The 141,009-nt window shown below is 49.3% G+C and overlaps 3 protein-coding genes and 2 long non-coding RNA genes across 24 annotated transcripts in view; 1 reads left to right on the top strand and 4 right to left on the bottom strand.

Moving 5' to 3' along the window:
• Positions 1 to 26,830: 26,830 nt before the first annotated feature.
• Positions 26,831 to 29,707, bottom strand: LOC140639449 (uncharacterized). The gene is made up of 3 exons (XR_012036163.1): positions 29,568 to 29,707; positions 28,068 to 28,292; positions 26,831 to 27,384 (listed from the first exon to the last, which is right to left on the bottom strand). It is a non-coding gene; the product is annotated as an uncharacterized lncRNA (long non-coding RNA).
• A 12,709-nt stretch (positions 29,708 to 42,416) lies between these two features.
• On the bottom strand, positions 42,417 to 76,499 carry LRRC74A (leucine rich repeat containing 74A). Of its 9 annotated transcripts, none has more exons than XM_072839444.1 (14): positions 76,322 to 76,499; positions 74,634 to 74,762; positions 71,226 to 71,398; positions 68,645 to 68,752; positions 67,141 to 67,237; positions 61,405 to 61,538; positions 60,938 to 61,019; positions 55,771 to 55,856; positions 55,145 to 55,339; positions 52,285 to 52,380; positions 49,451 to 49,597; positions 45,424 to 45,531; positions 44,895 to 44,977; positions 42,417 to 42,596 (listed from the first exon to the last, which is right to left on the bottom strand). In XM_072839444.1, exons 1-14 carry the CDS (start codon positions 76,356 to 76,358, stop codon positions 42,572 to 42,574), a joined length of 1,500 nt encoding a protein of 499 aa, XP_072695545.1. In that variant the 5' UTR covers positions 76,359 to 76,499; the 3' UTR covers positions 42,417 to 42,571. The 9 variants fall into 9 exon arrangements, with proteins under 9 accessions (XP_072695545.1, XP_072695546.1, XP_072695541.1 ...); XM_072839445.1 differs by having other exon boundaries at positions 44,895 to 44,974; XM_072839440.1 differs by lacking the exon at positions 42,417 to 42,596 and adding an exon at positions 43,609 to 44,700.
• Positions 76,500 to 76,773: 274 nt separating this feature from the next.
• Positions 76,774 to 118,519, top strand: ANGEL1 (angel homolog 1). Of its 9 annotated transcripts, XM_072839433.1 has the most exons (12): positions 76,774 to 76,982; positions 77,139 to 77,316; positions 88,562 to 88,676; positions 93,229 to 93,804; positions 94,717 to 94,943; positions 95,407 to 95,476; positions 96,081 to 96,514; positions 98,682 to 98,808; positions 99,121 to 99,231; positions 114,736 to 114,805; positions 115,329 to 115,492; positions 116,455 to 118,519. In XM_072839433.1, the coding sequence occupies exons 3-12, from the start codon at positions 88,574 to 88,576 to the stop codon at positions 116,613 to 116,615; spliced, it is 2,043 nt and encodes a 680-aa protein (XP_072695534.1). In that variant the 5' UTR covers positions 76,774 to 76,982; positions 77,139 to 77,316; positions 88,562 to 88,573; the 3' UTR covers positions 116,616 to 118,519. The 9 variants fall into 9 exon arrangements, with proteins under 9 accessions (XP_072695534.1, XP_072695535.1, XP_072695532.1 ...); XM_072839434.1 differs by lacking the exon at positions 77,139 to 77,316; XM_072839431.1 differs by having other exon boundaries at positions 76,774 to 77,316.
• LOC140640292 (uncharacterized) lies at positions 84,090 to 90,774 on the bottom strand. Of its 2 annotated transcripts, none has more exons than XR_012036961.1 (4): positions 90,539 to 90,774; positions 87,824 to 87,967; positions 87,445 to 87,732; positions 84,090 to 86,401 (listed from the first exon to the last, which is right to left on the bottom strand). It is a non-coding gene; the product is annotated as an uncharacterized lncRNA (long non-coding RNA). The 2 variants fall into 2 exon arrangements; XR_012036962.1 differs by lacking the exon at positions 90,539 to 90,774 and adding an exon at positions 88,546 to 89,402.
• A 3,544-nt stretch (positions 118,520 to 122,063) lies between the features above and the next one.
• Positions 122,064 to 141,009, bottom strand: part of VASH1 (vasohibin 1) — a 20,545-nt gene continuing 1,599 nt past the window's right edge. For all 3 annotated transcript variants that reach the window (XM_072839451.1, XM_072839450.1, XM_072839452.1), the window contains exons 2-8: positions 140,738 to 141,009; positions 134,789 to 134,877; positions 133,648 to 133,704; positions 131,756 to 131,830; positions 128,612 to 128,993; positions 126,934 to 127,046; positions 122,064 to 126,011 (exon numbers count right to left, since the gene is read on the bottom strand). The exon at positions 140,738 to 141,009 is cut by the window's right edge. In XM_072839451.1, coding sequence (XP_072695552.1) covers positions 125,939 to 126,011; positions 126,934 to 127,046; positions 128,612 to 128,993; positions 131,756 to 131,830; positions 133,648 to 133,704; positions 134,789 to 134,877; positions 140,738 to 141,009 — 1,061 coding nt within the window. In that variant the 3' untranslated portion in view covers positions 122,064 to 125,938. The remainder of the gene's footprint in view (positions 126,012 to 126,933; positions 127,047 to 128,611; positions 128,994 to 131,755; positions 131,831 to 133,647; positions 133,705 to 134,788; positions 134,878 to 140,737) is intronic.

Here is a 141,009-nt window from a genome sequence, read left to right as displayed (position 1 = left end):
TGTCAGCGATCAGTGTGCATGGTGGGTCTACCCAGTCCACTGCCGGCTTCTGTGGATGGTGCTGGGGCTTGCTCCAGGCAGGGCCCCAGGAAGCTGGATGGAGCTCCTGCGGATGAGCCTCATAAGGGTGGAGGGGCCTCGGGTCCCACCCCATGGCATGCTGCGATGGGAAAGCAATTCTCAGCAGACAGGTCCACCTCGTTCCCACCTTGTTTCTGGCCATGGATGGAGACCTTTGCTGGCTTGTACACCATGGCACATGCCTTCACAGACATGCTTCTGCTGGCCTTGAGGCTGGGGGGACAGAGCCACTGCTAGGGGGACAGGCTTCCTGCCTTTGCTTCCCAGTCCCCCGGGGTCGGTACTGGAGAAAAGCCTCAGCGCTCGTCCTGCTGGCTACACAGCGACACCTGGTGGGCCTTGGGTGTGGTCACAAGAAGCCAGAGGCCCCTGGTTCCAGCATCCCACGGGGCATGTGAGCCAGGAGACCAAGCTGCTGGGCTGCTGTCCCAGTCCAATCCCCCAGGGGGCTAAACCCCATTGCTAGGCTCAGGCCAAAGTCTTGGGCACTGGGGACCACTGGAGACAATGAATGAGCTTTGGAAGGATTCAGCGCCCCACCGCACAAGGGCTTTGGGGGGGCCTGGCTAGGTTGTGAAACCATAGTGCTGGTCACTAGGGCTAGATGAGGTTTGATTGGATGAGAAGGGCCTAGGAGAGACTGGGCCTGGGATGGGCCCTCGGCTCCGGTGCCCTGGGATGACTGGGTAGAGAGTAGATTCTACTGCCCTCCCAGGGCTGAGCCAGGATCTGTGCCAGGCCCTGACCTGGGTTTACCCACCCTGACAGGGACAGTTCTGCACAATTCCCCTGACAGCACCACGCACAGGGGGGTCTGAGCCTATATACTTTAGAACCAGAGAATGAACGGGAAGAGTTTTGAACAACCTTGTGGCCCACCTCTAGTTTTTCATGACATGGCTTAGGCAAGGTCACCCAGCTGGGTGGAAAACAGCCTTGGAGGGCACACAGTGGCAGGTCACTTCCAGAGAACTGTGTGAGGCAGGGGGCCCGAGTTCACTCCATGGCACAGCACTACCTGGCGCCTAGATGCTGAGCTGAAAGGCCATGGCTTCCTCCCCACAGATTCTTCTTGCAGGTGATGGGGTGCAGTATTTTCCTTCTCTCAGTTTCTCAGCGTTGAGGGTTGCTGGGTTTGGATTGTGGGGCTGGGATTCACTTTTACAGCATTGCTATGTGACCTGGGTTCCCTAACTTCTCTGTGCCTTGGTCTCCCCATCTGTAAAACAGCTACGATGCTGCCTACCTCACAGGGTGGCTATGAGGATTCCGGGAGCTGAGGCATGGCAAGTGCTCAGAACAGTGCCTGGCACATGGTAACTGCTGGGAGCTCCTGGCTGAGAATGATTTCCCCGCCCCTCCGGGAGCGAGCCCGTGGGGCCTTCCCATGGGGGTGGCAGGGAGCCCATCTTGGTCAGCTCAGGCTATCGGAACCGGAACCGAATACCATGGACTAGGTGACTTAAACAACAGACGTTTATTTTCTCACAGTTCTGGAGGATGCAAGTCCGAGATCAGGGTGTCAACATGGTCGGGTTCCGGTGAGGACCCTCTTCCTGGTGTGCAGGCAGCTGCCCTCCCGCTGTGTGCTCACATGCCGTCTCCATGCACGTTCTTGGAGAGAGAGATCTTTCTTCTTATAAGGAGACCAAGCCTACTGGTCAGGACTCTGCCCTTGTGACCTCATTTAACCTTAATCACCTCCTAAGGACTTTCTACAAATATGGTCACCGTGGGGGTTAGGGTTTCAGACTAGAATTTAGGGAGTACACAACTCAGTCTCTAGCAGAGTGGAGCCCAGCTCTAAGAACCCAGATGCTGCAGGTGTACCAAGCAGTTGCCACGAAGACCCAGGCCCTTCTCAGCCCTGTGGCTGGGGCTGGTTTCCCCAGGCAGCAGCTTGAGGCAGTAGAAAGATAATTGCAACCTGCCAGGCATCTCCCTGGCCTGGTAGGCTCTTCTAAGCCCCAGACTCCCATAATCCCACTGCCAGGGGATGCAGACCCCCCATAGTGGGGTTGAGGATGAATGTAGAACCCACACTGCTGTGTACCACACTCATGATGACCCTGCTCCCCATCTCTCCGGCCATGCTATAGGCTGTGTGTTATAGATTCCACTTGCCGGTTTCCTGGGGTGCTATGTCCGGAGGCCAAGGATATCCTTTTTCTTTTTTCTTTTTTTATTTTTTTTTTATTTTATTATTTTTTTTTTTTTAAGTTTTTTTATTTATTTATGATAGTCACAGAGAGAGAGAGAGAGGCAGAGACACAGGCAGAGGGAGAAGCAGGCTCCATGCACTGGGAGCCTGATGTGGGATTCGATCCCGGGTCTCCAGGATCGCGCCCTGGGCCAAAGGCAGGCGCCAAACCGCTGCGCCACCCAGGGATCCTTTTTTTATTTTTTTATTTATTTATGATAGTCACAGAGAGAGAGAGAGAGAGAGAGAGAGAGAGGCAGAGACACAGGCAGAGGGAGAAGCAGGCTCCATGCACCGGGAGCCCGACGTGGGATTCGATCCCGGGTCTCCAGGATCGCGCCCTGGGCCAAAGGCAGGCGCTAAACCGCTGCGCCACCCAGGGATCCCCAGGATATCCTTTTTCAAGTCAAACTTGAGCTTGAGAAATGTGCACGGTGGTGTTGACCATGGATTAGGTTAGGAGAGCTCCCCTCCAAGGCTGAAGCGAGGAGACTGTCAAAGCACGCGGCTGGAGAGATATGTCAGGGTTTGCTGCCCCGGGCTGGAGGCATAAAGTGGCAGATTCTAACCTTCCGTGTGCTCAACACCCTCTCTCACAGCCCCTACCACTAAAGGGTTATATTAGTCAGGACTGTTTCAGTTATAAGTTACAGAATTCCAAATCAAGCTAGCCAAAAGGGAAATTATTAACATAAGTGGGCATCACCTTCAGGCATAGTTCGATCCAGGGGTTCAAACAATGTTGTTAGGGATTTATCTTTTTCTTGGCTCTCAGCTTTGTCTCACTCTGTACTGGCTTTATTCTGCAGATGGGCTTTCTTCCTGTGTCAGGAAGGTGACAGCCAGTAGCCTTAGATTCACGTTTTTCCAGCTTAATAAGTCTCTAGAAACATTTCTGTCTTTCATATTCTAGGAAGGACTCTTAACTGACTTGCTTAGGAGCATGTCCATTAATGAACCCATCAACATAGGGTCCTCTGACTGGGTGGCCTGGGATGCTTTCTGACCCCTACATTCCTGGAGTGGGGGAGGGCACCATGATTGACAGCTGTACCAGCACCACCTGGAGGGAGGGGGGGGAGGGGCGTTGAGTATGCAAAGCCGTGGCTGCTCTTCTCAGAGGGACTTGCCCAGGGGGCTTTCAACTTCAAATCAGAATGTCAGTGCGGGAGTGTTAAAACGTCTCAAGTCCCTGGCTCACTTGACAAAGGAGAGAGCTGAGGCCAAGGTAAATGCCTTGCTCAAAGTCATCCTGTGTTCTGCAGAGGCATGACATCATTCCTGGCTCCATCTCTAATTATTCCAGTCAAGAGCCAAATGCAGTGGCCAAAGGGGTTTTGTGAGAATCTCCCCTTCCCCTGGAGGCTTAGCGGAGAGTCAGGGGGTAAGGAGGGTATGGTCGGAGGCTCCTTACCCATCAGTCAAGGCATTTGTACTGTTCAGCCTTCTCGGGGTTATAGGTCAGGAGCTTCTCCCCTTCAAGGAGACTGCTGCTCGCTGGCTCTCAGGACCTGAGAAGGTGGGGCTGGGAGGCTGGCTAAGAATGGGGGGAGATTATGAAACAGGGGGGTGGGGTGGGTCTCTGCTGTGGGAGTGAGTCACCTGAGGGTCTGAAAGACAGGTCAACCTAGGGGGATGGAGACAGCCTGGAAAAGCCTGGTAAATTCTGATCAACATGGAACCCTCAAGCAGAGACCTTTTCAGGTGCCCCATCTTAATCAGGGGTCCTTACCCAGAGCAGGACGTCAGGTCAGGAGGGGAACAGCTTCTTCTTCCTTTTGGCTGCATGATCACAGCTTCCTCTTCATCCACCCAAACCCGCTTGCACATGTCCTCTATATGACCACCCACCTGCTGCTGTACCCAAGTCATCCACATCCCTCCCCCTAGAACACTGCCCCCCTTCTCTCTAGCTCTGGAAAAATCTACCCTATCTCAGGACCTGGCTCAGGTTGTGTCTTCTCTGAGTCTACCTTGCTGGCTCTAACCCACTGGCTCTGCACTTCAATTTTGCCCCCCAGGAGACTTTGGACAATGTCTGGAGACAGTTTGGTTGTTATGACCGGCAGGGAGGTGCTTCTGGCATCTAATGGGTTGAGGCCAGGGATGCTGCTAAACATCTTACACGGCACAGAACGGCCCCCACAACAAAGAAGCAGCCAGCCCGGAATGAGAACGCTGAGGTTGAAAAGCCCTGCATGTTAGCTTCCCCGGCCCGCTTGCTACCGGGCTCTGCTCCCGTCCCCTCTGGCTCAGCCTCGGCCCCAAGGAAAGCCAGTTCCCACTAGTTCAAATCCCAGCTCCCCTGCTCGCTGCCTGCCGGCTGTGTCACCTTGGGCAAGGAACTAAACCTCTAGGCCTCTGTATCTCATCTGTAAAATGGGGCTAATAACAATACCTACCTCATAGTGTCCTGAAGATCAGATGACTGTGGGCACACACAGAGTTTATTATTATTTTTAAAGATTTTATTTATTTATTCACGAGAGACACACAGAGAGGCAGAGACACAGGCAGAGGGAGAAGCAGGGAGCCCGATGTGGGACTCGATCCCACGACCCCGGGGTCACGACCTGAGCCAAAGGCAGATGCTCAACCACTGAGCCACCCAGGCGTCTCTAAAATAACTTTTAAAAGGAGCGTTGTTGGGCTCATGGGGCTGAGAGGCACAGTTCTAGATCACTGAATCATACTGCCACCCTTGTTATTTTTGAGTGAGGGCACCCCCCCTCCCCAGCAACTGAAGACTCGGCATAAATGCATACATTTAGGCAATTCTTAGCAGCTCTCCCCATCCCCTCCACCCACACCCAGGGTAAACCGGGTCCACTCTGCCCTCTCCCACCTTCGACAGCCCCCAGCTGGCTGGAGCCCCCAGCACAGCAAGTACAGGCCCAGGAGGGCTAGACCTCCAAGCTAGGGCACCCACAGCTGAGGGAGGCACCCAGGTTCACCCAGGCTCGCCTGTCAGTTGCCCGATCTAGAAAAAGTCTGATGTTTTCCGAGGAAGGGCGTTGCTTCCCACCACACCCTCTGGCAGGCTCAGCCCTGGGATCCTGCATCTCACTGCTGGTCTTGACTAGACCCCTCCCCTGCCCCCCAGAGACACACAGCCCGGGCTCTTTCTGTCAGGTTTGTCCTTGTTACAGAGGGATCTCTGTAAGACAAAATGGACAAAGTCACAGAATAGAAATCATACCCACTCTTCGTATCCAAAGAAAGCCCTTGCTAACATTTTGATTTTTTTCTTAGAAATCACACTTCTGCATTTTATTTAATTTTTTTTTAAACACATGTTGTTTTGTAACTTTTTTCTTTCCCCACAGGACTATATATCTTGAACATCTTTCCAGGTCATTAAATATTCTACTACCAAGAAATGTCAATGACTGCCTAGGATTCTATAAATAAACCATTATTTATTTAACTGGTTTATTGATTGTTGGACATTTTGTACCTCGTTTTTGACCTTGTTTGAATCCTGGCTGGGTCACTTAATATCTGTGTGATACCAGGAAAGTCACCTCCTCTTTCTGAGCCTCGGTTTGCTCATGTGTCCACTGAGCTGTCAAGTGCCCCAATGCCCTTGGGTGTTCCTTTGAAGACCTCCAAGTTGGTGTATGATGAAGTGCGTGGCACAGTACCTGGGACATGTCTCCCAAAGTGTTGCCTCAAAGTGAAATCTTCATCTCTTTCTCTGCTGCACCTTCTGCTTGTTTAGGAGCTCTTGGCCATTTATCTTTTATCTTGGCCATCCTGAAAGATGGTCCCAGGGTCTTCTCATGACTACCATTCTCAGGGTAGGAGTCTGTTTCCCTGCTCTTGGCAGCAGGAACTAGAGCTCGTCATGGACTGTGGACTGGAAACTACACCCAGTGGGTATTGGACTACCAACCAGGCCAATATCTTCCATGGCTGAGTTTGAACTTCCAAGGAGATCTCTCAGGGCAGAGCCTTTGGAAATTCCCATGATGTAAATTTCCTGGACTAGCAGGAATGACTCACTACCCATCTCTTCCAAGGTGAGTGCAGAGGTCTGCTCAGGTCCCTGGGCAGACACCAGGCTGTGTGCTCCCGCCTCGATGTCCAGAGTGACACTCCTGGATAGCAGCCATGGTCCAGAAGCCTCACACACCTGCCATGGGATGTCCTAGCCCTGTGGGAAGGTCTGATGGTGTCTGCCCTGGGCCAGCTTGGGGGGCCATATTTCTGCATCCAAGTCTCCCCAGGGCCCAGCCACTGGTGTGAGTAATCACAGCGCCCATTTCTACTGCAAAAGGAAATGGCCAGGCCCACACCCCTGACTACAAGAAAGGCCTCTCAGCAGATATATTTGCTTCCAACAACCAGAATGCAGACCCTAAATAACCCTCAGTAGAAAACTTGTGCACAGGACGTGTGCATGCACACATTTGCACATGCACACACACACGTATTTCCTCACATTCCTCCCATATTTGCACACACACATGCATGCAACCACACAACCACTCTATGTGGGTGTCAGCTAGCAATTTACCTAACTCAGCTTAGGTCTGGTCATGATGTTCGGAGGAAAAAGTGGAGGAGAATATGACTTGAGACCGCAAGATTGCACTACTTCTTTCCTTATTATGAATACAGGTAGCTCCAATTTTCAGACCCCTTGGAGGATGAGGGAGAAGGAGGGCTGCCAATAGCACACGACATGTCCCACCCTCAGAGGCACCCTGTTTGTCTGACTGTCCACCACGCACACACAGTGGTCTGACTGGGATAAGAAGTCTTTACCTCCTCTTAACCCACATGGTAAACGTAGGAGGTCAAAGAGCTGGGAGAGGTAAGGAAGGGGCATGGGAGAGAGGCTCTGGGCAGGGAGGCAGGTGTGGCCTCGGAGAGGAAGCAGGATTGCAGGTGGCCCCAGAAGGATTGTGAAGATCTCATCAGAGAAGGTGGGAACCTCTATCCCCCCAAAGCAAGACAGAATCAGTGTAGAAACCTTTAAAATTGAGTTTAACTCAACCAATACTTGGAGGAGAACAAATCCTGTGTGGCTCATCCTCCTCGGGGAACGCTGTCCCTCCTCGGGGCATACTTTTCCCCACTTTTTTTTTTTTTTTTTTAAAGATTTTACTTATTTATTCATGAGAGACACAGAGAGAAAGAGAGGCAGAGACACAGGCAGAGGGAGAAGGAGGCTCCATGCAGGGAGCTCGTTGTGGGACTCCATCCTGGGTCTCCAGGATCACACCCCAGGCCACTGGCGGAGCTAAGCTGCTGTGCCACTGGGGCTGCCTCCCACTTTCTTTCTGAGACAAAGCCTTCTTAATTGGGATGAACAGGCCCATTCTGTCACTTCTCAGGGAGTCTCTGGGCCAGTGGCTCAGTGTGCCTGGAGTTATGGCCCATGCCATAAACAACATATCCCTAAGGGCCACAGACAGTTGCTGGGCTCTGCCCCCTAACCAGCTGGCCTGAGCTGTGGTTCTTTTTCAGTTCTTGTGACTACTGTGACTGTTTCTCTCTCTCCTAGTACTGTGGTTCTCCACCTGGGGTGATCTTGTCCCCAAGAGAGACCTGTGGCAATATGGGAGACATTTTTTTTGGTTGACACAAATAGAGGGGTTCCTACTGGCATCTAGTGGGTGGAGAGAAGCCGGGAATGCCCTGCAATGCACAGGAAAGCTCCCCGTGACAAGGAATGAACTGGCCTGGAGTGTCATCAGTGCTGACGTGGAGAAACCCAGCTGCAGCTTATTAGTTCCTGGCCCAATCATTGTCATTCCTCTCCTGGCATCTCCCTCATTTCTAATGTGGGGTTTCCAGTCCATTGTGGGCTGAGGAACTGGTGAATCAAGCTTGCTGGAACTGGTTCCCAAATGAGAATGAAGAGGTGTGGTACCTAACCCCGTGGACTGCTCATGAGTCAGGTGCAGGAATGTTGTGCCTCTGAGTTGGGCTGGATGGGCCTTTTGAATGGGACGTGGGACTCAGTGGCTCTAGCAAAGGCAGGGAATGCCAGTGACAGGGGTCCTGGGCCTTCAAAAGGGGTGTCCGTACACATAGAACAAACCAGGAAATACAACGGGGCTCTCTCTCGAAGGGTGGCTTCCTCCCAACTCGGTTGGACCCTGGCCCGCTTCTCTTCTTTGACTTCTGCTCCCCAATGTTCCAGTCCATGGCCATCCCCCATGCTTTACTCTGCTCTACAATTTGGCTCTTTCTGCCCCCGCCCCCCCAGCCAGGCAGAGAGAACAATAGGTCCTCTTTCTTCCTTCTGTGTTTTCCACAGGGTCCTGCATAGGCAAGAGGGTCACACTTGTGACCTCTGGGTAAGTGACGCTTTACCATATTTGGTTTGGGAATGTACCATGTGCGTGATGTGCCAGCACTCTGTTCTTGGCTCAGGCTTGCTCATTCCAGATTTTTCAGGACTTCTTTGGTTGCAAGTAATGGAAATGCACTCTGGCGGGGCTAAGCTAAACAGGAAGTCTATTGGAAAGACCCCAGAAGTATCTCAAGAATTCCAGGGCAGGCCTGCGACTGGGCCTCAGGGATGTACTCAATCCAGGGACAGGGCTGTGGGGACCCAGAGAGGCCTTCCTCCCCTCTCTGCCCTCTGCTTCCTGTCCCTCTCTCCCCATCCACAGCCTGCTTTCTGGGATGTACAGGACTTGGGATAGAAAATATCCAGTAAAAACAACAGTAGCTGAGTCTATGTGTTCTCCATTCAGGAGCAACCAGCTTGGGCTGGAACCTCTTGGTCTTCATCCCTGATCCCTGGGAAGGACTGCGATGGTAGGTGTGCAAACAGTGCACTAGATATCCATGGTGACATACACATGGATGGCCAAGCTGCACACTGGAAGACAGCCTCTCAGAGGTGCAGAAGAAGAGCTGTTGTTTGGGGTCTGGGCCGCGTTGAAATGAAAGCAGAGACACTTAGCACAGATGTGGGATGGGGAGGGCCTGGCTTCATTCTACTCAATCTAACGTTTTTGTTTTTTTTTTAAAGACTTTATGTATTTACTCATGAGAAACACAGAGAAAGAGACAGACATAGGCAGAGGGAAAAGCAGGCTCCCTGAAGGGAGCCCGATGTGGGGCTCGATCCCAGGAGCCTGGGATCACGGCTGGAGCCAAAGGCAGGTGCTCAACCACTCAGCCACCCAGATGCGCCAATCCAATGTATTTTTAAGAGAAACAGGCATAGCTCCAATCCCCATGGAGCTCACCCTCTGCCGAGGGAATCAGACAGACACATGGACTGGAAACTACAATACCAAGTTGGGATGACCAGAGCAGTGGTAAGAGTGCCCTGTGCATGCCAGGACAAGGGGACAGCTAACTCCACCAAGTCAGGTTAGGTCAGAAAAGCAATGTTTGCGCTGAGCCTTGAAGAATGGGGTGAAGAAGGACATGCCCAAGCTCGTGGAAAGCCCTGGAAGGCCTGAGTGACTGCAGGACAACATCCTTGGGAGGATTTCTTCTTTTCCCACTGTCTGCTCCCTTTCTAGCCCCTGTGTAAAGGTCCTATTGTGGCTGTCACAAATTACTGCCAGCTTAACACAACACAAATTTATTCTCTTACAGTTTGGAGGCCAGAAGTCCAAAATGAGTCTTTTTTTTTTTTTAATTTTCTTTTTTATTTTTTTTATTTATGATAGTCACAGAGAGAGAGAGGCAGAGACACAGGCAGAGGGAGAAGCAGGCTCCATGCTCCGGGAGCCCGATGTGGGATTCGATCCCGGGTCTCCAGGATCACGCCCTGGGCCAAATGCAGGCGCCAAACCGCTGCGCCACCCAGGGATCCCCAAAATGAGTCTTTTTTTAAAAAAATATTTTATTTATTCATAGAGACACCAAGAGAGAGACAGAGACAGAGACAGAGACATAGGGAGAAGCAGGCTCCATGCAGGGAGCCTGATGTGGGACTCGATCCCGGGACTCCAGGATCAGGCCCTGAGCTGAAGGCGGCGCTAAACCGCTGATTCACCCAGGCTGCCCCTAAAATGAGTCTAAATGAGGTTAAAATCAAGGAGGAAGGCAGCCCGGCTGGCTCAGCAGCTTAGCGCTGCCTTTAGCCCAGGTATGATCCTAGAGACCCAGGATCGAGTCCCACATCGGGCTCCCTGCATGGAGCCTGCTTCTCCCTCTGCCTGTGTCTCTGCCTCTCTCTCTCTCTCTCTCTGTGTCTCTCATGAATAAATAAATAAAATCTTTAAAAAAAAATCAAGGAGGAGAGGGCATCTGGCGAGCAGAGTGTCCTTGCCTTTCCAGCTTCTAGAGGCCACCTGCATTCCATGATCCCACCTCCTTCTTCTGCTTATGACCTTCTTGTCTCCCTCTTATAAAGGATCCTTGAGGTTCCTTGAGGTGGACATAGGGCCACCTGGATCATCCAGGATTTCTCATCTCAAGACCCTTAACAATCATATCGGCAGGATCCCTTTTGCCACGGAAGGGAATATTCCCAGGTTCTGAAGATTAAGATGTAACGGGAGGGGGCACCAACTGACCTACCACAGCCTCCTTCACCTCCTTTCTTCTTCCTGCTGGAGGCAGAGGCAGTATTCTGGTGGGACAGCATGACACCCCTGGGGTAGGCCCTTGCTCCCAGAGTTCCAGTTTCTCCACCTGTGGTTGAAGAATCCGTTAGAGTTTGTGCAGAGTCTAGATTTCAAGGACTTTGGAGGCCTGGCCAGCTCTATGCTAATAAAGCTAACCCTGTGGGCACGTCAATGCTTAGCTCCTTCTGGTTTCTTCTTGATGGTCCAAGAGCCCAGGAGAAGTGAGTGCCAAGCTCCTCATGCCTGCCACAATAGTGGGCTCACGGCTAGGTTGTGCAAGAAGGAAGCATGGTGCCCAGGGAATACACAATGGAGTTTTGGGTTCCATCCTCGGGCTGCCTTTTGTTTATCTTATTATTTATTTGTTTTAAAGATTTTATTTTTAAATAATCTCCACACCAAAGGTGGGGCTTGAACTTACAACCCCAAGATTAAGAATCTCATGCTCTTCCGACTGAGTCAGTCAGCTGCCCCTATTTATTTTATTCTTTTTAAAAAAATATTTTATTTATTTATTTGACAGAGAGGGAGAGAGCGGGCACAAGCAAGGGGAAGGGCAGAGGGAGAGGGAGAAGCAGACTCTGCTGAGCAGGGAGACAGAGGTGGGGCTCGCTTCCAGGACCCTGGGATCATGACCCAAGCTAAAGGTAGAAGCCCAACTGATTGAGTCACCCAGGCAACCCTATTTTATTATTTTAAGTGACCTCTACACTCAACATGGGGCTCAAACTCACAACCTGGAGATCAAGAGTTGCATGCCCTATTGACCGAGCCAGTTCAGGCCTTCCCTGGGACTACCTTTTAGAAGAGACATTAGAGGATGCCTGGCTGCCTCAGTTGGTAGAGTATGTGACTCTTAGTCTCCAGATCATGAGTTTAAGTCCCACATTAGGTGTAGAGATTACTTTAAAAAATAATGAATAAATAAATAAGAGACCTTAGAGCAGATTTAAGAAGCATGTCCCTGAGGAAAGGATTAGAACCATGTCATGAGCAATCGCAGGAAGTAGGAGAGTAATTAACATTGGTTGAGTGTCTAAAAGTTAAGGTACTTCGCATGGAGGTGCTTTAATCACTTCAGAAACCCTTGAGAAAAACACATTTATCCTCTTTAAACAAATGAGCAAACAGGAGCTCAAAGAGCTTAAAAATATCTCCTGACATCATCCAGGTAAGGAAGTGGTGGGGCTGGACTGGGAGTTGAGGGCCTGTCTGACCGTCCGGCCCAACTCAAGGTCTCAGCCTCTCTGTAGGCGAATTTTGTCCCAGAGGAAGCTTTTGAAGTGACCTCCAGTTGCCTACCCCATCCGTGTGCATTCTCCCTTTTCTGTTTACCGATAGTACCATCGTTTTATCTGAGGCAGCAACGTGTCCAGATTTAAGCAAATAAACAAAAGACATCCTCTGCTCTTTTGCAACTTGTGGAGGCCGGTGACACAATTCTGACCTATGTGACATACACAGAAATCTGCTGGCTATTTCTGGGAAAGTTTTGTTTCCTTGTTGCTTTTCTCTTCTTCCTGCTTGGAGTGTGGACTGGAATCTGAAGGTGCAGGAGGCACTCTGCAACCTTGAGGCGACCACAAGGGTAGAAGGAACCTATTAGGATGGCGGAGCAGAAAGATTGAAAGGAACTGGAACCCTGGAGTGGTGTTCCTCGAGTTGCCACGCCAGCGCCGGGCTGCCCACCCAGCCCTGCTGTAATGTAAAGAGATCTCTCCCTCTGCATTTGGCTTAAGCCTCTGTTGTTGGGTTTCTGCTTCAGGCAGCTGAACTCAATCCCTATTAGTAAAAAGGAACAGCGCTCCTTGAACACCTGAAGTACTGTCTTTGGAAGTGGGTTTGGGCTTTTCCTGTGTTGTTAGCGGCTGCAGAAGGTTTAGGGAAACAAACTGGCTCAGTCAGATGGAGGACGAACCTTCCAGCCCTGCTCTTGTTTATTGGCTCAATGGAAAAGCTGACAGTGAGTCAGGGGCAGTCCTCACCCATGTGAGAGTCTGAGCAGAAACTGGATGGCCCTAAGTGGGGCCAGATGAAGAAACAATGTTTGGATCAGATAACAAGCAAACTAGATGATGTCTCCATAGTTGAGCATGTGAGAGGTTCGGCTCTGTCAACACATGACCCTCCTAATTATGAGTTTGCAGGACTGTGCACTGGGCCTTTTTCCATGTGCACATGTAAGGGAATAAACCAAATCCCAGTGCTGGGGGAGTCCTGGAAGAAGAATCACAGTGGTTGAGGGATTGTGGCTGGATTAGGTAACCCAGTTGTTCTGATTTTGTGTTTTCCCTTGGGGGTTCCCCCACCCCGCCGCCGTCATGTTGTCTCCCAAGAGGTGTAGCACTCAAAATCTTCTCGGTTATAAGTGGTATGAGATCCCCCAAAGCATTATCGACTCAAATAAAAGTCCTAGGGTGGTCGTTTTCAGGCCTGGCTGGATCCCGGTGCACAGATGATGTCACGGAACCTCTTCTCTCAGTGCTGCTTTTCCCTGAGCAGGCTTCATTTGCAGGCAGTTTCTCACCTGGCAGCGGCCAGATGGCAACCAGCAAAGTCAGGCTTGCATCACTGCTACCCTAGCAGTGAAATGGCACTTTTTCTCCAATCATTTAGCAAAAAATGCTAAAGAGGGCTGTCATTGGCTCCACGAGGTCACATGTCCACTCCTAACCAATCGGGGCAGTCAAGGACACACTGCTGTCACTGATTAGGTCAGAGTCATGTGCTTCCCCTGCAGAGTTTGGTGAGAGGTCAGCTCTACCTGGACTGAAGAGAGGGACGGCTGGAGTCCCATCAGGAGGATGAATAGGATACTGGACGGGCTAAAGCAACAGACGTTTGTCTCCTGGAGGGATGCTCCTCCCCCTTTCACACTGCCTGACAGCAAGGCCCTGGCCTTAGTGGCCATTTACAGGGTCAAAACTGTCAGAGTCTTCCTTTTTTTTCTTCAAAAGATTTTATTTATTCATTTGAGACAGAGAGATACCCAGAGAGAGAACATGAGCAAGGGGGTGGGGCAGAGGGAGAGGGAGAAGCAGGCTCCCTGAGGAGCAGGGAGCCGGATGTGGGGCTGGATCCCAGGACCCTGAGGTCATGACCTGAGCAGAAGGCAGACCTTTAACTGATGGAGCCACCCAGGTGCCCCTCAGCCAAGAAGACTTCTAACTCTACTGCCCACTTAAATCTCACTCATAGAGTTCTGGAGACCAGCACCGAAAAAGGAAAGAATTATCCAGGATGCTGCCTTTACTCCCTCCCTAGCTAGCCATTCTGCATTTATTTATTTATGATTTTATTTATTTGACACAGAGAGAGAGCCCAAGAAAGGGGAGCAGTGGAAGGAGAGGGATAAGCAGGCTCCCCACCGAGCAGAGAGCTGGACATGGGGCTCAGTCCCAGGCCCTTGGGATTATGACCTGAGCCGAAGGCAGATGCTTAACTGACTGAGCCACCCAGGCACCCCTATTTCTATTGTTTTAATCAAAGTAATAGGTGTGTTTTTAAAAATCAAATATACCAGGAGGCTTATAATGAAGCCTCCCTACCTGGATGTCTCCTTCCCAGAGGCAACTACATTTAACTGTATCAAAAAAATTTTTTTAAACATAATCTCTATGGCCAGCATGGGGGGGGGGGGTTTAAATTCACCACCCTGAGATCAGGAGTTGCATGCTCTACCCACTGAGCCAGCCAGGTGCCCCTACATTTAAGTTTTTTAGTAATTTCTTATGCTATTTATGCTCCAAATTTCTAAATGTACTATATATATACATATATATATGTATATGTATAGTAGCTATTATCAATTAACTTTCTGCAGTGAATTCTTGGGATTTAGCTCTCTAACCATACACCTTACTCCTCAGCTCAATGCGCCTGTCCTCCTATGATGTTTTTGCTTCAACCATTATGTAGTACTTACACGTGAAACTGTATACAGCTGAACCCTATAGTGCACTATGATCACATTTTCTCTCTCATGCAACTTGGAGTTACTAATTTGCCTGTTCTCCTTTTTTTTAGACAAAAAAGCTTGGTTTTTTAGACAAAAAGCTTGGTTAGCTTTTTGCTTTTTTTTTGCCTCTCTTCTGGACCCCTGTCCTGCTTCAAATTGAATGAGTTGGGGGATGCCCACTTGGCTCAGTGGTTGAGTGACTGCCTTCGGTTCAGGGCATGATCCCAGGGTCCAGGATCAAGTCCCACATTAGGCTCCTTGTGGGGAACCTGCTTTTCCCTCTTTCTCTGTCTCTGCCTTTCTCTCTGTCTCTCATGAATAAATAAGTAAAATCTTTAAGAAAAAATTGAACGAGTTGGGTCCATTTTCATCCTAGAATGTTCCTTCCTTCCATCATCCTGGGGATCCTTTATTCCTTTTGTCTTTCTTTTTGGTGGCACAAATCCTTCCTTTCTTCCTGAAAAAGTGTGCGTTAGAGGTAAACATTTTGAGGCTTTGCTTGTCTGAAACATTTGTGTTCTCACTGCACACTGATTGATAGTTTGGCTGGATATAGAATTGTAGGCTGGACATAATTTTTTCTCAGAACTTTGAGAGCATTGTTCTGTTGTCTTCTAGCTTCCAGCGTCACTGTTGAGAGGTCTGATGCCATTTTAATTCCTAGTTTTTCTCTCCAGGGCCTACCAGAATGCCTGGGACATGGTAACACTCAGCAAATGTTTGTTGAATGAATGAGTGAACCCAGGCATGCTAGTCACATTTAGGATGGTTGGTAGAGCTATAGAACTTGCCATAATGACTTAGAGCCTGTTGCTCTGCTATCATCATTGTCCACCCACGGTTTCTGTGTTTTGTAAGGGATAGGGCTCTCACCCTAACCTTATTCTAGAGGGATAGATCCAAAAGACTCTCACCACTGGACTCCAGGAAGCTTTCAGCCTGGTTAGCGCTGGTTCCATTCACCAAGATGCTACAAAAATCTACTACATCTAAACACTTCTGGATACCATTGGTCACCTGCCACCCTCTTCCTATTCTCAGGGGGAGGCAGTTTAGGCTGCCCCTGCATGTGGAGGGTCCTGTGTCCAAGGCTGCTCCTGCCAACTGGCTCCTGACCTATCATAGTTCTCTGTACCTGTGAGCCACCCATGTCATTATAACTCTTCAATACTCTTCTCTCCATTTTCCTGCCTTGGTTCAGGCCATGACAAATCTCTCCTGGAATACTCCTATAGTCTCCTAACCTGTAGGTTAATCAGTTTTGAAACATATCCACGAATCTTTGACACTCCTCCTTCTAAAAGGTGGAGGCTAATTCCTCTCCCCTTGAGTGTAGCCTGGAATTACTGACTCAATTCTGACAAACGGAATATGGCAGAGGTAGCTATACGTGAGTAAGTCATAAAAGCACTTTGGCCTTCTTTTGCTCTCTCTTGGATCACTGGTTCTGATGTTAGCTGCCATGTTGTAAGTAGCCTTAAGGAGAGGCCCACGTGGTGAGGATCTGAAGCCTTCTGCTGACAGCATGTGAGAGAGCCATCTTGAAGAAGATCTTCCGGCCTCAGTCAAGGCTTCCCACAGATTGCAACCGCAGGGGAGACCCTCATCCAGTTCCACTGGATTAGGCTGTTCCCAGGTTCCTGGACCTCAGAAAATGTCAGAGAATAAATGTTCATGGTTTTAAGCTGCTAAGTTTCAGAGTAATATGTTATGCATCAATAAACTACTAGCACACCATTTTCCAAATTACCCTCCAAACCACTGCCAAAGCAGTCTTTCTAAAATGAAAACCTTATCAAGTAATTAAGAAATGTTTTTTTTTTTAAGAAATGTTTTTAATTGAAGTATAGATGATATAGAATATTAAATTAGTTTCAGGCATGCAACATGATGATTCAACACACATACATTACAAAACGCTCACCGCCATAAGTATATTACAATATTATGGACTATACACCCTACACTGTACTTTCAATCCCCATGGCCTATTTCTTTTATTTATTTATTTTTATTTTTTAAAGGTTTTATTTATTTATTCATGAGAGATACACAGAGAGAGGCAGAGACACAGGCAGAGGGAGAAGCAGGCTCCCGCAGGGAACCTGACATGGGACTCGATCCTGGGACCCCAGGATCACGCCCTGAGCCAAAGGCAGATGCTCAACCACTGAGCCACCCAGGCATCCCGACCTATTTCTTTTATAATTGGAAGTACATCTTAATCCTTGTTACCCATTTTGCCCATGATCAAGTAATTTTGTGGCAGGGTTCTAAAACCCTGCAGTGACTAGCCACAACTTTCAAGGTAAAGTCTTTATTCCTTTGCTCAGCACTCAGGGCCCTGTTTTCCATGTGGTATCTCTGCCTAGCTCCAGGGCCCTGTTCCAGCGACACTTCTCACTGTCCTTCACATATGGAATTACTGGCAGTTCCTTAACCAGGCCATACTGTCTCTGGACCCTTGTCCATACTGTTCTCTCTGCCTGGACTGACCCACATTTTCTCCTTTCTCTAACTAACCAGCTAATTAGCCCACCAGCAAATCGACCAACAAGAATGGGTATGGGTACTGGTAGAAGGTTAGCCCAACAACCTGTGGGGTCTGTGGCAGATAGATTCTACTTGGCACCAGTGATCCTCACCTCCTGGGATTGGGACAAAGTGAATAGAGCTGAGGGGAGAGGGTAGCGAGGGTACCTGGAAATGAATTCCCACTCAGCAACCCTTTGTGACTTGTCCCTGAGATAACCAAGAGATACCAGTTGGTTTAGGCATGATGACATGTTGCTCTATAATCACTCTCAAGTCAGCTCATGTCTGTGCATCTCATTTCCATAACATAAGCTCCTTGGTGAAACCTATTTATTTTACCCCTTCTTTCTCCACTGTGCCCATTCCAGCCTCTCTTCCCAATCGGTGCCCCATACCCAGGGTGTGCCTCCCTGGTGAATGCACAGGGACTGCTGGGTGGGGAGGGCTGGGTGGCTTGCTGACTCAGGAAGGAGACCCACCCTATCTGTTCCCTTACCTGTCACATGCGGCCTCGTTCCCCCACTGTCTTAGGTCGGGTTGCCTAGAAGCAGTCTGAGGTGAAGATTTTTGCACAAGTGAGTTTTTGAGGGAGGGCAAGAGAGCGACAGGAGCAGGAGCAGGCAGGGAAGATGGTTGGCATCTTGGTATGTTGGGCTGGGGTGTCGTGTCAGCTGTTTCTTTGGTGAGCTCTGAGGTATGAGCAGCACCACAAAACTGGTCAAATCTTGAGGCAAGAGGGCTGGCCTTCTGTGTCACCACCTGGTCAGGAAACAACCGGTATTCAGGCTGGGCAGCTCCAGTAGGCCAGGGGCAGTTCTCAGAAGAAGGGGTCAGCTGTCAGCATCTCACACCCTCTGCATTGGGAGTGGGGGTGCCAGCCTGGCACGAGGATCTGGGTCACTATGTCCAGCAACTTGAATGCACCGCTCCTGGCCTGATGCTGCCCCTCTGGGTCCACTGGCTCCTAGGGTTCAGGCTGCCGGAAGCCTGAGGTTGGGGGTTGGGAGCCCAAAACAGGCCTGCAGTTTGCCCAAGGAACTGTTATGAAAAGAGGCTTTGTAGTGGGCTGAATAATGTCCCCCCCCCCCCAACATTCATGTTGTCCTGGAACCCCAGGATGCGAACTTATTTGAAAACAGGGCCTTTGCAGATGTAATAACTTAAGGATCTCAAGGTATAATCGTCCTCGATTTAGAATGGGCCTTAAATCTGAGGCCGGAATCCTCCAAAGAAGACACCCAGAGACACACAGAGACGCACAGCCATATGACAACAAGGAGGGGATTGGAGTGATGTGTCTACATGGCAAGGAAGGCTAGGAGCCACCAGAGGCTGGAAGAGGCAAGGAAAGACACCCACCCCCTCCACCCTCTACCCCTGGGGCCTTCAGAAGGAGTATGGCGCTGCCAGCACCTTGATTTTGGACTGTTGGCATCTCGAACTGTGAAGAATAAATTTGTGTTGTCCCAAGGCCGCGATGCGCGGTGACTGGCTATGGCAGCCGTCGGCGCCTAACGCGGGCCCTCAGTGCGGCGGCCCACAGGGCACCCAGGCTGGGAGAATCTCCGCCCCCGACTTCATGTGTGACCTGGGCAATCAGTTTCCTTCTTTGAGCCTTACTTTCCTCACTCGTGACGAGAGGCTACTTGACACCCTGCCTGTCCTACATCCGTCAGGGCCTGAGGCTCCCCTGAGACTCCCAGGCCGGGGAGTTTTAAAGACACCGGGCTTCCCAGGGCCCCTCCAACTGACCCCGCAGGGGTGTGGCCCCAGACCTGTCTCAGGTGACTCTGACGCAGCAGGCCACACCTGCTCCTGAGGCCCCATTTGAGCCTCCCTGGAAGAGCAACCTTCTGAGGAACCTTCCAGTTTAGGTCTATGAGGAAAGATTCTGAGAAAAGCACATGAGAACAGGGTCACTGGCTGCAAGATCTCTTGTTAGAACAAGTTAAGTGCAGGAGGGGCATGTGGTGCCTTTCCATGGGTGTGAAAACAACGGGGTAGATCTACACAATAGTGCCCGCAGGTGCACAGAACATCCTGGAAGGGAGAGTAGGAGTGGTTGTCTCTGAAGTGGGATCCTGGAGCTGGTGGTCTGCATATAACCTTCCTATTATCTACTCTCCATAGGTTTTGAATTTTTATTTTAATTTTTATTATTATTTTTAAAGATTTTATTTATCTATTCATGAGAGACAGAGAGAGGCAGAGACACAGGCAGAGGGAGAAGCAGGCTCCATGCAGGGAGCCCGACGTGGGACTCGATCCCGGGTCTCCAGGATCGTGCCCTGGGCTGAAGGCGGCGCTAAACCGCTGAGCCACCTGGGGTGCCCTCCATAGGTTGTGAATTTTTTAAAAAGATTTATTTGAGAGACAGAGAGAGCACACTTGAGCAGCGGGGAGGGGCAGAAGGAGAGGGAGGGAGAGCATCTCAAACCGGCTCCCCACTGAGCTCGGAGCCCCACGCAGGCAGATCTCGATCTCCCCACCCTGAGGTCATGACCTGAGCCCAAATCGAGAGTCAGACACTTAACCCACTGAACCATCTAGGCGCCCCCAGTAGGTTTTGAATTTTTTAACTTCTGCCTATATAACTTAAAAAAAAATCAACATGTTTTTAAAACAAAAAGAAAAATGCTCTGGTACTTGGAAGTAAACAGGGAGAAAAGGGGAAAGGAGTTTCTTTGCTTCTCCATTTCCCCTGCATGGCCAACCCCCTGGGCAGGTCCCCTGTGAGTCTATTCCTACATTTCTGTATCTGCCTCCTGCAGCGCCCAGCACCCAACAGGGCGGAGTGCTAAGGGTGGGAGGTGGGCGCTGCACCCCTGGAGCCTGGAAGCTAGGAGGGGAGGGTTCCAGGCACCAGCAGTCATGGGTCGGCAGTGAAGGCCGAAAACTGGCCACACAGGGCAACTCACAGAGGCCAGCTGGAGGACTCGCATGTTTAATTTCATAACACAAAGCCTTGCACTTGATTTTTTTTTTTTTTTTAATTGGCTAAATCTCCAAATGAACGGCGGGGACAGAAAGTCCTATGGGTTCCAGGGGAGGAGAGAGGGCTGTGAACGGGAGGCAGGGGGCTGGGAGGTCGGGGTGGTGAAGCTGGGTGGCTGAGGTGGGGTGGGGAGCTGACCAGGGTCAGGTGTGTTGCTGGGTGGTGGCAATGGGGTGTTTTGCGCCCCCTGGGCACCAGCTCTCCAAATGACACATATTAATGTAATATGTTGACGTGAGGGTTTCTAAGACTAACATGAAAAAGCATCTGGAGCAGAGCTTCTCCAATTCTCTGTGGTCAAGGGCCAATTGTTTGCTTAATGTCTAATCAATGACGGGCTATTTCTTCTGTAAAATATAACACAAAGGACTTGCTGGGGGGAAAATAAGGAAATGAACAAAGGACATAAAATACACGCCCCCAATGTTTTTTTTATTAGATTCTACAGACATAAAACAACTCTGTCGAATTGCTATGAAAGCATCTAAATGCCTGGGGACAATTCCAGTACTTATCTCATCCTGGATCTGAGCAAGCAGCTTGCACAGGGTGCTGGACCACACTTTGAGTAGCCCTGCTCCAGAGAGAGCCTCGGTGAGCAAGACAGCGAAAGGTTCAGAGAAGATGGCCAAAGAGTGGGGCCTTGGGCTAGGCAGGCCACGCTGGGCTAAGCGTGTCCTGGCCTGTTCCTTGTTCACAAGGCCTACACATGGCTATTTATTTATTTATAGTTTTAAAAATTTATTCATGAGAGACACACACACACAGAGGCAGAGACACAGGTAGAGGGAGAAGCAGGCTCCATGCAGGAAGCCCGATGTGCCCCAGACCCGGGTTCACAACCTGAGCCAAAGGCAGACGTGCTCAACCGCTGAGCCACCCAGGTTTCCCACACATTGTGTTATTTAAGTGCTCATTCAACATTTGTTTGGAGGAGAGGCGGAGGCCTGCCTCGGGGAGCAGGGCTAGAGGGAGCAGGCTGGGCCTGGCTTCAGTGTCTCCCTGACTCTCCCGGGCAGTTTGGTGACCTCTGGTTGCTGACCTCTCTTCCCCAACCAATGCCCTGCCAGGGACCAGACCATCCTCTTGGGCAGGTGGCCCTGTAAACAGCTCTTGTATGGACCCTATTCCTGGGCGCAAGTCTCTCCCTACCCCTATTGGCAGCTTGTGGCGGAGGGTCCTGTGGCTCCCGAGGAAGGCCTCCAGTCCTTCCCCCCGAAGGTGCTGGAGAAGGCAGCGTGCTCCGTCCTGTTGGGCCTGGTGACGTTGTAGCGCCCAGCGCGCCAGCCTCCTCCCGGCTCCGAATCTGGACAGCCGCCCGGCGGGCCTGTAATTAGCTCGGAGGGAGCAGGTTGTTAACCTGTTTCCCTGCTGCGGTGGCACAATGATAACCAGAATAAAAATAACCAGCCTCGCTGACTCTGCGCCAGGCACTGGGCAGCACCTTATGGGCACTCTCTGCTCTAAGTGTCACAGCCCTGGGAGGGGTGTGTGGACACCCATTCCATTTTACAGGGACACAGACTGTGGCTCAAAGTTTTAAGGGGCCTGCTGAGGTCACGCACAGGTGGTGGCTGGGAGGGGCAGGAAAGCCCAGTCTGTCCCACTCTGAGCCCCTGCTCTCTACTGGGGTGTGGAGGCCTGGAGTGATTGGGGGCGGGGATGGGGAAGAAGAGGCCAGAGTGGGATCTAGGTGTTTGTCCAAAAGGAGCCGGGCCAGTGGAGGGGACAGGAAGCTGATCCCTGGGGTGGCCGGGGCAGCTCTTTCTGGTCCTTTTAAGGGGAGCGTGGAGCTGAGAGCAACCATCACCTCCATCTCCTTGGAAGAGGAAAGAGGAAGGCCTCAGCTCTCCTGCCACAGTTCACATTCAGATTCGGGGCTCGGGGGACCCCACTGCTCAGCCTGGCTCCCGTGGGTGGTTTTACCCTAGGACACTCCTCAGCTGTCCGGCTGCAAGATGATGAATGAACTTGGGGCTTTTACATTATTTTTTAAGGTTAAAAAATGAAACTGATTTGGGGAATACCATGGGGCAAAACTAATTGCCCCTTTTCCTAGCAAGCTTCCCGGAGAGAGAAGGTCTTCAGGTCAGCGGGAAAGAAGGCCGTGGCAGTGAGATAGCTAACATCTGGTAACATCTGGGCTGGGCGTGGGGTGGGGAACCCTGTCTGGACCTTCTCACGTCTTCCTAGCTGCACCGAATCCTTAGCAGGGCAGATGTTAGGAGCCCCACTCATGTTGGATTAAGAGTAGAGGGATGAGGGGATCCCTGGGTGGCTCAGTGGTTTGGCGCCTGCCTTCGGTCCACAGGGTGATCCTGGAGTCCCGGGATCAAGTTCCGCATCGGACTCCCTGCATGGAGCCTGCTTCTCCCTCTGCCTGTGTCTTTGCCTCTGTCTCTCATGAATAAATAAATAAAATATTAAAAAAAAAAAAAAGAGTAGAGGGATGAGTGCTCTGCTTGCTGGCTGTAGTTCTGGGGGGTCCGTCAGTCCCAGAAATTTAGTGATGGCTGCACAGGATCCTACATGGCCTCACTGGGAGTCCCCCCTCCCCATGAGATGTACCCCAAGGTTTTTCTGCATGAACAAGGATGATGCAAAGGTGAGGCTAGGGCTGGAGGGCCCTGATGAGGGAGGCAGGTCACCATGGGACAGAGCATGAGCCCACATGGGGAAGATCACCCCTGAACCACAAACCCTAACACACCAACTCTGGGGAATCAGCCCTAGAGAAGGGGAGGGTAAGGAGGGGAATCCTGATTTTTTTTTTTTTTTTAAATTAAAAGATTGCGGGTGGGCAGCCGCGGTGGCTCAGTGGTTTAGCGCCGCCTTCAGCCCAGGGTGATCCTGAAGGCCTGGGATCGAGTCTCATGTCAGGCTCCCTGCATGGAGCCTGCTTCTCCCTCTGCCTGTGTCTCTGCCTCTCTCTCTCTCTCTATCTCTCTGTCTCTCTGTCTCTCATGAATAAATAAAATCTTAAAAAAAATAAATAAAAGATTGTGGTTTTTTTTTTAAGATTTTATTTATTTACTCATGAGATCACAGAGAGAGGCAGAGACACAGGCAGAGGGAGAAGCAGGCTCCCTGTGGAGGGACTTGAACCCAGGATCCTTGGGATCACAACCTGAGCCAAGGCAGACACTCAACCACTGAGCCTCTCAGGCTCCCCGGAAATCCTGATTTTAGTGGAATCTAAGCAAGAAACAACTTAGAGATCACTGCAGCGACTAAGTTTATCTGGAAGTTATCAGATTAAATGTTATCTTCGATAATATGTAGCTGATGATAAAAATTAAGCTGAATAGTGAGAAAAAGAAAACTTCTGAGTTTGCCTGTCAAAGCGTTAGGAATGTGGAATAATGTCCCTGGAAAACTGAGTCCAGCCTTCTCCAGGAATCCTAAAGGCTGAGTTCTCCCACTCAGCCCCAGGGCAGGCACCCTGGCATCCTTGAGGATCTCCTGAAGCAGAGGGACCTTCCAAGGTGATAAGCAAAGTTTTTCCTCATGATTCTTTCCTGCAAGGTGCAAGGGACCCTTTCTGGCCAGCAGGGGAAGAAGAGCGACAAACCCATGGAGGATGCTGCATTGATGCGTCCCTCAGTAACGCACACCTTGTGACCCCCCCCGCCCCACGGGGTAATGACGTGTTAGGAGAGAAACCTAATGTGTCACAACATTCCAGAACCTTGTTAGACTCCACGTCAGCTCGGTAAACACACATCATGGACATCACGGACAGTATAAAGGTTGTGAAGCCTGGGACAAGTGCCACGTGTGAAGTCACCACCTCACTGGAGGACTGTGCCCAGCATTTCCTCTTCACCATGACCCGTGAGGTCAGTAGGATTGTTCCCATTTCATGGATGAAGAACCAGAGGCTCCATGAGGTCAAGGTCCCTGAAAGCAGTGAGCAGCTGAGTCAGGATTTACACCCTGTTGGTCTGTGCCTTTCCTCTTCCCTCAGTTCCCTCACTAGAGGTCAGAGTGTCCCCGCCCAGGCCCTCTGGGCCCTCATTCTCTGGAGGACTGGAGGCTCACCCCTCTCTGGGGTGTCTGCACCCTACTGAATCACAGACCTTGAAGGGACCCCCCAGGCTGAGCTGAGTCACCTCAGCCTCCAGGCACCCTACAGCCTGGGGGCACAGAAGAGCCACATGGTCTCATACTGCACCCCCCACCCAGCAGCCACACGGGGGCACCGGGACCACTGTGAGTTGAAAATGTTCCTTTTATCAGCTGTTTCCGGGTTGAACACACAAAGCTGCTGCTGTCTACAGAGAAAGGAAGGCTGGGGCTTGGATCGTCCATTGCTGGGTGACCTGGCCAGACGTCTAGAAGCTGAAGGCTGGTTCCTGTCATTTGATTTTCTCTCATCCCCTCCTCCACCCCATGTAAGTGGGTGCCAACTGTGCCTGGCAAGCCAGGGACTTGGCTCACAGAGAGGGAGGGAAGTGTGTGCTTACCCTCCCAAGAGACCAATTCTAAAGGGCGAGGGGGGCTCTCTGACTCTTGGCTTCCCTGGCTGACGTTTAACTGGTACAGCATTGGCATGGTTACATGCCAGTTGGTCACCAGCTGCCCAGGCATCCCCCCACCCCAGCTGCCCACCCCCTGCATCCTCTCCTCAACTCCAAACCCTCCCACTACCATCCCAGTCACTCTCCCTGGGAACCCAAGAACCTCTCCTGGATCCCACAACTATGGGGACATCCCTGGGGTCTCCAGGACCTGACTTAGTGCCAAGGACAAGACTCATTCTGACTGCTGAGGCTGTGCCATTGGGGTTGTTAAAATATTTGAGTATCACATCTCGTAGGGCCTATTGTCTCTGTGTTGAGGAAGCAGCATTTTGAGGGAAGGCGGGACTCTGGCCTCAAGCTCTGTCACCAGTAAGTTATGTGACCTTGAACACACAGTCCTCCTCCTCTCTGGGCCTCAGTTTATCTGTAAAATGAAACACTGGACCAGGGGAGCTCTAAAGGCTTTAATAGAATCCTGTGATTCCATCCTTTCTCCAAAACAAGTGTGTGTGTGTGTGTGTGTGTGTGTGGCTGGTGGTGGCGAATCACATTTCCTTGCCACTGAGCCTCATCTCCAAGAGTGACAAGACCTGCTGCCTTCCATGCCTTCAGGCTTTAAAATGAGGTGACCCCTGGTTTGGCTTGGATGAGGGGGGCCTGGAGGGGTGTGACCAGCTAGGAAGGAGTGCTGGTCTGTGGCTGCTGGAGGGGAGGAGATTGGAGGGAGGAGGCAGCGGGCTGTCTTGGGGTGCAGGCAGAGACGGAACTCCTAGCTCCCCTGTTCCCTGAGAGCAAGGCAAGCCAGGTGATCCTGCCCTCACCTTTCCATCAGAAGCCCCAAGTCCCATGCACCCAGGAGACCATGGGCTTTCCCGTGGGAGGAGGTGGCAAATTATGTGTGTGCCATGTTGGGCTCGCAGAGAGAAAGGGAACCTTGACAGATGAATCCCTGTGCATGTGGGAGCCTCCCCCCTATTCAATGGGAATACCTGTGGTGCGTGGGTCAGCTGTACCGCTTGGGTGCTGTAAAATGCAGATCCTGGGGCCCTAGGATAGAGGGGGGAGGGCTTATTCCCACACATTTACCAGGCCTCCCTCCTCTGCTGATTCTGACCTACATCAAAGTTGGAGAACTTTGGAGAAAGCAAACGTGTGCTTTAATGAACTCTCCAGTCTTCTCCCCGAGGGCATCCAGATAGAGATCTTTCTTTGCAGCTACAATCTAGAATTCTCTAGCCCTGCAGAATCATCAAGGCCTATCACCTCCTGCTTCCCTCTCAGCTCGGGGTGGAGCCCAGATGCTCAGCAACCTGTCGTCTCCCCACTTCCCCCACCCTCCCACCCCCCCATGCTGGGTCCAGCAGGGCCAGCCCATTCTGTGGAGAGTCGTGCCTTCCTCCACGACAACCTCACAGTGCTCTGCTTCTCAGGTACGCAGGGCTGGCCTCAGGTCCACGTTCCTTTGAAATTCCCCTCTGGTGTGCCTCTGTGGATGACTGCAAGCTGCCTCGAGGAAGGATTCCTAATCCTGGCAGCATGAACCCTGGAGAGGTCCGAGGATGGTCTACGTAGGGTCAGCAGACCTCCTGGAACTATGAGCAAAATTGGGGGGAGGGTGCGTTTCTCTGGGGCAACTATCGAGTTTTCATCAGATTCTCAGAAGAATCTACCTCCTTGAACATATTAAGAGGCATTTTAAGGACAAGGGCTTTATCTGTGTCACCTGACGGGCCGCTCACCATGGAGTTTTGCATAGGACACATGTAAGCATTACGTTTGCAGGGTTTGTTTTTGGTGAGGGGTGGTGGTCTCCACCTTCTAGATGAGTTGACACGGGAAGTGCCATCACCGTGGTAAGAAGACAGCAATTCTCCTTCTTTTTGAAGTATCTCTAAGTCATTTTGGGGAGTAAACACTCCACACCTGGGCTCTCCCCAAGACGGGCAGGTGTGGGGAGTAGATGGACAAGAAAGAGGCCCCTGGGCAGGTCTCCCGTTTTATTCATGGAGTCAGCCAACCTCAGAGCTAGTGTTCTGCACTTGCTCTACACCCAGCATGGGAACAGATGCATTGTCTCTAGGAGCCTCGATGTGTAGAAGGAAATAATACACGGGAGAGGCAGGAACATGGACAGAGAGGGATGGAGGGGGATCTGTCATGTGGGTTTCCACACGGGCCATGTTTGAGCTGGGGGACGAATCTCAAACGTCTTGAAAGCTGAAGGATCAAGGACTGGAGCCCTTTTGGGGAAGGATCAGATGGAAGGGTATGAGTCCCAGGCAGGTAGAGTCGGTTGCGAGCCGGGCTGAGCTGATGGTTGTGTAGCAGGGTCCCAGCTTCAGCCCAAGACGCATCTGTGCAGGGAGGCCTTCTAGAAATCTGTTTGTAGGAGCAGTGGAGGGCTGTGTGGGATATGACTCCTCTCCAGGGACCGGGTCAGGCCCCACATGCTAGGACTGAGAGGCATCCGGGGGTAGAGGGAATTCTGAGGGTCCCCAGGGAGTGTGATGAGGCGCCCTCTCACACTTGAGCCAGGTGGAAACCTGAAGTAGACATAGATGGGGTGCAGGAAATTACAATGGGAAGACTTATCTTATTAAAAATGGTTTGTGTCCCTCGGAGCACAAGCAGCTCTACTTTGGGAGCTTTTACAGAGCGAGGCCCAGCAAGAAGGGACATCTCCTCCTGCAGTTGTGGATAAGACTTAAGGAGCACTTTGCAGAGACCCTGGGTCCTGCATTAGTGACCAGAGGTGAGTATCAGGAAGAGCAGGTGACAGGTGGGAATGGTCAGCAGATCCGTGTGTGTGTGTGTGTGTGTGTTTGTGTGAGATCAGATGTGTAGAGCTCATGGCTGGAGGTCTGGGACCAAAGGTCAGGCCTCAGGCAAGATGAGAGGCCAAACCAGGACATATGCACAATTAGGGAGTAGATCAGCTTAGGGGAAACTGAGTCAGGGAGCTAGTTGAGGTTTCTCAGAAGCAGGTGGGTGGCGGTGGTGGAGGTCAGAGGGCCAGGCCAGGGCCAGGGTAGCAGAGGATCATCTGGTCAGGTGGGAACAGCTGACAAAGTTGTCCTCTGGGGTAAGCAGAGGACCGTGCTTTGCCTTCACACCTTCAAAGGCCCTGTGGATGTGGAGGCCTGTCCAGGGGGGCCCTTTTATTATTAAAGGAGATGATGAATGAAGCTCTTGCAGATTCGATAGACCCGGGGATGAGTCAGGTTACCTTTGGATCCTTTCAGCAATGGAAGGAACTTGAATCGGGCCTCCAGGGACAGTTGGGACTTTTCAACAGCGTCTGTGGTGGCCGGACTCACTGCTGAGGCCAGGCGAGGGAGGGAAACAGGCTCGGCGGTGCTGGTGGCGCGAACTGCAGCTGGGCCTGGGAGCCCTTGGGAGCACACTTGCAGATCCCCTCTAGCTTGGTAACACAGAGTCTGAGATGCAGGCCCTGGGCAGTGGGAACATGGGGGATGCAGCCGGGTTGGGGGCAGAGTTCCGGCCATGGAAAGGGGCAGGATCCCTTGACCGAGGTCGTCTCTGCAGCCAGGCCTGGTACCATGCCCCGTCATCCTTATTGATGTCTGCATTGAGGTAACCCCAGCAAGGGCTGTTAGCTCCTCCCTCCCTTACAGGTAGGGGGTGTCAAGTGTTTGGCCCAAGGCCCTGAGGCCAGTAAGTGGCAAAGCTGAGATCCGAGACCAGAGCTCTTCCTGGCTTTGGGCCGTCACTGCCCTGTCCAGAGAGTGCCCCTGAGAAGCTGGTAGCAGCAGCCTTGCTCTTGCCACTTAGCTGTTGACATCACCCGGCATTTGACTGCTTCTGCTTCCCTGTCTGTGGAAATGGGAGGGCAGCCCCCCACCCACCACCCTGGGAGCTGCAGTGCCAGCCTGAGCCCGAGGAGGAAGAGGGAAGGAGGTAGAGACTGGCGTGAAGTTGGGAGCCTTGTGGACTGGGCCCACGCAGGGACTCCTGCCCGGGACACAAGTCTGAAATGGGTAAGTTCCCCTTCTGCCCATCCTTCCTCCCTTGCCAAAGCATCTGCCCTCCAATTTCACTGAAGACCTCCCTTGCTCTTTTCTCGGGGTTTTACTTGAGGTTGGAACAGCACAAACTTCCCACTAGTGTGAAGGATGAAAGCCTGACGGGAGGCCTGCCCTCTCTTGGGGCCTCCCAGGGCCTTTTGTGTTTTCCTGGGAGGGGATTAGCAGCCTGGAATGGGGCAGATGCCAAGGAGAGAGTCTCAAGTGGCCCAGTTCTCGGCTTCGGGGACAGAAGGTGGGGTGTTGAGGCAGGCCCTGCCCCGGCTCCTGGCTCCTGCCTAGCCTGGCCAGTCTCTGCCGGGGAGGGCACCCTTCCCTGGGCCTGGCTTCTGAGAACCAGGCCGGGCTCTAGGCTGGGCCCCAGGCAGATCCCCAAGTCTCCCTCATTCCCCCCACAACACACACAGGGTGCGGCCCCCTCTTCCTGGGAACCAGCCTGGATTCTCCCCAGCCCTGGTCTGGGACCCAGGGCCGCTCCCCTGTTGCCAGCTCCTTCCCGGCACCGTCTGACCCCGGATCAGCTGTGAGTGAGGTGGGGCGGCCACAGGAGCCTCTGGCCAGCCTCTGGGAGGTGGAAACTAGCAGTCTGCCTGGACCAAGCAGCAGGCTCAGGCCGGGGGTGCAGGGGTGGGCAAGGCCCGCGGGCCCCGGCAGCATTCTGGAGGAATTTCTCAATTACTTACTGGCTGGAGACCAGAGGTCGGAGCAGGCCTGGGCTGGCCCTGCTGGCTGAGGTCCTTAAGGAGCCTCTCTCCTGGCTCTGAGGACTAACCACCTCTCCCCCCTTCCCCTCCCTAGCTCCCCTCTGCCTGCCTGCCTCCTGCACTGGCGAGTCCCAGCTGCGGGGGGGGGGGGGGGGGGGGCTCACCAGTGCTCCCTGCTACCCTATTTGTGGAAGAGGCAACCAGGACCTCGGGAGGAGGAGCTGGTCTTCCCCTGGCTCCTGGCCTTTCTTCTTGGCCTTTTGGGCAACCTGTTGAAGTCCTGGCCATTCTTGACCTCTCCACTCTTCTGAAAACACATATTCCATCTGTCTGAGAGAGGAGGCCACTCTGGTTTCTTCATTGAGTTGGTGGGGAGACGATGGTGGGTTGGCTGTTCCCATACCCTCTATTTCGGGTTCCTGGATAGGAATGCCCTTTATGCCCTTTGTGTATAAGTCTTCTCCCTCAGAGAGGACCAGCTACAAAATTTGCAGGGGCATTTGTTAAAAAATAATCAAGAAGTTTTAAAAAAGATTTTATTTATTTGTTCACGAGAGACATAGAGAGAGAGTCAGAGACATAGGCAGAGGGAGAAGCAGGGAACCCAGTGGGGGACCCGATCCCAGGACAAAGGGATCAGGCCCTGAGCCAAAGGCATAGCTCAACCACGGAGCCACCCAGGTGCCCCCCAAAATAATCAAGAATTTTAAGACAGTGACAAGAGACCACAGAACCAAGCCCCAGGCCCTTCCAAGTACAGGGCCCTGTGTGACCACACACATTGCACCCACAAAACCAGCCCCGCTCCCAGAGTGCCCTTGGCCCTTTTGGCCCCTGCTCAGCCCTCTCCTGGACCTTAGCATGTCTTTGGCTAGAAGGCAGGTCTGAGCAGACATCCACCGGCTCTGCTCCTTTGTCTCACTCTGACCTCAGTGGTGGTATCTGATGGCCTACAGTTTCCCTTCCTCTCAGGGAAACTGAGGTAGCAGGGAGCCCGGGGCTTTATGATCACATGCAGTACCACCCATCTCAGACAACGAGATGAGGGCTTGGCAGTGACAGCTCCCCTTGGCTGCCCATGGTGTGCCAGCCCCAGAGCTCTGGGTGGGAGGACAAGTGTCAAAGCTCCTGCCCTGGCCTTCTGTTCCCTGTTAGTGTCATTCTTCCTGAGGGGTGAGGGTGTGACAGACAGCTGTGACAGATAGCTCCAGACCAGGCCTCCACACAGCCAAGCCTGGTTGCTTTCTTCTTTGTCACACTGCACGGTAGCTGGTTCATGGACCTGAGCCAGGGAAATGGTGGCACCTGTGTCCAGGAGTGTCTGGACTCAGGGATTTGGTTTTGACTCCAGTAGCCGAAGCTCAGCTGAGGTCATGGAGAGCAGGCAAGCCCTGCCTGGGGACTGGAACCTGCCCGTCCAGCTGCAAGGGAATGCCAGGCCAGAGGGAAGGTGGGCCCAACAGGCCCTAGGCACCAGCCCGTGCAAGAACCTTCTTTCTGGGACACCTGGGTGACTCAGTGGTTGAGCGTCTGCCTTTGGTTCAGGTCATGACCCCAGGACCCCGCAGGGAGCCTGCTTCTCCCTCTGCCTATGTCTCTGCCTCTCTCGGTGTCTCTCATGAATAAATAAATAAAACCTCCAGGCTTCCAGGCCCGTCATCGGCCTCCGGATGGCCATGGCCACCACCCATCCCATTAGGAAGCACTTAGGCCTGGGAAGAGGCTTAGTGGCCTCTGGACTGTGTCCCATTTATTCTCACAAAAGCCACAGGAAGTGGGTCCTACTGTTACAATAATGAGTCTGATGAACTGAACGATGGGCTCCTGTCCCCATGGCTGCCACGTGTCCTCGGGTACTCTTTCCTGGCGGAAGTCCTCACCACGGTCCTTACCATGTTCCAGCGGCGGTCTGATTCTGAGCCTCCCTAATTGGGGTTTAAGCCCCATGGCCCCGAGTAGAGCTGCTGTTTGAGTTCACATCTGGGCAATTGCCATGCTTAGGGCTGTCACCCTGGTGCCATAGACAGTGGCCAGCGCATACAGGGACCGCCCTAAACGGCGAGGCGGGGAGGCAGGGAGGGAGGAGGTGGCGGAGTGAGCACTCCAGCACAGGCCAGCCTGGCACGGAGCCTTTGCCCCTAAACCACCCGACTGTCCTCGCTCCTTCTCCCCGGAGGCTCCCCTGACATACTTCTGCCGGGCTAATGTGGGTCTTTGTAGCAGACCCGAAGCGGGCAGGACTGATGTTGGCATCATGGGAGGAGCTTGGGAAAGGAGGAAAGGGCCTTGTCACCCTCTCAAGCTCCCAGTCGGAGGTCCTTAGCTCTGAGGTCTCAGAAGACCCCTCCTTCGTGGGAGACCCCACTGGGCCAGTTGGTTCCCAGCTGACTGCTTGCACCCCCAGCCCTGTGAGGCAGGGGTCTTGGCAACGGGGAGGCCTTTTCTAGAAGAAACGCCTGCATTTACAGCACGCCGCTCCCCACCTGGCCCCACGGAGTAACTCAGTCCTCAGTTCCCCATGCCCTGGGAATACGTGCCTTCCTAGCCTTGCTGGCGCTGCAGCCTTTAGGCCCACACTTCTGTCAGCCGAGGCATCTGTGGGCGTTCACCCCGGGCGTGTTTACACGCGGGCGCTGCCAGGCTGCTGGGGTGCTGTGCCTGCTGGAGCGGCTCTCGGGAAACCCAACAGCCGGGCTGCTGAGAGCAGGGATCCCGCACCCTGTCTTCCATTCTTCAAATGTGCTCCTCAAATATCTCTGAGCCCCTCCTCTGTCGCAGGCATGTTGCCAAGGCTGGGGATCACGGATGGGGACCCGGCCCTAGGTTCAAGGGGCTCACAGTCCGGTAGGGGAGGGCCCCGCGTCACCAGGCAGCAGGCACACGGGGACGGTGTGTACACGAAGCGTGGGGAGGGTGATCCGTGTCTCCCAGGATGCTTTGGTGCAAGTAACAGAACTCAACTCCAAGAAGCCCGGGCAGAAAGACATTTATTGGTTCACTTCACAGGGTAGGTGTGAGGCAGGGTTGCCTAGCAACCTAGTGATGTCACCCAAGCCAGGCTCGTCCCGTCTTTCTGCCCTGCTGTCCTCAGCATCTTTGTGATGCCACCTCCCCGGCCACGTGATGGATACCACAGCCTCGCACAATCAGGTCCAGAAGCGGAGTGGAGGAGCAGGCTCTCCCTGTCGCTGCTCCTTCCATCAAGGAGGAAAGATTTTCCCACAAGCCCTAGTGGCCTGCCCTTCACATCTCCTAGCCCACCTGGGTCACCGGAGCGTGGCTAGCTGCAAGGGAGGCCGGGAGAGCGAGCGCCGGGCATTCTCAGCTCTGACTAGAAGACGGGGGGAGCACCTGCCCCCCTGCCCCATTTAGTCTCGGTTTGTTCACGCTGCTGGGGGGGGGGGTGCGTATAAGCAGCAGAGGTTTATCTCCCCACAGCTCTGCAGGCTGGAGAGATGAGGTGCTCCGGCTGCCTCCTGGCATTAGATACTGTCTCGCCGAAATCCCAAGCACACGCCCCAGCCCTGATCCTGCCCCCAAAGCTCATTCTTGGATTCCGAATGCCTGTGTGACGCCTCCTTGCCATAGCTCATGAACACCCCTGAATCAATTCTGGTTTTCTTTCTCTCCACCCCCCAACACTCAAATCTGCCCCATTGAGGTTTTCTCAGGTCGATGATGAAGACTTTATTTTTCCTCATGTTTGGGCCCCAAACTTCGGTGATCCCAGGACCCCAAAATCATGATCTGAGCCAAAGGTAGACACTTAACTGACTGAGCCACCCAGGCACCCCCTCTGTTGGGGAATCTTGTTGGCGCCATCATTAAATACATCCAGGGTCTGGCACCCCCAGCATCCCCATCACCCTACAGCTTCCCCCTTCAGCTCTTGCCTGGATTGTTGTAATAACCTTGCTAGTGACTCTCCTGATTGTGCCTTTGAGTCCTTAAAGTCAATCTTAACCCAGCAAAGCCCAAAACACCCTTTCAAAAGATGTCTGAGGATGCCCCCTGCTGCCCCAAACTCTGCAAAGGCACATGTCACCCAGGCCCCGAGTTCTCTAGTGACCCTCGGAACCCCTCCTGGGCTGGCCCTTGCCTCCAACCTCATCCCATCTCCCCACACACCGAGCAGCCTTCTCCCCTCACTCTGCTCCGGCTACACAGGCCAGCACCCTAGTCCTGCACAGGCACACGCCTGTCTTGGGGTCTTTGCTCAGCCTGCAAAGCTCTTCCACCAGGTGTTCTTCAAGTCATTGCTCAAATACCACTCTTTACCTGCCTGAAATTATAACCTCTCCCAGTCCACCCCACCCCCAGCAATGACCTTCCTGAACCTCCTTCTCCGGCTCATTCCCCTCCCCCCCACTCATGGCACTTAATATCTTCTCACATACCGTATGACTCACTTATTGATTGTATGTCTTGTTTGTGGTCAGTCTCTTCCTGCTGGAGTGTAAACTCCATGTAAGGGATGGGTTTTGTTTTATTCGCTGATGTATCCCAAACACCCACAATAGCACTGGACATGGGGTAAACTCTTAATAAATGTTTATTGAATTTTATTGAAGTCACTTACACTGTAGTATAAACAAATGGATGTAGTTACACTCCCTACCCCACCCCCACACTCGCATAAACCACGGATTTTAAGAAAAAGGTTATTTCCTGCATCACAGTGCCCTTAGGAAAGGCATATCGGGGCTGTGAGTTTTACAATCTTGAGATAATGCAGGTGGACCGAGGATTCACTGAAACCAGGACTCAAGGAGGAAGAAGCCAGGGAACCACCTTGTGTCTCAAAAGCCGGAGGGGATGGAGGTGACCGATTCTGGGGTGTGGCAGGGAGGGAAGGGACTGCAGCAAGCCATGCACACGGTCATGGTGTGGCTACAACTGGCTGCTCCAAGGGCAGTGGCCAGGACAGAGGCGTGGAGACCCAGACAGGCAGCTGGCTCGAGCTGCGTCTTTCTAGCATATTTTAGCGGCAGGGTGGGCTCAGGAAGCAGGCTGGACTCCTCATTCGGGGGCAGATGCAGGCAGTGGTGGAGTTACCTGCACCCGTAAAGAAGCTGAAGAGGCTGGAGCTGCAGGGACCCTCACTTTGTGAGACTCTCTCCCAAGACCCAGGGAGGATCTCACATTCAGGCCACTATCAGCTTTTAGAAAGCGTGGCTTTTGTGATTTTTTTCCCTCATTCCAAATAAACATCAAGTTACTATACCTCATATTGTATTTTTTTAAAAAAAGATTTTATTTATTTATTCATGAGAGGGGATCCCTGGGTGGCTCAGCAGTTTGGTGCCTGCCTTTGGCCGGGGGTGTGATCCTGGAGACCAGGGATCAAGTCCCATGTTGGGCTCCCTGCAGGGAGCCTGCTTCTCCCTCTGCCTGTGTCTCTGCCTCTCTCTCTGTATCTCTCATGAATATTTTTTAAAATTTTTTATTTTTATATTTTTATTTATTTTTATTATTATTTTTTTAATTTTTATTTATTTATGATAGTCACACAGAGAGAGGGAGAGGCAGAGACACAGGCAGAGGGAGAAGCAGGCTCCATGCACTGGGAGCCCGACGTGGGATTCGATCCAGGGTCTCCCGGATCGCGCCCTGGGCCAAAGGCAGGCGCTAAACTGCTGCGCCACTCAGGGATCCCAATTTTTTATTATTTTTTTTAAAGATTTTTAAATTTATTCATGATAGACATAGAGAGAGACAGAGGCAGAGACACAGGCAGAGGGAGAAGCAGGCTCCCTGCAGGGAGCCCATTGCGGGACTCAATCCCAGGACCCTGGGGTCACGACCTGAGCCAAAGGCAGATGCTCAACCACTGAGCCACCCAGGCGCCCTCCTCATATTGTATTTGTAAATTTATATTTTGTGAAGAGGTCCCGCGAGATGGTACAGCTGGGCCCTGCCCAGAACCTGGAGCTGCCCTGGGTGGAGAAACTTGCTCTCCGGGTGGCTGGAGAGCTCAGGCCCACGCTCCTCTGGTATGACCAGTGTCACTGAAGCCAGCCAGGGGCACGGCTGCCCTCTTCAGTCATCTGTATTTGATTCCCTGGAGCCAGTCTGGGGTCCTATCTTTTTTTTTTTTTCTGTGCAGCACCCCAACCCCACCTTAGAGGGCTGAAGCAAGCGGGAGGGGGAGGACCTGTGAGGTTGGAGCGCCCTCTCCTGGGATATCGGAGGAACAGCCAGGAGGGGTACAACCCTGCAGGGGCTGCAGGTTGAGTTTGGTGGTCAGGTCGCCCGCAATCCAAAGCAGGTGGATCGGGGGGTTAGGACACGAGGAAGCCCCTCTCGTTGGGCATAGATACCCTCTTGTTGGTCACGGACATATCTGAGCACACACTTTATGTCTCTATAATTCAAACGTGCTAATGCATTCACGTCCCCGGGTTCCATTTCCACCACACCTGGGGCGAGGGCTGTCCCACCAGAGCCAGCGTGGGACTCACAGGTTCAGGGCTCAGTAGCCCCTACAGGCTCCTTCAGATGCCAGCTGCAAGGGGGTTCCCCAGGACCCCCTCAGGCTGGAGAATTCCCTGGAACACTCACAGGACTCACTGCAGGTGCTATACTTAGGATTACAGTTTTATTATCAAGGGCCAGAGCCTGAAGATGTGTGCAGGGCCGATCCGGAAGGGAATGCAGCGCCTCCGTGCCCTCCCCGCCCAGCACAGCAAGGCGCTCCCCTCCCAGGAAGCTCCCCTGAGGCTCCCGCCCAGAGTTCCCACGGGAGATTCCTTAGGTGGGAATGACTGAACCCTGGCTGCGTCACTGAACTCAATCTCCAACCCCCTCTCCCATCGGCTGGAAGTTCCTTCCTCTGCTCCCTGCTTGGTCCTCCAGGTCACCAGCTTCAGGAAGCTATGAAGGGGCCCACCCTGGGTCACCTCATTAGCATAACAATGACACTCCTGCCACTCAGGAAATTCCAAGACTTCTTCTTCTTCTTTTTTTTTTTTTAAAGACTATTTATTTATTTGAGAGAGAGAGAGTACAAGCAGGGTGGGAGGGGAAGAGGGAGGTGGAGAAGCAGGTTCCTCGCAGAGCAGAGAGCCCAATGTGGGGCTCTATCTCAGGACCCTGAGATCATGACTTGAGCTGTAGGTAGATGCTTAACTGATGGAGCCACCCAGGTGCCCCAAGAGATTTTTAAAAACATTCCTTTATTTTAGAGAGAGAGGTGTGGGGAGGGGCCGAGGGAGAGGGAGAGAGAGTCTCAAGCAGACTCATGCTGAGCTCAGAGCCAGATGTGGGGACCCTAAGACCACAACTGACCTGAGCTGAAACCAAGAGTTGGACAATTAACCGACTGCGTCCCCTGTATGCCACCCTCACCCCCCCAAGAGTTTTTAAAGTTGGTAGCAGGAACTGGGAGAAAGACCCAGGATGTTCTTGATTATACCACAACACACGTACACACGCACAAGAGTTAGGGCTTATTCATCCGGGCCACCTCAGCAGCCGGCTCCTCCGCACACTCCCTCAGGTGGGGCCGAACCGCAGAGGTAGTCCTCCAAGGGCCATACTACTGACCCTCCTTAAAAGGGAAAAAAAAATCCAAAAAAATAAAAAATAAATAAAGGCAAACCACGAGACGTCAAGGTGGGCCTCCCAGCCCCCCTGGCTTCCACCCCGCTCCAGGACGTCTGGTTCCCGAAGGAGAAGTGTTCCCTTCCTGTGGCTCAAGGCCACTGGTGTGCAGCCAGTGTTTCCGATGTGGACTTGCCTTGCTAATCATTGTTTGATTTTGTTTAACACAAAACTAATCAAAACAAAACCAATCCCAAGCCCCTCCCGCCCCCATCCTTGGCAAGGCGGCCCGGTCCCCTGAGGACACGGCAGCTGCCACTGCAGCCACAGCCACGCAGCAGAGGCTGTGCTCACACGGCTGACCCCCAGGCTCTGTGTCCCCGACAACACCGCCTCCCCGAGTGCTCATCTGGCTGCCCTGCTGCAGCTGTTCCAGAGAATTCGCTGTGGTCCTTGCCACGTAAAAGACATTAGGGTCCAAAGCTGACGGCCAACAAAGAATTCTGGAGATGTTGGTGCAAAAAGTGGTTTCATTAAAGCACAGGGACAGGACCCATGGGCAGGAGGACCCGCACCGGGGTCATGAGGAGTGGCCCTTTAGAGATAAGTTGGGAGGGGGTTAGGAAAAATGTAGTCTCTAAGGAATTTTGGAAGCAAGGTTCCCAGGACCTTGAGGGGGCTGGCTATTGTTGGGAAAGGTCACTTATTACCGTCTAATAAAACCCGAGTCATGAGACCCTTCAGATGTATATCGGTGGGTCACATGCTTGGGGGAGGATTGCCAACACGTATCTTAGGGGCTTTAGAGATAACATTTCTAAAGGAATTTTTATATATTAAAGTAGACTTATAGGATCCTGGGGACCGGGCTACGTTTGTCTTTTTGCCCTCAGCAAAGTATCAACATTGAGGTCGCTGAGTCCCTAGAGGAATGTCACTCTGCCTGTTTTAGGGACTTGTCAAGGACCTGTAGGGAGTGAGGAAATTTAATAATTTCTCTTCTGCCTTGGTTTCCCACATCACTTGGCTCTTTGGGATGCCAGCTCCTGAATCTAGCTCAGAGAGTCAGTGTCTGGTGTAGGGCATGATCCGGGGTCCCAGCCGCAAGTCCCAGCTGTCCCTCCCCCAAGGCAAGGCGTTCCCAGCCCAGGAAGAGGGCTTCAGACCTCAGCAGCTGAGAAAAATGCCAGATGGCTGCTGTGTCCCCTGCACTGTCCACACAGTGCTGCTGGTCGTCCCCACATCCGTCCAATCCTTAAGATTCTGGACAGGAGGTTCCTGGGTGGCTCATTCGGTTAAGCGTGTGACTTGGGCTCAGGTCCTGATCTCAGGGTCCTGGGAGGGAGCCCTGTGTCAGGATCTGCAGTCAGCAGGGAGTCTGCTTCTCCCTCTCCCTCTGTCTACCCCCCCTCCCCAGGCACATACACTCTCTCTCAAAAAAATAAATAAGTAAATAAATAAATAGATAAATAAATAGATAGATAGATAGATAGATAGATAGATAGATAAAATCTTTCAAAAGGATTCTGGGGCATCTGAGTGGCTCAGTTGTTGGGTGTCTGTCTTTGGCTCAGGTCATGATCCCGGGGTCCTGGGATCGAGCCCTGCGTCGAGCTCCCGGCTCCACCAGAGGAGCCTGCTTCTCCTTCTTCCTCCACTTATTGCTCCCCTTGCTTTTGCTCTCTCTCTGTCAAATAAATACATAAAATTAAAAAAAAAAGATTCTGGACAAATTAAAAAAATTTTTTAATGCAAGCCTTAAACCAAAGCCTGAGATTAGAATGCTTCCCATGATGTTTCAAAGGACCAGTAATTTTGAATATTTTGAATATTCAAAGATATTAAATATCTTTGAATATTTCAAAGACGGCTGCCCGGTTTGCTGGACCTAGGGCTCCTCTCACCCCCTCCCTCTTGGAAAGGAACACCCAGTGCAATGAGGTCATCCTTACAAGAAGCGCTCATTGTGTGCCAGAGGCCTTGGGCTGTGTTTCACATGCAGGAGTTCAGTAACTCTTCATGACAGTCCTGTGAGGGAGGGGATCTATTCTTGTTTCTGTTTACAGATGAGGAAATGGAGATTCAGAGGGGCTGAGGACTTGCTCAAAGTCACAGAGCCGGCAAGGGCAAGCGGTAAAGCCAAGCAGAATTCGAACCCAGAAACGTCAATGCCAGGTTCTGTGTGCTTAAGCACTTTATGATGCTGATACACAGAACTTTCCACACGCTTCCTTCTGTTCTCCCATCGTACCTCCCTTAGTGCAATTTCTGAATAATACTGGGGACAGGGAAAGCCTATCAACCTGACCTTGAGGAACAGCTGTAATAGAACATTGCCATCTGCCTTTGCCCCTCTCCTGTTGGCTAGTCCAGCCTGGAGCTCATGCTTGCTCATTAATTTAGTTATTCCTCACTATGTTGCAGAAAGAATATAAACAGAGTAAGTGCATTTAAACTTCCCTGTCTTGATCTGAAGCTGCAGCATGGAAGCCATCAAGGGCCAGGAAGTACAGTGGTTAAGACCCCAGAGAGCCAGAGCTGTATTGTTAGGGTCTTAATCTCAGCCTCCCTATTGGCCAGCAAAAGCCTTGAATGAGATGCTTAACTTCTGCATGCTTCCATTTCCCCAATTGTAAAATGGGAGTAAGGCCAGACCTTCTGTACAAGGTTTCTGTGAGGAGCAAAAAGTTAGTGCTAACACGAAGCTGAGTTAGGGTATGCAGGAGGGGCACAGGCAGGGTGCTGTTTCCCTGGGTCGGCTGCAGCCTGACCCCCCTTCAGTGCGGGCCAGTGCCTCTGGGCCATTTCAACCTACCAGCCTTTCCTACTTCTGCAAGTTTCCTCTCCCTCCGCCTTGGGCTTGCGGCTCCTGCTTGGGTCTCCCAGCCTCCGGATGCACGTTCCAGTAGTCAGAGGATGACAGTTGGGCAGTCCCATCCAAATGAAGCACTGTCTCCTCCTGTGGTCTTGCCCAGCTCCAGAGTGGGCTGACTGAGGACTGTTTTGCTTTTTTTTTTTTTTTTTTTTAAGATTTTATTTATTCCTGAGAGACACACACAGAGAGGCAGAGACATAGAGGGACAAGCAGGCTCCCTGAGGGGAGCCTGATGCAATATTTGATCCCAGGACCCCGGGATCACAACCTGAGCCAGAGACACTCAACCACGGAGCCACCCAGGTGCCCCAGGACTGTTTATAGAGTTTTTACCAGCTTCTGATTTTCTTCCTTGTAGCAAGGGTGCAAATGTAGTTAGAAACCTCAATCTATGATGACGACGCTGAGTCTGCCCGAGGGTCAGGCTGCTGGACCCATCAGGGCTCAGATTTCATGTCAGGTTCTTGCAGGGGGCAGGGGGGGGGTTTGGGAGGAGGGCAGAGGTTTGGGAAATCGTGGAAAGTGCACGACAAAGGTTGCAAGGGTTGCAAAGCGGTCTCTAATTTCTGGGAGCCAAGTACTCACCAGGACTTTTGGAGCTGACCTGACACCTAGTGGCCAATCATAGGAATTAATCCCACTTAGGGAAGGCTCCCCGGCTGCGGCTGACGTGGGCTTGGCCATCCTTCACTCACTTGGGGGTTGCAGTGTGTCCAGGGGCTGGCTTGGAAGGTGGGAGGTGGGGGTGGGGGTGGATTTTAGCTGCCCTATATCTCCATAATTTCCCCAAAGCTACCCAAACGAAAAGTAACCTTTGATCAGAAGATTGCTGCCTTTTCATTTTATGCAAGAGATGGATTACAAAGTCTTGAGAAAACTTTGCTGTTTTTACCGATCCATAGTCTATAGTCCACAAATTCTGGTACTTTGTGACTTCAAAATCCTCAGGGTTCCACTCAGACCCCAGCAGTTCTTGGATGCTAAGTATGGGAGGCGACTTGATGGGGGGAAGTTTATAGATTATAATAGACTTAAAAGACACAGCCTGACTTCAAGGGGATTCGATTTATTTGTGGGGTGGAGCAAAAGACATCTACATACCCTGATGAGTATGGTAGATGTGGGTTTCAGCCCCCAAATCCCTTATTAGATTTCTTTATTTTCTTCTATGGTCTGAATTTTGACTCCAAGCTCCTATATGGCACCAGATTAGTGGAAATTCAATTTTAGGCTGAGACCTTGATGAAGGAAGGTGCACTGTGAGGAGGGGGCACGTACATGATTTCAAATAACAATCCTGACACATGGGCGGAGAGGCCTTGGCATCAGCTCCACCCCTGGGGAAGCAAAGTGAAACCCAAGGGTGGGTGACTGGATGCATAGATGCCGGTCCAGGGCTTCCCCATGCTCTGAGGTGTCAGTTCTCGGTTATCCCCCAATTTTCCCACTTTTCCACCCCTTGCCCAAAATAACTGCCAGGTGACTGTGTCTGTTCATTCCATGGGTATTTATTGAGCATCTATCATGTGCCAGGCACTATGCAGTGCTGTAGAGGTACAAGATTATTCAGTCTACAATGCAGTCGACAATTCAATAAACATGTGAGGATGCCCTTGTTCATCCACAAAGACAACTGCCCCCCACCCCCGCCTGCTCAGCACATGCTGTTCCTGACTATCCCTGCTCTACACTAGGTGTCTCCCTAGCTTCCAAGGAATTTTAAAAAGAAACACAGGGCAGCCCAGGTGGCTCAGCGGTTTAGCACCGCCTTCGGCCCAGGGAGTGATCCTGGAGACCCCGGGATAGAGTCCTACGTCGGGCTCCCTGCGTGGAGCCTGCTTCTCTCCCTGCCTGTGTCTCTGCCTCTCTCTCTCTCTTTCTGTGTGTCTCTATGAATAAATAAATAAAATCTTAAAAAAAAAAAAAAAAAAAAAGGAACGCAGAAGAGTAGATCCCCAGAACAGAGTGGAAAGCCTTTAGTTCAGCTGTCCTACTTTTCAGATGGAAGCATAAGGCTCCAAGGTCAGGTGGCTAAGTAGTGCTGGGCCTCGACTACATGCCAGGTCCCTCTGTCTCCCATCCTGGGCTCTCTCCACATGGCCCCTCAGCATTTGCTTCTAAAGGTCCCCGTCCTGAGCATCTGTTCCCTCAGCCACTGCCTCCCGCAGCTCAGAAATCTCTCTCCTTGACACAGTTTACATTTGCTCTGATGACCGCCTTTGTGCATTGATCTCCTCTTCCTTCCACTCCCCCGCTTTTTCTTTTCTCCTGCTGCCTAGCAACCCCATCGCATTCCCAAGTTGTCTTCGCAGCTCCCACCAAGGCCGCCTTGGATGCACCCCCTGCTGGTCACCAAAAGCAGGGGGGTGCGGCCCCTGGGGAAGGGCACACCACCACCAGCAGCCCAGAGACACTGGGACCCAGCCAGACTTTATTGGCTCGCTTACAGTCTGGCCTTGAATTTTGTCTACGGAGGTTTCAGACAGATCTCCGCCTCCTCCCTGCCACCATCCGACTTGCCAGGACGTCTCTGTCACCAGGACTTCTTTCCAGACCAGACTGGTTGCTAGGGCTTCACCGTTTTCAACAAACTGGTTTGAAAGGTAAGGGGATGACACTGAGTACCAGTGCAGACTCAGATCCAAGCAAGACCATTAGAGGACCTGCCCCTCATTGTGGCATAGGGTTGGACACAGCTGAGTTTCTGTGCCAGCTCGGCGACAGGGCAGAGAGCTGGTTTACATTGTTGGCAAGGGTTTAGCACTAGATGGCAATTTAGAATGTGCACACCCTTTGACCCAGAGATCACACCGGCTCCCCACCACCGAGCCCTTGTCGGAGAGAGTCATGTGTGCAAACACCAAAAGGATGCTGGTTACAGTATTATTTGTCGTAGGAAGACCACGGAAATAAATGCCCATAAAAATGAGGTTAAATAATGAGCCTTCTGTGCTATTGAAATAGCACATGGCATTTAAAACGACATTTAAAACGACTGCGATGGATCTAAATGTACAAACACGGAAAGATCGCCAAGACATCCTGGAAGGCAAAGCAAGTTCAGAGGAACGTGATAACATGGTTCTATTTATGATAAATAAGAAACTGTGTGTTTGTGAGGGTAAAATAATATAGAAGAAAACATATGTGTATGCGGGGCCTACCACATGCCAGGTGAAGTTCTACATGCTTTATAGGCATTAATCCATTTACTCCTCAGAAGCTCCTACGCCATGGGTAGTGTTCTAAGCTCATAGTACACATGGGAAAGCTGAAGCCCAGGGAGGTCGAGTGACTTGCACAGGAGTGGACCTGGGCTTGGGACTCGGGTGATCTGGCGTCCGAGGCCACGTTCTAAACCACTATCTCACACGCACACACGTGCGCACATACGTGCACACTTGATCGTGGGTCATGGGAAAGGTAGGGAAACGTGCCCTGGATTTGCTCATGAGTACTCCAGGAGGCAGAGTGCTCTGTAGGGAGGAGATAAAAGAGGACGTTCACCTTCTTCTTGCTACACTGCTGTGGATTTAGAATTTTCACGAGTAGATAGTGTTTGTAACAAAAATGAAGATAAAAAAATCCACGCGACAATAAAAGTGACCACTCTGCTCTTCAATCAGAACTAACAGAGCTGAGGGATAATTTGCAGGGTGCATCAGAGACCTCCCCTCAGTTCCCAAGACTCGGGGACCCAAGCCCCAGGACTGCCTCCTGATGACCACTTGAACTCGTCTGCGGACCCAGAACTTGGTCTCTCAGGCTCTGCCCGGGCACTTTCCACCAACTTCCCAAGGCACAAGAAGCATCATCACGTCAGGGAGGGCAGATGGGAATGGTGTGGCGGACGTGCGAGGCATCTTGAAGGGTCCCTTTGCTGGGTGACATGTGCCAGCCTCTCGCATGCATTGTCCCCATTTAGGCCTTACAAACCCTCTCGGGTGCTGGGGTCATAACCCCATGCTAAAGACTTGGAGACTGAGAGCCCTGGGTGCGGCTGCACCCTTTACTAGAAGCAGGGTGTGCAGATGGGTCAGTCTGCCCCGCCTGTCCCTGCCTGGCTTCTCCCCACCGGAGGCATCAGTCGGGGCATAGGACAGAGGGACCCGGGGAAGGCTTGTGGAGCAGGGCCAGAGGGGATGGCTCGGGTAGCGCTCCCTAAGGACACCGCAAGAACACAAAGCTGCAGGGCTAGATGGGAGCCCAAGCTGGTGGGGCAGCTTCTGGAAGCACATAGACGTGGCTTCAAAGGCCACGGCTGCCCCTGTATGCACACGCTGAGCTTCTGTGCTGCCTTTCTCCAAAGCTCAGCTTCATCGTCTGGGCCGCGGGGGAGGACGGCGGGGAGGACGGCGCTGCGGGGCTCGTGGGCAGGCCCGGTGCCCGCAGAGGAAGGGGCTGCGGGAAGGGCTCACGGAGGGAGTCGCTGCCTTATTGCTGCTGTCCCGGCCCTTTTCTGTCTCTTTAAGGAACACAGCTTCTGTCACAGGACATCACTGTCCACAGCGGAGTGGCCTGCACCTTCCGTACTTGCCCGGGAGATCCTCTCTGGCCTACTGGGTACCCGGCAAACACCTGTCACCACTCCAGGGCCTAGCCACGGGCTCTGCTGCGTCACCTCCTGTTCAGCTGTGACACCATGTCCCCAGAACCTGGCCCCACAGCCAGGAGCACATGGTGGAGGCTGAAGCTCTGCGTGGAGTGTGAATGGAAGTGCGGAGGCAGACAGTGGGGCCGCCTGGGAGCCAGGGAGCCTGCGGAGGTCGTCCCTGGTCACAGGCAGACACGGTGGCCCTTGGGGCGCAGATCAACCAGGGCGCCTGGTGGAGAGGTGGGGGCTCGCGAGGGGCAGAAGCAGGGGAGGGTGGCCGCTGGCTTGGACTGACCTGAAGTTCACCGTGTCGGGCTTGTCACTCAGCTTCTTTACCAGCTCCCTGACCTGGTACAGGTTGAGGGGGACCTTGTCCTGCTGAAGAGGTGGACGGAACAGGCCCGGTCAGTGGAGCTCCCTGCCTAGCCCTCCCCAGGGCCACACACACACAGACACAGACACACAAGGACACACAGACACACACACAGACACACAGAGACACACGGATACACACAGAAAAACATGGACACACACAGAGGCACACAGACACAGAGACACACACACAGACACACTCAGAGACACAGACACACACACAGACACATATGCACACACAGACACACACAGACACACACAGTTACACAGACATACGGATGCATGCAGACACACAGATACACACAAAGACACACAGAGACACACTGACACACACACAGAGATACAGAGATACACAGACACATACAGACACAGAGAGACACACACTCACAGATAGACACACAGACAAAGACAGACACACAGATACTGGTTGTAGCCCCTGGGGGTCAGCACACCAGTATTATGGCTTTCCGGAAATTGCCCACAGGCATCGTCATCTTTCCATCAGGGCTCAGGCTCTTGAAGAAGTCTAAGACTGTGATCTTGTGCTGGTCGGCATAGCTCTGGGAGAAGCAGGAGACACCAGGAGCAAACACTTGATTTTATAACATCTATTAATACCACCCCCCACCCGCCGCCACCTCCCACCAAAGGGTGGCCTGGCAAGCAGAGGGCGGAAGGAGGCCGACTGGGGAGCCTGAGTCTCCTGGGTGTTAGCAGCCGCCCTGCACAGAGTGAGGTGTGGCAAGCGGCGTGCCGTGATGGTTCTGTGGGTTTGCTCAGTTTCCAGGAGCCCCCACTCCACGGAGCAGGATCTCCACGTGGCTCCAAAGAGGGAAGGATTAGAGTCCATGCTGTTTGGCCCACCTATCTTTCTTTCTGTCTACCTATCATCTATTATCTATCCATGCATCCATCCATCCATCCATCCATCCATCCATCCATCTTCTTTCTTTTTTTTTTTTTTAAAGATTTTATTTACTTATTCATGAGAGACACACAGAAGCAGAGACACAGACAGAGGGAGAAGCAGGCTCCTCGCAGGGAGCCCGATATGGGACTTGATCCCCAGACAGGGATCACACTCTGAGCTGAAGGCAGGTGCTCAACCGCTGAGCCACCCTGGTGTCCCCATCCATCATCTTTCTATTGTACATAGTGTTTTATAAAATACAGCGTACTAATACATCGTGAACCCCTTCTCAGTATCATAAAACATTCCTCTGGGGTCCTTTTTAAGTATCTTTTTGTTTCTCTTCCCCTCCCACTCTCAAAAAGCCCGTAAGGCCCAGCCATACTGCTAGACATTTCTGCAGGCATCCTGCTCACAGGGGAACTCCTCTGGGACCAGTTCTTGGCCCCTGCCTCTTCTTTCCCCTTTCCCCACACTTCCTACTCTGGGGTGCACTGCCTCTCCCCCTGGGGTGACTCTACTTCTGGATCCTCAACAGTTGCTCACAAGTCCAGGCTGACACCCACTGGCACCTCAGTCCAACACATCCCAGGTGATTCTCAGTCTGCTCGACGCTGTCAACACCGTAGGCGCCGTGGCAGATACCATGGGTGGGTGAGCCAACACACCTCCACTTCCCCCATGGCACCCTGCTCTTCCACGCTGAGGCTGCAGAGCGCGACATCGACATTCCCCCAACCCCCTTTCAGCTAGGGGTTGGAATGGGATGGCTTTCACCAAGCACCTGGGTGACTCTTGTGTGAGAGGTCTGATTTAGAGACAGCAGGCCGTGGGCAGCTGGAGGGTGGTCCTGATTCAGTGGGTGACTCTCCATTGGGTAGCCTCCTTTTTTTTTTTTTTTAAGATTTTATTTATTGATTCATGAGACACACACACACACACACACACAGAGAGAGAGAGAGGCAGGGACACAGGCAGAGAGAGAAGCAGGTTCCATGCAGGGAGCCTGATGTGGGTTCGATCCCGGGTCTCCAGGATCAGGACCTGGGCTGAAGGCAGTGCTAAACCGCTGAGCCACCCAGGCTGCCCCATTGGGTAGCCTCCTGCTAATGGCGAAGCAGCAGCCATCCTGCAGTCCACTTGGGGGTGTTTGGGGGAGCCATTTTCAGAATCTAAACCAAGATTCTTGTTTCTCCAGCCCCCACGATGTTTCTGTGCTCTGTCTCTGGTGGTAGATCCCTCCTTGTTTAACCTAGCTAGGGTGGATTGGGCGGTCAGCGACAAGAACTTTGACCAGTACAAGGACCTGTTACTTTGGTAGGTGCTATGGATGAGACCCATCATAGCTCCTGCCCTGGAGGAGTTGTTCAGAGAGGGCCTAGTTACTCCTGACTAGGGAATCTGGAAGGGTTGCCCAAGGACATGAACTTGAGTAAAGACTTAGAGAAAGGGTAGGAATGAATGAGGCACGGAAGGCAGGAGGAAGGGTGTTCCAGGCAGAGGAACATGCATGTGTATAGGCCTGGGATTGAGCGAGAACTGGTGTGAAGAAATGGAGAAATCCAGTGGAGTTCCTCTGTGGAAAACTGGGGGTAGGGAGGGGTGGACGGAGGGTGGGGCTGGAGAGGGCCTCCTTACCCCTGGCAATGTCACCACCTTTATTTTAGTCCCTTGGACTTGAACTTTTGAGGTTATCCTTGGCTCTCTCCTATCATCACCGCCTTCCTTTTCCCAACACACGCACACATGCACACACATGCACACTTGCACACATGCACCATATACCCCAACACTCAGCAAATCCTGGAGATGCTCCATAGTGGTATCTCCTACATCTGTCCCTCCATCTCCTTTGCCACTCTCAGGCGAGGTTTCATTCTAGAACACTAGTTATCATACCTAGGATACTACCATAACGTCTGCATTGGTGTTCCCACTTTCATCTTTACCCCCTTCAGTTTATTTCCTCCCCATTGCCTGAAAAATTATTCCTCGGTCCTGCTCGAGTCCCATCACCTGCTGCCCAGCAACTACCGCTGGCTCCATGCTCCCCTGTGGAATCAAACCCCCATGTGGAGTGTGGAACCTGAGGATCACCATATCCGGCCCCAGCCTCCCTGTGCAGCCTTGACTTACAGGCTTTGCGGGAGCCTGGAACCATGTGGTCCTGTTCCCATTGCCCAAACAGACTGTGTGCACCCACTTCTGCTCCTTCGAGGGTGGGAAACCTATTCCCAGAACTCCCTCCCTGTCGTTGCCCACCTCAAGACTTTCTGCTTTTCAAGGCCCTTCCCCAGGACACATCTTTTTCTGTTTGCCTTAATCCCGCAGTGGCCTCTAGTCTGGACTTTGATGCTATTTGTTGCCCTTGTCACTCATTCATTATTTATCATATATCTATGAGAAGTTATTGCATCTGTTCCATCTTTTCAACCAGATGGTTGCTCCCACCCTCCCTCCAACTGCTGCCCTGAGGGGAAGGACTATGTTTTATGTTGCACATCCGGTTTGATTTCTGAGATTCCTCTGAGATTCCTAAAGATTTCTTTGCTGTTTTAAACAGGGGATGGGGCCCCCACTTTGCACCTAAGAACTCTGTTCCTGTTCCCTGGAGCATCCCGCGCCCCTTGAAAAACAGATTTCCCCTTGGTTCTGTCTGATGTCATCTGACTTGTGAAGATAGTCAATACCCCCCTTGCCTTCCAGAACTTTCCACACAACAATAATTTTCATGCAGAGCTCTCCTATTTAGTCCTGGAAGCTAAGGCACAGAGCAGACCAATCAAGATGCAGGAAGCAGCCCCAGAGGCACAAACCCTGCAGAACCTACATCTGCACGGCATCACCCCAGATAGCAACCAGTCTGCATCCAGCAGAGGCCCATCAACCCTGCCACCGGTGAGTGCCGGGGGTGGGAACACTTGCCTGGGCTGGGTACTACTCTGTGAGGTGGTCAGATCAGGTGAGCTCCCTTGCAGCTCTAAAATTGTCTGATTTTTTTCTTTCCCATGGTAACATCTCCCTCCTGTGACCTAAGACTTGGGCCAAGAGCAGGTTACCCCTAGATATAAAGGATCCGAGCGTTCCTCTTTAGCTAAAGCCACCAAATAGCTGTGCTCACCAGTTATCTTGGCATCCTTACCAGCTATTGGAAAGAGCTTGGGTTTGTTGGATGCTTATTATTGGTCAGGCATTGCTCTCAGTCTTTTGTGTGTGTCATAGAACTGGATCTCTGCAGCAGCCCTCCTGGGGTGAGTCCTGTTGTTCTACCCATTTTCCAGGTGAAGAGACTGGGACCCAGAGGGCACTGTGACTTGCCTTTGGTCATACATTAGCCAGTGGAGGGGCCCGGCTGGTAGAAACCATTCTGTTCCAAGCCCCTCCCACTTCAGCCAGTTCCCAGATCGCCCCTTCCTCCAGGGTCGGATGGCACTGCTGAGGGGAAATCCAACATCCACAAGGAATATGCCATGTCTGAGACATTCCTTATCAGAGAGGATTGTGCAGACCCTTTGCAGGAGGGGAGACTCTGGGTCCTTGGGGTCTCTGAGAGGAAAGCAAGGGCTCACCTGAATCAATTTCATGGGGTTCGCCCACAGGAGGACCGTTTTCTTGGCAGAGAGGCCTTGCACTGCCTTGTACACCACGTCCAGCTGGGGGTGGATGGCACACACCCCATCCAATATTTTTAGGAACTGCTCAGACACCAGCACATTCTGAGGCAGGGAGAGAGGGGACCCCTCATGAGGAAGGCATCACCCGTACCATTTGACGCCCCCCCCACCCAGTCCCAGGTCCATCCAAGCCAAAGGCAGAGGTGTATGGTTTTTTTGTTTGTTTGTTTGTTTTTTGGTCTTTTCCAGCTTTTTCTGTAGTGCTGCTCCTAGACTGGGGTAGTTGATCTTTCTTAGACTCTGTGATTTGACTTGTGAGGTTCACACGTGATTTTGATCAGATGCTCTAGTTGAGTGCCGGTAGCCTGTCACATACTGTCGGCTCGGCTCTGCTCTCAGGTGGTGAGCATCACTGTCTGCATGTGACAGATGAGACACAGCTATGGGGTTAGGAGGCTGGTCCCGAGGCAAAAGCCCTGAAATGTCCATTTCACCACCATATTGGTCTTTGGAGCAGGTGCTCTGGACGAGGATTCCTCTTTCCAACCACTCTGACCTGACTCAAAACTCCCCTTTTGGAAGTGCCTTCAGAGCTGAGTTATGGGTCACAGGAGAAGAGATGTTCTGTGAAGCAGTGTTTGACCAAACCTGGCCTTCACTGGTTTGGTCAGCCTGCTCCATTCCTCAGATGTGCTTCTGAGGAATCACTTACTGCTTCGAATAATTAAACCCGTGCTTAACCTGATTTGTAGATATTCTAGAGAAAGTTCTAGAGAAGGTTCATCTACAATGAAGAAATCCCAACACTGTTTAGAGCTATGTCAGGAGAAATGACAAAAGGGAAGGAAAAGGCCCATTCAGACTGTCTGTCCTTGGTAGGCTTGTAAAGTGGCAGTGTGATCCCAGCTCACATGGGTTCGTGTGCCATCTGGGGTTAGATGAAACAGCACCATTTCTAATGTTCCCTCAGACACCAAGAGACAGTGCCTGTATGCATGCCTTCCAAACTACTGTGGGGGAGGGAGGAAGAGCAAATGCCAACAGAATCTGAGTGTGTAACTGAGACCCAGAGTCAGGGTGGGGCAAGGTCAGAGCTGTAGGAGGAGGATGGACAGAGGGCCTCTGCGGGGGAAGACCTTAAGCAAAAGGAGGAGCCTGGGATGGGGAGCAAGGGGCAAGAGAACTCAGTGAAAAGAAAAGCAGGTATGTTTTTCTAATGTTTTATAATCTGTGGCAAACCTAAGTCCAAATGTTACTTATTATTCAGTTCCAAGCCCAAGGAGCTTGGGCTTCTATATTCAAAATATCATCACCGATTTTATTGCAAGGCATTAAAATCTTGGCAAAACATCATGTTTGTGTGGCATTTATATAACATGACGTTAACACCGTATGTACATTTATAGAACTCTAGAGCAAGAGGCAGAAGCCCTGGGTTTACCATTTGTCGTGTTTCTTGTTTGCTGTGTGGTCCTGGGCAAGTGACCTAACCTCTCTGTTTCAGTTTCCTTATATAGAATATCGGAAAATGAGGAAAAGTTCTTGTTATGGGTTGGATTGTGTTCCCACCAAAAAGATATTGGAGGCCTAATCCCCCGGGCCCGTGAAGGTGACTTTATTTGGAAACAGGGTCTTTGTAGATGATCGAGTAAGATGAGGTCATGGGGGTAGGCCCTAATCTTCTGCTATGACTGGTGTCCCTTGTATAAAGGAGCATTTGGGGGACCCCTGGGTGGCTCAGTGGTTGAGCATCTGCCTTTGGCTCAGGGCGTGATCTGGTCTAAGGATTGAGTCCCACATCGGGCTCCCTGCATGGAGCCTGCTTCTCCCTCTGCCTATGTCTCTGCCTCTCTCTCTCTCTGTGTCTCTCATGAATAAATAAATTAAAAGGGGGGTGCATTTGGATATGGAGACAGGCATGCACAGAGGGAGAGCGCCCTCTGACGCTGAAGGCAGAAATCAGGGTGATGCTCCTACAGGTCGAGGAACACCAAAGACTGCTGGCAAAGCACTAGACTCTGGGAGAAGGAGAGGACACATTCTTCCTCACACTCCTCTGAAGGCACCAATCCTGCCAGTGCCTTGATCTTGAGCTTTAGTTTACAGAGCTGTGAGGTAATACCTTTCTATTGTTTGAGCCAGCTGGATTGTCGTGCTTTGTCAAGGGCAGCTCTAGGACTTGAATGCACTTTATCTACCTCCCAGAGTAGGGGTCAGGTGAAGCTGGAGCATGTAAAATCACTTTGGGGGAAAAGCCAGTATAAAGTGGTGGACAAGCTACCACCTCTCTGAGGATTGAGACAAGAACATGTGGCCCCAGTGATGTCACCTGCTCGAGTCTCCCTCCTCCATCAGGAGGTTAACCCTTAAATTCTGCTTTCAGCAGGCCAAGTCGTGGAATAAAAATACAAATTTGCCTATGTGTTAATTCTCAGATTCTAAAAGTTCTGTGATTCTGGAACCATTCTGGGACCCAGGGCTGTCCATGAGCAGAAATGGCAGTCAACAAAGTCTGCTCTGGGTCCTCCCACTTTTGTTTCTACCGTCTGCTCTCAGACCTACTCAGGTTCTGGTCAGTGATTTCACACTGTAAAGTTATTGACTGAATGGTTATTCCCACTAACAGGACCCCAAGAGAGGGCCAAGCTGTATTCCAAAAGGAGTGACCTTTTCATGGAGTACTTGTGTGAGGGCCTGTGAGGGACAGGGCTATTGGCACCTGCCAACACAGCGTGGCCATGGTAACTACCATGCTTCCTGGTACCAGCAACTACTATCTGATCACTCACGGAAATGTCAATCTCTTCCATCTTGGATTTGGGGTTCCTCTTGATGGATAGGATAAGCAAAACAGCCCCATCCATACTCATAGGGTTGAGGAAAAGCTGTGGGAGGAAGGGCAAGACAGGAGGAGGGTGACATGGAGACAGACAGGAGAGGCTGGCACAGAGCATGGCTTCCATTTTTCCCCATCAAATCATAATCTCTGACTTCCACCCAGACTTCTCTGTAAGCATCTGCCTCCCTGTCTGCTTGTCCAGTCATCCATCTGCTGTCCATCTCATGTCTCACCCCATCATCTATCCAGCCAGCTAGCAAACATTTATTAGGAGCTTGCCATGTGCTGGTTGCTGGAAAAAGTGCTAAGGGATACACACAGACAGACAGGACAAGGTCTCCGTCCACATGTAGCTTACACTCCAGAGGGGGCCACAGGCAAACAAGCAAATGGCATCAGAAGTGCAGTGAGGGCAGTGACAGAGGTCCATGTTGCTGCTGCATGAGCTAGGCAAGGGGCATCCGGCACAGTGAAGGGGACACTGGAGCTAAGCCTTGCAGAACTAAGGGGGATTATTCTGGTCTGAAGAAGCAGAGGCAGGACCAGAAGAAGGAGTGAGATGCACCAGAGAAGACAAGGGTAGGCAAGTGCAAGGGTGCGGAGGTGTCTGGGCAATAGCAAACATTTCATGAGCAGGAGTGGAAAGAACGAGGCTACAGGGCTGGAGTGGGGCAGATCACGGGGACCACACGGGCTTAGCTAAGTGCTCAGGGCATTATCCCAGTGGGGCTGAGATGCCCTATACCTAGGGCAGCCTGGGTGGCTCAGCGGTTTAGCACCGCCTGAAGCCCAGGTTGTGATCCTGGAGGCCCAGGATTGAGTCCCACATCGAGCTCCCTGCATGGGGCCTGCTTCTCCCTCTGTCTGTGTCTCTGCCTCTCTCATATTCTGTGTCTCTCATGAATAAATAAGCAAAATCTTAAAAAAAAAAAAAAAAGAAAAAGAAAAAAAGAAAAGAAAATCCCTGTTGCCATGTTCCATCCCTGGCTTCCATCTTTTAAGATTTGGGTTCTCTGAACTTTCCCTGGCTTCCTTGCTCCCCAGAGGCTGAATCACAGGCAGGCCGCATCAGTGTCTCCACTGTGAGTTACCCTTCCTCCTGCTCTGGCCACGCCTCGCCCGCAGTTCCCACTGTCCCCAGCCCATCACCCTGCTCCATCCACTGCTGGGAATCTGGCTTCCTCTTTGCAGCTCTGAGGTGCTTGTCCACTCAGATGGCAGCTCATTGTCACTGGTTTCTAACTCCTGTCCTTCTCCACCAGAGCCCCCACATCTGTGGTTCCCCCGAATCACCCCCCATATCTTGAAGGATTTGGAGTCGCTGCAGGAAGACTGCAGGCTGACTTCTCTGCCTCTCATGGCCTGCAGGGCTCGGCTTTCTGGTCTGGCGGGAGGGGCTAGTGGAGCCCACACCGGAGGGCTGTGCTGTGAGCAAGCAGCAGCCCATATGTGCACCTGCCTCATGGTAGGAGCCCCAGAAAGGGGAACTGGTAATGGAAGGCCTCATCTTTCATCTGTTTTCCAACTGCCTAGGACCTTCTATGTCATACATTAGCATCTGTACGCCAATCAATTTCCTTACTAAAAAAAAAAAAAAAAATAGAGAGAGCACAAATAGAGCAGCAGAGGGAGAGGGAGAAGCAGACCTCCCGCTGAGCAGGGGGTCCAATGCGAGGCTGGATCCCAGGACTCTGGGATCCTGACCTGAGCCAAAGGCAAATAAATGCTTGACTGACTAAACCACCCATGTGCCCCTATAAGCCAATCGATTTGAAATGAAAGATGTATTCATTCATTCATTAATGGTCATTCACTGGGCATCTTCTCTATGCTCAGCACTGAGCTAAGGTACAAGGGGTATAATAACGGGTAGAACCAAACACAGTCTTTGGTCTCATGCAGCTCTCACACCAGTGGAGGTGACCAGACAACTAGTCACTGAAATGTGAATATAAGGAGGAACCTGGCAAGCTCTGTGTGAAGAAGTGAGCCAAGATCTGAGGGTCTGTGAGAGGCTTGCTGCCAGAGCGGCATGCTGGGGTGGGACAGTGACTCAGGTAGGTGCAGGGAGCAGTGGGGGAAGGCACTACAGGTGAGGCTGAGGCCAGGGCCACAAGGGAGAGCCAGGCCCCAGGAGGGGGGGGGAGATGAAAGGAGTCCCTGAGGCCATGGCTGGACAGCAAGGGAGAGCATGTGGTAAACTGAGGTTGTTGAAGCACCCTGGGATGAGAGAAGTGGATTGAAACCACAGGAAGCCAGATGGAGGTCTCCGCTCAAGGAAACTAGCTGCGGGTGGGGGTGGAAGCCGGACTTAGGCTCAAAATGCATACTCTGGCTTCAATGTGGAGCAGTCTGGAGGAGACCCAGGTGGGAGGAGGGAAGACCGTATAGGAGATGACACCATGCACCAGGTGACCGTAGAGGGTGACATTAGGGTTATAGCAGAGAGACAGTCTAGAACCTATGCACGTGTGAAGCACAAAGTAAATTTTCCCAATGATTCTCTCCAGCAATATGCAACCCCATCACCCTGCTGTCTCCACCCCAACACACACAGATACACACACGGGCACACAGTGGATGCAAGGACACACAGATGAACACACATGGACACATGGATGCATACACACAGATGCATGGACACGGACGCAGGTGCAGGCTCACAGCAGCATGGACACGCAGATGCATGAACACACACAGGAATGCACACACACCTGGAAACATGGACACACACAGATGCATGGGTGTGCACACATGCACATGGACACACCCATAAAATGGCCCATTCCCAGCTTGAGTAAAGATTTTACCTTCAGGACTTTGAGGCTCTCATTGAACTCCAGTCCTTTGCTGATTTTGGAGATTCCCTCATTGCTGATATCATTGATGCTGATGTCTAGGTAGACCAGGGAGCTGTTGAGTCTGAGGACCTCCCCAAGGGCTGTGGCCCCCTCGTTCCCAAAGCCGTTCATAGACAGATCCAGTTTCTGCAGGGTTCCATTAGCCTCCAGGGGACGGGAGAGAACAGCACCAGTGGCAAGGTTGCATGTGACTCATCCAGCCACGAGGCCCTGGTTCCTCTCCCCATCCAGTCCGGGTGCTCAGTAGTCTCTGGGAGGGAGACCTTTCCAGATCCCTCCCAGTGGTGGGAGTCAGAACCTGATCATTCCCTACCCCTAATTAAACTGCCCTCTTGAAGTATCCCCAAAGATGCCACCGAGGCCCCAGCAAGGTGAATTTGCCAAAGTAGGATTTATACTAAAGAATAAAGCACATCTAGGAGTTGTGGGAATGATGCTAACAACATGAAAGCATTTGACGAGAGCTCAGTGTACTCTCATCAATGGGGTCATGAGGAAAAGGTTCAAGATGGTGGGATGGGAGGTGCTGGACGTCCTCCCTGGACTCAACACACCCTTGCCAGAGAGCATCTTACCCGGAGACCATTGCACAAGGCCACAGCTCCCCGTATGTAGAAGTGATTCCAGCTCAGATCCAGTGACTGGAGCCCTACATTGAGGGCTGGGGGAGAAAGGGAGTCATGTGAGTGTCCTCCAACTCCCAGAGAACCCACTCTTGGAGTTGACAAAGGTCCATGACATTGGGGAATAAAGATGCTCATGCAAAGTTAAGTTAAGACATTGGGGCAATAATTTTTCAGTTATTAATTTAAACATAAAATTGTAAGATGATCCCCAAGGCTGGCAACAATGTAGTAAAACAATCTTACTCCAATATTGTAGGTGGCAAGTGAAATTGCTACAATCTAGTTGGCAAATGTGATCTGGTCACAGATATTTTGCTATTATGCGCACCCTATCACACAGCAATATCACCTCCGAGACTCTTCTAAGGACACAGTGCAGGATAAGAGAAGAGTTACATGCTTGTTGTTTATCATGGCATCACTTAATAAAAGCAACGTTTGTGACTCACAGGGGAAGAGTAAAATATATAATAAACAGCCGCCTGGTGGAATATTATGCAACCATTAAACTAGATAGAGGCAGCATGGAACACAGGGGTTGTATTTACACGGGGGAGGCTCTGATGGTATTTATCTCATGAGATGCTTTTTTCTTGGGGATCTACGGGGACAGAGGTGGCTCCAGAAAGCTAAGTGGTGAGGCACCAGGCTCGTCCAGAAGCTGGTTTGCATACAAGTTGCACTTTTTTTTTTTAATTTAGAGATACTTTGGGGGAGTCCTGGGTAGTTCAGTCTGACTCTTGGTTCCAGCTCGGGTTGTGATCTCAGGGTGGGTGAGTTTGAGCCCCACTTTGGGCTCTGTGCTCAGTAGGAAGTCTGCTTAAGACTCTCTTCCTCTGCCCCTCCTCCGCTCTTTCTCTAAAATAAATACATAAATCTTAAAAAAAAATACTTTTGCTTATGTGCTACAAAGCCTTGAGGAGATATCCTGTTTATTTATTTATTTTTTAAAAAATAAGATCCTTTTTTGATATCCTGTTTAAACACATCATCATGGTTATTTTTATTAGGGGAGGGCGGATATGCCAGGGACACTGCTGGAGAGAGGCTGAAGCATTCTTGAAGCTTTACTGGGTGGGAGGCAGCGCCTTCAGGCCTCAGGCCCAGGAAGAGGTCTGACTCGATTTTCTTTTCCATGGTCAGTGTGCTGTGAACTGATGTGTGTGTCTCTTGTGTCAACCACCAGGATGGACTTTCAGTAAGGTGCACAACACCTTATATTATTTTGAGAATAAATGTTCCCCCGCCTTCATTCTCTCCCTCATTCTCCTCTACCCCTATTTCTTCTTCTCTGCTAATTCCCTCACTTAAGTTATGCTTTGCACACCTGCATCTCCTCAATGGCTGCCAAATTTAAATTTTAGGTCTGTCCTCACCCCCTCGCTAGCTGTGTGACCTCAAGCAGGCTCCTTATGCTTCCCTTACTTCTGTTTCCTTATCTGTAAAAATGGAGATATTAACCCATACAAGGTGTTGTGAGAGAATTGATGTAAAACGTCTAGCAGGATGCCTGTCACGTGGCAATTGCTTATTAACTGGCAGCTTTCATAATAAATATTTTTTAAAGCTCATATATGATATGATGGTAACCATTTTAAAACAGAATGTAGTCTGTCTCACTTGAAAGTTGTTTGGAAATTTAGGGTTTTTAAAAAAAAATATTCTAAGTAACCTCCACACCCAACATGGGGCTTGAACCCACGACCCCAAGATCAAGAGTCGCAGGTTCCACCGACTGAGCCAACCAGGTGCCCCTAAAATTTAGTTTTAAAGTATCTGGAAATCAGTTTTCAGATGGACCCAAATTGCCGCACAAAGCTCGTACACTTTGCTCCTCCCCTCTGACCTGTTGGGCTGGACCCTCCCTCTTGGGGAATCTGTGGCTCACCCCTCACTAAGGGGGTGGTAGCAGTGAGACCAGAGAGCTCCCCCCCACCTGCCAGGCCCCCCCCTCTAGCACCCACGCTCCGCCCCCTCCTTCTCTCAGCTCTGTTCCCTGAGGCCTCCCCTGCCCCTTTGCTCCTCATGCCACAGCCCCACAGCTGCCAACCTGTTCAAGGGACTCGGCTCCTGCAACTATCTCCTCCTCCTTCCTTGCGACCCGTTTCTTCTTCTTTCCTTCCTGTCAGCATTATCCAACCTTACAAACCTTCCTGCCTCCATGTGACCCATCTTTCTGCCCCGGCCTCATCTCGGTGGGGCTTCTGGAGGTGCCCATGTTGCCATTTCACTTCTTTGCATCCCATTTTCAACTCCACCTCTTCTGGCCAGGTGTCCACACTCACCTCCGCTAACACAGCACTTGTCCTGGTCACCAATTATCTCTATGTTGCTGAGTCCTGTGGTCACTTTTCTGACCTCATCTTATTTGACCTCTAAGCAGCACTTGACCCAGCTGAGACCACTTTTCCCTTCCTGAAAGAACTTGGCTCCTTGATACCTCACCTTCCCCCTACTTGGCTGGCCACTTCTGCTGGGTCTCCTTTCCCACCCCTCCCCGGGACACCTAAAAGTGTCAGAGTGGCCCAATGGCCACCTTCTCACCTCCATCCACACTCCTTGCCTAGATGATCTCATCTTGCCCCCTGGTTTTATTTATTTATTTTTAATTTTTTTTTAGAATTTTATTTTTTTATTTTAAAGACTTTATTTATTGATGAGAGCGCGCGCGAGAATGAGAGAGAGAGAGCAAGAGAGAGCAGAAGCAGGCTCCATGGGCAGCCCCGGTGGCACAGCGGTTTAGCGCCACCTGCAGCCCAGGGCGTGATCCTGGAGGCCCTGGAGCGAGTCCCACGTCGGGCTCTCTGCAAGGAGCCTGCTTCTCCCTCTGCCGGTGTCTCTGCCTCTCTCTCTCTCTCTCTCTCTCTCTCTGTGTGTGTGTGTATCTCTCATGAATAAATAAATAAAAATCTTTTTTTTTTTTTTTTTTTTTTTTTAAAAAGAAGCAGGCTCCATGCAGGGAGCCTGATGTGGGACTCAATCCCAGGACTCCAGGATCACGCCCTGGGCCAAAGGCAGGCTCTAACCCGCTGAGCCACCCAAGGATCCCGCCCCACGGTTTTAAATACATTGCAATGCCTCTAAACTCCCAGATGCATATTCCCAGTCCTGATCTGTTCACTGAGCTCTAAACTGAGCTCTAAACCCGTATAGCAAATTGGATGTCTCCATGTAGATGTCAAACGGACATGGCAAACATCACATGGCCGAAACAGAAGTTTTGGCTCCTGACTCCTGTCCCCTCATATCTGTTATTCCCTGACTTTTCCCCATTTAAGTAAATGGCACCACCATCCAGCCAGTTCCTAAAACAAAATAACCAGACATCTATTTTTCTCTCTCCCTTTCCTTCATTCTCCACACCAGTGAGTCCTTTTGGCTTTACTTCCAAGGTACATTCTGGATTCATTCACTCCTCTCTGTTGGCACCTCCTCCCTCAGCTCCAGCTATGGTCCTATCTTGCCTGGACTACTGCATTAGCTTCCTGATGGGCCTTCCTTCTTCCATTCTTTTTTTTTAAATTAAAGTTTAATTAACATGCAATGTTATGTTAGTTTCAGGTGTATGACATGGGTCCAACAATTCTATACATTACCTAGTGGTCACCATCTGTTACCACACGACACTATTACAGTATTATTGACAGTACTCTCTACGCTCTATGTTGCTCTCTGTATTTAAAAGTCCGCTTTGTCCTCAGTTGTGTTCATCATAAAGCACATAAGTCTCCAAAAAATGGTTCCTCTGAAACGCAAATCACACCGTGTTACTCCCTTACGTTGACACCCTGAACTGACTTCTCGTCACATGGGAAATCACATTCAGACTTCCTAGATGTCATGGCCCATGAAGCCTCACCCAAGTGGCTGCGGGCCCCCTTGGTGACCTCCTCCTTCTGTTCCCTTCTCCTGCTTGCTCTGTGGCAGCCACGTTGTCCTCACTCTCGGACACACCAGGCCCTGGCTCTTTCCACCTGGAATGTTCTACTTCCAGAACCTGGCACAGCTGACTCTTCTTTAATACTCAGGTTTCAAAGAAAAGCCACCTTCCCTGGGGGGCTTTTTTTTCACCACCCCACCTAACCTAGCATCTCCCTTGCTAATAGTGATCCCCTTTTCTACTCATCTCCTCAGGAATGAACACTTAGGTTCTTTCTTTTTCTTTTCTTTTTTAAGATTTGATTTATTAATTCATGAGTAACACACAGAGAGAGGCAGAGGGAGAAGCAGGCTCCCTGCAGAAAGCCCGATGCGGGACTCGATCCCAGGACCCTGGGATCACAACCTGAGCCGAAGGCAGATGCTCAACTGAGCCATCCCAGGCTCTCTCTCTCTTTTTTTTTTTTCACTTTTTATCTGCAGTGAACCTCCTCAGACATCTCTGTGTACGTGCGAGAGCATCTCTGAGACCTGCACGGGTGAATTGCTGTATCACAGAATATGCACCTTTTCAATTTTACTAAATACTGTCAGGTTGCTCTCCATAGTGCCTTTACCTAGCAGCTTCAGAGAGTCCTTATTTCTCCCTGTGTTCACTGCTCCAGATAGTCTGACTTGAAATTTCTGCAGCTTTGGTAGATGACAAGGGGGATCTTCTCATTGTTTTATTTTGCACTTCTCTAATTGCTAAAGAGTTTAGGTGTTTGGCTTTCTTTTCGCACTGTCCGTATGCCTTGAACATTGTTTTTTGGGGAGCATTTATCATTGTCCAGTGGACCTATAGGATCTTGTATCAGTATTCTGAACACAAATCTATTATACAAATGCTGCAAGTATGTCCTCTCTGTTGCTTGTCTTTTATCATAGGCACATTTTATGCCTGTTGTCAAATAAATGGATGGTTTTTGTTACAGTTTATGCCCGCTGTGCATATTTAATAATCCTTAGCCTCCCTGAGGTCAGCAAGTTAATTCTTTATGTTTTTCTAATCTTTTTAAAAGTTTTACTTCCCACATCCAGGTATTGGCTCCACTTAAAATGTGTTTGGGGTGTGGCGTACATCACTTTATGATCCGAGCATTCAATAACAGTAAAAAACAGGAGATGCAGCCCTGACAGGCAACTGTCTGCCAAGTGCCTCTCCTTTGCTCGCCCCTTGCCTCCATGGGGGACTCACCCAGCATCTGGCCCATGTATTCTCCTCCCTTATCAGAGAACTGGTTGTGGCTGAGATCCAGCGTCTTGATTTGGTAATTGGCCTGCAGAAAGAAACAAGGTAGAGAGAGAGGTGATGTTTGTCTTCTCTTGGCTGCAAATACCTCTTTCATCTCAGGGCTGTGTAATGGAGGGCTCCCATACAAAAAAAAAAAAATTCAGGTGGACGAGAGTTTATAGACTGAAGACATTCTTTGTGCATTTTGCATCATCACTGATGATGACTGCTGGGAGGAGGGTCTAGTCCCATCCAAATGGCCTGGCCACTGCTGTGGCTGTGGTCAGGATCGGCAGAGTCCAGACACTCACCAGCTTCCTAGACATTCATGTGACCTCACTTCTCTGTACCCGGAGCCACCCTCTAGGCCTCCCATATCTCCCAGGGCCATCTCCCACAGGGCTCGGTGGCACCCGCCCCTCGCTTCTTACCGCCAGGGCTTGGCACAACAGTTCTGCAGATTCATCCCTGAAGTTATTTCCTGCAGTGAAGGGGGTTGTTTGCAATGCTTTCCAGACTAGGGCTCCCTTCCCCTCCTGTATCCTGGCCCTGTCAGGCTCTTCCCCTTTGGAACAATCAGCCATAGGAAAGTGACAAGTACTTTAAGCAAATATATGGACATGGAAGAGAACAGGAGAAAAGAGGGCAACTATTTGCCTTTCTCTTGAACATTCTCTGCTCTCTCTGTCATGATAGTGACATGTGGGGGAGTTCCAGTGATTGATAGTGATAGTGATAGTGATAGTGATAGTGATAGTGATAGTGTGGGGAGTTCCAGGAGTCAACACATCATCCCCTGCGTTCCCCCCTTGGCAGCCTCGACCCCTAGCTTAGTGCCTAGAGTCTATAACATTATAAAAAATACAAATTCAGCAGCAGGGCCAGGAGCAGAGGGGGACAAGTGAGGCACTCCCATTGTGTGCAAGATCTGAGCTCAGTAATCGCCATGAGTAATATCTTAATACAATACTTGTAAAACTCAAAATAATGTAAAACATCTAAGATGAACAAAAGCTTAAAGTTTTATTATTGATTTTTTTAAAGATTTTATTTATTTATTCATGAGAGACACAGAGAGACAGAGAGGCAGAGACACAGGCAGAGGGAGAAGCAGGCTCCATGCAGGGAGCCTGACGTGGGACTCAATCCTGGGTCTCCAGGATCACGCCCTGGGCTGAAGGAGGCACTAAACCACTGAGCCACCCAGGGATCCCCAAGTTTAAAGTTTTAAATAAAGGCAGGATTTGACCTTGCACTTGCATGGCTGCACTCAACCTAACCATAATCTGTCCCTTGTGGATCCTGTTTTAAGTGTTGATATTTTGTTCACTACAGACTTTTTTTTACATTATTTTTGATTTTTACAAACATTACCACAAGATATCATTTACTTAGTTACTGAGTTTTTTTGTGCCCCTTAAATTCTATGACTGAGGCGTGTGCCTTCCTTATCTCACTCTCACCCCAGCCCTGCTAGACAGTTTAAAAGATTTCTGGAAAACTGGGGTGCCAGGGTGGCTCATTCAGTTGAGTGTCTGACTCTTGATTTTGGATCCAGGCGTGATCTTGGGGTCCTGGGATGGAGCCCCACCTCAAGGGCTCTGTGCTCGTGGGGAGTCTGCTTAAGGATGCTTTCCCTCTTCCTCCCATGCTCCATGCACACATGAGTACTCTCTCTCTCTCTCTCTTTCAAATAAATAAATCTTCATTTTTTAAAGAAAGATTTTATTTTATTTACTTATGAGAGATGCACAGAGAGAGGCAGAGACACAGACAGGGAGAAACAGGTTCCATGCAGGGAGCCTGATGCAGGACTTGATCCAGGGACTCCAGGATCATGCCCTGGGCCGAAGGCAGGCGCTAAACCACTGAGCCACCCAGGCATCCCTAAATAAATCTTTTTTTTTTTTTAAAGATTTTTAAAATTTTTTAAATTTATTTATGATAGTCACAGAGAGAGAGAGAGAGGCAAAGACATAGGCAGAGGGAGAAGCAGGCTCCATGCACCGGGAGCCCGATGTAGGATTCGATCCCGGGTCTCCAGGATCACGCCCTGGGCCAAAGGCAGGCGCCAAACTGCTGCGCCACCCAGGGATCCCTAAATAAATCTTTTTAAAAAAGATTCCTGGAAAATAAATGATATAGAGACTTATCCCTAAATTTCTCCTTTAAACCCTTAATAATATTTGTATCTCTAGCACCTAAATAGTGTTTGGCACCTAACAGTGCTCCATATGTGCTTACTGAATGAATGAATGAATCCAATGAATAAATGCACCTTGGTTGCATCTGTACCAGAGCAATGAAATGAGACAATAAGCTGGTCAACGTATAAAATTAGGTTATTAGCGATTCAAATTGTGTTTACATCCGTGGTTACAAATAACAGAGATGGCTGTAAGAGAGTCATTTAGGAAGTTTGATAAAATACAGATTCCTAGATCCCTCCCTTTAAAAATTCTGACTCAGCAGCCTGGGATGGGACTGGGTAATTTGTATTTTTACAGAGATTTCTGTATTATGTTAGTATTGTTTTAGAGGCCTTAGCCAATGCAACTAGAAAAATCACTGGGAGCTATAAGTATTAGAAAGAAGAGACAAAACTATTACTTGCAGACATGATCACCTATCTAAATAATCCAAGAAAAGTAACTGACAAAATGTTAGAACCAATAAGATAACTCAATAAAGTGACCTGGTGGGGGGGGTGCCTAGGTGGCTAGTTGGTTGGATGACTGACTCTTGATTTTGGCTCAGGTCATGATTTCAGGGTACTGAGATTGAGCCCCATGTCAAGCTCTGCACTGAGTGTGGAGTCTGCTTGAGATTCTCCCGTTTTCTCTCTCTGCCCCTCCACACCCCCGACTGGCATTCTCTAAATATAAATAAATAAATAAATAAATAAATAAATAAATAAATAAATAAATAAATACAAACATACATAAATACATAAATACATAAATAAAGTGACTGGATATAGGATCAATATACAGAAATCAATAGCTCTCAGACATATCAGTAATAACCACTTAATAACCAGATAGTAATATCTCTATATGATAGAAAAAACATTCTGGGGCAGCCCAGATGGCTCAGCAGTTTAGATCTGCCTTCAGCCCAGAGCATGCTTCTGGAGACTTGGGATCAAGTCCCATGTTGGGCTCCCGGCATGGAGCCTGCTTCTCCCTTTGCCTGTGTCTCTGCTTCTCTCTCTCTCTGTGTGTCTCTCATGGATAAATAAATAAAATCTTAAGAAAAAAGAAAAAACATTCTGTTTATGTGGGAATAAAATGATAAAGCACCTGGACCTATATGAAATGTGCAAGACTTCTAATGGAATAAAAGCATAATACTTTATTGCAGAAGATTAAAAAACAAAGACTTGAAGAAATAAAGATAAACCTAGTGGCTAGGATTTGGACCCAAGCATTGACTTCAACATCCAAACATTTAATCATTCTGGTTCACAGGTAACTTGGTGAGAGCCAGAATGGAGACAGTATAGGGAAAGATATTCCACTGGTAGAATTGTAACCTGGTACTGTATTCTTAAATGAAGACATTCAATATTTTGAATATTTCAACTCTGTCCTAAATTAATCTAGAACATTAACTATAACTCTAAATAAAAGCCAACAGTTTTTTGTTTTGTTTTGTTTTGTTTTTTTATGGAACTTGACAAGATGATTCTATATATTTCATTAATTATATATATATTTCATTAATTACAATAATAATATAATAATTATAATTATTATAATTATTATATTTTAATATATTATAATAATATAATATTTAATATTATAATTATATAATAATAATATATTTCATTAATTACAATTAATCATTAAATTATAACACGTGGCATATAGTTTTAATTTTCTAAACAAATATTAAAATAGTATGGCATTGACATAGATACAGACACAGAGACTGACAAAACAGAAAAGAAAATCTAGAGAGAAACCTGTATTTATATGAGAGTTTGATATACAATAAAGGTGACATTTCAAATTAGTCAGTAAAGGATTGAATATTCAGCTAAAGATGCTGGGGCATCTGGCTATTGGTTTTGGAAATACGGTGTTTGAGTCTTTCTCTACCTCATGCCACAAACAATAGTAAGTTCCAGATATATTGAAGATTAAGGATGAAAAAACAAAATCATAAAAATATTTGAAGAAAATTAAGGAAAAAAATGTCATAGTCTGAAGTAGGAAACAGTTTTTTGAGCAGGACTACAAAAACCAAACCTACAAAAAAGACTGATGAACTTGACAACAATAAATAATACAAAATATGTATAAGAAAACATCATAAGTAACATTCAAGTGTGCTTGAATCAATCCTCACATTCAAGTATGAATATGTATAACATATAAAGAGTTTCTAACACTCAATAATACAAGCAACCTCATAGGACAATTGACATTTCATACAGGAGAAAATAAAAATGGAAATAAGCATCTGGAAAAGATGTTTTATTTCAGTAGTAATTTGGGAATGTAATAAAGATAGTAATAATGATGAACACTTATTGAATACTTGGTCCCAGGTATTGTTCTAGGTGTTTTAGATTTCGATTCACTTTATCTACATAGTCACTGTCTGAAGTAGATAATATAATTCTCCTTAGTTTATAAATGAGAGAAATGAGTCACAGAAGGGTTAGATAACTTGCCTTGTGTCAAAGCCAGGATTTGCACCCACATGCTGTGATTTCAACATCTACACTCTACTCTGATTCACAAAAAATTTGCTAATAACCAAGGGAAACAGATATTCCATTGGTGGAATTGTAACCTGGTAGAGTCCTTCTTCTTCTTCTTCTTCTTCTTCTTCTTCTTCTTCTTCTTCTTCTTCTTCTTCTTCTTCTTCTTCTTCTTCTTCTTCTTCTTCTTCTTCTTCTTCTTCTTCTTCTTCTTCTTCTTCTTCTTCTTCTTCTTCTTCTTCTTCTTCTTCTTCTTCTTCTTCTTCTTCTTCTTCTTCTTCTTCTTCTTCTTCTTCTTCTTCTTCTTTGATTTTCTTCCTTAAGTAATCTCTATCCCTGATATGGGGCTCTAACTTATGACCCCGAGATCAAGAGTTGCATGCTCTACGGACTGATCCAGGTAGGTGCCCCTGGCATGATATTCTTCTTCTTTTTTAAAGATTTATTTATTTACTTGAGAGAGAGCACTCGCTTGCACAAGTGAGTGGGGGGAGGAGCAGAGGGAGAGAATCTTCAAGCAGACTCCCTGCTGAGCATGTAGCCCAATGCGGGGCTTTATCCCACAACCCATGAGATCATGACCTGAGCTGAAAGCAAGAGTCAGTTGCTTAACTGACTGAGCCACCCAGGTGCCCCTATAGTTCCTTTCTAATAATTCTATTTTCTGAAGTTCTTGATGCTGCCACTTGTTAGACTCTGATAGCTCTCTTGACGTTTCGTTTCCTTGTTTTGCAATTTTGGACTGTGAGCCCATCTTTAGTGGAGCTTTATCTGTGGGAATCCCAAGCAGCCTGGAGCCTGGGGCCAGGGGTTCTTCCTCCAATGAGGCACTCTGTTTGTTCCTGATGCATGCCCCAGGGTATTAGCAGCACAGGACCACTTAGATTAATTTCTTAGGGGTTCCAGGACCCTGAAGATAATATAAACTCAAACCACAAACCTGAGTGAGGACAAGTCTGTGAGAGCTAGAGTTCTCAAGTGACTTTTTTTTTTTTTCTTTGAGAGAGACAGATAACAGACTAATTAAGAACTGAGTGTACAATAGGGGGTCAGGTAGCAATAAGTGCTATTAGAAAAAAAACAAGCAGGGAAATAGGAGAGTGATGGGGATAGAGGGGAGGTCAGAGAAGTGCTCCCTCTGGAGATGACATTTAAGCAGAGGCAGGAATAAAGCCACAGAGTGAGCTGTGCAGATATCTAGGGTAGAGACTTTCAGGCAGAGGCAGGCATGCTGCCAAGTGAGTCAGAAGTCTCTGGTCCAGGACAGCCAGGAAGCCAGTGTGGCCTTAGGGAGGAGGAAGGGATGACCAGAGGGTTTAGCAGGGCGAAGACATGGTGTTCTGATCTTGGAACTCAGAGGGGCCTGGTCTGGCTCAATTCCACCCTGGATTCTCTGGCTCTTTCCTGTGTCTCCTTTGCATTCCCTTGTCCTCTCCCACCCCTTCCATGGGCTTACCTGAAAGCTGCAGATTCCAGAGAGAAGACGTATTTCTCTGAAGAAATTCAGAGATGATTTTGGCCCCCTTAAAGCCAAGGTCATTGTCGGAAACATTCTAAAAGGCAAGAACACACTTAGGTGTATAAAAATCCCACCCAAGCGCCCTCATTAATGAACAGTGTTGGGATGGAGCTTACTTGAGGCCTGCATGCGGTGGGAGCGCAAAGGTGAAAGGGTAGGAAGGTTCAGGAAGAGCAAAGGAGGGAGGGTGATGAGTATTCACTTTTCTGATGCCTGGCTGTGAGGCTCTCCCCCTGGTCTCAATCTTCTCTGAAGTTGGTTTTGGTGACTTCTTACTTCTCCAGGTTAGCCCTAATACTTTAGATAAGCACACTGTACTTTTTTTTTTTTTTTTTTTTTTAACGGAGACAGCCTTATTTGGAAAGTTTGGCATAAAGCAACTGAAAAATTAGTTCAGAGTCATTCATCATTGTAAATTTCATTCATTGATTCCTGAAGCACGAATCACTATGCTGGGAACATGTAGGGATGCAAATAGACACAGCCCTTTTGGGCTAGTGGGAGGGACTTTTATATAAACCAGACATTATTATCTTGTTTCTCCTCTCCTTTTTTTTTTCCATTTAAAAAAAAATTATGGTAAAATAGACCTAACACAACATTTACCATCCTATTTTTTTTTCATCCTAACTATTTTTAAGGATGCAGCGCAGTGGTCTGAAATATATTCACATGCTTATGCAACTATCATCATCATTTGTCTCCAGGCACATTGTGTTTGATGAAAGTATTTCACATCTTTATTTTCTCTAAGTTCACTCTTTTTTTTTTTTTTTTGAGATTTTATTTATTCATTTGACAGAGAGAATGAGCACAAGTAGGGGGAGTGGCAGGCAGAGGGAGAGGGAGAAGCAGGCTCCTTGCGGAGCAGGAGCCTGATGTGGGGCTCGATTCCAGGACCCTGGAATCACGACCTGAGCCAAAGGCAGATGCTTAGCTTAACCAACTGAGCCACTCAGGTGCCCCTGCATAGTTGCTTTAAAATGAATTTAGGGAGGGGCACCGGGGTGGCTCAGTCTGTTAAGCTAAGCAACTGCCTTTGGCTCAGGTCGATTCCAGGGTCCTGGGACTGAGTCCCGTGTCGGGCTCCCTGCTGCTCCCTCTGTTTGTGCTCCCTCTCTCTGTCAAATAAAAAAATAAAATCGCAAAAAAAAAAAAAAAAAAAAAGAAGCATCTATGCAGAAGGGCTTATAAGGTCCAGACAGAATCCGTTTCTTAGGGTTTCCTCTGGCCACAAGGAACACAGCCCCCCTGCTGGCCTCTGACATGCAGCCGTCCTCTGAGAAGTCACCTCTGGAGGAAGGGGCCTCTAGACCAATGGATCACAGGGAGCTGGAGGCTGGCTAGGGCTGGGGCAGGGGCCTCTGGCCTATCTCAGGTGGGTTCCGAGAGCCCGGGGCTGGGGGTGGAAACCAGTAGCGCCAGGGAAAGGGCACAGTACCAACTCTTGCAGGTAGTAATTCTCTTGCAGCATCTCCAGCAGGCTCAGGATGCCTTCCTCCATGAGACCGTTGTCAGCCAGCTCCAGGGTGACAACACTTGTGTTGGACTTCAGACGCCACAGGGGGAGGGGGAGAAAGACAGAGGTGATCTAGTCAGTTCCTGGCCCTTGCCTGGAGCCCATCCCCTCTCTGGAACATGCCAGCCTTTTCAGGGATGCATGCTAGCAGTTCTGGAGAATGGACAGAACGGGAGAAAGCACAGGGATGATCCACCCCATTGAGTTTTGCCAGGACGACATGCTTATTCTGGGTATCTCCACCAAAGGGGAACTCTGTGGGGAAACTTAGAAAGGGAACATTAAAATGATGAGATCCTTGAGAAAGTGCGGGACACAGGGGTGGGCTAAACAGATGGTTAACTATTTAGCCTGGAGGAGAGAAGCTGGCACCTACTCTAGGATTAAGGAGAACTTGATACATTTAATAAGGGTATTTATTTAGTTTTTTTTAATTAAAGATTTTATTTATTTGTGTGAGAGAGATTGTGTAGAGCAAGAGAGAGAACATGAGCGGGGAGGAGGGGCAGAGGGAGAAGCCGACTCCCTGCTGAGCAGGGAGCCCCAAACAGGGCTTGATTCCAGGACCCTAAGTATATATATTTTTTAAGATTTTATTTATTTATTCATGAGAGAGAGAGAGAGAGAGAGAGAGAGAGAGAGGCAGAGACACGGGCAGAGGGAGAAGCAGGCCCCATGCAGGGAGCCTGATGTGGGACTCGATCCCGGGACTCCAGGATCAGGCCCTGGGCCAAAGGCGGCGCTAAACCACTGAGCCACCCAGGCGTCCCCAGGACCTAAATTTCAATCTTAGATATGCACTTCCAAGCTAGTCAGCATTCCCAGGGGCAGAGGAAGTGACCTGCAGCATGAAGGCCAGGGGTTCGCTCTACCTGGCACTGTTTGTCATTCTTCCCTTCCTTACCTCGGGGTCCTGGTATGGAGAGATGTAGAGAACAGACACAGTTTTGGATTTGAGCGTTTTCAACGTGCGCCCAGCAGCAAGAGAGGTAGGCCGCGGGAAGGAGCCCTAGCTCCGGGCAAAGGGAAAGACGACACACAGCTACCGCAATGTGGAATGGTTCACTCAGGGCCTTCTCGAAACACCCTCTGGTCTTGGCTCGCTGAGGCAGGCACAATTTCGTCGTGCTCAAAGGCAAGGGTCATGGCTCACGTGGCCAGGTGGCACTTAGAAGTGTCCAGGATCGGGGGAGGGGGGAACCAGCACGGTGTGGGGGGCGGCGGGCAGCGCCCCCCCAGGCCTATCGACCTTCGTCTCATAAGGGCACATGGCCACTGGCTACTCCATGCCAACTGCTGGGGAAGCAACGGGGGTAGAGAACACCCCTGCACCTCACGACCCATGAGGGTGTGGAGGCGGGCAGGTGAGGGAGAGATGCGACACATGAAGTAGGACCGCTACTATCAGGGTGCTTTTAAGCGAAGCCAGGGAAACACAACATGTGCAAAGCTAAACAGTGCAAAAGATAAATAACAGTTCAGTCACCGGCATGTCACAGTGATTAATTGTCAAATTAGTGACACAGAGAATCAGAGAAGAAAAAACTCCCCCCCCCAAACAGAAACTGCTGTTACTAAGAGACAAGTGGCCCAAGTCCCGAGAGAATTGCATTATTATCTGTTTTTTTTTCCATGAAACTCATGAGGTAATGGTGCATTCCTAACACCTCATTAATCAGTCTTTCAACACTCAATAAATTTCAAGATGGCTTTGTTCTTTCTCTGCTCTTCCTCTCTTTCCTCCCTCTCCAGAAAGCAGCACACTCTCACATTTCATGTAGCCTCTTAACGGGCATGTGCTAAATGCAAATGATGTTCTATTTCCCAAAATGAGTGAGTGCTTTTTTTTTTTTTTTAAATCAAACTTTCTCTTTACCAACCTAAATGAACAAAGTGTTGTGCTGATATACAGTTGTCACGTGTTCTGTTTTGCTGGGATGGAAGTTGGTTTGTATATAATCAATTTTAATTATATAAAGCCATGATGAATTCAAGGTCAAGTCCTTGGTTGCTCATGCCAAGCCGAGAAAGAGAGAGAGAGAGGGAGAGAGAGAGAGGATTATTCATGTGGGAAAACATGATCTATTCTACAGTGTGATTTTTAAAGAATTATTAACATTGCAAAAGGCAAACATTGAATAGAATAGCTCAGTAGCGACCTCATTTATAGCAAAAGTGAGCTTCGGAATTGAGACCCAGGCTGACATTTTGTATCAAGCACTTGCATTAGTGCCCAGCCACTTACCCGGAGCTGTTGCCTTTGCTTCCTGAATCAGAAAGAGCATAGACTCGCAAGGCCAAGGTCCCTAACAGCCCCCTTCCCAGGAGCTAATGGGGCATCCCTGCCTGTTCGGTAAGTCAACTGGCAGTCAAGCAGAGTCTAGGGCAGGATGGGCATAAAGCTTGCAATTGAGGGCCCCATGGAGGATCTCTCTGAGATCTGTCACCACTCTGTCAAGGCCCACCTCTACCAGCCTTCGAGTGCCCCCATTGGCATGCTCACCACTAGGGCTATAGCAATAGCCTTGGTACCATTGGGGCCCAGCCCATGGTGGTTGAGATTCATGTAGGACTCCTCCATGTTCCGGAGAAAGTAGGAGACAGGCACCACGCTCATCAGTCTGCAGGCTTCCAGGTACAGCTCATTTTGTCTGGTGGTGAAAAATTTCTCTGTATCTACAGAAAAAAGATGCAAGTGGATGAGGTGGGGTTTCTCTTCTACATTTGCCTTATTTCCCCTCTGGCCTTGGGCCAGTTGCAGACACTATTCATCTGGTGTCTCCTCTGCCCCAGGATGTCCCTATGAGTGTGTGCACAGGAGGGCAACTCCAATCGGGAAATCAGCCGGAGGTGGAAAAAGAGATCCAAATTCCAGAAGGTCCAAATGGACATCTCCCTTTGGGTAAGAGACAGGGGTGCCGGTTTTAGGCCCAAGCTTTCCTAGGAGAAGGAGCAGTGTGCCCATGCCCACCTCCCTGGATTGTCCACATCCAGGACTGATGAGATCAAGGACACATAAGGGCCTAACTTGCTTGCCTACCATGGGACAGCTCTGAAAGGCCAAACAGACAAAAATCTGATTGGTGATAGTTGAGGGGAGCCTCTGTTTTAGTTTCACCACCACTGTTAAAATGAGAGCTGCGAGTAAAGCTTTGCTAAAGATTTAGAGAGGCTCCAACTTGAAAATCCCTCTAGTAGGACTGAGCGGGCTTCTCAAAGTGGCCAATCGGTGCAAGATGGAGGGATACCCCTCCACCCCCCAACCCCAATCAATTGGAAACAAGCAAACTTGAATTTGAGCGTGCTTTTCTCTTTCAAACATTTGCAGGTCGGGATCCCTGGGTGGCTCGGTGGTTTGGTGCCTGCCTTTGGCCCGGGGCGTGATCCTGGAGTCCTGGGATCAAAACCCGCATCGGGTTCCCTGCGTGGAGCCTGCCTCTCCCTCTGCCTGTGTCTCTGCTTCTCTCTCTCTCTCTGTCTATCATGAATAAATAAATAAAATCTTAAAAAAAAAACAAAAAACATTTGCAGGTCATGTTTCCTCACAAAAAGGAGCGTTATGCCTACTTTACTGATGACAAATCCAGCCCCACATCACATGCAGCTGATCAGCGCTCAAACCAGCTGACATCAGGGGACATAGGGGACATTAGGTCTCCATTCCAACCTCTCGGGGCCTTTGTTCCCTGGGCTTGAGCCCTGCCTGGCTCGTGGTCAATGGGCAGCAGCAGACCTCCCTGAATTCCGTGTGCCCTCACAGCTGTCTCATGAAGCAAGCCCCTTGGACAGCCGGGCCTCCCATGGCCAGCTGGGGTCTAAAGCCTGCATCTGTTTTCCTTCAGATGCCAGGGCCTTTGGCCAACCCACCCTGGACATTTCTGAGGCCAACAATGAGAGCTTTGTTGGTGGAAAGGACAAGTTTACAAGGAAGTTGACTTTGCCGCACAGCTACTCCCTGGGCTTCTCCTTAGGAGGTTTGTAGAGCAGAGGCTTTCAAGCTCGGCCCTATTGACATTTTGACTTGGATAATTCTCTGTTGTGAGGTGCTGTCCTGTGCAGTGAAGGATATTTAGCAGGATTCCTGGCCTCTGCCAGTGAGGTGCCTGTAGCATCCTGCCCCCACTCTGCCCAGTCTGCCAAATGCCCCCTGGGGTGCAAAATCGCCTCCAGGTGAGAACCAGTGTTGCATAGGAAAAACAGCATGTGGCAGGTGAGCAACTTCTCCTGCCTTCTCTTCCTCTTCTGCAGCTTCCCTGCCAGCTTGCTATTCCCCCCTCCCCCCATGGGTTTATGTCTCAGGCCTGTCCAGAAAGCCCTCCCTGCCCACTCCCAGCACCTCCGTACTGGCTGCAGGGTCACTAGAAGCTCCAGCAAGAGGGCCCTGAGTGTCTATCCCAGCATGGCATAGTTGCCATGAGAGATTCCTGTTTGCCAAGTCAGGGTAGGTAACCTCCACCTTTGTCGTTGGCACTAGTTCTGCTCTGTTTTGTTCTGCTGACCCTTTCTAGCTGTAGTCAGTGTGGTTGTGTTTTAGAGGCAGCTTGCAACAGTGTTATATTCTCTCGTGGGGAGTTGGGGGGTAATGGGATGGAAGCAGGAATCTGGGACAAAGCATCCAGTTTCTATCTGCCACCCCTTCCAACCAGCAAAAATTCTGTGGGTTGTTTTTTTTTTAAGATTTTATTTATTTATTCATGAGAGAGAGAGAGAGAGAAAGAGAGGCAGAGACAGAGACAGAGGCAGAGGCAGAGGGAGAAGCAAGCTCCCTGTGGGGAGCCTGATAAGGGACTCAATCCCAAGACCCTGGGATCGTGACCTGAGCTGAAGGCAGATGCTCAACCACTGAGCCACTCAGGTGACCCTAAAATTCCGTGCTAAAAACCACATTAGTATGTTAGCAGCAGCCTTGACACGGAAAAGAAGTCAGAGAAAGAGCAACAAGATGCTGAGTGTGGGGCGGGGTGGTGGTGGTGGTTGTGGTGTGGGAAGGAGGCATGTGTGGAGGTGGAAGTTGTGTGTTAACCCTGGGTGGGGAGGTTTATGAATTGACTGACCCAGCCTCCAGAACACGAGAGAGGACAGCCACTGGGCTAGCCTCAGCCTAGAAGTTCCAGGCTGGCCCATCAGGCAGGGGGAGCATTTTGCTCACGTTGTTTCATAGCTGTTCTGGGCACTTCCCTCCCCGGGGAAAGAGAGGGAGAGGAGGATGGAGGCATTGTTTGCAATAAGAGTCTTTGCTGCAGCCTAGCCAGCACCCTTGCCCTCCCCTGCCACCCTGCCCACATCCCTGTCCTCCCCACGGCCCCCCCTCCCCCCGCAGCCTCCCAGGGCACACTTGCTTTGTTTAGGGCTAACATTCAAGTAGGAGAACCAAGAACTTGAGAACTCAAATATGAGTAGAGGGGAAAGTCACTGGGATGCAAGTCACTGGGAGCCACAGACACTGCAGGATCCCCCACAATATGGAGCACGAAGGCAGATGAGCGGGGTGGGGTGAACAGGGCACCAGCGAACATTGGCAGCTCTCTGTGGCCTTGGGCAACTCACACTCAGTTCCCTCTTGAAAAGGCCGATAATAATGACTACCTCCTGGGACTCGTTCAAAGACGACATAAGATGCCACAGGTAGAATCATTTAGAAAACCAGAAATCCCTGTTCGTGTATTGATTTACCTTTGGACAAGCCCATGTGGCTACTCTGCTCACCAGGGAGGCCACAGGCACTGGGCAGCTGCACCTGCTGCCACTGGGCCAGACTTGAAGAGGACGTGGCATGGAACTGGCCCCAAGAACGCCTTTGTCAGGCCAGCCTGCCGGGGCCAGAGCCATGGCCAACCTGGGAAAGCAGAGGCCTCCAGCCTCTGAGGAACGAGGCTTGCTACTACCCCACCTATTAAGTGTCCACTCTCACCTTCAATCTCCAGGTCTGTTTCTGAGCTCTCTTGGGCTGGCTTCTCTTTTTCCACAGCCACAGAGGCCTCGGCCTCACAGTAGAGGGTTTCATCACTGTTCTGTGAGGTGGGTTTGGTTTCGGGTTCATCTGGAAGAAAAAAACTCATCTCCTTGATGCTGGCAATGAAACCTGCTGGCCTCTCACGTAGAGCTTGGCCTATGCTCCCTTCCTTGGCAAGCTACGTCCTGGCCACAGCCTGTGAAACCCGCCCCCTCCCCTCCCCATGCAGCTCAGCATGCTGAGAACCACAGTGTGCATTCAGTCCTGACAGGGGGACTCCATTCTACAAGCCCTCCTTATGGGACACAGTGCCACCTCTTGGTCACCTATAGGGTCTGGTGCTAAACACCTCCTGTGTCCTCTGGGACTCCCTGCGCCTGCCTGGTTCCCTGCTTTGGGCCTGTCTTGGAGATTGGCTCCTTGCTCACTTTTCCCCTTCTCATTGGCTTAGGTGGGGTTGAGAGTCTGCTTCACGCTTTCAGGGAGAGGATGTGTGCCGATGCCTAGGCCTCCTCATTGGCGGGCACAAACCATGCTGCAGAAGGCAAAGGGCAGGGCAGGGCAGGGCAGGCAACTTGGGTCAAATATGAAATGAAATGAGACAGGAAGCATCCCAAGGAGAAAGAAAGATAACTTGATTCCTGAAAATTTGACCTAGCTTCTCTTCCTTCCAATCCAACATTTATTTTAAGACCATGAAGAAGGAAGGGTTGCAAAATCTTGCTGGGATCATCAAACATACACGTCCTAAGCTTTCCTCCTACCAGTCCCCACACTTGCTGGACATGGTTTTCTGCCACTGGATCACTGATCTGGGACCAGCATGGGTTCCTGAAAGCCTCACAGAAGGGTCCAGAGCTAGTCCTCCCACATGTACTTGATGCAATGTTTGGAGGAGCCATGCTCCATCACCAGGTAGCCCATCAGAACTTGGCCAATCTACTCTTTGGGTGGGCTGAGCATTTGTGGCAGTGGTCCCAAGTTTTAACCACCCAGATTATAAGATAGTGGGGTTCCTAATAAGTTCATGCAGGTCTGTGATTTCTCAGTCCTTATCCATAAACCCAATATTTAAACCCTTATTATCCATAAGCTCCAATATTTATTTCTGAGACTGTAAGACAGGGTCTGGATGATAAGGGGTAGAAGTAGCAGTGGCCCAGCAGTTAGAAGACATACAGCAACTTAGCCATCCAACTGAGCCATCAAAAAGTTATAACTTTTTGAGTCTTAATATCCTGAGTCATACAATTTTAGAATTCCATCCATCCAGCAGAATGCTAGTACATGTTTAAATAGATATCCAGAAGAAAAAAAAAATCCTGATTTGTAGTGTTAGCCAATTCAGGTGGCGTAAATATTCCCAACATGGCTGTTTCAAACTACCAACATGACATAAACCAGCTCACAAAATGAAAATTAAAGTCACCCAGAGTTAGTACAAGCCAATTCCAGCACAGCATTGCATCTGATTCTCTCACTCCCTGTTTGGGAAGCCCTGAAGCCAAGTCAATGTAATCCACTGTCCAGAATCTAGAGGGTCCTGGCTGAGGAGGGGAGGGGTCTTCAGGGTCCATGTGATCACTGGGTATTACACCGAGCAGTTCAGAAGGGCCCAAGTGATGAGAGATGGGATGCCTGTTCACCTTTTGTCTCAGGCTCAAGAGGTTCATCATTGTCCATGGTGCCAGGGCCCTCTCGGGGGCTGCTGCCAGCTTCTTGCCACCTTTCTGCTGCTTCCCTAAGAAGCACACCTGTCTATTCACTTCTGTCTCAAACTTTGTGCACCTCTGCCCTCTCACAGATAAATCCCACAGTGGGGCCTAGAGTTATCCTTGTATCCAAGCAAGCCCTGGGGAGGGTGGGCTTTGGTGGGAACTGGACATGCATGGATTGGACCCCAACTCTGTCTGGGGGAAGTAGCTACTTCCCAGGATCATCAGGGAGAGTGGTACAGCTCTATTCCTGGGAGCCCCGTCGAAAGGATGCGCACCCCCTGCGACTTTGTGACTTAGGGGGCACTTTCATTTCATCTCTTCAACATTCCATGACCTCATGCAGTCATTGTGATCCATGTGGGTGAACTTGGCAACAGCCAACCTCCCCTCTTGGTGGCCCTGGCAGTCCTCTTTTCTCATATGTCTGCTGGGGCCAAGCCCAGGCTTGGCTGTGAGTGTGCAGGTGCTGTGGGGGGGCCTCTCGGTGGTGTTAGATTTCCCTTTGTGGCAGGAGCAAAACCAAGCTCCTTAATCAGGTGACTGTGAAGAGCGGCCACCATGTTCTTCTCTCAAGGTGGTTGTGCTTCAGGTACGAAATATTTCAGTCATGGGTGAAGTCAGTTTTCTTCTACCCAGTTCTCTTTCCTTTTTTCTTTCCTCCCCGAGAGAGTATCCTCAACCTTGGAGCAGAAGATCAAAAGCAAAGCACAACAAACATATGTTCTATCACTACAATTTATTGCAGCCAAAGTATTGTTTAATCCAAACTACCGGGCTGCCTAACTTGAAACCACTCAACCATCATTCACACGCGTGGCTATTTTCACATTCTTGGAGTTGAAGTTCACTTGCAGTTTGCTCTCAAGAGAATCTGGAGGTGTGTTTGTTCCTTCTTGATAAGCCTTCAGCACATCAACGGTCAGGTCAGTGACTGGAGGGCTTGGGGATATGGAGATCCCTCTTTGCCACTCAGAAGAATGACGAAGATCTAGGAATTTGTGTAGGGAAACAATGCTTAGAATCTTGGACTGAAAGAAATATGTATATCTGAGATGTTACCCTTTCCTTCAGGCATTCATTCTGTAAAAAAATTATAGAGTATCTATTATGTACAAGACCCTAAGATAGGCACCACTGTGGGGAAGGGATGCAGACATGATTATGGCATGGTCCCTTCAAGGCATATATAATACAAGATAGGAAGGGTGTGAGGGTGGTGGGCAAGTATTTTCGGCAGAGCTCCTGTTCATAAAACAAACTTGAGTCACCCTACATCAGCATGGCAACACCATTCTACTGGCCCAATCCCATGTGGTTCCTTGAAAGAAACACCAAACAGGCCAGAGGGAGTGATCAACTCCTAGGATGATTTGGTAAGCATGAGTCCTAGAGACCCTCTGGACATCTGTCTACTCCACACTGGTACAGAGGATAAGAAAGTGTCCTGAAAGGAGAAAAAAGGGGACTGGAGAGTATATATATCGGTCCTGGTCTAAACTCTAGGTGCTCTGTCTGGACAGCACCACATGGTCTCAGGCACAAAGGGAGAATTAGAAAATTTGAGGGAGAGCACTCTAAATAGCCACTGAGCCTCTGCTCAGACACCAGGCACTACTGGGAATTGGTAAGGGTCAGGAGGGAGATTCTCTGGGAGGTCAAGGGAAGGGGAGGTTTCTTCGTGCTGGGGAGCATTTGTGGGTTCTGGATAAGTAGAGTCCTGGCAAAAGGCATTTCCAGGGATGCAGAATAAAGGAAGGCAACAGAGCTCAAGCTGAGTTTGGGGGAATACAGGGTGCAGAGAGTAGTAGGGAAAAGGGAGGCCGTAGGGATTACAGCAATTTCAGGAATCGATTCAATGCAGTGAAAAGTCAGTAGGAAGCCACTGAGGATCTTTAACAGGAGCATGGCTGAATCAGAGCTCCTCTTTATAATGATGGGCAGCAATTATATTTATTTGAGGGAAAAAGTCCATTCTGGAGAAGGAAAAATGTTCAAGAGCCATAATTTTAAAATTTTGTATCTCTTTTAAAATCAGAAAATATATCTGCAACTTCTTTTTATTCTTTTTATTTATTTGAGAGTGAGAGCGCGCGCGCACGAGAGAGAGAGAGAGAGAGAGAGAGAGAGAGAGAGAGTACGAGCGAGCACAAGCAGGGGGAGGGGTCAAGGGAGAGGGAGAAGCTGATTCCCAGCTGAGCAGGGACCCCCCCCACCCCCCCACCTCAACATGGGGCTCAATTCCAGGACTCCGGGGTTACTATCTGAGCCAAAGGCAGGTGCTTAACTGACTGAGCCACCCAGGTACCCCTGCAACTTCTTTTTATATGTTATTTTAAAAGTTTGTTACTGAGGAACATCCCTTTTCTTTTTAAGGATTTTATTTATTTGAAAGAGAGAGTGAGAGAGAGTGTGCACGTGTTGGGGGGAAGGGTGGAGGGAGAGGAAGAAGTAGACTCCCCGCTGAGCAGGGAGCCCAACGTGGGACTGGTCCTAGGACCCTGGGATCATGACCTGAGTTAAAGGCAGACGCTTACCTGTCTGAGCCACCCAGGTGCCCCAGGGGCATCCTTTTGTTTTTTAATTAAAATTTTAATTTTGAAATATTTTAGATTGTATAGAGTTACAAAAAATAATAGACTATATACTCTTCAATCAGCTTCCCCTCATATTTACATCTTGCATAGAAAAATTTTCAAAACTAAGAAATTACATTGGTACAATGCTATTAACTCCACTATAGATCGTATTTGTATTTTACTCATTCTTTCACTAATGTCCATTCTTTGTTCCAGAATCCAGTCCAGGATCTCACATTGTGTTACCATGTCTCTCTGTCTCTCTCAGAATATGACATTTCTTCAGTCTTGGTCTTATATGATCTTGACACTTTTAAAGAGTACTGGGCAGATATTTTGTGGAATGTCCCTCAGTTTGGGTTTGTCTGATGTTTTGTCACGATTCCTGGGAAAGGTGCCAGAGCTGATGTGCCCTTCTCAGCGCATATCAAGGACACATGATGTCAATATAGATTACGTTGATTTCTTGGCCAAGGTGGTATCCTCCAGGTTTATCTACTATGAAATTACTGCTTTCCACTTTGTAATTATATAGTTTAGAGAAGATGCACTAGCAAATATCCTATTTCTGCTTCAACTTTTTGCCCAATACTTTTATTTATTTATTTTGCCCAATAATTTTAGCATCCATTGATCTTACAGAGATCTTGCCTCAACCATTATTACTATCATGTTTTAACAGTGCTTTTCTGTTTCCCACAGTCCTTCTATGTTTGTTAATTGAAATTCTTTTGTAGGAGAGAGTGGTCCCTTTCTCTTATTTATTGGTTTAATCAGTTGTTTATATTAGCAGGGATCATGGCTGCTTATTTAATTCAATACAGTACTGTCATTATTTTGCTGTTCAAGTTCCAACTTTGGCTATGGGAGCTCATTCAGGTTGTCTCCTGTGTCCTTTTAACCTGCTCTCTACCTTTTATTTATTTGTTTTTTATTTTTATAGCTAAGACTATTGGTTTTTTTTTTAAGGTTTTATTTATTCATTCAAAAGAGAGAGAGTGCAAGCAGGGGATGGGCAGCAGGGTCACCCCCCACCCCATGCAGGGCTAGATCCCATGACCCTGGGATCACGACCTGAGCTGAAGGCAGGTGCTTAATTGACTGAGCCACCTAGGTGCCCCCTCTTCACCTGCATGTATGTAGCAGGTGTATGTTTAACCTTGTGAGACACCATCATGTTGTTACCCAAAGTACAAAGGGGCTCTGCTAATATGAATTTACCATAGGAATATATGGTAGCATCATTGTTCTACATTCTTCCCAACACTTGATATCGCAGTTTTGTCTTTATTTTGCCATTTGAACTGTGTAATGTTATTTTCTGGTGCTTTTAATCTGTATTTCCCTAACGACTAGTGATGTTGAGCATCTTTCATATGCTTTTAGGCCATTCCTATATCTTTCTTATTGTTCAGATCTCTTGTCTCTCTTAAGTTGGGTGTTACTGAGTTTTGAGGGTTCTTGATATATTCTGGGTAGAAATCCTTTATCAGACATGTGGTTTGCAAATATTTTCCTCCCAATCTGTGGTTTAGCTTCTTATTCTTAACTCTGTCTTTCACAGTGTACACATTTCAATTTTGATCAAGTCAAATAATTTTTCAAAATTCGTAATTGAAAAATTACCAACTTTCTGCCTAGCCGTGGTCATGTAGATTTCCTCCCATGTTTTATCCTAGAAATTTTATAGTTTTATCTTTTACCTTTAGGTCTACAATCCATTAAATTTTTTTTGTGGTAAAATATGCTAACATAAAATTTATCATTTAACCCTTTTTAAAATTTATTCTTTAAAGATTTTGTTTATTTATTCATGAGATACAGAGAGAGAGAGAGGCAGAGACATAGCCAGAGGGAGAAGCAGGCTCCCTGTAGGGAGCCCGATATGGGACTTGATTCTAGGTCCCCGGGATCACAATCTGAGCTAAAGGCAGATGCTCAACCACTGAGCCACCCAGCCATCCCTTTAACCCTTTTATAGTGTATAATTTAGTGGCATTAAGTACATTAATGATATTGCATAACCATCACCATGGTAAACAGATGTATAACTGTCATCCATCCGCAGAGCTTTCTCTAGGATCCGTTTTGAGTGAATCTTTGGGTAAGGTATAAAGGGTACCTTTGTGAGGTATGGATTGGGATTCATTTTGCATGTGGATGTTCAAATGTTCCAACAGTATTGTTGAAAACACTGTTCTTTCATCATTTAATTGCCTTTTTACCATGGTCAAAAGTCTGTTGACTGTATGTATCCTTTTGGGGTTATTTGTGGGGCTAGCATTTCAGAAATGATACAACCAGCATGTGATGTCCCATCTAATCAGAATGTTGTACTTTTACAAGTACATTCTTTTTTTTTTTTAAGATTTTATTTACGAGAGACACACACAGAAAGAGAGACACAGAGAGAGACAGAGACACAGGCAGAAGGAGAAGCAGGCTCCATGCAGGGAGCCTGACGTGGGACTCGACCCCAGGTCTCCAGGATCAGGCTCTGGGCTGAAGGTGGCGCTAAACCGCTGAGCCACCTGGGCTGCCCTGCCCTACAAGTACATTCTGTAGCTAGATGAGCCACTGCGGTGCTGGGAGGTAGGCATAAGGGACTTCGGGAGTGGGAGGTAAACTGATTCTGTAATCCACAGAGCAGGAACAAAGGAGACAGTCTCAGGGGAGGATGGGAGATGTGGTTTTGACTTGAAATAAGTCAAAGAGAATGTCATCCAGGGCAAGATATGGACAAATACTAAGAGAAGGAAAATTTCCTTCTTTGTTGCCAGTATTATTGTTACAACACTTCCACTAGTGGAGAACACGGCAGAGGGACCCTTTATTATCCTATAAGGTACCATCTATACAGCACTTGTAAGTGCAGACACTGTTCCATGAACTTTCCATTTAAATAGTCTATTATTATGCCATTAAGAGATACTATTATTGATTCCCATTTTACAGAGGAGGAAACTGAGCACAGAGGGGCTAAGTAACTGGCCCTAAATCACACAGCTGGAAAGTGGCAGAGCTGGGACATGAAGGAAGTCAGTCTGGTTGTAGAGCCCACAATGCCTCTCTACACCGCCCTGCATGCTGTTGATTTAACATGACAGGGTTGTTCTCCATTCAGGGCAACTGCTGTTCATGGCTCAGATGGATCTGGGCTCAGATGATGTATTTCAGGAGTTGGCAAACTATAGTCGGAGGACCATATCTGGTCCATGGCTTGTTCTGTAAATAAAGTTTTCTGGAAATACAGTCATGATCATTTATTTAGATATTTCTGTGGCTGCTTTCATACAGCCACATGCCAAAGTCAAGCATTTGCTGCAGAGACCCACATCCTGCAAAGTAAAAAATATTTCCTATCTGGTCCTTTAGGAAAAAGTTTGCCGTTGCATTTAATGGCTATTAGCATAAGACAATAATGGTTCTAGTTCTCCGAGGAAAGAATGGAGAGAAAAGAATCCAAGAAAGTTGGCAGAAACCACATTAGGAGGCAAGATGAGGAAGTACAACCAAAGAAAGAAACAAATGCCATTACCAGATGTAATAATATTCATTTCATGCAAGGGCATTTAAAAAAAATGGTAGTTGTAAATCCAGTAGGATTTCAAATATGGGGGGAGGTTTTTGAAAGAAAGGTGCTTGCAGAATTATAAAGCAAGAAATTCCCCATTATGTGTCCACTTTTGCAAGTTTGGGTTTTATTATGTTCAGTTTCCTTATGAAACTGCAGCTCTTCAGAAAGAAGGACTTTTTATTCATTCATTCATTCATTTGTTCTTTAGTTCGTTCAATGTGCTTAATGTACTAGTGCTGGCTTAGGCAATGGGAGCAGAGTGGCGAACCTCATGAAGTATATATACAGCTTACTGAGGGGTACTGAGGAGTAAAGAGACAGTGACAGTGTTGGATCCAGGGTAAGCAAGGCTGTGAGAGAAGCAAATAGGAGGAAGCTTTGGGTCCAGACTGAGGGCAGTGGCATGTTTGCTTGTGGATGGGTGCTGGAGGTTCAGGAAAGCTTCCTCGAGGAAGAAATGTCTAGGCTGAGACTTGAAGTTCCATTTTGCAGTATCCAGGTGAAGGCAGGGAGAGGGACAGACCCAGGGGAGGAGGAAAGGTATTTGAGGTTGGGAAGAAGCATACAAAGTTCCTGTAGCCTGCTGAAGGAGTCATGGGTAGTTTAGTGAGGCTGGAGTGGGATCCTTACTTCGGGGAGTGGTGATGGAAGGGAAGAGCTGAGAGATGACATGGGAGGTGGGCAGAGGCCAGCAACAGAGGAGTTTGGCCTGCATTTTGAGGCAAAGGAGTTTGGCCTGCATTTTGAGGACAGTGGGGGTTTGCAGAGAGGTTTTAAACAGAAGCATGACCTGACATGATTCACAGAGTAGAAATACTGCTCTGGCTGCAGTGTGGAAAGCAGACTTAGGACAGGAGGAGGATCAACACCAGTTAGAAGTGGCTGCAGGGGTATATCTTTATCTCACTGATAAAGATAAAGAAGGCCAAAGCACTTGGACTTGGGACAGATCAGATATGAAGGTGAAAGGAAGAAGAAAAAGCCAGAGGCCAGGAAAACATGATAGATGATTGTGCTGTTCCAAAAGACGATGACAGAAGAGCTGGGGGGAAAGAAGGGTGGTCGTTTTTTGGAGGATAGTGGGGGAAGGTGCTGAATGCAACTTTGGGTGTGTTGTCTGCCTCTGGGACATCCATTGGAGAGGTCCACAGACAAAAGAATTTATGAGTATATGGCCCAGGAAAAGGATAAAAACAGATATGTGAGTTGTCAGTATGTGGATAGTATCTGAAGCCACTGGAGGGATGAGCATTTCTCAAGGAGGGACTTAAAGTAAGAAGAGGAAACAGACCAAGGATGAAATCCTAGGGGCACCATCATTGAAAGGGGTGCTCAGAGGAACACAAATGAAAGACATTAGGACAAATTTCCACAGTGTCAGGAGGAAAACAAGAATGTCATGAAAACCAAGGGAAGAAAATCTTTTTTTTAAAATAAATTTATTTTTTATTGGTGTTCAATTTACTAACATACAGAATAACCCCCAGTGCCCGTCACCCATTCCCTCCCACCCCCCGCCCTCCTCCCCTTCCACCACCCCTGGTTCGTTTCCCAGAGTTAGCAGTCTTTACGTTCTGTCTCCCTTTCTGATATTTCCCACACTTTTCTTCCCCCTTCCCTTATATTCCCTTTCACTATTATTTATATTCCCCAAATGAATGAGAACATATAATGTTTGTCCTTCTCCGACTGGCTTACTTCACTCAGCATAATACCCTCCAGTTCCATCCACGTTGAAGCAAATGGTGGGTATTTGTCATTTCTAATGTCTAAGGAATATTCCATTGTATATATAGACCACATCTTTATCCATTCATCTTTCGATGGACACCGAGGCTCCTTCCAGTTTGGCTATTGTGGACATTGCTGCTAGAAACATCGGGGTGCAGGTGTCCTGGCGTTTCATTGCATCTGTATCTTTGGGGTAAATCCCCAACAGTGCAATTGCTGGGTCGTAGGGCAGGTCTATTTTTAACTCTTTGAGGAACCTCCACACAGTTTCCAGAGTGGCTGCACCAGTTCACATTCCCACCAACAGTGTAAGAGGGTTCCCTTTTTTCCGCATCCTCTCCAACATTTGTGGTTTCCTGCCTTGTTAATTTTCCCCATTCTCACTGGTGTGAGGTGGTATCTCATTGTGGTTTTGATTTGTATTTCCCTGATGGCAAGTGATGCAGAGCATTTTGTCATGTGCTTGTTGGCCATGTCTATGTCTTCCTCTGTGAGATTTCTTTTCTTTTTTTTAAAATAAATTTATTTTTTATTGGTGTTCAATTTACCAACATACAGAATAACACCCAGTGCTCATCCCGTCAAGTGCCCCCCTCAGTGCCCGTCACCCATTCACCCCCACCTCCCGCCCTCCTCCCCTTCTACCACCCCTAGTTCGTTTCCCAGAGTTAGTAGTCTTTATGTTCTGTCTCCCTTTCTGATATTTCCCACACATTTCCCTTTCACTATTGTTTATATTCCCCAAATGAATGAGAACATACACTGTTTGTCCTTCTCCGATTGACTTACTTCACTCAGCATAATACCCTCCAGTTCCATCCACGTTGAAGCAAATGGTGGGTATTTGTCGTTTCTAATGGCTGAGTAATATTCTATTGTATACATAGACCACATCTTCTTTATCCATTCATCTTTCGATGGACACCGAGGCTCCTTCCAAGGGAAGAAAATCTTACAAGGGAAGAAGTATGCAAAATTATAGAGCATTCAAGAAATAATAAAGCCTGGAGCATGGCCCATTATATTTGGCAACCAGGAAGGCACTTTGATGGGGAGTCTCAGTGGAGTGATGAGGGTAGAAGCTACATTTCAGTGGAATGAAGATGAATGAAAGGTAAAGAAGTATGGATATCAGGAGCAGACAACTCAAGAAGCTTGGCTGTGAAGGAGTGGTGGGGAGATGGAGGGATGGCTGGAGGGGGCCTTGGGCTAGGCAAGAGTTTCATATAGGAGAGATCTGAAGCATGTTTAAATGGTGATGGCAAGGAGTCAGGAAAGAAAAGCATGGGGTGAGCATAATGAGCATAATCTCTGAGGATGCAGGAGGAAGGGATCCCAAGCATGGTGGAATTGTGAGCCACTGTGTTGGGAGGGAAGGAAGAAAGGTGGCTATGGATGCTGGTCAGTGTGTTGGTGTGGCAACAAGGAGTAGAGAGTTTTCACTTGGTAGTTCTATTTTTTTTCTCTAAAGTTGGCAGGGAGATGATCTCCAGAGAACAAGAAGGGAGATCATAGGACAACGAGTTAGAGAAGAATGGTCATCATGGAAATGGGAGAGAAAGCTAATTGAAAACAAAGGATTGCTGGGGAGGGTTGAGGGCTGAATGAGGTTGGAGACCAGCACACTACTGGCTCCAGTCCAAGGGCCTGGTAACTTTATTCACCAGTGCTCAGCAGCCCAGATGTAGGAGCCAGGAAGGAGAATGGTTTTACTGACTGAGGCAGGTGTCATTAAAGAATAGTGGACAAGAGAGTTGATAATGGGAAGAGTGATAAAAGATGGTTAATGGGGATTCCATGCTGGATATAGAAAGAAATGTTGACCGAGGAGAGGTATGGGGACAGAAGAGAGAGCTCCAGGGTTTGATGGAGTTAACAGCTGGCGCAGAAGTGAGAGTGGGAGAGGCTGAAAGTCATGAGGTGTGATCCACTGGGATGGGTTTGTGAACTTATGATTTCAGAGGTGGAGCAGCACTTAGCCATGATTCTCCAAGGGTGTCTGAAGTACAGTGGGAATGAGGCCACTGAGGAGGCAGTACAGTAAGCTTCCAGGGTTTGGGATTGCTCATTGACATTGGGCACAGGAGGACTTGAGGCAGGAGAAACTGAGTCCAGGGCCAGAGTCTGCAATGAAAGAGGAGAAGGGGGACTGAGGTCAAGAAAGTCAGGGTGAGGTTGGGGTAAACATTGATGAGTGCTTGGTAAACATCTGATGAATACACGAATGCATGAATCCGTGAATAAGTGAATGCATCAACTCAGACCAAGCTGGCACATTTCTGGGAATATCTGGCCATAAATCCTGAGATGCCAGAGGAAACACTAGGATTACAGAGGCCAGGTTAGGAGGAGTGTACGGGTCTCAGGTTATCATAAGAGTTGAACACAGTCAATTCTTTTCAGCTTATCGTATCTGAGAGACTGTTTGAGCCCTCTAGACCTGCACAGGTTCATTATGATAGCTACTAGCCCTTTGTAGCTATTGAGCACTTGAATTGGGGCTAGTCTAATTCGAGATGTGCTATCCATGTAAAACACACACTGGATTTCAAAGACTTAGCACAAAAAAGAAAAAAAAATAATGTATTTCATTTTAAAATATTGATGATGGGGGTGCCTGGGTGGCTCAGTTGGTTAAGCATCTGCCTTCAGCTCATGTCATGATCTCAGGGTCCTGGGATCGAGCCCCGCATTGGGCTCTCTGCTCAGTGGCAAGTCTGCTTCTCCTTCTCCCTCTGTGATCTCTCTGGCTCTCACTCTCTTTAAATAAATAAAATCTTTAAAAAAAAAAGGATTGATGGTGTTGGAATGCTACTCTTTTGGATAGAAGTGGTTAAATAAAACATATTATTAAAATGAATTTCACCTGCTTTTTTTCCTTTTTATATGAGGCTACTAAAATTTTTAAAATTACATATGGAGTTCATATTGTATTTCACCTGAGCAGCTTTGCTCTAGGCCTTGGTCAGTTGCTCCTGCAATCCTAAAAGGAAGGATTATGCCTGCCTGAATGATGCACATGTTCTACCAGTAAGTTAATAAAGGCAGCCATCTTGAACTTCCGTACATAAGTAAAATTTGAACCCTTGAGGGTTCTTGTATACAGGATATTTCTCTGTAAGAGAATATTTTGTGTCCCTTAAAGTATTGCAAAACCTTCCACTTACCCTTAGATAGGGTCTGTATCCTTGTAAGCACCCAGTGGTGTATCATCATCTCCATGAATCAAGGAGATTCAAGGGATTCATCTTCATGAATCAAGGGATGAATCAAGGAACTCATCTGGTCTCTCTTCTTGGAATATTTCTGGCATGATAAGGCTGCAGATGGTGCACATTGTACTTCTACTTTTCCTTTGGCCGGGGAAGCCCAACGCTTCCTCTTCTCCAGGCCAGGTCTCCTTGGAATCTGCAGCGAGGTCTTGTTTAGCATTACAGTTTGGAAGGCCCTTATTTCTGCCAAGGATTGTAGAAGATGACCCTAATTAGCAGTAGCCAGAGCTGGTTTGGGTTTAAAAGAAAAAAAAAGTAAACACTAAGGGCTTACCCTAGGTTGGAGGAAACTGAGGCTCCAAGAGGTTCATAACGTGAGAGGTTCCACAGGTGGGAAGTGGCGGAGCCAGGATGTGAACTCAGGTGGTCTAACTCCAAAACTTGTGATGCTCCCGTCCGCCTACACTTTTCAACATAGCTGATTATGGATTAGGAAACAAAAAGAGGACAGTCTCGCTTACTTGGCCTTGGGTAAAACCCTCTGAGAGAGCATGGCATTGGTTGGCCTGACATATTTTGCACACACTTGCATCGGACAGCGCAGTCGAGGGCAGGTCCTTTAGCAGAGGTTCCCAGACTAGATACTAGACACCAGAATAACCGGTGCCCCATTCTAGACTTGTTAAATCAGAACCCTGGCAGCAGGGCCTAGGAATCTATATTTTTAAAACATTTCCAAATGGATAAGGGAACCCTCATTTCACAAAGCGATAAACAGAGTCTCTAGGTGGGTACCTTGATTTAGGATCTGATTTAGAACTTGGGCTTCTGGGTAACCACTGGGACAAAATGGAAGGGAGGTACAAGGAAGGTTTATTTCAGCCCTATAAAAGAAGTGGGCCTGGCTTTGGGGGCTCCTTAGGCAGAGCTAACTAACATTGGTGTGCTCCATTTCTAAGAATGTGCTCCTTCCCAACCTTCAGTTTGCCCTTGCCCCCCCCCCCCCCCTGCATCTCAGGCAAGGTCGTGAGTGCTGTTACTCGAAGCCAGACTGACCCTCTCTTTCTTTCAGCCTTTCAGTGTTATGATGTACCCAGCTGGTCCTGGATCTGGTGACTCCCCGGAGGGCTTCCCCGAGCAACCGAGGCTCCAGCCACAAATCAGCAATCGCACAACTCAGACACTAGGTACTGAACTTGGCAGTGTGACACCGTCCTTGCATCCCAGTGTGGCCGGGGTAGGACTGAGGGGTAAGGATGGGGGAAGAGAGAGACTCCAAGAGGTCTTCGGGTAGCACAGAACTGACAGAAGACCGGGCCTTCATTCAGTGACACCTGCTTTGTTGGGTCAACACAGATTTGGCTCCTACTGTGTGCCTGACACTGTTGTGGGCACTAGAGGGGCACCTCAATGAAAACCAGCCCACCTACCAGACTTGGTCCCTGCCTTGTGGAGCTTCCCACCCCTGCTCCACCCACTTTTCCTGACTCAATTACCAACTGGACACCTGCCCTTTTTCTTTTCTTTTCTTTTCTTTTTTTTCCCCCCCAGATTAGGTAAAAAGAAGGCTCATTTGGAATAGAATGGAAAAGGAGACAAAGGTGTGGACTTAATTTGGGACCTAGAATCTGAGTGACCTAGAGAAGACAGTAGAGTCAGGAACAGGGATAAATTCTTCTTCCCAAGAAGGCGCATCCTCCCTGGGATGCGGAGAGAGATTACAGAAGTCAGGGCTGCGGGGGCCTGAGACAAAGTCGTCATCTGTGGGGCGAGAGGTTATGGGGCGCCCCAGGTGGACTCCTACTGAGATGGCAGAGGGGGAATGACAGTGTGGCCCTGGGATGATACCGCGCGGCCTCCAACGAGCCTCGCTTAATTTTCAGGCTGGGCGCCCGCCCGTTGCCGCGGGAACAGGCTCCCCGCCCTCGCGAATCCCGCGCGTGCCGCTGCGCTCCCAATAAAGTTGTTGTTGAAGCGCCGCGGAGCCACGTGGGCCGGCCCGGGGGCGGGGCCGGGGCCAGGGGCGGGGCCGAGCGGAGCGGAGCGAGGGAGCGCTCCCAATAAAGTTGTTGTTGAAGCGCCGCGGAGCCACGTGGGCCGGCCCGGGGGCGGGGCCGGGGCCGGGGGCGGGGCCGGGGCCAGGGGCGGGGCCGAGCGGAGCGGAGAGAGGGAGCGCTCCCAATAAAGTTGTTGTTGAAGCGCCGCGGAGCCACGTGGGCCGGTCCGGGGGCGGGGCCGGGGCCGGGGGCGGGGTCAGGGGCGGGGCCGAGCGGAGCGGAGCGAGGGAGCGCTCCCAATAAAGTTGTTGTTGAAGCGCCGCGGAACCACGTGGGCCGGCCCGGGGGCGGGGCCAGGGCGGGGCCGTGGGCGGGGCCGGGGCCAGGGGCGGGGCCGAGCGGAGCGGAGCGAGGGAGCGCTCCCAATAAAGTTGTTGTTGAAGCGCCGCGGAGCCACGTGGGCCGGCCCGGGGGCGGGGCCGGGGCGGGGCCGTGGGCGGGGCCGAGCGGAGCGAGGGAGACCCTGCGGGAGGCGCCGAGGAGGGGAGGCGGAGGCGGGCGCGGGCGCGAGCGCGGCGGCTGGCCATGATCGCGTCGTGCCTGTGTTACCTGCTGCTGCCGGCCGCGCGCCTCTTCCGCGCCCTCTCAGGTACCGGCCCCGCGTCCCGGCAGGCGGGTGCCAGGCCCGGGCCCACGTCGGCGGGGCCCCGCGCGGCGCGTCGGGCCTCACGACCACCTGCCCCGGCCCAGGTGCGGGGAGGCGGCCCCCGGTGCCGGTCCGGGACCCCGCGAGGCCCGGGCCTGGCCGACCCCCCCCCACGCGGGCCTCCCTGCCCCCCGCGCCTGCGGCCTGACGGCGTCGGGCCACAGTTACCGTGGGAGGGGCCGGAGAAGGGGCGGCAGCCGCGCTCCCGGGCCCCCGCGGTGCAGAGGTTTCGGGGGTCCGCGGGGCACTGCCCTGGGGCGGGGGCGTTGGCAGCTCGGGTCGAGGCGAGGGCTGAATTCTCGGGGGTGGGGGTGGGGGTGGGGTGTGAGCCGAGCCCCGCACGTACCTGCGGCCTCCCGGGTCACTCCACGCTCCCCTTTCCCAGCCGCCGCTCCGCTCTCCGGCCGAGCCTCAGGCTGGGAAGGGCCGGCTGCTCCCCAAACCCAGAGACCACGGAAGCCCCCGCTTTGGAAGCCGCGTTTGGAGATGCGGCGGGGCGGAGCCGATGCCCACGCCCGCTTGGTCCTTGAGGGCGGGGAAGGCTGTCACGCTTGCACTTTCTCACCATCCGCCTGCACTGCCTGGTCTTTGAAATTCCCCAGGCTCTTAGGGGACCCCCTCCCTCTGCGAGAAGCAGAACTCCCAGAATGTTCTCTGGCGACTTTAGAGGGCGGGACAGACCAAGAGCTACTTTCCTAGGAATAAGCCGTCAACTGCATTCTGTGCTTTTTTTTTTTTTCCCCCCTTTCTGGAACTTCACACGATGTGTGTGGGTGTGTAAATTCATCTGTTCCTGTGTGTCTGCCGCTGGAATGCAGGCTCCCGGGGTGGGGTGGGGGGTGCAGGGCCATGCCTGTTCTGTTCCCTGTGTTTCTAGTGCTAGCACACCGCCCGGAGTATAGTAGGCACGCGGTTCACCACGAGAAACTCCGCGGAAGTGTTTGTTTTCAGAGAATTAAAGCATGTGCCTTCATCCACGTTGCTGTCATTTCTGGAGCTTCTGATGTGCGTCAAGGTGCAGCCTTAGTGACACCGACTAGTCCACAGGTTTCTAGGCCCGCAGAGTTTAGAGATCTCGGGGAAGGGAGCATCTCCCTCCCTCCTTCCCCCATTAAAGTAGTGCCACTTTTGTTGTTGTTGTTGTTTAAAGATTCATTTATATGGTCATTCATGAGAGATGCAGAGAGAGAAGCAGGCTCCTTGCAGGGAGCCTGATGGGGAACTCGATTCAAGGACCTCCGGATCATGCTCTGGGCGGAAGGCAGACACTCAACCACTGAGCCACACAGGCATCCTGCCACTTCTTTTTTTTAAAATATTTTTAAAATTTTTTATTTATTTATGATAGTCACAGAGAGAGAGAGAGAGAGGCAGAGACACAGGCAGAGGGAGAAGCAGGCTCCATGCACCGGGAGCCCGATGTGGGATTCGATCCCGGGTCTCCAGGATCGCGCCCTGGGCCAGAGGCAGGCAGGCACCAAACCGCTGCGCCACCCAGGGATCCCCTGCCACTTCTTTTAACTTTGCGTATTTGGTTTCTCCAGAAGGTTTTCTCTCCTTCCTTTCTTTCCTTCTGTCCTTCCTTCCTATAATTCTTTTGGAAAGCCAACCACCACCAAAAATCTGCTAAATTTGAAAACTAGTATCCTCACACAGATAAATCAGAGAACCGCTGCCGTCTAGCATGCAGAGGATGTTTCAAGGGACAAGGAATTAGAAAAATCCCTGAGATCAGAGCCAGCGGCCCAGTTCGTGGATTTAAACCAAGGTCTGCCAATCTCCGCACTATTGACATTTGGGCCTGGATAATTTATTGTCGGGCTGTTCTTTGCACTGTAGGATGTTCAGCAGTGTCCTTCTCCACTAACTTTTAGATGCCAGTAGCATCCCCACAGTTTTGACAACCACTGTGTTTCCAGACAATACTAAATGGCCCCGAGGGCAAAATTACCCCTGGTTGAAAACCACTGGCTTAGAGGGACAGAAATCCACATAGACCATAAATAAGATTGTATCTGTCAACATTTGAACACTTTTGAAGTTTTTCTTGCCTTTTAAAAAATAGAGCTGATGAAATGAATCTCTGGTGATTGAGGGTGAGCATTGTGCATGTCACTTGTCCTGTGCCGTAAATAAGTGATTTAGTGAGTGTGGGTGTTTGCTTGCACTAAAATACTGTGCTTGGAGTTTGGGGGCTCTAATTTTAGAGTTTTCCCACTTGCTTTCTTGCCTGTTGACTGTCATTTGTGGCTGCTGTAGCAGAGAGATGACAGCTGTCTCTTGCTGTCACTTGTTGGCACCTTCTGATTTACAGCCTCTGGTGTGTTATGGGATGGGAAGGCTGATAATGAAGTTTGTGAAGATTTATGAATAGAATAGTTTTGAGAAAAAGACCAGGGGCCTTTGCTACAAAGTGAATCGTATAGATTCTGAGACACTCTTTTTGTCTACTTCAGGACTTTTTCTTTTGCAATGTGTTTACAGACTAGGGGATTTATAGAACTAGAAAGGCTCTTGGAGATTATGTAGTTCAAACTTCCCCTCCCCATTTTATAGTCAAGACTGAGTCCATATCACTGGGGGCATTGTCCAAATTTCAGCGCTAGGTCATAACCCACAGTTCTGATTCATGGTCAAGTGCTGGTTCCAATTCAGTGTGACCCTGAGAACCAGAGAGCTGATGCTTAATAGGAGTCTTAACTTCCAGATAAAAGGGAAGTGGTTATATGTGACCATCTCTGTCCTAGATTATGTGGGACAGCCATTCTTTCATTCACACACTGAATATCAGATCCCTACCATACAAATTAGTTAGTACTTACAAAGCACTTAGGATAGTGCCCAGCTCATAGTAAGCACTTTATGCTAACAATGATGGTGTTCCAGGTACTAGAATGGGCAGGCTCAATGATGGTACAATGATGAGCAAGGAGCATATGATTCTTGCTTATATGGCACTTTCATTCTACTTGGAAGAAGAGTATGGGTTGGGTGATGTTGTCATCTTATAACATGGTATTTTGGCTTGCTTCTTAGATGCCTTCTTCACCTGTCGAAAAAATGCACTCCTGGCGAAGAGCTCGTCCACCCAGGTAGAGGGTGACTTTGCCATGGCCCCTCGGGGGCCCGACCAGGAGGAGTGTGAGGGCCTGCTACAGCAGTGGCGAGAAGAAGGGTCGAGCCAGGTGCTCTCAACTTCGAGTGAGGGTCCCCTTGTAGATAAGGGACTAGCCCAGAGCAGCCTGGCGCTCCTGATGGATAATCCCGGAGAACAGGATGCTGCTTCAGAGGACAAGTGGTCCAGCAGGCAGCTGAGTGATCTGCGGGCAGCAGAGAACCTGGAGGAGCCTTTCCCTGAGGTGCTAGGAGAGGAGCCACTGCCAGAGGTCCAGGGCCCAATGTGGGCAGCTGTCCCCATGCAGACCGGCCCCCAGTATGCAGACTGTGCTCTCCTCCCAATGGGTGCCCTGGCTGCACAGCAGTGGGAAGAGGACCCTGCAATGGTGGCCTGGAGCATAGCACCCGAGCCTGTGCCCCAGGAAGAGGCTCCCATCTGGCCTTTTGAGAGCCTTGGGCAGTTGCAACCTCCCCCATTGGAAATCCCATATCATGGTGAGTCTGACAACTGGCTGAGTGAGCCAGGGCAGGAGCTTGTCTCCATTGTGAGCAGAGCCACTGCTAAAAAGAATATTCTCTGGCAGGGAGCTCTGCTGCTGCATTCTGTTTTTCTGAGAATCTTGTAGTATCAGATCTAGAGGGGCCTTAGAGATTGTCTCATCCAGCCCCATGGTCTTTCAGATGAAACAACCACGGTGCAGAGGGTAGCAGGACATGCCTGAAGTCACATAGCTAGGCAGAGACATAACTGAAAGTACACCTTAGTTCTCATTCTCCATGATATTGTTTCTAGGGGTAGTGGTGGAGAGATCTAAGGGCCTCCACTCTCTGCCTCAACCAGAATTTTATCTTCTGGTTTTATCTATATTATATATTTGGCTTCCATTAAAATTTGAAGAATGAGTTCTGTGGCTCAAATAGGTTTGAAATTCACTTTGTAGCCCCATGCTCTAGGGGAGATGGGGACATGTGGTTTATAGCCCCACAGGCTTTTTTGAGTTTAAAGGTTAGAAAATACCCAAGGCCGAGATTACTTTTGAAATGTCTTTAACCTCAGGTGACTATGAAGCACATTGATCTGAGTGATTCTCTAGATACCTTAGATTTATCAAAAGTGAGAAATTGTCAGCCTGTATTTATTGAACATGTACTAGGTGTCAGGTACTATGCCTGATACTGAGGATGCAGTGGTTAACAGGCTAAGATTGTCTCTGGCTTTGCGGAGCTTACTGTCTAGTCTGAAAATGTCCTTAGGGTGCTGCTCAAATAGCCACAGAGAGGGATGGGTGGCAGGGAAGATGAAAAAAGGAACTTCAGGCACAGTATCTCTGAGTCAGGAGTAGAGATGGCAGGGCCTGTGGGTAACATGTACTTGTTGTGGGCCTCTTCTTCCCAACCCCTTTGCAGAAATCTTGTGGCGAGAATGGGAGGATTTCTCCACTCAGCCAGATGCTCAGGGCCTGGAGGCGGGGGATGGCCCTCAGTTCCAGTTCACTCTGATGTCCTATAACATCCTGGCCCAGGACCTGATGCAGCAGAGCTCAGAGCTCTACCTGCATTGCCACCCGGACATCCTCAACTGGAACTATCGCTTTGCGAATCTCATGCAAGAATTCCAGCACTGGGACCCCGATGTGAGTGAAGAGGGGAGGAAGTGCCATCTTGTATTTGTTTTGAACCTGGCTGTTTTTTCCCGTGCACTTATAAAATGAGTTCAACCCCATAGTTGTTTATAGGATTGGAATTCTGCCTAGGGTTGGAGCTTTCCTGCCTGGAGTCTATGAGTTTTTGGCAGGTGCTAAGAAGACTTCACGGGTACATGCTTCCCAGCACCTTTATGCAAGGAGGGAGACTTGAGGGATTCCAGAAGCAGGAATATCTTGCGCTTGCATCTAGTCTGCTCAGCGTCACTCAAGGCCTGTCCTTGCTGGCACTGGCTGTCTGGGCAGGGCTGGCACTGTGGGAAGTTTCAGTGTGATCCTGTCTGAGACCAGCTACAGCTGCCCACCTGGCCCCAGTGCCTGCTCCTGGGGCGGGGGTCCCTCTCCAGCACTCTTGGTAACTCTGGAGTGATTGGTGTCCCTGTCAATTTCCCAGATCCTGTGTCTCCAGGAAGTGCAGGAAGATCATTACTGGGAGCAGCTGGAGCCTTCTCTGCGAATGATGGGTAATGCAGCTCCCTGGCACGTGCACTGGTCTTGCTTCCTGAGGCCCTGTCTGTTCTCTCCTGAAGGCACCATCTTTTCTTGTGCTTCAGTAAATCCTCAGTCTCACCTGTGTACTGTCTCCTCTTCGTATGGGAGAGAAAGAAAGAGTTCTGCAGTTTTAAAGCAGTTCTGACATTTACTGCCATTTAGTCCTTGAAGTAGCCCCTGCCCCAGTGAGGCTGAGTTAGTGTTATCCTTATTTCTGCAATGAGGAGACTGAGGTTCTAAAGATTTTTGTGACTTGCTCAAGGTCACTAGGCTACAAAGCTAGTAGGTTGTGGAGCTAGGACTCTATAATTTGTCTGACTCTAGAATCCATGCTTTTCCTATCAAGTTATGTTGCTTCATACCCTCCTGTCCGACTTCCCATCTAGCCCCTCAGTCACCTGGTAAGGGAACTGTAAGGGAACCTCGCCAGAACCAAGCAGTTGGCAAGGACAGGAACCCCTTTACCGAGCAGCAGGAGCAGTGCTATAGGCCCACACGCCTGGGCTGCTCCCACTAGTTGGAGGGATTCAGGCTTCGAGGACTCTGACCCATCTCCTTGGCTGGGTGTTCTTGCAGGTTTTACCTGTTTCTATAAGAGGAGGACCGGGTGTAAGACAGATGGCTGTGCTGTCTGCTACAAGCCCACAAGATTTCGTCTGCTCTGTGCCAGCCCTGTGGAGTACTTCCGGCCTGGCTTGGAGCTCCTCAATCGGGACAACGTGGGCTTAGTGTTGCTGCTGCAGCCGCTAGTCCCAGAAGGCCTGGGGCAAGTCTCGGTGGCCCCTCTCTGTGTGGCAAATACCCACGTGCTGTACAACCCACGCCGGGGTGATGTCAAGCTGGCCCAGATGGCCATTCTCTTGGCTGAAGTGGACAAAGTAGCCAGGTTGTCAGATGGCAGCCATTGCCCCATCATCTTGTGCGGGGACCTGAATTCAGTTCCTGATTCACCTCTCTACAACTTCATCAGGGACGGAGAACTCCAATACCATGGGATGCCGGCCTGGAAGGTGAAATGGGAGAGGCCACTGTGGGGGTGGGAATATGGCCAAGGGAGAGATTTGGGTACTGGCAACTAGTGCTGCTTCTGTGGCAGGGACCTCAGCTACACCTTTTCTGGCTTCCTCCAGCTTTTTCTTGTTCTGTAGAATAGTTTATAAACCTGGATGTTAGAAATTCCTGGGTGCCTTTGGCATCTTATAGTCCTTTCAGCTTTTATCATTAATTTTTAGTTTGTAAGTAAACTCACAAGAATTCAAACATTGTAAATAAGACCAAAACCCTCTTTATTACCTACATTCCTCACCTTTCCCTTTAGGATGAAGTAGTAACTGTTTGAAGTTTGGTAGTGGTCTTCCAGAATATTCCATATGCATTTATAGTGATATCTATGTTCCTGTGATATTGTCATTGTAATTTACATTTATTAGGCACTTACTGGGTTCCAGGTGCTATTTTAAGCACTTTGCATGAGAAGTTTGGCAGTTTGCTGGCTCTAGGCTATGTAGATAGCTAGTGGTAGAACCACGATCTCTAACCAGGTGGTCTGGCCCCAGAGCTCTTGCCTTCCAATACTGTGCTGTGATTGCTTCTGACGACTGATATGTGATCTGTTGTGTGTGTATTTATAAACATATTATTGTATGTTTAATTCTGTAGGGTTTTTTTTTTAACTCAACAATGTATATATGGATCTGTCTCATTCCTTTTAACTGCTGAATGTTGATAGAAGTCTCATAGTTTCATCATATTCAGCCCTGATGATAGACATTCAGCTTGTGCTGATTTCTTTATATGTCACTTAATCTCCCTGTTCCTCTGTTTGGCCACTGCTGCCCAACTTACTGCTTTGCTTTTGGCAAGGTGCAGTGGAGAAAGGACACAAAATGGCTGAAATATTGTTAAACACTTTGGGCTTTTATTTTAATGAGGTTACTCAAGGGCCAGCAATATCCTGATTCCTGCGTGTACAGAGAAAGGCCTTATCCCGGTGGAAAGCTGCTATAATCATGGAGCTCAGAAAATGGGAAAAAGAATTTACTAAGTGCCTACCACGTGACCATCGCCATTAGGGATAGTGATTAAGAGCACTCATTTGGAAGCCGGACAGTCCTGAGTTCTGATCCCTGTTCTGCTACCTTATGCGAGTTGCTTAACTTCCTTAAGCCCCATGTGCCTCATTGGTACCCTAGGGATACAATGGAACCCATTTCAGGGGGTTTTTGTTGTTGTGTAGCAGATCAGATAAAATAACACATAGTGAAGTGTTTTCTAGTTCCTGCTTCAAAGGAAGCAGACAGCTATTGGTTATCATTAAGGTTCTTAATTGTATATGGTATTATTATCATCCCATTTTATAATAGAGGATATTGAACTCAAGAGAGTTAACTAACTTGCCCAAAGTTAGACAGCTAGAAAATGGTCATTATATTCTAGCTCTGTCTTACTTGAGATGGCATATTGAAAATTTATGTCCTTCAAGGGCAGAGAGATCAAGGGTATCTCTCACTGTGCTCTCTCCAGCACTTAGCTAGTGTCTTGCACATAGTTGGCATCCAAATATTTGTTGTTGTTGTTGTTGTTAAATGAAATAAAGGGAATTTTGCTACACACTGTGGAGATATGCAGATGGCTGATGTTGCCGAACGTTTCTCTGCTATGTTCTGTCCGTTCCCAGGCTGCTCATTGGCTTTGACTGAGGATGGGACATAGATACGGTAAAGTTCTTTGTTGCATTTCCCATTTGATTTGACCCTGTGGTTTCCTCATGATGGACTTAGGCTGCTAGACCTTGATCCAGAAGATCTGAAGATCAGGATAAACTCTTTCCCACTGCAAATTAAAGCCCCTGAAAGTTGATGTTCCCTGTGGAGATTTCATGTAGATTTTTTTAAGGTGAAATTTAGGGGATAGAATGGGGCTAATTTAGGCGATGTTCATACAGTTCTATTCTCTTTGACTCACATACCTCATTCTCGTAGCCCTCATTTCTGCCTCGTGGACATTTCAGTGCTTCTAGTTAAAAAAAAAAAAAAAGGCTTTAATTAGCTCCTTATTTTTAACCTTCCCCTGAGACTGATGTGTTTTGCTTATCTTATATATACAGTGTGTGATTGTCACGGGCTGTTTTCTTTTTCCATCTTAGTGTGCTCATTCCCACCTGCTCTTTCCTTCTAGGTGTCTGGACAGGAAGACTTCTCCCATCAGCTTTACCAGAGGAAGCTGCAGGCCCCCCTCTGGCCCAGCTCCCTGGGCATCACTGATTGCTGTCAGTATTTGACCTCCTGTCACCCCAAGAGAGCAGGTGAGCATGTGCCACATTCTTGGTTGGCTATACCTCTGTGCCCATTTTGGGAGAAAGCTGGTATTTATAGTGAAGAGAAAAATGTAATTCCCTCAATTCTCTTAACAAGTTCCTTTGTTTTTCCCACTGTTGTCCTCATATGAGCCCTCCCAGTGAAATGGACAACTTTAAATCCTATCTGTTGGAAATCAACTTGTCTTCAGAGCCAGGCTTCTTCTGTGTCCCTACACTGGAAGCTTTTCGGTATTAAGGGGGTTTCAGCATGTGGCTTCTCTTCCTTTCTCTCACTGTATGGCTTTTCCTGGTTTGCAGAGAGACTAAAGTATAGCCGAGACTTCCTGCTGCAATTCCGTTTCTGTGACATCGCCTGTCAGCGACCCGTAGGATTGGTTCTTATGGAAGGAGTGACAGATACTAAGCCAGGTAATGGCAACTAAGCTTGTTTTCTTGCTCTTCTTTCATCTTCACCCCTGGTATTTGTCAGTTATGTGGTTTCTTAGTCTTTTTGTAAGTAAAATTCTTAGTAGTCAGCTTCCGTTAGTAAGCATGCTTAGAAGGAAGGTCAGTAGAGTTCTGTGGCCATATGTGTGACTGGATGTGCAGCTCAGTGAGAACATGGACTTGGAATTGAGACTTGAGTTCCAGTCATCTCTGAGACCTTTAGTGAGACATGTAACCTTTTTAGGTTTAAGTTGCTGATAACCAGTGTGTGTACGGCATATAGGGAAGATACACATGACAGGGCTTTGAAAATCGTAAGGTGGGATGCCTGGGTGGTTCAGCGGTTAAAGCATTTGCCTTCAGCTCAGGGCGTGATTCTGGAATCCTGGGGTCGAGTCCCACATCGAGCTCCCTGCATGGAGCCTGCTTCTCCCTCTGCCTCTCTCTCTCTCTCTGTGTGTCTCTCATGAATACATAAATAAATAAAATTAAAAAAAAAAAGAAAATCATAAGGTGATTGTAGTCCTGCTTGTAATAAAAATTTACTCCTACTGAGAACTTCCAGATCAAACATGGTAGAGTATACTTGATATGTTCCCCCCTTCTTGTCTCTGAAACCATTACAAAGCAACAAAGAGAATGGAAAAAAGCAATGCAAACTCCACCTTTGAGAAAAGTAGAAAAGTAGGAGATCTAAATATAACCTAAACCATGAATCACAGCATAGGTAGAATGGCTGCCGGAAGCGCTGGAGTTTGTGTAGCAGCGCTGGAAGAAGTATGCAGGGACTTATCTGGGGACAAAGAACCAGCACAGTGCATTTCTCCAAGGTGAGGAGTGTACCTTAAGGCACAAAACCAAAATCTCTTGTTTCATCAGCAACAATAGGATGCACAGGTTATGGTAGGAGATTGCCTGAACCTGTTTTGGTCTTAAGAGGCACTGGAGAAAAGCCTGATCAAGGAATAATGCTTATTTGCATTAAGCAGTCTGTTTGAATGGCGGCAGGGGTGATGAGGTACTTACAGAGCTGCATATCGCTTTTGGCTGGGGAAAAGTAAAGATTAAAGGACTCATACACTGTGTCATCAGGAATATCCCTATTACTTGGAATGCATACCCAGTTCTTCCCTTAGAGGAACTGTACAGATAGCTGGTACAGAAAAACCTCAACTAATTCAAAGCAGGGCTGCTAAAAAGGAACCAGTATGTGAGCTGTGTTAGAATACTGCAAGAAAGAAAGCAGAAGGAACAGGAAAAATAAAAGGCAGATAAAGAATGCTTACCTCAGAGATAAAAATTGTTGCCATGAAATATATGAAAAATTATGATTATTTTCCCATGAATTAAAAAAATGAAGCAATTGACTTTCTAAAACAAGAGTACAAAAATAATTGCCTTTATAAAGTAAGTTCAGGCACATTGCAAGACATCAGAAAATTAAATGGAAACTGCAGAGCTCAGGAAAGAATAAAAAATGTAAAAATCACATAAAATGAAACAAAATTGGGTACAGCATAAGAAAGAATAGGAATAGATACTGCTGAAAACAAAACAAGAGACAGACGCCATGAAAGAAAAAGCAAAATAAAAAGGAAGTAAAAGGATAAAAGAGGGTAGAGAGAAATGATTGTAGTGAAAGATAAGGAGACTTTCAACATACACATAATTAGAGTTCACAAGAAAACCAATATAAAGACACAAAAGAAGTATGTAAAGGTATGATTCAAGGAAGGTTTTCCCCAAATTAAAAGATTTGAGTCTTTTTTTTTTTTTAAGGTTTTATTTATTTATTCATTAGAAACACACAGAGAGAGGGAGAGGCACAGGCACAGGCAGAGGGAGAAGCAGGCTCCCTGCAGGGAGCCCGATGTGGGACTCTGTCCTGGATCCCGGAATCATGCCCCGAGTCAAAGGCAGAAGCTCAACCATTGAGCCACTCAGGAGTCCCAAGATTTGAGTCTTTAAATTGAGAAGATGTACCATGTTTCAGTAAAAAATGACATAGGAGAATCAATAATAAGACATCCTACTGAAGTTACTAGAAGTCAGAAACAAAAGAATCCATTGGGCAGTTGAACCAAAAAGGATTGGGCTGCTCTTAAGAGTAAAAATGATCAGATTGGTTTTAGACTACTTAACGTTATCATTCAGTTGTAGAAGACAGGAGAATAAGGCTTCAAAGAAAGAAGATATGGTTCAAGAATTTCATACTCAACCAAAAGCCTTTCTTGACCAAATTGCTAGAACAACCTAAGACAACCAAGCAATGACTGGAAAAACTATATTAGAAGGACTGGTGATGGGCAGCCCTGGGCTCAGCGGTTTAGTGCCGCCTTCAGCCCAAGGTGTGATCCTGGAGACCCGGGATCGAGTCCCACGTCAGGCTCCCTGCGTGGAGCCTGCTTCTCCCTCTGCCTGTGTCTCTGCCTCTCTCTCTGTATCTCTCATGAATAAATAAATAAAATTTAAAAAAAATAGAAGGACTGGTGATAAGTCATGAATTTATTTTTTCTTATAGGAATTTAATTCAAATTGGCATTTCGCACAAAGCAACAAACATTTCAGTGATTCAGTTTTTTTTAATTGCAAAGCTAAATATATTATATTGCTGTAACGATAGCAATAATGATAATGATGGCCCCCATGCATAAGTAGGTAGCATGTGCCAGGAACTGAGATGACTGCTGGTATTAAGTGGGCTCAGGCAGGGAAGCAGTGGTTCAGTGTTTTATAATTACAAAATCCTAAAGTTAAACAGTAGTGGGACCCCACATTTCATGTTAAAAAATAGATAGAGTATTAAAAAACAAATAAAACAGTATTGTACTTGAAACATAAAACAAGCATTTCAATTTAGTTACAAAATTAAACCAAAAGCCTTTAAAATACATACTGATGATCACTTTGTAGGTAGAATCATTATGTGGGGAAAATACCCAGTTCACTAATAGTACAAAATAATAGTATTTTCAAAATTGAAATTAAATTTGGGTAAACACATCCATCCACCATATGTGTAGTTACCATCTATCACTACAAAAGATTATTATAATATGGACTCTGTTCCTTATGTTGTACTTTTCATTTCTTTTGTTTGTTTAATTTTTTTTATTGGAGTTCAATTTGCCAACATATAGCATAACACCCAGTGCTCATCCTGCCAAGTGCCCCCGTGCTTTTCATTTCTATAATTAACTTTATAACTGGAATGTTGTACCTCTTAATCCCCTTCATCCGTTTTTGCCTCTCCCTCGCCCCTTTCCCTCTGTCAACCGCTAGTTCGTTCTCTGTATTTATGAGTCTGTTTCTATTTTGTTCTTATTTGTTTTGTTTTTTAGATTCCACATGCAAGTGAAATCATGTGGTATTTGTCTTTCTCTAAGTTATTTCACTCATAATGCCCTCTAGGTCCACCTCTGTTATCACAAATGGCAAGATTTCATTCTTTTTTATGACTGAATAATATTCTGAGCGTGCACTTGTGTGTGTGTGTACACAACATGTTCTTTATCCATTTATCTATTGATGGACTCTTGGGTTGCTTCCATATCTTGGCTATTGTAATGAGGCTGAAGTAAACATAGGGGTACATATATCTTTTTGAATTAATGCTTTTGTCTTCCTTGGGTAAATACTCAGAAGTAGAGTTACTAGGTCATATGGTATTTATTTTTAATTTTTTGAGCACCTTCCGTACTGTTTTCCATAGTGACCAATTTACATTCCCACCAGTGGTGCACAAGGGTTCCCTTTTCTCCACATCCTCACCAACACTTGTTATTTCTTGTCTTTTTGATACTAGCCATTCTGACTGAAGGGATATCTCATTGTGATTTTGATTTGCATTTTCCTGATGATTAGTGATATTGGGCATCTTTTCATGTTTTTGTTAGCCATCTGTATGTCTTCTTTGGAAAAATGTTTATCTCATGAATGTCCTTTAGACTCCAAATCTAAAAATCTACCACCATTTTTAGACCGTGAGTAGAAAGAAGTACAATAAGGAGATCATAACATGTGATCTTTTTCTAGATGCGTTTAGGTGTGCTAATGAATAATATTTCCAGTCTAATACTAGACTCATGCAACCCACCAGTGCACATCAGAACTTGCTGACTTGATTGTGACATTGATTTTACTGGACAGCATGTGAGTTGCAAAAGGAGCTGCAGTGCTAGATAGTGATGGTCTAACCTTCCCACAGGCTGACATTGCACTGCACTGGAGCATTCTGTATTGCCCAAGTTGTGTAATAAAAACATTGTGATTCTCACTCTCCCCAGCTCCCTTTGTTTTTTTTTTTTTTAATTTTTAAATTGGAGTTCAATTTGCCAACATATAGCATACCACCCAGTGCTCATCCCGCCAGGTGCCCCCCTCAGTGCCCATCACCCAGTCACCCCAACCACCCACCCACCTCCCCTTCCACTACCCCTTGTTCGTTTCCCAGAGTTAAGTGTCTCTCATGTTTTGTCACCCTCACTGATATTTTCACTCATTTTCTCTCCTTTCCCTTTATTCCCTTTCACTAATTTTTATATTCCCCAAATGAATGAGACCATATAATGTTTGTCCTTTTCCGATTGACTTATTTCACTCAGCATAATACCCTCCAGGTCCATCCACATTGAAGCAAATGGTGGGTATTTGTCGTTTCTAATGGCTGAGTAATATTCCATTGTACACATAGACCACATCCTCTTTATTGGCTATTGTGGACATTGCTGCGATAAACTTCAGGGTGCAGGTGTCCCGGCGTTTCATTGCATCTGTATCTTTGGGGTAAATCCCCAGCAGTGTAATTGCTGGGTCATAGGGCAGATCTATTTTTAACTCTTTGAGGAACCTCCACACAGTTTTCCAGAGTGGTTGTACCAGTTCACATTCCCACCAACAGTGCAAGAGGGTTCCCCTTCCTTCACATCCTCTCCAACATTTGTTGTTTTCTGTCTTGTTAATTTTCCCCATTCTCACTGGTGTGAGGTGGTATCTCATTGTGGTTTGGATTTGTATTTCCCTGATGGCCAGTGATGCGGAGCATTTTCTCATGTGCTTGTTGGCCATGTCTATGTCTTCCTCTGTGAGATTTCTGTTCACGTCTTTTGCCCATTTCATGATTGGATTGTTTGTTTCTTTGCTGTTGAGTTTAATAAGTTCTTTATAGATCTTGGATACTAGCCCTTTATCCGATAGGTCATTTGCAAATATCTTCTCCTATTCTGTAGGTTGTCTTTTAGTTTTTTTGACTGTTTCTTTTGCTGTGCAGAAGCTTTTTATCTTGATGAAGTCCCAATAATCCATTTTTGCTTTTGTTTCTCTTGCCTTCATGGATGTATCTTGCAAGAAGTTGCGTGGCCAAGTTCAAAAAGGGTGTTGCCTGTGTTCTTCTCTAGGATTTTGATGGAATGTTGTCTCACATTTAGATCTTTCATTCATTTTGAGTTTATCTTTGTGTATGGTGTAGAGAATGGTCTAGTTTTATTCTTCTGCATGTGGATGTCCAATTTTCCCAGCACTATTTATTGAAGAGACTTTTTTCCAGTGGATAATCTTTCCTGCTTTGTTGAATATTAGTTGACCATAAAGTTGAGGGTCCACTTCCGGATTCTCTATTCTGTTTCATTGATCTATGTGTCTCTTTTTGTGCCAGTACCACACTGTCTTAATGACCACAGCTTTGTAGTACAACCTGAAATCTGGCATTGTGATGCCCCCAGCTATGGTTTTCCTTCCCCAGCTCCCTTTGTGGGGGAATAATTCGAAAGAAGGGAATCTAAATTTTAAGTTCCCTCCTTGTAAGCATTTTCAATTATGAATGATTTCTTTTTTCCAGTGTGGTCTTAAAGACACTGAAAGGGGTTACTGTGTTTTCTTTCTCATGACCACTTGCCTCTTTCCATTGAACTCTGGACCTTCAGGTCTTTTATTTTTATTTTTATTTTTTTTATTTTTTAACACTATAAAATTTTATCTTTTATTTTTATTTATTTTTTTAAAGATTTTATTTATTTATTCATGAGAGACACAGAGAGAGAGAGAGAGAGGCAGAGACACAGACAGAGGGAGAAGCAGGCTCCATGCAGGGAGCCCGATGTGGGACTCGATCCCGGGACTCCAGGATCACGCCCTGGGCTGAAGGCAGGCGCTAAACCGATGAGCCACCTAGGGATCCCCCTTCAGGTCTTTTAATAACAATAAACCATATGCTCAATACAGTATATTATAGGAAAAAAATGCTAATAGATGATTTTTGTAACCACTGTTTACAAACTGACCAGATGACCACGGACCAAAGGATCATTTTTCTAACCAGGAAAGTTCTGAATCCAGCTTCTCCACTGGCCCATGCCTGGACACAATTTATCCTCTTCCCAAGAACTTGCAGAAGAACTTACTTGTTTGACCACTCCTAGTGCTGACTGGGTCAGGAAGATGCTGCCGCCTAGGTAGAGGCATCTGTGGCCCATGTGCTCATATGGCCTGGTGGGGCACGCAGAGGTCTCTAGTCCTGTGTGATTGCCAGAACAGTGCAGTTTGTACACAGTGCTGGGTGGACAGAACCTGCTGTTGAGGTAAACCATTTTTAGTATCCTGCTAGTCACTGAGATTTTTCTGGCATATTGTAATGGTTAAATGTAGGACTCAAAATGAAGATATTAGCATTATTGCAAATATATATGCTCCAAATAATATTACATCAACAATCACAAAGTGAAAGTGCAGGCTTTAATAAGGAAGAGTAGTCAGAAAATAACTAATGGTAAAGGGTTTTAATTAATCTGTCTCAGCCCACAACAGATCAAGTAGAAAAAATATAAGAATGTGGAAGACTTCAGTAACATGTTGTATGGTAAATCTGATTGATGCACATCAAACTCTGAATACTGAAAGCAGAGCAAAGACATCTTTTTAAGTATTCATATGAAATTCTTAAGAATTAGACTACCAAAAAAACCCTCAGTAAATCTCAAATGGTAGAAGTCATATAGTCTTTCTCTGATCACACATGCAGTAAAAATAGAAATTAGAAACAGAAAACATTGTCATCTGAATACTTAGAAAATTTCAAACAACTTTTTGAGTCAAAGGTGATATTTAAGTTAAAACTGCAGAGTATCCAGACAATAATAATAATGAAAGTACAGTATATTTATGGGTTATAGCTAAAACAGCATTCAGTGAAAAGTTCATGGAATTATATAGAATATTTGGAATCATAGAATTACATTAGTAGATAGGAAAAGCTAAAAGTAAGTAAAATACACATTGAACTCAAGAAATTAGAAAAAAGAACAAATAAACTGAAAGAAAACAGAAGATACAAATAGGAATAATTTAGAAAACATAATAGTGGAACTAATAAACTCTAGAAGTTGGTTGTTTGGGCAAAAAGCAGCTGTCAGGTAGGCCCATTAGCTAACCTATCTCAAAGGTCAGGGAAGGAACAAACGAAAGTATCTAGATGCAGAATAATTAATAGGATTATAAGGGGGTTCTTGGCCCGGCTAAGTACAAAAGAAATTAAAAACTTAGATGGCATATATTAATTTTAGAAAATGTAATTTAGTAAAAGAGATTACAGAGAGGAGACTCTAAATAGAGAAGAAATACATACAGTTCTCAAAGATGTGGTCCCACAAAAACACCAGGCTCAGCTTGATTAGAGATTATCATCAAACCTTTAAAGAAAGTATAAATCCATTACTATTTAAATTATTACAGTACACAGAGGAAAAAAGGAGCTGCTTATTTTTTTTTTAATTTTTATTTATTTATGATAGTCACAGAGAGAGAGAGAGAGAGAGAGAGAGGCAGAGACACAGGCAGAGGGAGAAGCAGGCTCCATGCACCGGGAGCCTGACGTGGGATTCGATCCCGGGTCTCCAGGATCGCGCCCTGGGCCAAAGGCAGGCGCCAAACCGCTGCGCCACCCAGGGATCCCTGGAGCTGCTTATTTTTATACAAGTATTTTGACACTGATACCTGATGGCAGTTAAACAGAAGAAACTATTGATGCTAATATTCTCCACTTATAAATATTGATGTAAAAAAAAATTTAAACAGAAGATCAGGAAACAATCTAGCAGCATATCAGAAGAGTAGTATATACCATGAACAAAAGGAACTTAAGAAATATACAGATTGTTTGATTTTGGGAAATCCATTAATGTAACTTAACATACTAAATGTATATGAAATCTATTAAAATATATGAAATATATCCTATATAGTCCAAGAGACTATTGAAATTCAACATCTATTCTAGATTCTTTTTAAAAGACCCTTCTTAAATTAAGGAAAAACTAGATACAGGCATACCTTGTTGTATTGTGCTTCACTTTATTGTACTTTGCAGACATCGTGTTTTTCACAGATTGAAGATTTGTGGCAACCTTGCACTGAGCAAGTCTATTAGCGCAGTTTTTCCAACACCATTTGTTCACTTTGTGTCTGTCACATTTTGGTGGTTCTTCTCGCAATATTTCAACCCTTTTTATTATTGTATTTATTATGGTGATCTGTGATCAGTGATCTTTGATGCGACTATTGGAATTGTGAAACGTTACAAACCACACCCATATAAGATGGCAAACTTAATCGATAAATGTTTTTTGTCTTCTGACTGCTGTACCGACCAGCCATTCCCTTGTCTTTCTCTCTCCCTCTCCTTAGGCTCCCTGTTCCCTGAGACAAAACAATATTGAAGTTAGCCAATTAGTAGCCCTACACTGGCCTCTGAGTGTTCAAGGGAAAGGAAAGAGTCACATGTCTTCCACTAAATCAAAAGCTAGAAGTGATTAAGCTTAGTGAGGAAGCCATGTCAAAAGCTGAGACAGGCAATAGCTAGGCTTCTTGCCCCAAACAGTTAGCCAAGCTGTGAATGCAAAGGAAAAGTTCTTGAAAGAAAAAAAGTGCTACTCCAATGATGACCTGAATCATAAAGCAGAACATCCTTACTGCTGATATGGAGAAACTTCTAGTGGTCTGGATATGAGATCACCTTAGCCACAACATTTTCTTAAGCCAAAGCCTAGTTCAGAGCAAGGACATAATTCTACTCAATTTTGTGAAGGCTGAGAGGTAAGGGACGTGCGGAAGAAAAGTCTGAAGCTAGCAGGGGTTGGTTCATAAGGTCTAAGGAAAGAAGCTGTCTCTGTAACATAGAGGTACAAGGTGAAGCAGCAAGTTATCCAAAAGATCCAGATCCATCTATGATAATTAATGAGGGTGGCTACACCTGAGAGATTTTTAGTGTAGACAGAATAGCTTTCTATTGAAAGAAGATTGCCATCTGTACTTTTCATAGCTAGAGAGGAGAAGTCAATGCCTGGCTTCAAAGCTTCAAAGGATAGGCTGTTGAAACCTACTGCTTAGAAAAAAAGATTACTTTCAAAATAGTATTGCTCATTGACAATGTATCTGGTCATCCAAGACTCTGATGGAGATGTACAAGATTAACATTGTTTTCATGCAGGCTAACGCAGCATTCATTATGAAGCCCATTGATCAAGGAATGATTTCAACTTTCAAGTTTTATTATTGAAAAAATATATTTGTAAGGCTATAGCTGCCACAGATAGTGATTCCTCTGATGGATTTGGGCAGGGTAAATCGAACCTTCTAGAAAGGATTCCTCATTCTAGATGCTGCTAAGAACATTTGTGACCCCTGCGAAGAGGTCAAAATACCAACATTAATTAACAAGAGTTTGGAAGAAGTAGATTCCAGCCTTCAGGGATGACTGTGAGGGGTTCATGTTTTCAGTGGAAGAAGTAACTGCAGATGTGGAAATAGCAAGAGAACTAGAGAAGTCAAGCCTGTAGATGGGACTGAATTGCTGCAATATCAGGATAGAACTTATGAGGGGTTTCTTCTTCTTTTTTTTTTTTTTAAGATGCTTTAATTTATTTGAGAGAAACAGAGCATGAGCAGGGGGAGGGGCAAAGAGAGAAAGGGAGAAGTAGGTTCCTCATTGAGCAAGGAACTTGATGTGAGGCTCGATCCCAGGATCCCAAACTCATCACCTGAGCTAAAACAAGAGTTGGACACTTAACCTGATTAAGCCATCCAGGTACCCTGAGAAGTTGCTTCTTGTGGATGAGTAAAGAAAGTGATTTCTTGAGATGGCATCTGCTCCTGGTGACAATGCTGTGAGGATTATTGAAATGACAACAAAGGATTTAGAATATACAGTTTTTAAAGATTTATTTATTTTTAGAGAGAGTGCTTGCATGCTCCTAAGTGGGGGGAAGAGCAGAGGGAGAGGGAGATAGAGAACCTCAAGCAGACTCTTTGCTGAGTGGGGAGCCCAATGCAGGGCTTAATCCCATGATCCTGACCTGAGCCAAACCCAGGAGTTGGACACTTAACCCAACTGAGCCATCCAGGTGCTCCCAAAGGATTTTGAAGATTACATAAACTTAGTTGATAAGACAGCAGCAGGGTGTGAGAGGATTGACTCCGATGTTGAAAGAAAAGTTCTCTGGACAAAATGCTATCAAATATCAAACAGATTGCATGCTACAGAGAAATCGTTTGTAACCACTCTGATCAGTCAGCAGCCATCCACATTGAGGCAAGACTCTCTACCAGCAAAGAATTATGACTTGCTGAAAGCTCAGGTGATGGTTAGCACTTTTTTTTAGCAATAGAGTATTTTTAAATTAAGGTATATACATTGTTTTTTTTAGATATAATACTATTACATAAAAGACTACAGTACAGTATAAATATAACTTTTATATGCTCTGGGAAACCAAAAAATTCGGTTGACTGGCTTTATTGGGATATTTACTTTATTGTGGTGGTCTGGAACCAAACCCACCATATCTTTGAGGTATGCCCATAATCCCTTACATCATAAAATGAATCTTGGTCAGCAGTGTATGGTAGCAGCAGTGCACCGTGGAGGTGGGGTGCAGGAAGAGGGGAGTGGAGCCACTGCAGGCCAAATTAAAAACCAAACCAAACCACAGCATTTATCTCAATTCCACAAATCCGCATCTGGCTTAAAGAAGACACTATAGTAGCATTCCTGTCAAAGTCAGAAATAAGACAAGGATGACCACTCTCATTATTCAGCCATGTTCAGAGATGCCAGCCAACAGATTTAGAAACAGAAAGGTAAGAAAACAGAAGTAACAAAGTGGAAAGGAGGGTTTAATTACTTGCTGCTCATATTGTTAGATAACTGGTGATCCAAGAGAATCAACCAATAACTATTTATAAGCATTAAGATAATCCTGGAGAGTAGCTTGTATGGTATGAATATACAGAAAGACAATAGTATTCATATATAAAAATAATGATATATTTGTTAAAAGATAATAATAAAAAAGACCCTATTTATAATACCAACAAAAGAAAAAATCAACAGGGAAAATGTAAAGTATATAAAGGAATATTTCATTTAGTCTGAATTAATAATTTTATTGATAAGAAGTTGTCCATAACATTCCCTTACTTTTTTTTTTTTTAGAATATATTTATTTATTTGAGAGAGAATGAGAGAGAGCACAGGCAGGGTGAAGGGCAGGGGGAGAGGAGCAAGCAGACTCCCTGCTGAGCAGGGAGCCCCATGTGAGACTTGATCCCAGGACCCTGAGATCATGGCCTGAGCTGAAGGCTGATGCTTAACTGACAGCCACCCAGGTGCCCCCCTTAACCCATTTAAAAAAAACAGCTTTATTGTTTTGTTTTTGTTTTTTAAAAATAGCTTTATTGTGATGAAATTCATATACCATAAAATCTACCCGGTGGCTTTTATTGTATTCAGAATTGTGTAACCATCACTATAATCTAATAGTAGAACATTTTCATCTCTCCCAAAAGGAGCCCTGTATCTATTAGCAGTCAATGTCTGTTCACCTCTCCCCTTGTGAAAAACATTAATTGAACGTGGCCATACGGGTTTCTTGACGCTCAGTTTTATTCCATTCACTATATGTCTATCCTTATGCCAGTGCTATAGTGTCTTGCTTATTTTAGTTCTGTATAAGTTTGATGTAGAGAAGTATACATCCTATAACTTTATGGTTTTTTAAGGTTATTTTGTTTATTCTGAATCCATTTCATTTCTATATGAATGTTAGGCTCAGCGTGTCAATTTCTGCAAAGAAGCTAGTTGGGATTTTGATAGGGATCTACAAATCTGTAGGTCAATTTGGGAAGTATTGCCATTTTAATAATATTATCAACGAACATGAATATCTTTCCATTTATTTAGATCTTTAATTTCTTTCCATATTCTGTTAGTTTCCAGTGTGGAAGTCTTACACTTTTGTGAAATTTATTATCATTTTGATGATACTGTAAATGGAAATGTGTTCTTAATTTCATTTTTGGATTTTTACTGCTAGTGTATAGAAATGCAATTTTTGTATATTGACTTGTATGTTATAGTCTTGATAACTCATTTATTCTAATAGTTTTTTAGTGGATTTCTTAGGATTTCCTGTATAAAAGATCATGTCATCTTGCAAACAGAAACAGCATTACTTCTTCCATTCTAATCTGAATGCCTTTTATTTTTTCTTCCATGATTGCCCTGGCTAGACCTTTCTAATGTTGAGTGATGAGAGTGGACATCCTTGATTTGTTCCTGATCTTAGGGGTAGAGCTCTTTTTTTTTTTTTCATAAAAATTTATTTATTTATTCATTCAGAGAGAGCAAAGAGAGAGGCAGAGACACAGGCAGAGGGAGAAGCAGGCTCCATGCAGGAAGCCCGATGTGGGACTCCATCCTGAGTTCCAGGATCACACCCCGGGCTGCAGGCGGCACCAAACCGCTGCGCCACTGGGGCTGCCCAGGGGTAGAGCTTTTAAGTGTGTAGTGAGTTAAATGTGATGTGAGCCCTGGGGTTTTTGTGGATTCGCTTTATCTGGGTAGAGAAGTTATCTTCTGTGTCCAGTTTTTTATGTTGTTTATTTTATTTTATTTTATTTTTTTTCATAAAGGGGTACTGAATTTTGTCAAATGTTTTTTCTGTTTGTGTTCAGATGATCATATGGTTTTTATCCTTCAGTATTATACTAATATCATATATTACATTAATAGATTTTCAAATGTAAAAATAACCTTATATTCCTACGATAAATTGTAGTTGATCATAGTTTATAATCATTTTTATATTTTGCGGGATTTGGTTTGCTAATATATTGTTCTGAGACTTAATTGGTTGATACAGTTTATTGAGACAACCAATATTGGTTGCCTGAGACTTAATTTCCAACACAGGGAAGAAAGAGGTCCCCCCCCCCGCCACCTGCCCACACCAACAATTCAACTCAATTCTGACACTGTCTACACAGAGATAGCACCAGATTTCACAGGTTGAAGACTTAGTCCTGTAAGACTGCCCTTGCTCCCTAACTTCAGACACCAGTCACAAGCCCAACCTGTGCTTCAACAACTCCCTCCTTGGACTTTAGATGCTAGTCATAAGTCCAGATTGTTAACTTTCTGACCAACTGGCTATTATAAATCAGAGGTTCCCATGATCCTCTCCTTCCTTGGGTTTAATTAATTTGCTCTAATGGCTCACAAAACTCAGAGAAACATTTTAGTCACTAGATTACCAGTTTATTATAAAAGGATAAAACTCAGGAACAAGGCAGATGGGAGAGATGCATACAGCAAGGTAGTTGGGAAGCTTCTGTGGACTCTCTCATGTTGCATTCTCCCCAAATCCCCACGTGTTCACCAGCCCAGAAGTTCTCTGAAGGCTTTGTTACATAGGCAGGGTTGATGAAATCATTGGCTGTTGGTCATTCAAGCTCCAGCCCCACTCCTCTCCCAGGAGGTGTAGGGAGTTAGGACAGAAAGTTCCAGTCCATTAATCACAGGTTGGTTCTTCTGGTAACCAGCCCCCATTTTTAGGTGCTTTCCAAAAGTCATCTAACATAGCAGAGGACACCCTTATCACTCTCATCTCTTAGGGAATTCTAAGGGTTTGGAGAGTTATGAGGAACTCTGGACAAGAGCAAATATGTATTTCTTATAAATTATAATATCATAGTCATTGAGGAATTTTGCCTGTACATTCACAGGGGTTATTGTTCTGTAGTTTTCTTTGTGATGTTTTTGTCTAATTTTGATTGAGTAACACCTCACAGCATGAGTTGTAAGTGTCCCATCCTAATTTTTCTAAGTGTTATGTAGTATTTGTATTGCTTTTTTAAAAAATGTTTGGCAGAATTCACCAATGAAGCCATCTAGTCTTGGGCTTTTCTTTGTGGGAAGTTTTCAGATTACTAATTCAATTTTTTTACTTGCTTATAAGCTATTCAGATTGTTTATTTCTTCTTGAATCAGTTTACATAGTTTGTGTCATTTTAGAAATTTGTCCATTTCATCTAAGTTATCAAATTTGTTGGTATACAGTTGTTTATAATAGTCTAATTTAAAAATTTGTATAAGGTTGGTAGTGGTGTCCTTTCTTTCGTTCTTGGTTTTAGTATTTTGTTTTTTCTTGTTCAGTCTAGCTCAGGGTTTGTCAATTTTGTTGATCCTTATTTTCCTGTTGTCTTAGTCAGTTTAGACTATTATAACAAAATATCACAGCCTAGATGGTTTATAGACAACAGAATTTTATTTCTCACAGTTCTGGAGCTGGAAGTATAAGATCAGGGTGCCAGTGTGGTCCGGTTCTGATGAGGGCCCTCTTCTGGGTTGTTGAGTGCTAACTTCTTGTGTCCTCACATGGCAGGAAGAGGGTGAGGGTCCTCTTGGGGATCCCTTTTATGAAGGCATTAATCCAATGCAGGAGGGCTCCACACTTGTGACCTAATTATTTGGAAATAATTAGGTCCATCTCCAAATACCGTCTCACTGGGGGTAGAATTTCACCTTACTTTGGGGAGACAAATATTCAGTCCATAACACTTATTAATATTAGTAGGATCTATAATAATATCCCTACCTTCTTTCCTGATATTGGGAATGCATATTTTCATGAATGTGTATATATATATTTATGTATATTTAACAATGCATAACATACATGTTATACAGTATATATACATACACACGCACACATACATGTATACACACATAGCAGATGGTGTGTGATAGAAAATCTCTGAAGGATTTATACCAGGAGTTTGGTAACATTGGTTGCCTCAGGAGAGGGAAATTGAGTGGCAGGGGCCCCACTTAATGGTAGGGAGACTTTTTCACTGATATTTTTCTCTACATTTTGATTTCTGTACCATGTGACTCTAATTACCTATTCTAAAGAATAAATTTAAATAATTTGAAAAGGTGCTGAGGCAAGGAAGAAATGTGCACTCAAGGTCTCTATCTGCCTTCCTCAAGTTCTTGACTTTGATCCATTATTTTCCTCATCCCATTACCTCTTCTCTTCCCTTTCCCCCTTTTGGAGCAATCCAGTCAAGGATTTGAGAAGGATTTCAGGGTGTAAGGTTCTGACCCTGCTTCACTGTCTGTGAATAATAAAACCTTTTCTCCCTGGTCTTCTACAGAGCGACCTGCTGGCTGGGTTGAGTCTGTTCTTGAGGAAGACGCATTGGAGCCTGAGCCTGTCTTCCCCAGGTGATCTTCCTTCCAGTTCCCTGCAGCTTGCTTTCCAGCCCCCATCTGGGTATATGGGAGGGTTCTCATTGGCTTTCCTGAGGCTGATTTGGGGGGCACTTTTTGCTGAGGTCTCTCTTCTCCTAATACATGTTAAGCTTTTGGAAGGCTGGTGTGCAGAGGCCAGAAGTGACCTACCCAGGTACTTGCAGATGAAAAGCTCATGCACTTTTCCACAGAGAATAAGGCTTCACAGAAGAACTTGCTGACCCCTGGAAAGGATACATTATGTATACTTCATGTAATAAGAGGAGAGTGGGTGGCGGTGGGGTGAGGAGAGTCAGGAGTCTGAGTATAAATGTATCTGTTTCTAGGCTAATTTTAGCTAAGACTATCTGCCTTTTATTAGCATGGGAAGGAATTTGCTGAGATGGAGTTATTTGGGATCATCCCTTAAAAATTTTTACAAAATCCATACAAGAAATGACTTTGAGAAAAGTTCAATAATGTTTGTTGACTGACCTCTTTTCCTTCATCCCTGCAGGACTGTAGGTACCATCCAGCATTGCCTTCACCTGACCTCAGTATATACTCATTTCCTGCCCCAGCATGGCCGCCCAGAGGTCACCACAATGCCCTTGGGTCTTGGAACAACGGTGGATTACATCTTCTTCTCAGCTGAGTCCTGCGAGAATGGGAACAGAACTGGTAAGCCTGGTGGATCCTGGGTTTGTAGAAGCCACCCTCAGAAATCCCTGGGAATAGCTGATGGTACGTCAGGTATTTGGTCACATGGCATGGGCTGCTGCAACCTGTCTCACAAAAGAGCAAATTTCATACCCACCTGGCACTGGACATCCTCATCATAATTCCCTTAGGCCACTTGCCTGCCTTCTCTTTTTATCTTTGCAGCATTAGAGAGAGGTGGGCAGAAGCAGCCCTACCTCTATTTAAGAGATAAAAATAGAGCATCAGGAGGTAAGTGGATTTTGAATGTGGCAGCCATTTAGTGAGGGACTTGGTTAGATCAGAAACCCTATTGTTTCTTCACCCGGCACTGGCAGTCACAGTATGGCAGTCTACCAGCCTCATGCCTGTTTTAGTTAAAGCATGTCTTTTAAAATGTTTGAACTGATTGTCAATGTTTAAAAATCAGATTAAAAAAAAAAATCAGATTTTAGGGCAGCCCGGGTGGCTCAGTGGTTTAGCACTGCCTTCGGCCCAGGGCGTGATCCTGGAGACCCGGGATCGAGTCCCACGTCAGGCTCCCTGCATGGAGCCTGCTTCTCCCTCTGCCTGTGTCTCTGCCTCTCTCTCTCAATCTCCCCCCGCCCCCCATGTCTCTAACGAATAAAAAAAATCTAAAAAAATAAATCAGATTTTATGTAAGAAATCTGGATTTCCAGCTTTTCTTGGAAAGTCTGAAGTTTTCATAGGCATACATTCTCTGGTTGCCACAGTCTCCCTGAATCTACCCTGCTTCGTTCATTGGTATTTCACAGAGTATCTGAGAAAATGAGGCCTCAGCCAGAGGCAGCGGGGGGAGGAGAGGGTAGGCAGGGGGTAGCCAAGGGGGTGCGGCCTCCATAAAGCATAGCTCCTACAGGCCCCAGCCACCCTATGCAGTGGCCAGGGCTGCTTTCCCCACTGGCTTCTGCTTTATATCCTAGATCGCAGGCTGTATCAAGATGGGACTCTCAAGCTTCTGGGCCGTCTCTCCCTCCTCTCTGAAGAGATTCTCTGGGCTGCCAATGGCCTACCCAATCCCTTCTGCTCTTCAGACCACCTCTGCCTGCTGGCCAGCTTTGGGATGGAAGTCACCGCCCCATGATGGGGCTTCCAGGGGAAGAGAGCTTCTCTTCCAGAAGAGCTCACTGGATCAGAGACTGTGGAAATACCCTATGCTTCTGGAAACTGAGATCCAAGGAACTTACGTCCCTTCCCCATTTCCCTTTTCCCACGGTTAGATTTTCTCCAGGCCTGTCCACGTTCTCTGCCTGTGGTCCCTGCCCCGCCCCAACCTCTTCCTAATCCTGTGCCACATACTCAGTGGCCCTGGGAGAGGCAGAAGGGGGGTTCCCCTTTCCTTCCATGTATCCAGCGCTCCCCCTTAATTTTTAATTACCAGGGTTGCGGGAGCTATTGATCTCATTGGTTATTTGCTTTCAGGATGTTTCTTGATGGTATCTTCTAACCCAATCTTCCTGCCTTCATGACCTCTGGGCCCAGCATACACATGTGAGGTGTGTAGTATGAGTGTGTCCTCTCAGGGTGAGACTGCTCTGTATGGCCATTCCTGCCTCTGCACTGGCCTATCGGCCTCAGGACAGATCGAGAGCAGGACCTGATGTTGCCAGGCAGCAGCAGGGGCATGGGCCCTTCTCCCCTTTTATCCTCTGTGTCTCATGAGGTGTTCATCATGCCACCCAGGGCATACTCCTCCTCTGGCCTCTGGAAATGAGCGGGCCTCCTGGCCTGGAGCAGCAGATTCAGGGATGTACTGCCTGCCCCAGCAGCCTCCAAGCCTCCAACCCAGAGCTCGCATAGGCCTGACACACTTTCTCTAGGGCTTGTCCCTTTCCCTAGGCCACCGTGAGAGAGGTGAAAGTGCGAACCCCTGTGTGGGGTCAGTGGACTGGAATAGGAGTTTGAGGTTTAAAAGGACGAAAGAGAACCTTCAGGAAACTTGTCTTACTGGACTCTGTCCCCTGCAGACCTGGGGCAAGGGTGGGAGTCCTGGTAGAGGTAAAAACAAGCAGGCTGCACAGCTGTTTCAGCTGGGACCCAAGACCTCAGGGACTCTCTCTTTCCTCTGCACACCTCAGAAGCCATTTTCTGTTCCTTTCCTCCCACCACCTTTTATCTCCTGCCTCCCCCATTCCTTTCCACTTCCTTCTAGAGAAGCCTGATACTTAGCTCAGGCCAAACTCTCTCTGCAGAAGGTGGCCTTGGGTTAAACCTATCCAAGAACCGGAGGTGGCAGTGCTTTAGGATTTGTTCTGGCCAGCAAGGCCTCAGCTGCTCATTGCCAGTGCTTCCCCTCCTAGCACAGGGCTACCCTGGCTTATTCAGGGGGCCCTTTGCCCACATGTATCACCTGCATGCCTTAATCTTTCATAGCTGGGGTGCAGCCTGGGTGTTCCTGGGCCCACAGCTCCTCACATCGCCTTCAACTCAGAGTAGCTGCTGGTCCTTGCAGATTAGCCTTGCTGTTGCCCGGCTCGGCCTTGGGAATGGGACTGAAAGGAATAGTGGAGAGGCTGGAATTAGGGACAGTTAGCCAGAGGTTCTCTCCCCTTATTTTTGGAAGCCAAAGACCCAGCTTGAATTCTGCTGCTGTGTTCATGGTTATAAGCTTTCTGTGCCTAGGTACTGGGGAATTTATCTGTGCGTGTATATTTTTGAACACTGTATCCTGGGTACTGGGCATGTGCCTGTCTGAGCCCCAGGCCCACCTGTCCACACCCCACCCATCGTTCACTGTGTTTGTCTCTCCCTGGGCACCTCCTGAGATGGTCTCAAGTCAGTGCCCTGTTGGTTTTCAGGACTATGGCCCATCACTGTTCTCTTCTGCCAGGAAATGCAGTTTAACGGCTCAAGATGGCAGAGGGCAGGAGTTTTATAGATGATCTTTTCCTTGTTTTCTTATTTGTTTCTGTTTTAGAAATGAAATGGGGGTTTTAAGTGGTCATTTGAGCTGTCTTTTCCAAATAAAGGTTTACCATTTCCCCCCAACTGTTGATCATTTTGTTAGGCTCCTGAAGGGTATGGGGGAGAGAAGGCCTGGAGAGTGAGGTGGGCAAGAGGAAGAGACTAATCCTGGGCTGGGCTCTCAGGTCCTAAAGCTTGACCTGAGAAAGGTATAATCACCCTGTGATAATTGACACATATCCCTGCTGCTCTGAGGCCTGGGAGGAACAGGGCCCGAAGAAGCCTCCTCCCTTGCCTTTTGTTGGGGTCCAGCTCTCTTCTCCCTCCTCACAGGAGCAGAACAGCTCCTTCAGCTGGTATCATTCCTATTCCGACTGCTGCCCTCATTCCTTCCCCTGGTCCACATGCATTTCAGGAGGGTCTCTGTCGAACATGGGGCGAGAAGCATTTTTCTTGTCAGAGCCATCGCAGCTGCGTGAGGCATGATGTGCATGGCGGTTGCCTCTTGGTCAGTGTCTATTTCTGGTTACCTCTTGCATGCTGGAATCAGAGCTGGACTGTGGGCCATCTGCTGATGGAAAGGTTTCCCTCCCGGGCCTCCTTCCGCTGGTACTTTTGTCTTCCTCCAGCCTCCTCCTGCAGCAGATCCATCAGGCCCACGTGCCCTGGGGAAGCCGTGAAACCAGGTGTGACTTTCTGCCTTACCTGAATAGAATCCCAGACCCTACACTCCTGAATTGGCCTCTGAGAACTGGAATTATTTAGTTACCTGGTGCTTCTGTTGAACCACCTGGCCGAAAGAAAACAGCCAGGGATAAGGAACACCACTTGTCATGTTGGCCTGGTCATTTGATGACTGTGGGTAAGTTAATTGTTGTGTTGCGTATCTTGGTGAAATGGGGATTAAAGTAATAACCTTTTCCATTTGTGAGGAATTTTCAGATCTGAAATTGTGTTGTTTGGGCTTTGGCAAGCAAGGGAAGGTAAGATTTCAGAGGATCGCTGGTAGGAGTTGAGGGTGAATAGTTCTCTCCAGCCTGGCTGCATGGTTTGCTCGTTGGCTAGGAATTATTTTACAGTTCTGAGCTTTGAGGTGTACCCCCCACCCTGCAGGGTTTCCTGAGTCATGTAACATTTGCACAGATATTTATTAATGTTTGAACAGTGCTTCTACATCCACTAGCAGTCAACACCGTGAGGTGGCAATGTGGGTTTTCATATATTACCTTTATTTACATTTGAGGAAACACAATTTGCAAAGAGGTAAATTGAGGATCTCCTTTGCTTTGTTCCTTGATACCCCACAGCCCTCAGAGCACAGCCTTTCCCAGAGTAGGAGAGACAGGTTATTTTGTAAGGCGGACACATGGTGGGTGGGCCTGGAAGAAGGGAAAAGACCAACCAGCCTGCTGCTGCTGGGTTTTGTCTTTAAACTTTTTCTCCCCAGGTCTTGCCCTGGTGTAGCAACTAACCAGAGGGCTATTTTTTTTTTTTTTTAAGATTCTATTTATTTATTCATGAGAGATCCAGAGAGAGAGAGGCAGAGATACAGGCAGAGAGAGAAGCAGACTCCATGCAGGGAGACCAACGTGGGACTCGACCCAGGGTCTCCAGGATCATGTCCTGACTGAAGGTGGTGCTAAACCACTGAGCCACCTGGGCTGCCCCAGGGGGCTGTTATTTTGATTGGTTATGTAATGCACAGTCTGGCCTCTCTTCTCCCGGGAGTTGGAGGGGCCTTACTCCTATAGTTTCCGCCTGAGGAGAGAGTGGACCTGCGGCCTGACACTTCCAGTCTCAACCTGGAGTGCCTTCCCCTTGATTCTGAGCAAATGTGCAAAACAAAACTGTTGCAGGCAAGAACCAGCCAGATGAGAGCCTGGGTCGGTGCAGCTCTCACCCCAGTTAGGAGAATGTGAGCTGAACGTGTTTCCAAGGGGACTCTGCCTTCAGTCCCATCCCTCCTCAGGTCCCCTGCTGCTGAGGCTGCACACAGCTGTGGAGAGAAGACCGGAATCTCTTCACTTAAATTCTGGGAGGTTTTTTGCCTTTCCCACGATCAAGCTCTTTCTTGTTGGGGGTTAGAGGAAGTGCACATCCCCAGAGAGCTGTCCCTCCAGCCGACTTGAGGTGGCCCATCTCCACCACCTGCCAAGACTCAGCAGCTGGTCCCCTTCCCCCCTTGGCAGACACTGGGTTACCAGGCAGCCCACGTCGGGGCCAATTGGCGTGGTCTTTGATATGACCACCTCTTCTTGTCACCACTGCCTTCCATGGTGGTGGGCAAAAGGTCAGATCCTGGCAGATGGGGGTGACAGGGCTTTCAACCTCTTCATGTTCAGGGCTCTAAAAAGTGCCACCTGCATCCAAAAGTCCCAGCACAGATTAGTCCCGTGCCTAAATGAGGCTGGGACATGCTGAGAGCCTGAAATATGGCAGCAGGAAATGAGGTAACCTCCCACTCCCACCCTCTGTAAGTTGGGTCCTGATCCTCCTGGAACTCCATGATGACATTTATCTCTCAATTCTAAGCAGTGTCCCCAATGAGCCTGCTGGGCTCATGATGGACTGTGGTCCCAGCACCGACCCAGCCCTCCCGTGTACCCCAGCAATTCAGGGGCCTGCTGGGAATGAGCCTATGTCACTGAAGTCCACCACAGGCCCTTGACTGGGTGTTTTAGCTGCACTTGAATGTGTACATTATAATGTTGCCTTTGGGTAAAGGTGTACAATCCATATTATTTACAGATTTCGGTTACCTTATTGAAAAGTCTTTTTTGGGTATCATTTAAGTAAGACTTAAATGAGCCTGTAGGTAGCAAAACTGCCTCTCTCTGGACGATATACAGTCTTAAGATGGTCAGGGATTCCAACAGACTGCCTCTTCCCAGTTGCTGTGCTTCACCACCACGCCACTGGAAGTGAGGGGGTCTTGCTGTGTTGAACTACATTTCTAGCCAGGACTTTATGGGGATTGACTGGAATGAGAAGGAGGAAATATCCTACCTCTTCTCCAAGTCCAGCTGAATGAAAGGAGAGCAGAGAGGGTGAAAACAAAGGCTGTGGATCTAAAAGCTGTTTCTGTGCAAGTCTGGTTGCAGCCGTAGGCTTGTCATAAAGTGTGGGAAGGGGCCTGGCGCTAGAGGGAGCAGGGGCGATGGGTGGAACCACATGTGTTCTCTGAAGCTGTGACTTTAGCCACTGTAGATTCTGTGCTGAGACTGTGGGCACCTGCGCTGAGAAGGGACTTAAGAGCCCCGTTGCTGTGGTTTCCTGAAATAACCTTTCCTCCTAGGGGAAGACTCATCCTCCCTCCTCTGTCCCTGGGGGACTGCTGGGGCCAGCCTGTGCGGCTCAGGCTGACTGTGTGAAGGAGAGGTTTTATTTACAGCCATCAGGAAAGATCTCCCAGGTTAGGATTGACAAGAGCGGAGTGGCTTAGGCAGGCTGAGGGTGACAGGGGACCCCAGAAGTTTCACGATGGCTACGGGGGCCTGTAGGCTTCCTGTTGGCTGGTTTGGGGCTCCCCTTACCTCTGGTTGGGTCTTCCTACAGCTACCAGGGATGGCACTGGTGGGTGGGGTGGGCTCTGGCCTCAGTTCCCAGGGGAAAGGAGACAAGGCTTCCATGTGGTTTCTGCCCAGCCGGTGCAACCGGAGCCGGGGAGCCTTTATTCATTTCAGGAAAAAAGCAAGCACAGCAATGAGAGGGGTAAAAGTGAGAGGGGAGGGAGCAATACTGACACGGGAAGAGCAGGAAGGACAGAGTCTGGTCCCACAGGCAGCTTAACACAAAGCTTAAGGGAGGGGTGGCCCCCCTGTCCCCAGGCCCCTGGGCCAAGCACACCCGAGAGAAAGGGGAACTTGGGACTCAGGAGCACCAGGGTGTGGCTGGGGGTCAACACTGATGGGCTCGCAGCTAGCACCAGAGCAGTCTGGCCTGAGGCAGGCCCCCTCCCACCCTTCAGCTGGCTTCTGAGCGGGAACCCATGGAGATTCCAGTGTGTGTGGGGGGGTGCTCTGGCACAATGAGCGGTGTGCACCTTCCTGGTGCTTCCAGGCCAGGGGTGTGCCTGCTGATGGTAGTGCATCAAAGCCAGAAAACAACCCAGGCAGGAGCCCCAGGTGCACACAGACACATGGGCCCCTGGACATGCTGCTGACCAGAACTGGACCTCATCTCAGAGCCAGCAGGTCAAGTCCAGGATGGAAGGAATGGGGCGTGTGCTGGCAGAGAGGGCCGGAAACCAGACACAGCCAACCCCTGGGCCCTTTCCACTCCTTGGAGCCTGGCCCTAGGCTTCATGGCGTCGGGGGCCAGAGGGCTGCTTCCCTCCTCACCTGGCCATGCCCAGGAAGGATGGGGTCTGGCGTGATGGGTGAGGGGAACGTGACTGTGTTGAGGCCATGGGAGGGAGAGGACTGGCAGTTAGGTGGGCAGGAGGGCTCTCTACACCCAGTTCCCAGTGTTCTGAGCTGGCATTGAGCCCAAGGAGCTGGGCTTTGGGAAGCAATCACTGCCACCCTGGCCCACCTTCATGAAGCAGCTTTTTTTTTAACCTCACCTTGGGGCCTCCTGGGCCAGCAGCCTCCACCCCTGGGGGCAGAGGAGCCCCCACTGAGTGCTGGAAGGCAGTCCTGAGTCAGGAGCCAGGCCCCTGTTCCTCACAGGAAGTGACATGAGGTGAAACCAAGGATGGTGACTAAGGCCCCGAAGTCCCTGCCTCTGCCTCCCCAGAAACTCTGCAGTCAGGCCAGCCCCAGGGAGCAGAGCCTGTGTAAACACGCCCAGGAGGGGAGGAGGGCTTGCTACATATGAGAAAATGTTAAAAATAAATTAAAAAGCACCGCTGTATCCTGTGGTGGCCTCCACAGGCCCGAGGTCTGAGGGAGGAGGGAGAGTGCGGGGGGGTTATCTGCTCAGGGTGATCAGCTCCCTCCTGGGCAGCAACAGGGGTGGGCCTCCTCCCATTTCTCCCTAGACGGCTTTGGAGAAGGGTAGAACAGTTTCCTCCCATCTCTCTGACCCCAGTCCCCTGTCAAGTCTTCCCTTAAGACCTGGGGTCTCTGGGGATGTGGCAGTCCCCTCCCCTGCTGGTAAGTGGCACCCACGTGTAGACCCAGAAAAGGCCACGTTCGCTGTCAGCTGCACATCTCCCGAAGTGAGTCCTCTCTGCCCCAGGCCAATGTGGCAAACGTGGGGACCAGCACCCCATGGCCTGAGACCTGGGATGGGACGGGATGGTGAGTCAGGGGCCACAATGGTGCTGGAACTGGCCTGGCTGGAGTGTAGTCCAGGGGCAGGTTAGTTAGGTGTCCTCCCCAGGGCCTGGCGGCCCCTGAGGAACTCAAGGACTGCCCAGCTGGCTCTCCTGCCGGGCCTGGCTCTGGGCCAGAAGCTGCTGGTGTGAAGAGCTGCCAGCCCCTGGTGCTTCCCTGATGGGCACCTGCATCAGCAGAAGCATCGTGTCTCCCTCCCTCCACCCCTCCCTGCTTCCCACGCACATCCATCTCCCTGGCAGGCTGGGCACTGGGCAATCTCCACTCCACCCCTGCTGGTGACTCCGGTAGGCCTCCGGTCTGCAAGGACGGGGAGGAGGACAAACACGGGCCAGCTGCCTTGTCTGGGGCAGCTTCAGCAGAGAGGACCCTGCCCTGGCCCAGCCCTCCCGGGAAGCCTAGATGAACTTTCTTGATCTCCACCTCAAAACCTCTCAGTGGACTTCTCCCCAGCACAAGCTCTCTCTACCTCAGAGATTACAAATTGGCATTCTCTTTCATGTTGGGTTTTTACATTGTCCGAACTGATTGCCAACATTTAAAAATCAGGTCATTTCACACAAAAATCCAGAGCTCTGGCTTCTGAGAAACAATCATACAATCTGGCAATGCATGGCCCCCACTCTGAGAATACCTGGGCAGGAGCAGCCCGTTAGCTGGCCACCCGGCCCTCACTGCAGCCCTCCTGTTAATCCCCTGCCTGGCCCTCTGGGCGTGTGAACCCTCAGAACCAACCCTGGTTCTGATCCTTCCTTATCCGGGGCCTGGCCCCTGGCTGAAGCACAGCCTCTCAGTGAAAAGAAACCTTGCCGGTCACCTTATCCGGCTCCCCTTCCATAACCTGAATCCTCTCGACAGCTTCCCGACAAGTTGCCATCCAGGCTTTGCTTGGATACTTCCAGCAACAGGGAACTCACTATTTCCCAAGCAGCCTGTTTCTAACCTCTCCCCTGCATCCTTTTCTCACTTACGCTCCCCAGTTTCCAGGCTCTGCTCCTTCGTGGTGGCCAGCTGCGCCCTCGCCCTATCACTTGCCATTGCTTTAGTCTCTAGGACCTTCCCCCAACCCTGCCAACGTCTTTCCACTTTCACGTGTCCACCAGGTATCTCACACTTGATAGGCAGACTGTGCAGACACCAGCTGTCCAGATGCCTCCCTGACAAGGCACATGCCACAGGTCTGACCGTCACTGCTACCCCCAAACCCAGATGGGCTGCTGCATGAGGGGAGCCAGGCCTGAGGCACAAGCATCCTGATCTGGTCTTCATTTTCACAGCAAGGACTGAGGTAATAGAAAAGGGGTGGGGAGTAGCAGTGTCTCCCCACAACCCTTGGGGCCTGCCAGGGGACAGCCTGGGGCCTGAGTGTCCCACTCTATCCCCAGTCATGGTTCCTGGGCCCACCAGGCTGCTCAGTCCCTACAGTCATGCCAAGCCTGGTACAGCTCCGGGCCTGTGGCAAAGCCCAGCCGCCCTGCAGGGAGCAGGGAGCACCCCCAGCTTCACCCTTCCAGGCAGAGCTGAAGTAAGCAAGGAGGCCAGGTAGCGGCCTGGGGTTCCTTCCCCCAGCGGGCTCCCCTGGGCTCTCCTACAGCCCCCACAGCCCTGGCCACAGGCTGCAAGGGCATGAGGCCTCTCCTGGGCCAGGGGCTCTGGTCTTGGGCCATGTGGCCTTGGGCCAAGCTCCTGCCATGGGCCACAAAGACCTTTCCCAGAATGATTTCTACCCTGCTTCCCGTTCCCTGGGTCAAGATTCTGCTTCCCAGGGGAGGCAGAACTAGGGGAACACCTCCCTCCCTCCCCTACTCCACCCCCGCCCAGCCACAGGCTTAGTGGGGCTGAGACAGGACGGACTCACCTCCCCAGAGAGACACCAGCAGAGCCAGCGTCCCTTCCTTGCCCAACCCTGTAGTCCTCAGATCTAAGCACTGGCCTTCTGGCGATTGGCAGATCCATTAGTTTTTTAAGTTTTCCCCCAAACACTTTAAACTTTAGTTATCGGGTTAAAAACTCCAAATAAAATACTAACTGCTTCTTGGCCCAAAGTTAGGGGTCTTGGCCCAGTGGGAGGGGCAGCAGCTGGGGTGGCTGAGCTGAGACAGGCTCTTCCTGCCGCCCTCTCGCCCTGCCCCCCACCAGGCCCTCTCCCCCCACAAACAAGGCCAGTTCTGGCAGGGGGATCCTGGCCCCAAGATGCGGTGAGGCTGGGGCACTGCCGCGCGCCTCACACCCGGATCTGGTACCCATTGAGGTCCGGCATGGCTTTGGGCTCAGAAGGCTTCTTCTCACCCGATGGCCTGCAGGGAAAAAGAGAAGGGGGTGAGGGGGGGAAGGGTGAGTGGCTGGGCAGGGAGGTGGGGGTGGGCGGAACCACAGGGGCTGCTCCTGGGTCGCTCCCCCTCCATTCTCCAAGGTGCCCCAAACGCAGCAGTGAAGGACACGTGGAAGTGTGTTCCCGGAGCCCTGCCCTGCCCTGCGCTGTCCCGGCTGTGCTCCCCACACTCCCTTACAGGCCCTGCTGGTCACCGGAGGCCCCCTCCCCTGCAGCTGGCTGTCCCCAGCTGCCCTGGGAATCTGTTCTCTATAAAAGCCTCCCGAGTCTAAGGGAAAGACACTGTACCTCGGAGGCCTGCTTGTGCCCCTAAATCATCCCGGAGCTGTGGTTCCTGAACCACACAGATATTGAAGCAAGAGCCAGACGGCCGTGTGGGAGACCAAGGAGAGGAGGCGGCCTGGCATTTTAATGGGCTGTTTCTGCCATCTAGATAGAGACAAACGCCAGACTTGCAGGGGCCAAAGTTATGTTCAAAGCCGCCCAGCAGCTGCCATCTGATGTCAACCTTGCCCAGTGATGCTCTCGGGAGAACTCGTCGTCTGCCAGGAGCCCACCCGTCCCTGCCTCCCTCCCACACAGCTGCCCCCACCCTCTCAGTGGGCCCTCCTGCTCTGGCACCAGTGCCTCACATTGGGTAGCCAGGGGGCCAGTGAATGTGGCTTTCCCTAGGGAAATGGGACAGCACTGCTCCTGGGAGGTGTCAACCCAGAAACACACAAACCCACCAACCCCGGTCACCTTCCTCTGGTGGAGGCAAAAAAGGAAGGGTGGGGAAAAGGTGAGAAAAGCACAGGGATCTAGAAGACAAGAGGGAAAGCCTTCAGGATTCTCCTCGCACCTCGCACGCATGACCCAGTCCCCCCAGGCGCGACCCCATCCCTTACCGCCTCTCGCTGCGGCTGTTCCTGCGGTGGGGGCTGGACTGGCCACGCTGCGGGGAGGAGACGTCCTTCTTCCGGTCCTTGGTGGGAGAGGGAGGGCCAGTCCCTTTGCCAATCTTGGTAGGGAAGGAGAAGCAAAGACACAGTTAGAGCTGACCCGGAGCCCCTCCTGCGTTGCACCGCACGGTGGAGCAAAAAGCCCCGAGGCCATCCTGTCTCCAGGATCATCCCAAACCTGTTTCCTGGGAACTAAAGCTGCCGGGCAAGGGTTCCCCAGCAGGGCAGCATGCAGTCAAGGGAAGTCACTAGGCTTTGTGATACTGTAAGGAGCCCTGGGCCGTTCACCCGAGCCAGGTAAATGCAACAACTGGGGAAGCAGCCTATGTCTGAGTTCTGGGCTGAGATCCCACCAGGCCCAAGCAGGACACTGGTCACCGGGCAGATGCTCAGACTGGCAGCTACATATGGTGAAGGAAAAAGGCGAAAAGCAAATAAAACATTTTTATATGGCATGGGCAGCTTGAACTAAAATTTCAAAAAATGGGGTATATGGCAGGGATGCTAGAGAGGAGCAAATAACATGGGGAGTCCTTCACGCCAAATAGATTGGGAATCACAGTGCCTAAGGACAGGCCAACTCTTAGCTCCAACTCTAGGTCCAACGTGCTCCCCCAAAGACCCAGTGTGACTCCAGTGGCAGGAGCCAGGGAGCTGGGAAGCCAGTGATACACAGGGAGGGCCAGTGCCCCCGGAGCTGTGCAGGGTCACTGCCGCTGGCTTCTACCCCGGGGGGAAAGTGCTGTGACTGCCGGGCAAGGCAGGGCAGCCGAGCTCTAACAGGCCCTGCAGGCACAGTGCCTGCACCTGTGACACACCTGGTGTTCCCCATCTGGAGACTGAGCTCCCGCCCACTCTCCTCATGGCCTGTGAGCAAACTCCTTGCCTCCCTTGTACCTGGTTTTCCTGCCCCAAAAATAGAGCTCCTGCAAGCTACCAGCTGGCCTCCTGTGCTCAATAGTGAACAAGCAATGGGGAGGGGCTGAACACCCAGGAGGGGCCAGGCAGGCACCAGGCAAGGCACTGAAATCCAGGGGGACCCAAAGAGAGGCCAGGATTGTGCCCACTGTCCGGCTGCCAGGAGCAAGCTTCTCAGCAGCTCAGCCCACCTGCTGGGGTAGGACAGCCCCTCCTAGCTGCCCTCCTGCTTATCACAGTGGGGAAGAGGGAGAAGGAACCACCACCCTCACCATCTTCCCATGTAAGGCTTCCTTTTTCTGACTTTCTGGTTCTTTATTGAACGTGGGGTCTGGGAGGTCAAGGGTCAGCATACCTAGGGTGGATGCCGGCTCCTTGCACCTGGCCCTACCTATTCCTCCAGACAGCCTCTGCTTTCCCAACCAAAGGCTCCAAAGGAGGGTGGCACCCCTGCCCCTCTCCCGGTTCCCACACCCAGCTCACCTGCCTCTTCCTTCCAGGGCCTTCCCCGGCCCGCCCACGCCCACCCAAGGGGACGGTCTCAACAGGAGCAGGGAGCCAAGCCCCTCGGGGCCAGACTCTTCACCCCCATCACCCTCCCTGAGAGCCCCGCCCCTCTGCTGCTGGGGTGGGGGCCAAGGAGAGGGTGTTGGTGGCGGTCCCCAGGGGACCGGCGCCCAGGGCTGGCGGGCCAGAGCGCACTGACCTTGAGCCGCATGTCGCGGGCGTGGCGCTCCAGCTCCTTGCGGAAGTCCTCGCGGCCCAGCCTGTCCACGTCCAGCACTGAGTGCTTCCACTCGATCTGCTCCACGCTGTGCGGGTCGTGGGACACGCACTGGCCCAGCTTGACCTTCTTCAGCACGTGCCAGCAGCGGCCGTAGGCGGCCTCGTAGTCCAGCACGAGCTCGCTGAGCGTGCGGAAGGCCGGCGGCTTGTACATCAGGTCCTCGCGCCGGCTCATGCCCAGCGCCCCGTAGCGGCCGCCGAAGTTCACCCCCAGCACGATGTGGCGGAAGTAGTTCCCTGAGAAGTAGGTCTTGAAGCTGATGGGGAAGCGCTCCAGGGTGGGCATGCTGTTGGTGAGGTAACTGGCCCCGCCAGCCCAGCTAAGGAAACAGCTCGAGGGGTGCAGGGGCCTCCCCTCCTCCCCCAGCCCTGCACCCCGGGGACCCGGGCTGGAGGACCCCCGCCCCCCGCAGCCTGGCATGCAGTAGGTGCTCAATAAAGTAACCTGTAGGGCCGCTGCCGCGAGGTCAAGCTGTTACCAGCTATCCGTGAGTTCCCCGCTGCAAACCGCAGGGCCCTCCAGAGTCCTCCCGGCTGGAGGAGGGATGAGGGAGGCCTGCTGCCAACCCCTCCCTCCCTCCCTCCCTCCTGTCAGTCACACACATTTCCCCACACTCGCCCCTACACGCTCGCAGACACAGTCTTGTCTTCTCTCTCACACATACACTTCTCCCAGATGCTCACAGTTCTGTGCTCTTTCTCTCACTGCTGCCGCCCAACACACACACGTGCTTGCCCACCGCCCTTTGCACACAACCAGGTCCTCCCGGGAGGCCAGTGGAGCCCGGGCCGGCTGCCCCCCGCCCCCGTGGCCTCCTACCCCGCCTGCTCACTTGTTCAGTCTCTCCATCCACCAGGATTTCCCACCCAGGACCTTCGGCACCAGCTCTTCCCTTTGGCCAGAGGGCTGTCCCCCATCCACCTGAGCCTGCCCCTCTTAGCCATAAACTCCTGAGAACAGGGACCTTGTATGACCATGTTCCTCGATGCATGTCTGGGGCTCAGCCCAGAGCCAGGCACCCAGTAGTTACTCAGTGAGCTCTACTTGAACACCTGAGTCAAAGGAGGTGAGCAGAGAAAAGCATGGAGCAGACACCCTGTGCAGGCACCGCGCCAGGTGTCCTCCACGCAATGACTGGTTCAGTGGTCCCAACCACCTTGCCAGAGAGGCACTACCATCATGCCCTTTTGCAGAGGAAGACCCCACAGGTCAGAGATGTTGGGGAACTTGCTTGGGGTCACACAGTCAGTCGGCTGCCGAGCTAGGATTCAGGTCTGGGTCAGCCTGCCCCCAAAGCCTATGCTCTCGGCCCCTCCAGGACTTACTGAGCCCCACTCCTTGCAAGTGTCTGAGGACACAGATGAACAAGGCACACGCTCAGCGTGCAGCCAGGAGACAAGGAAGCAAATTCAGTACGGTGTCCGCCGTGTGTGCAACAAACAAGGGGGCTGTGGCAGTTCTGTGGGGGACACTGGGGAGGGGCCCCAGCCCATACCAGGGAGCTTCTCCTGTCGTCTTCCTGTCCAGGAGCCCCCAGGTAACCTCTGAAAGGCCTCTGGGACCATGGCATCCTGCCTGGAGCAGCTTCTGTGAGCTTTGCAGGGAGGAAGCAGAGTCTCCCCCCTACAGTGTGGCTGGGAACCTCAACTTTGGTGTGTGTGGCCCCTGAAGAAGAGAATGGGGGGTCGTGGAGGAGGCTTGGGCAGTGGCCTGAGGTTCTCATGCACATCCCCGCAAAGAACCCTTTAGACAGGGCCATGCTTGTCCAGCTCTGTGGAGGTGGGCCTGCCTGTCAGCTGACCACCACCCCAGCGGAGTTAGCTCTAGGGGCCTCTGCGGAAGTGGGACTGAGGAGGCGCCCCGGTGGTCTCTCTGAATAATTTAAGGTAGGTATGGCTGTGAGGGGTGGGGGGAGTGTACCCCCTGGACCATGGTCCTCCTTAGAGAAGCCGTGCTCCTGGCCTGACCATCACATTCTCCTCCCCGATCTGTCCTAGAGAATGGGGTCCTTGTTCTGTTAGGCAGCAGCCCCCTTGCCCTTTCTGCAGCACTAAGCCAGGCATCTATACCGGGTATGGGGTATGTGTATGTGTGGGGGGTGGGGGGGCGGACAGAATATTTATGAGCTGGGAGGTACTATGGGCAGCAAGAGATGGTGGGGGTGAGCAGAGATGACTCAGGACTGGCCTTGAACTGGTAAGACTGAGTGATGGGCACATGGGATTCCTTATATTGTTCTGTTTGTACAAGCTTAACAGTTTTCCGTCATAAAACAAAAGGCCATCGCTAAGGCACAGACGAATGAGAACGGAGACCCGGCCATAAACACCTGTCTCCCTCCTGCGCTGACCAGGGGTTGGTCGGTCCCACTTCATGACCCTGGTAACCCAGCTCCAGGCCTCAGTTCTGCCCTTTGAATGGGGGTGACCCAGAAACTCTGCTTTTTAAAAAAGGCAGTTTTGTTTTAAAGACCCCATCCATCATCTCTATGAATCTACAATGTCCTGGAAATGCCAACTTTTGGGCATTCAAATGGCTTCTCCCAGACTGTCTGGTTCTCAGAAATGGTACAACAGCTTTTTGTGAGACAATGTGCCCTGATTTGGGGTTCAGAGAACATAGTCACTGTGTTCACATGACGTAAAAAAGACCTGCCTAGGGGCACCTCAGTGGCTCAGGCAATTAAGCATCTGTCATGATCTCAGGGTCCTGGGATTAAACCCAGAGTCGAGTTGGGCTCCCTGCTCAGCGGGGAATCTGCTTCTCCCTCCCCCACCGCTCATGCTCTCTCTCTCAAATAAACAAACAAACAAACAAATAAACAAATAAATAAATAAATAAATAAATAAAATCCTTAAAAAAAAGCAGGCCTGGAAAGTTAGCAACTGAGGTGTTGGGGACGGAGCTCACCGCTGCCCCAAGAACCCCTTCGCTTTGGGATCAAGGTCATGACTGCTGGGAGGGCTTGGAGCTCATTCAGCTCTCCCCTTCCAGAGGAGGAAGCTGGAGCTCAGACAGGCTGAGCCCACCTGCCCCTAGTCTCTGAGGGCCAAGGAAGGATACATTCCCAGGATCACGGCTTCCAGGCATTTGATTGGCAGAGCCTCTTTGGTCATTTCCTTGGCCAAGTCCATCAGCCTGGGGGAAGGGAAGCAGAACTATGAGGACACAGCCTCCAGGCCCTTCCAGTGGAGGAGGGTCAGGAGCGGGGAGAAGATGGTCTAGAAGTGCTACAGGACTGAGAGCCCCTTCCCTTCCAGCTCAGGCCCAGCCTGTGCACCCCTTGCCCCCAAGTCTGTCCTGAGCCTGAGCAGGAGGAGAAGAGGCAGCCACTAAAGATATAGAAGGAGGCCCCTTCCCCCCCCTTTTCTACCCCCTTTCACTTCCTCCTCCCACCCCAGGCTCCTACTCCAAAGACTTTTGGGAGAGAGGAGCCTGAATGGGGGTGTAGGGGGCATGCCCTGGTAGGCAGGGTTTTGACCCTCACTGGGCTGGGGGCTTTCTATGAAGACAGTGTTGCCAGGGCCAGTGGGAAAGCATGCCCGGGATGCTGGGGACCTTGGCATTGCTCTTGTCCCTTTTGGAGCACAGTGAACACCTCTCTCAATCAGGGCTTCTCCAAAGAGCTTGTAATTGATTACAACTGCTCCTCTGCAGCTGGCCAGCTGCCCGGGGCACAGACACAGGATCTCAGGCAGTGACAAACCCCAGTGACAAACCCCAGCCTGCTCTGAACTTCCAATTCAGGCCACTTTGAGACAGCCTATTCCTGAGGCCTGGTTCCCTCACCGTATGCTGTTCCCAGCCCTGGAACACTGGCCTGGCCACTGGCTTTGCCCAGGAGGGTGCTGAATTCCTCCATCGCACTGAGGCTGGAGCTGGGCCCCTAGCATACAGCAGCCACAGCATAATAAGAGCGAAGTTTCTCGGTTAGAGAGGCTGGACTCTACCCAGGGGTTTGGGGACGGGGTAATTAAGTCATTTAGCAAACCATTTAAAGTATTTCTTGTAAGAAAGCAAACATGGACAGATAATGTGTGGAGAAAGATATAAAATTCACATTAATTTTTAAAACAGAGTTTTAAGCTTTGGGCTGAGGCCCCAGACCCAGCAGTGGCATTCACCCTTCACTCTCCTCTGCCTTCGGGGCTTCTTTGGGGTGAAACCAGCCAGGGGTCTCCAGGGGTGGTGGAATGGGAAGTGAGAGATGCAGTGTTGTCTCCAGTGGGGTCCCTGCTTCTCAGACACTGGGACTTGCACAAAATGACTAGAAGAGAGTCCAATAAGGCAAAGGGGGCAGCATACAGGTCCCCGGCAATGGGGAGTACGTGAGCAGTTGCAGGGCATGGAGAGAACGGGATGGCTGGCTCTCTCCTGCTAGGCTCATCTCTTGTTTAAAAAAAGAAAAAAAAGAAAGGGATCTCTGGGTGGCTCAGTGGTTTGGCGCCTGCCTTTGGCCCAGGGTGTGATCCTGGAGTCCCGGGATCGAGTCCCACATCGGGCTCCCTCCATGGAGCCTGCTTCTCCCACTGCCTGTGTCTCTGCCTCTGTCTCTCTGTGTGTGTGTGTCTCATGAATAAATAAAACCTTTAAAAAAATAAAAATAACAAAAGAAAAAAAGGATGAGGCTAGACATTTACCTGGGACCACCCTCTGTCAACACCAGGGCAAGGTGGGGGGCTACCCATCACTCTCCTAGCTCAGCATGGATGTTGGGGTTTCCTTTCCATCAGGGGAGCCCTGGATATTCATCTTGGCCAGGATTTTCCCCTTTATGACAACCTCAGAGCCCCGCCGTGGTACCTGTCCCCAACCCTGCCTCCACCCTCTCTGGCTCCCCTGGAAGATGTCCCTGCCTGCCTCATAAGCTTCTCCCCAAAGGCTGTCCCCAGGCACTGCAACTTGGCTGGGGACACAGCCCGGATGCAGAGAGACAAGGTGCTCCCCAAACTTACCCTGTCAGAGGTCTGCTCTTCTTAATTTCAAAGAACTGTGTCCCTGTGTGATTGTACCTGTGGGTGCCAGTTAAGGGCTTTCTAGCCAGGTCTGGAAGAGCTGCACCCCTCTGCCCCCCTGCCCGCCACCCCCCCAGACTTCGGGGCCCGACACCTCTGGGGTGCAGACTGGGTAAGGATCCCACAAGCTGCTTCCACAAGGCACTTAAGGCTGGAACATCAGAAAGGAGAGGCCAGCTCAGCTCTCCCCTACACAGCAGTGGGCTGTGGGGCAGGCAGCCTGGCCAGCCAGGGCCCGGAGAGATGGAGCAGCAAGATGAGCGGAGGGGAGGCTGCACTGGGGGTCCACTGCAGCTTACCTGCTGGGTGCTGCTCCTGAGCCAACTGCCTTCCCCAAATCAGACCACAGCTTCCCCATTGGGAAATGGAAGGGCTGGACCTGGTTTCCAGTAATGAGCCTGCTTTTCCTCCTTAGGCACCATGCCTAGTCCTCCCATCCCTGGCACATGTGCAGCTAGAAGGGAGAGGACTCAGGGCACACAGCTCTGGGCCTCTCCATCGAGGCCCAGAGCAGGGATACTGGGGAATCGGGCTCTGGGATTCAGGTCTTTCCATGCTAGGCAACTGGCCTCGTACACGGGAAGAAAAAGGCAAAGAACTAGGAGAATGTTCCAAGACGTAGAAGTTATGTCCTGGAGCATCAAAGCCTTTTTCTCCTGCATCTGCCTCCCCCTATCTCTTTCAAACCAGCTTTTAAACTGCCCCAAGGGAGAGTTTCCCCACTCTCCTTCTGCTAGGTCTGGATGGACAGCAGAGGAGGAGGTCTGTGCTGGTGGACCTAGGCTTGACAGTCTTAGCAGCGGGTCTCTCCAAGGACATTTCTCCCATCACAGGGAGGACGAGGAAGGAAGTGGGTGGCAGAGGGGGTCTGGCACTCATCAGATAAAAGACTCCCACAGCCAGGCTGTGCTGGCATCACTTGCCGGGCACAGAGATGCCCTGTGAACAGCATTCTTGGGGGCTGTAGAATGGGGTCACTCTCCTGATGCTTCTCCAGCCCTGTCTGAAAACCAGCCCCACTTGGTCTTTGGACCACTGCACCAGCCAGATGGTGGCCATGACCTCGAACTGGGGAGGATACTGCAGCTCCCTGATGTAGCGCTGCACAGCTTCCAGGCGCTCAGGGACAGGTGTAGAGGGCTGGAACGTAGGCACACTCGGTATGGGAATCTAGAGACAGAGAAAGAGCTCTAGTTAGAAGAGGGAGGCTAATCCTGGAGCTTCCTGCCCACCTGACACCCAGGAGTAGCCCCAGAGAAGTCACTGCCTGGAGAAGCCCTCCATACATTCCCTCCTGTCCTGAACCTTCCAACTCCTTCCAGAGACTCTGGTCGGGCCCTGACCGTGGCCCTTTCTTTCCCTCCTGGCACTTGACAGCATTCCTCATTTGGAGCTTAGGTTGATGTTTCAATTTTATGATTATTTAATAATTTTAGGAAAGCATAGGTTGACTCACCAGCTTTTTTGAATTTTAAATGTTCATGAACTTCAAGGTTCAACAAGAATGTCAATATTGGGGTCACATCCATTCACGTTTGGGGTGTGCTCTGGTTTAACTGCTGGATTAAAGTGGATTTACCTGGTGTCCCCTTCCCCCAGGGACCTGCCTGGGCTGGGGGAGTGCTCCTTCCATGAGGGTGAGAGCACCCCAGCATCGCAGCGCCTCGGGAGGGACTTGGGGCCCCTGTGCCTTGGGAGGCACAGGCCTGCCAGCTGCGGCCTGAATTGCTGAGGACTAGGTCAGTGGAAGCTGGCTAGAGGAACAGGTTTGGGGACAGGTCTTGCTGTGAATCTACTTGCCATGATCTAGCCACTTTGGAGGGGTTTCATGGAGGCACAGGGGCCCTAAGTCCCTGCAAGCCCCTCCCTTTCCTGTCAGCTCCACACCTGTAATCAACAGAGCAACCACGTAATGGAGAGGGCACTCCTCCTCCCCAGAGGAGACTTTTGAATGCCTGGACCAGGAAGGGGAGAGATGGGGGTGGCCAGGAACCAGTGAGCTGCCCAGCAGCATCCAGGAAAGAGGCCACTGTACAGATGTGTCCCCTAGACTGCAGGCCCCCTCCTCAGGCCAGGGGAGCCTGAATCCTAGCAGGATCTGTTTGGCTACGAGTCAGGTAGGCTGAGGTGGCCAAGAGAAGCACCAGCTGGGGTTCTCTGGGGTTACGGAACAGACTTCTTTAGGTAGAAGAACCAGACTGCCAACAAGGCCCACCTGTCTGGGCTTCCTCTTGGCCACAAGGACATCCTGCTGGGAGGTGGCCTCAGGATCCTCACAGAGGAGTATCCCGCTCTACTCCCAAGGCCTCCACCTCCACCCACCAGTCCCCACAGATCTCTCTCATCCAGCAGGCTGGAGCTGCTGAGAGTCTCAGTCTGCATGAATAGGGATACATGTGAGAGAAAGGGTAAAGCAGGAGCCCTGTCTGTGGGAACCTGGGGTAGGGCTGGGGTAGGAGGGGGTCTCCCTGTAATGAGATGGTGGCACAGCCTTTAAAGTAACAGGGCTGCGATGTCTAGGGCTCTAATGTAGAGGGAAGTGACACAGCGGTGATCACTGCACATTCATGTCTGGGGTGCCACTGATGAGAGAGGACAAAGAACAGGTTCTGACCTGTCCTATTCATTCTAAAGGGTGAAGAAGATGCAGGAGGGGAGGCCTGGGTCGGTCAGGGGAGTCCAGAGCAACAGCTCTGCATGAACTTCCTGTCTCTTCCTTGTGGTCCCCTCCTTCCTGTCTGGACAGTCCCGAGCAGCTGACAGCCCTCTCTGGAGGAAGCAATTTCCCCTTTCACACACATTGCTGGCCACATTGACGCCACCACTTATAGTCACCAAGGGGGTGAAAGTCCCAGGATGGTGGAGGGGGGTGCTCTCCTTCTTCTTGCCTGACTACTCTGTACCAGATGAACTCCAGAACTCTCTGAGGGCTTGGCCTAGCCTTCCCTGTGTCAGGATATGGGGTGAGGGGGGCGGTGGGAGAGAAACTGGAAAATTTCCTTTGCAATATGAACAGCATGGCGCCTATCTCCTCAGGTGGAAAGTCCCTGAGAGGCAGGTGGGTCATCCTCTTCTCATGTGAGGCTGTCCCGGGACTTCTAGGAGCTCTGGATAGAGACGGAATATGCCCTCCCTTGAGACATTCCCAAGAAGGAGGGAGCTCTAGTCAGAGGGTCCTTCACCTATGCTTGCCAGAACCATCCCTGGGTCAGAGCCTTGCCTGCCATCCAGACAGAGAACCTCTGGGAGAGGGAAATGACCCCAAGAGAGGCAAAGAAAGACATGGGATTCACAAGCAGAGCCTCAAAGACCACCACCCCGAGGCTTAGCTGGAAAGATCTGTCTGGCCAGCTGCACGACTCACGTCAACTTGTGTTAACCAGCGTGGACGGCGCTGACAGCGTTCTTTGGAACATTCACATATGCATTCGCTCCCAAACAAACTGGCAGGATCCTGGACATCCACATGACCAGGCCCGCTTTAGGACTGGCAGCCTGGATTCGCCCCCCGACCCCCACCTGCAAAGCAGGAGCCAGGGTGTGCCAAGGGGTGGGGTTAAGTGAGCTTCGCGGCAGTGAGCGCTGTTGAATACCCGGATCTCTTCAGGAACAACTCCTCCTCCACTACCAGGGCCAGAGGTTACCCTTGCTCTGCGACCCCTACACTCCTGAATTCTATGAAGACATTCTCCCTGGTGGCGTCCACTTCAGCCCAGCACCGCGAGGAGGCTTTGGGGAGGAGGAACCGCCAGCAGACGAACGTGTGGGCAAGAGCAGGGCGGCCTAGGCGTGGACAGAGCCGGTGTTCGAACCAGACCCTCACAATCCACAGCCCAGCTCGGCCACTCACTGTCTGGCATCAAATTCCTGAATGTCTCTCTGTTCTGTGCCCCAGATGCCTCATCTGTGAAATGGGCGCCACGGCAGAACCAACCTCACAGCATAGAGATGCTGTGCGTCGGGGCCTTGGAGAGGGGCTGGCACATGGCTAAGATTCAACAGCTGCTCACCTTCACCATGGGGCGTGCCAGAGCGACTGGTCAGCACACGCTGATGCCGGCCGCGTGGCTGCCTGGAGGAGATGTTCAAACCCCTGTTGTGCAGGAGCCCCGGGGCCAGAGCCACGGTCAGAAGACGTTCAGCGGCTGGGTCTGAGGAGTGGCCACCGAGCTTTGAAAGGTGGTGGCGGCTTGCAGCATCAAGGAGAGATGCTTATGAAAAAACACAAACTGTTCCTGGACCTGAGATCCTTTTAGAAACGGGCTGCCCTTCAACGAACTGTATCATCCATCCTCTAAAGCAGCTGTGGGGTGGCCATCGCACCCTCAGGCCTTGCTCCATTTGCTGGGTACACATCACATGCTCACCTGTTTCACATGTTCACTTCATCCATTCCTCCCAAATCCCTCGGACCCCGGGATTGCTACTATCCCTATTTGACAGCTGAGGAAACTGAGGCACAAGGAGGCTGCATGCCTTCCTCACAAAAATGGTTATGAGAGAATCAGCATTTGAATAAGCTGGATTTTTCTGCCAAGCTCTTTTTATCACACGCTTTTTATCACACAGTGCAGGGCTCCCAGACTGAACCATGGGCAGGGGCCAGGCAGGTAGCACAAAGGGGTAAGGCAGGTGGGAAGGGTGGGGTAGGGACGGTGGCCAATTGCAAGAGGGGGAACCGCTCTTTAGCTCCAGCTGCCAGCTGCTACGTGGGATCACAGATTCTCCGTTCCCAGATCTTCTCATTTTCTGAAAGGATGCCCAAAATCTGGATCTTAACGTGAAATCTCCCAATTTTATATTTTGGCTCAAGTGATCTTTTAAAACATTATGCCATCCCAACAAAATAGCTCTGGGGCCCACCCTGATGTGAGCTCTGCAGAGAATGCCACTATGCCACCTCTAAGGACATGGCTAGTGGGGGAGGGGCCAGCCTAGGGGTTAATCCCCTCTGTTGCTGGCACTCTGGTGGCTCCCAGACTTTAGGGCTCCTTTCTACTCTGGGCTAAGGTCCAAGAGGAACCTCATACAGACATGCAGGTTCTCAGTCTGTGATATTTGTCCCGTAGTTTAAGGAGGGCGAGTTTAGAATTTTTCCAGTCTGCTCACAAAACCCCTTCCGCTCCACCATACTGTCAGTTGTGACATCCCCTCTACCCCCAGACAAGAACCTAATTTCTCCCTTGTGTCTTTCCTCTACGTGATGGTTGAAGATGACGAGATGACATTACAGACCAGTTACTAATGAATTCGCTGATTTTTTTTTAGTCTTCAGGAGTGGTAACAGTTTTGCAGGGAACCATTCACACTCCCCCATAGCCTGATTTAGATATAAGCAAGTGGCTGGAGAGCTGTCTGCTAACTACCGACTTGCTGCTATGGGGGAAGCATGTGGCTCTGGCCCTATTGGCACAGACACTGCGTGAAATCTAGCCTCCCCTCCTGATGAAGGATATGAAACGAGGTAACACACATCCAATAATAACTACTGGTTTGAGACTCTACTGTTCGTTAAACGCTTTGACACCTAATTTCTCACTTAATTTTCCCCACAATCCACTCCATCGTACAGGTAAGAAAACTGGCTCAAATAGGTTGAGGGCCCACTCGAGTTCACACAGATAGGCAGGCGATCAAAAACATATCCTTTGATGCAAGAGTTCCTTTCCAGGAATTTATGCCAAGGAAATAACCAGAGATGGACCCCCGCAAAAATATGTGTTAGAATGTTCGTCCCAGTGTTCATCTTAAGAATATCAGAAACAATGTCCAATTGTTGGGGATTAGCTTCATAGATATCAAGTTTCTACACGGACAATTATGTAGCCACACAAAATTAACCCACATTTTATTTCCCCTGGAAATGTTAGACCATTGCTCAATCTTCAACCTCTGAATTCCCTTTTCCCGGAAGACAAGTTCTGATGGCTCTACCAATAACTTGGTAAAAATGAAACAGAACAGGCCATCTCTGTGTCTACTCTACATTAAGGGCCACTCTCCCTGGCCCCTTTCCTTCTCACCTGAGCAAGCTCTGACCTTTGACCCCAGGGCTTTTCTTTGGGCATTTCTGCACTGGGGACAGTGTTTCCTTGGTCTTAATCATAATGTTAAAAAACCCAAAATTTGTGTGTGTGAAAACCTGTTCTGTACCAGGTATACAGAAGACCCTGTAAAGACAGAGATGAATGAGACACAGCCTCAGCCTTCATGGGTAATGCAAATGAAGGACAGCCATCACGGAGCCAGCCCTGCACAGAAAGATGATTTAACTTTACTCCTCTCCACAGGCTCTTTTCTTACTGCCCCGAATTTAGCATCCAGCAAGCCCACAGACCTGTGGTTGAGTCCTTGCTCTGTGACCCCTTACTAGCTGTGGGACCCTGAGTTCCTACCCGAGTTTTCAGCTTTTCTGTCTGGAAAACGGGACCCCAAGCCCCACCTGTTTCACAAGGCTGTCAGAGAACTCAGTGGGATAAGGCATGAAAATATTTTCTTAACACCTGAACCCCTGTATCCTCCTTAGTCATTTGTTACCTCTCTGCCCACAGAGTTCATCGGCTTAGCAAATAAGACATAAGCCACATCAGTGTACTTGTCAGTTAATCTGCTGCCCTGCCCACAAAACATGGATGTTTAACAAGAGATGGAAGAGAGGGAGCCTGGCTGGCTCAGCCAGAAGAGCACGTGACTCTTGATCTCCGGGTCATGAGTTCAAGCCCCACTGGGGTATAGCGATTACTTAAAAAACAAAAACAAAAACAAACAAACAAACAAAAAACCTTAATACATAAGAAGAGAGGGAAGAGTGCCTCCTGGAAACAGGGTATTTGGACCTCACAGAAGAGCCTCAATGGCAATTGAGAGAAAATTTTTCTGGACAGATAGAACCTGTGTATATTTTTGAAGTGCTACCATGCCGGTGGTCCCCAGCCCCACCAAGGAAAGTGTGGTTTTGTTCTCCCAGCCCCAACATCACTAAAACCCTAGACACCACTCCCCCCAACCCACACTCACACACATCTCTCACCTTGGGCAGGTCTGTGGCCCCCCGGATCCGCTGGGCCACCTTCTCTCCATCGGGGTGGATCTTGGCCACGTGCTTCCACATCCTCTCCCAGGTGGCCTCGTCCACAGGCAGCCCACCCCGGTTGACAAAGAAGGGGATGCCTCCATCTCGCAGGTCCTCTTCCCCTTCCTCTTCTGGCTCATCGTCTCTCTGGGCTGAGGCCCCCTCACTCGTCTCCAGACGTCTGACCCCAGAGGGGGCGGCAGTGGCAGTGGTGGCAGCACCGCTGCTGC

Source organism: Canis lupus, chromosome 9 (genome assembly GCF_048164855.1).
Source record: "Canis lupus baileyi chromosome 9, mCanLup2.hap1, whole genome shotgun sequence".
Classification (NCBI taxonomy): domain Eukaryota; kingdom Metazoa; phylum Chordata; class Mammalia; order Carnivora; family Canidae; genus Canis; species Canis lupus.
The sequence above is the reverse complement of the archived record's forward strand: the minus strand, read 5'-3'. Positions and strand labels throughout refer to the sequence as shown.

Excerpts from the sequence above, each read along its gene's own strand:
- ANGEL1 (XM_072839430.1), top strand. The coding sequence starts at position 90,072 with ATGATCGCGTCGTGCCTGTGTTACCTGCTGCTGCCGGCCGCGCGCCTC. Across the intron at positions 91,208-93,228 it reads AGCTTCTGATGTGCGTCAAG|ATGCCTTCTTCACCTGTCGA; the intron begins GTGCAGCCTTAG and ends CTTGCTTCTTAG. Across the intron at positions 94,944-95,406 it reads TCCAGCACTGGGACCCCGAT|ATCCTGTGTCTCCAGGAAGT; the intron begins GTGAGTGAAGAG and ends TCAATTTCCCAG.
- LRRC74A (XM_072839440.1), bottom strand. The coding sequence starts at position 76,358 with ATGGACAATGATGAACCTCTTGAGCCTGAGACAAAAG. Across the intron at positions 74,763-76,321 it reads TCTTGAGCCTGAGACAAAAG|ATGAACCCGAAACCAAACCC; the intron begins GTGAACAGGCAT and ends TTTTTCTTCCAG. Across the intron at positions 44,701-44,894 it reads CCCGACACGGTGAACTTCAG|AGCTTCAGCCTCCACCATGT; the intron begins GTCAGTCCAAGC and ends CACTCCACGCAG.